Genomic DNA, 144,179 nt, shown 5'->3' with positions numbered 1-144,179 from the left:
TTGTGGAATTTTCTAAGTATTCCGTTCTAAAAACAACAGAAGTGGAAAAGGAGAGAGGAGATGCTTTGGTTTTTCTTGATTATGCCTTTGGGCAGAAGTAAAAATAAAATCTACAAATTTTCATTCTCAGGAAATGGGAATTACCAAGAATAAGCAGGAATGCACCCAGCTGGTACCTGTCTAGGAAGAAGGACTTTGGGATGAAGAGGTTGTGGGCAGCAGGTTTCTGGGCATTGTTAAGGGACTGAAACATAGAATACTGGCCCCAAGAAAGAGACCGTCCAGACCTAACTCATCAGAGAAGAAACTGTAAACAGTGCTTTTAATAATTTGTCTTTTTCACCCCAGGTTCTCTGTCATTTTTTTATTCTTTGGTGCTGTGATCATCACATCAGTTCTGTTGCTCTTCCCGCGAGCTGATGAATTCCCAGCCCCAGAGGTGGAAGTTAAGGTAAAGCTGTTGGTTTTGTTTTGCCTCCTGAGCTGTTAATTCTTACTTCTCTTGGTCTGCACGTCCACTCCGCCCTCAGTGCTCCCTGACATCAGGTTGCCTGAGATGTCAGAACTGTAAAGTTCAATCAATGATGGGGAAAGTTCAGAGGGAGTTTTAAGTTTCTCTGCCCCTTCACTGAGGAAAAGAATCTAACTCTGAACTCCTCCTGCAACCCCACCAGGCAGTTATTTGCCTGATTTGGTCTCAACTCTAGTTTGCATCAAGTTGAAAACAGCCTGTTGGAAAACCACCTCATACCATGGGGACCGAGAAAGAGAAAATGAAGTAGGGATAGTCACAGGCCTGCGCTTGAGATGGAAGTGTTCCCATTCCTGGCAGCCTGGGCTCCTCCCCTCAGATCCTGGGCTGAAATCGATGCAGTGCCCTGAGGGTGCTGAGGGACGTGTGCTAGAATTTTCCTAACAGTTTCCTGGGAGTTCTTTGGTCCTCATGCCTGGGACCATACCTGTCAGCACCCAGAATTAAAAAGTTCTTTAAATTAATTTTTATTATCTCTCTCCTAGTCCTTCTCTGAAGTTGTGGTTCATTCCTGATTTGGGGCTCAGCTTTACCATGCATGGCTGGTCTCAGACCCATGGGATCTTGGCAATGGCATTGACCTCTTCTGTCCCATTACTCCTCACAGCTTTCCTCTCAACCTTCATTTCAATGTTTTAAGTAATGATCATGAAAATAGCTAACATTCTTTAAGGGATTTCTATGTGCCAGGTCCTGTGCCAAACACCTTGTTTCTTGTTTGCACTGTCTCATTTAAACCTCAGGACAGCCCTAAGTAGTATGACATAGGTGCCATTTTTATCCCCATTTTATAATAAGAATACTGAGTCTGTAAGAGGTTAAGGTAACTTGGCCAAGGTCGCATAGCAAAAGGCAGAGCAAGGATTTAAGCTGAGGTTCGTCTTCAAAATCTTCATTGTTCAGAACCTAAGAGAATATCCGGGGCCATCCCAGAGAGCTCATCGGTTAGCATTTTGACACTAGCCAAACAACAGTACACAAGGTTATACATGTAACTTTTGAACTAAAATCGACACTCTAGGATTAACCATGGAAAGAGGAAGGGAATTCGTTCTGAAAATTCCAAGGGAAATAGTACTTACCAAGCAGACTTAAGAAACTGTTTCCAAGGACGACAGTTTGTTGTCAGCATTCGGAAAACACTCTGGAGGTGTGAGTACCACTTGTGTGAGCCAGGGGTAAATTCCCGCCTCATTTTTCTTGTCTTTTAAGGGGAGAGGGATATAGGCTGCCACATTTCTGGATGCTGCAGATGTAAACATTGGGAGAAGGGCAGAGAGCAAACACATTTTTAAAACCAATCCCTCAATCCTCTGCCATACGAGTTTCAGACCTAGGAGAGAAGAATGGGGTTTGAGCAAAATACGTTTGTCAGCATGGCCAGCAGAATTGGAGTTCTCATTTTCAGGTTTTGAGAGCTGGCCTCTGCAGCAGCCTGGCTCAGTGCTGTATCAATAATACATGGCCTGGGCCTTCTGCCCCCAAGGCCTGCTAATTGGCTAATTAAAAAGTGAAACCTGTCGTACGAGCAAACATGTGGCCCGCAAGAGACTTGTTCAGTACTGGAGCCAAGGTCAAAGTTATGTTAAAGCTGTTTTATCAAACTGACCTTTGTTGTAAGTTGACTGTTGGGGTAATCTCTGGAGCAGCTGAGGTGTCTTTGGATCTCAGTGATCCTACCAGGGCTCGGGTCTACTAGGTGCTTTGCATATGGCTGCTATATTAGTTTTCTATTGCTGCTGTAACAAATTACTGCGAACTGTGGTTCACAACAAGATTTATGTCTTACAGTTCTGTAGGTTAGAGTCCAAAATCAGTCTCATTGGGCCAACAGCAAGGGGTTGGCAGAGCTGCATTCTTTCCGGAGGTTCTAGGAAAGAATCCATTTCCTTATCCTTTCTAGCTTCTAGAGGCTGCTCATATTCCTTGGCTCACAGCCCCCTTTCTCCATCTTCAGAGCCAGCAACATCACACCTCACTGACCACTTCAATTCTCACCTCTCTTGCTCTGACCCTCTCTTCCACCTCCCTATTAACTCGGAAGGATCCTTGTGATTACACTGGGTCCACCTGGATTGGATAATCTAGGCTAATCCTATTTTAAGGACAGCTGATTGGCAATCTTAATTCTCCTTTAACATATAATCTAACATATTCACAATTTCTGGAGATTAGGATGTGGCTATCTTTGGGCCATTATTCTGCCTGCCACAACTATCTTTCAGGTGTTTTGGATTCTCTCCTAGGTACTGGGATTTCAAAGCTTCTGTGAAGTCAGTCAGCCACCTGGTTTGTGCTATTGCTCTAATAGGTCTATAGATTAAATTGCTTTTTCCCCGCCCAAATTTAAGCACCACCATTTGGATCTAGGGAGAGTGGAGGTCTGGCAGGGGACAGTGGACAAGTGGGGAGAGCCAACACCAGTTACAGGTTTTTGTCAGCAAAGACCAACATCTTTGGGGCCTCAGGTGTAAGGCCAAGCAGCCCACTCTCTGATTTGGGGCAAGTTACCTATCCTCTTAGTGTTTTAGTATCTTAGGTAAATAGCCATTTTCCCTGCCCCTTGGCATGGGACTCCTGCTGATAGCTTTAAAGAGTTACCTTTAATTTTGAAAATGAACCCTCCTGAAATGACAATGGATTGATGATTTTGGGGTTGGGTCCTAGACATGGGGGGTTATTATACAATTGTATTTTTATGTATGTTTAAAATTCTCTGTAATAAAATGTGTTTTAACAACAACAAAAATGAGCCTTTCTAGGACCAAGCAAAAGCTTCTCATTAACTCTTTCAGATAGTGGATTTCAGAATATAATTCATCCAGGGACTTCAAAGTGTTTACCAACCTCCTAAATTGAGCCATTTTTTCCCTATACCTCATTAATTCCTTCTTGACCTGTGTCTCCTGCTCAGGGAGTTGAGGAAAAGATTCTTTTTTATCCATGTGAAGACGAGACTCAGGGCAGGATGTTATTGGGAGTTACAAACATGAACAAACTCTTGGCCCATTCACCACAGAGTTCAGATTAACCCAGCCAGAGTGCCTAAGTGGTAGTAATTTCATTTTGATGTTTTCTTTCTCCAGATTGTGGATGACTTTTTCATTGGCCGCTATGTCCTGCTGGCTTTCCTTAGCGCCATCTTCCTCGGAAGCCTCTTCTTGGTTTTAATCCATCATATTCTGGAGCCCATCTATGCCAAACCACTGCGCTCCTACTGAACACTCTTCAGGAAAATGAAAACCTGTTCTCTTCTTCATTGTGATAGCACTGATGAGCAGAAAGGCACTATTCAGAGCCCTTGTTTTGACAGCCCTCATGCCTTAAGATTAGAGGAGTATCCGTCCATCACTAAGACACATCTCTTGAGTCCTGGCTTCCAGAAACAGAACTGCCAAATTGTCTCTGTGGAGCTAGATTCTCACCAGCTTACGAAGGCTATTACTGTCTTTTAAGTACCCGTACCTTAGGATTTCCAACTGTTTTGAAAGGGAAATAGTAACGATGATCTGCTTAGAGTGGATTTCCAGCCAAGTCCTTAGTAAGTGGATTTTGGGGAAAAGACCACATTGGCTTCTGGTTCTTTTTGATAATATATAAAATTTTTCCTTATGAGGTTTCAGTCATTTGAAAAGGAGAGGCACGCAAATTCAAAAGGTTATTTTAATGTGATAATTTGGAAGACTTGCTCAAATGTTGGTCATTGACCACTCTGTGCATATATTTCCGCAGAGCTCTATAAAGGCAATGAGTATCACTTCCCTCTGCTCTAATAAAGAATAAACAATAGCTAAAGAGCTGACTTTCACTTTGAACTTTTGGCCACAGCTTTTTGAATCAAGTATCTTTAGGTTTCCTTGGGATTAGAGGAAAGGTATGGAAATATCTTTTTTGTTTGTTTTTGTTTTTTGTCTTGCTGTGTATCTGTAGGAATTTTTTCTTTCATGATGTGGTGGGCTCTGTGTGCCTTATTTAATTACCATGAGTTCATTTTTGGGGGTCTTCTCTTTTCATCTTTGTAGCCCTTTCTCCAAAGCTAGTGAGAAAGGTATATTCTCAACATTAGATATAACTCTGTACCTGTCTGATCTCACAGACCAAGTGAAATTTGCATTAAATGGAGGGGCTCTGGTCAGGTTCCACTTTGGGAATCTGATCCTGACTCTCTAGAGCCACTTGAAAAAGAGTCTTCTGTCTTAAAATTAAGAACCAAGAAAACAAGTTGGAAAAAGAACACTGCTGGAGTACATGCTCTATGCTAGTAGCACACTAATTTCTTTGAGGTTTAATTTATTTAATTTTTACAGTCTCATTTTTATCATCCCCACTTTAAAGTAGAAAAAAACTGAAGCTTCAAGAGATTAACTGACTTGCCCAAGCTTCACCTAACAGCCAGCTCGCAAACCCAGGTGTGGTAGCCCCCAGGGCTTGTCTCGGAAAGAAAATATGCTTGACTTCCTGGAACTCTGATTGAGAGCCTGAGGTAAGTTAAGGCCCCTGCTCCTTCACTTTCTCTCCTCGATCCTGTTTTCCCGGTGGAGAAGGTACCCAGTCCTGCCACCCCAGAGGCAACTAAACTCTGAATTCCAAGAGGAGAGAACAGGTAATCATTGAGAGTCATGGGCTAGTGAGGGCCAGGTATAGTTAGCTCTACATTGAACAGTCTCTTTTATCTTATTTTGGAAAAACTTTGCAGATAAGGCTTTGTACAGAAAGCTTCAAAGGAAATCGTTTCCTAATCTGGCCTAGGGCACACAGGAAAGAAAAGAAGAAACATCTTCTAACCAGATTGAGGGAAAGAAAAAAGAATGCATGCATCTTGAGGGAAGTGAGACAAGCTGGGGCCCTCATGCTGTTGTGCTTCTCCGTGAGTCTCCATCCAGCCCAGGTGGAAGCTTGGCTCCTAACCAACCCAGGGTGCCAATTGTTACCCTCTTCTGAGAGCCTTGCCGAGAAAGTAACTCTGGGAAAACTATTATAGGTTCCTGACCATGAATCCATCTTTTTTATTCCCTGCAAAGGTTACTCAACTATTCGATCAATGCATAATAACTGTGAGATTTTGGGTGACTATTTAGATGGGGGAAAGTGTTTTAAGGTTGGAAACTAAATTATATCCTTAATACTACTGTTTTCTTTCTTTTTTTTTTTTTTTTTTTTTTTTTTGCATGATGTAAATGACAGGCTTATATGTTAAGGACTGGCTTTAGGCAAAAAAAATATACTTTGTGCAAAGTTTATTTCAGCTTGACCTACTGTCTACAGACCCAGAGTCTATAATTACCAGCTGTGGTGAAATGAATGATAGATTTCTTTCTACCTTCATACTCAAAGCAGTTATGCAAAAAAAAAAAAAGAAAAAAAAAAAAAAACCCTGAGGGGTTGGGATAAGACATAGAAGGCTGAGAGGGCTCAAAATGATTTTCACTGAGAGTTTAGCGTGGGACAACCCTATAGTCAATTTCTGGTATGGCACCCTGTATGCTCGTGGCCTTCTTGGAGACAGGGTTCAGAGGTCATTCCTTAAATACAGACAGAAGTCATCTCAGTGTTCCAGAACGATTCTTTGATCAGTGGCCTTAAAACATGTTCCTGCCTATACTGTTCCCTATCCAGAGGGGATCCTGTGGCAGACTAGAGATCCCCACTGTTTAGAAGGTGAAAAGGGAGAGTAAATCTGGGTTTCTATATAAGAAAATAGGTCATTTCATAGCTTCTTAAAATTGTATCCTAATAAAAGCTGAATTAGCAGGATACCACCCTATCCCACAATGGATATCACAATAGGTAATTTTTTGGTAAGTTCCTTAAATTTTTCACTTATAAAAATGGAAGTAAAGCTAACATTCTTTGTGTACAATGTACATTTAATGTGAAACTGCATCAGAATTACCATACCAATGTCCAGGCACTAGGGAGTGCATAGCCATTCCTTCACGCATCCTGCCATTCATTCAGCATTTATTGTGTGCCTGGAGGGTGGAAAGCGCTAGTCCTGGCGGAGTAAGCCCATCAGAGAACTAGGCTGTGAGGTGTCTGGACTGTCTTCCTCACTCCATCCCAGAAGGAGGGCATCCAATTTATTTTTAAATGTTTTTATTCTAACATAAAGCAATCCATTTCTTGTTCTGTTATTTAACAGAAACTTTTCTATCAACCCTATTTCATGGTCATTGCAGTAGAGGTGTTTCTGGTTTATTTTTTGCTCAATGTGTAGAGAAACCTGCTATGATTATTTTACAGATGAGAAACAGGCAGAGAGGACAAGGGATTTTAAAAGTTTCACAGTTAATTAGAAGTGGGGCTCAAACTTGACATCAGGATTCCTGACATCTCATTTCTCAAATAGTTTAAAGATCACTTTTGCCTTTTAAGCAACTCCTTATTTGTACATTGGTTAACATTATTTCTTAGCTATTTGTACCTGACATTTTCCTAACACATATCCAAAAAGGTAAAAGTTTTATTAAAGGATTCTAATGATCATTTATAGTACAACTAACAAACATTTGATCATAATTCCTTTGCTTAAACCTTTAAGTATCTAGCTGTTACACAGAAATGAATTTCCAGATGTGAGAATCAGAACCGTATGGAAACAAATCTGGAAAAGTGTTGATTATCCTCATAGGAAAGTAAGAACTCAGGATCGGAAGAGATTTTATAGTTCATAAAGTTCAACCTTTAATCTCTATTTCCATCCCAATACTTGGAAATAAGTCTAGAGTTCCACATGTCAAAATTATAATTTTTATTACGTTTAGCAAACATGTGCTAGGCATTTTTCTAAGTGTGTTGTAAGTATTATGTCTTCCTCATATTGACCCTATGAAGTAGGTACTCAGAGTGTCCCTATTTCACAGATGGGGAACAGGCATAGGCTGGGAGGGCAAACAGGAGTCAGGATCTGAAGTTAGGCAGTTTGCTCTAAAGCAAGCCTCCCCAAACTTTTTACACAGGGGGCCAGTTCACTGTCCCTCAGACCGTTGGAGGGCCTCCACATACTGTGCTCCTCTCGCTGACCACCAGTGAAAGAGGTGCCCCTTCCTGAAGTGCGGCGGAGGGCCGGATAAATGGCCTCAGGGGGCCGCAGTTTGGGGACGCCTGCTCTAGAGGCTGCCCCTTCCCACTGGCTGGTGGACCCTTCCTCAGTCTTCAAGGCCAGCAGAGTAGCATCTGCCAATCCCCGACACCCCTGTGATTCATACGGAGCCTTGTGTGATTCATATGGAGCCCTGCAGTTCCACTGGGTCCACCCTGATCAGTCTTCCCATCTCAAGATCCTTAGTCACATATGCAAAATCTCATTTGCCATGGAAGGTAACATTCACTGGTTCTGGAAATTAGGATGTGGATATCATGTGGTGGCACACTGTACCTACCACAGAATATAGGGCCCCTTCTCCATCTCTAAGCATGGCCTCCTTCCACCCCCATCTGCCATCCTCCACTCCCACACCTTTAAGTAGGAGGTCTGCTCCTTTGTTGCTTCTTAGGATTCCCAGCAGCCATTCTATGCCCACTCAGACACCCAGGGTGTATTGCGTTCCTCCTGCCAGCCTCAGTCTTGGTGGTGGCCTCATGGTGCTAGGATCAACCAAGAGCTGCTTTCCCTTTCTTTTCTTTGCCTCTTGCCTCCTCCTCCTCCCCCAGCCACCCCACACACACTCACCCAGCCTCCCAGTGGATCTCTAAGGAAGAAACGCAAAGAGTTATTGCTTTTTAATTACAAGTGCTATTGTAGCATCTATAAGGAAGAACGTTTTAAGCTTAATTGAGACCAAATGTGAAGTTAAATTAAATGAATAACTAATTAACGTAATGCTCCTACATTAGCCCGTGTGAGTGGCTGAGGCCCAGGGAGAAGGCAGGTACCGGCCCTCTGGTGAACAGGCCATGCCCAGAGCTGCCCAAATGGAGCTGGGAACTTGGGACCTGGGATATGGGTGCAGACAGGCAGATCTCAGGGCTGGGGTTCCCCCAACCTTTGGCATTTTTCCCAACTCCCTACCCACAGCCTAAGTCCTCATTTCTGAGGCCAGACTGAGCCCCCACAATGCCTTTTGCATGTGTCTAGTGCCAAACTTACCTGCTGTTAGGAGCCAATGCCACTTGTTCAGTTTTCAGTCTCTAAGGCCTAACATCATAGGAGCTGGATCAGTACTCATGTTAGCTTCCTCCCTCTTCCACTACCCCTTACTACCTTATCAAATGAATTATCCAAGTCCTGAGAATTCCGCCTTTAAGAGGAGGAAGGACTCTTCCCGTTGCCCCTGGAATCACCCTCCTGCCCTGTTCCTTCATGGCTGGGCTTAATGAACAGCACAGCTCTCACCTGGAGTCACTGTCTCTGTGTATTTTCCTATTTATCCCCTAACTAGACAAGTTCTCCAAGGGCAGGGGTGTGCAGAGTATGTTTGTCTCCCTTCATACTAATCCTACGAGGTAGGTAATGTCACCATTTTCCTGATGACAAAACAGGCTTAAAGTTAGCAAGCAAGGCAGCTGGGAAGAGAAGACCTTGAGAGAACCATTCTTCTTCCCCTGCCCTCTGAAGCTGAAAGTCTGAAAAGTCAAGAGACTCCTGCTCCTCTCTCTCTTCCAGGAAGCAGGATGGACCCACAGCCCACCCTGGGCTCTATGATGGGACTGGGCCACCATCTAGTGGCTAACGTAAGCATAAGCAACACAGCTTCTCCGTAAGCTGCTCCCTCCTAAGTAATGTTAAAGGACAGCTTTCCTGAATGCTGAACATAAGGCCACAGAGTATAACTTCTGCCCCTGTGGACTCTGAGGACTTGGAGGTCCCTGGCTGGCTCATACGCTCAGAGCTGAAGTGACTGCAGGCAGAAGGAGCCTTCCCTGTTTGTTGCCATTGGCACTTGTGCGGCCTGCTTTAGCGTGGAAGGATGTGATTCTGGCTAACGCACCAGCCCACAATGTCCCAGGAAATGCAACACTTGTATCTTGTGTGGCGCTCTAAGCTCCCGGTTTGCCTGACAGATCGTCAGTGTCATGAGCATCCCCTTCTGGAGTGCCCACTGTCGTCAGCTTTAACCTACCCACCTGGTGGTCTTGGGATGCCACTTCAGCACCCTACCCACGCGAGCCCTGCTCAGTGCCGAGCTAGGCCGCCACAAGGATGCACACAGGCATGTAGGTGAAAGGGAATCTGTATTGGTGCCGATGGGCAGCTTTAGGGTCAGTTGGAGATGCCAAGAGCTAGCCAGAAGATGACGAGTGATCCAGGACTTGGGGTGGAAGGAGGATGTTGAAAAGTGGAAAAGGGGGGGCGGCAGATGGCCCCAAGCGACTGCACCTGCAGCAGCTGCCCGAATGAACCATGCGGTGCCCTCACATCTTGCCAGTCTTGGCACCATTGGCACCTATGCTCAGGGCATAAGTCCTTTTCGTGTCAATTGTCTACTCCATTCCCACAGCAGAGCTGGCACACGGTAGGCACTCCTTAGCATTTCATTCTCAAAATACTTAATACACATACTGGAATTTTTAGTCATGCCAACCCCTCTTTCTACTCTCCCAACTGCTCTGGCCCCCAGTCACCTTCCACTGAGGACATTCTGGGGCCAGGATCCGTCATGTCCAACATACTGGGTCCAGTGAGGCAAGGGAGGCACTCAGGGCCAGCAAGTGCCCAAGAGGGAGTGCCCCCTCAAACGATGTACCCAAGGCAGCCCCCTTGCCTCACCCGAGTGCTGGCCCTGGAGGACCAGCATGATGGGTGAGTAATGGAGTTATCAACAGGCCCAAGTGGAGAGGGCCCAGCTTGCAGAAATGCACAGAGAAGACTGTTTGATGGATAGAGGGACAAAGAAAGGCAGGGCTCCTTTGATGGAGTGAGATGCCCACCTATTAGATACAGGTGGATTATAGAGATTAAAATTTAACATGGGAAGGAGAGTCGCTCATTTTCCAGGCCTTGCCCTTGTAGAGCCTTCTGTCCTGGAATCTGAACAAGCAAGAGTCTGGGCATATCCTTCCCTATCAAAATGGTGACATAACTCAGCCCCAGTCCCATCCCTTTTGCTTGCAGCTTCCAGAGCTCAGGCTGTTGAATCTTCTATTTCCTCATGCCTGGCAGTCCCCTTCCCATGGAAAACATCTGTGTTCTTAGGCCCTGGGTCTGGGCTGGGCTGGCTGTTTAATAGAGGGTTTGCCTCCCCTCCTTGTGGAAGTTTCAGTGGTCTTGCCCATGGGGCGCACACTGGGGACCCAATTGGGACCTTCCATGCTGCTCTTCCAATTAGGGCCTCATATTTCTTTATACCTGCATGAAGAGAAGAGAGAGGACAGAAGAGAAAGTGAGGCAACTTCATAAGCTCCTGCCCAGCGGGGAGAGGAAAGGCAGGTTCCTAGGGTCCCTTCATAATTGCCTTTCATCTCAATTCTCTGTAATTAGGTCTCCCTTTCACCTCTCAGGCACAAAATAGCAAGCCAGATTAATACTTAAAACCTTACAATGTTCATGCCGCATTTACGGCTTTACAAAGCAACATCACGTACCCCACCGTATCTCAGCCTCAGATCAGTTTCCCCAGGTATTCAGGGATAAGCACCCCCATTCATACATATGGATGTGGCAGTTCAGAGAATCTGGGTGCTACACCCAAGGTCTCATGGAGTGAGTGGAGAAGGCAGGACTGTCCAGGGACGTTTGGACCCCAAGCCCAGTGCTCTGTCTGCTCTGACAAATCACTGCACACCCTACAATCGGGCCTCCCACGGAGAAGGACTAGCCTGGGACAGCAGTGGCAGTCCAGTGAAAAGCAAACCACCCCAGGCCCAGGTTGAGTGTTAGGCCGTGCCTGAGCTCTGAGCCGCTGTCTCTCATCTCCAGTGAGAGGCTGCTGCGAGGCAAGCGCACACGTCTAAAGCCAGGCACAGAGCAGCTGCTCAGTAAACACTCCTCTCTCCCTGTTGCTCTTCTTCCCTCCCACCCTCAGGCCTGGCTCCGAGGAGCACAGGCACAGGAACTCTGAGTCGAGCAGTCCAGTCCCCTGCTCCCCTCTTCCAGGGCAGGGCAGGACAGGTGCTCTGAATGCTTCCTGCATTGTGTCTTCCTGCTCTTACTTTTTCTTCCTTAAGTGGAAATGCATCCCCAGCTACATGCTGGTTACCATGACCCAGGGTGCTCCTCCTCACATTTGCCATCCAGTCCAGGTCCACAGCTCCGGCCAGCTCATTAGTGGCCTCCTCATTAGCACAAGGCTCCTGCTCAGGATGGCCAGTAGGAGAGGGTCGCCCGACCATCAGACCACCAGCACCGTGCAGCATCAGCCGCTAACCTACTGGTGCCACCACCGCATTCACCACCACCAGACAACAGGCAGAGAGCACACCAGGCCAGCCACCCATGCTTGATTCACATTTGTTTCAGAGGCTTTGATTGGTAGTTGCTATTTTTTTCTGCATGCCAGGCAGAGGGGCCAGATGACCTTGGTTTCTGAACTTCAGGAGGCGCCGGCACCTCAGTCTCAGTTCAGAGGGAAACTGGTTTCCCTATCTCTGCCCGCTCTGTTCCCGGAGGGCGTGTCCAAAGTTCTAACAGTGTCCCTCAGGGAAGAGGCTGCCAACCTCTGCGGCATCTCAGACCCCTTGGAAAAGACTTCCCAAGCACCTCGCTCTGCTGAGGTTGAAAGTCTGTACAGCTGGCCCACAAGAAAAAAGAGAAAGTTGAAGAAAGTCATACTGTCAGACAGAGGATTTGCATGCAGCCCCCATTCAAATGGCACTTGAGTCACAGACTCAAAGTAAATACTCACAAAAGTCATGGGACTTGAAAATACTATCGCTGGTGGGTTAGGACCATACTAGAGCTATGGAGACACACGGGGACAACAGAGGACAGGTTAGCCAAGCAGGGGCTACCCAGGGACTGGTTCAGCACTCCTCAGGTCTGGGCTGGACGAGCCTCAGCCTGCGTTTGGAGATGCTGAGTACTGGGCTGATTCCCATGAGAAGTAAGGCTGGCAGAGGGGCAGCTTCAGCTCTCTGGAGGACTCACCCGCTGCCTCTGCTCAGGGACACCTTCCAGGCCAAGATCTCTTTGTACACTAACCGGCAGAGGAGCTGTGGAGCACAAGGCACAGAGGGAAGGGAGGGCACCATTAGCACTGAGCACTGAGTGCCCAGCACCAGGTGACCCGCAGACTGGCAGTGGAGAAGGGAGGGACATACTCCCACATAGCAAGGGGTCACCCAGGGGAGGGAGAATGCTCTGAGCAGAGGACAGCTGCTCTCATTGACCCAGAACCGTCAGTGGCCAGTGCTTTGGACCTCCAGGGTTCCAGCCTGGCAGGACAGAGCATCCCCCAATACCGATCTGTGTACCCCAAGATTCTTACCAAGCAGGCTAGGACGTCGGCAGAGATGAGCATGTAGAAGACATTGTTCCAGCCCGTCGGGGAGATGAGCCCAGCCAGCAGAGGCCCCAGAGCCGCGCCTGAATGGAGCACAGCCTCATGAGCAAGGGGCCCTGTACCTCCCCTGCCCACCGGAGGGCATTATGCCCAGGGGCCTGCCCACGACAGAGCTAGAGTCACAGACCTATGGAGCCAGTGCCGTCGATGATGGCCGTGACCGTGGACAGGGCCTTGGCATTGCCTTTCAGGCTCCTATGCGTCCCCTGGGGAGAGACAGTGGAGTGGGGAGGCCCAGCTGAGCAGTAGCATCAAGGGAAGCAGGGCAGGGGAGGGAGGGGCTGACTCAAGGAAGCTGGTGACTGGGGTTTGGGCTTCAGAGGACAGGGGCCCATGGTACATTCTGAAGGACTTTTAGGGTCTCTCCTCTGCAGGATGGGAGAGAGAAAAATAGACCTGGATATGGTGGCCCTGACCAAACCCCTAGGGTTGTCCCTGGCCCTCAGGAGGTAGCCCCACTTACCAGGTCAGCAGAGACAGCAGTAGTGATGAGTGCATACGGGCCATTGACCAGGCCCCCACAGATGATCAGCATCACTGGGACGCACAGAGACAGCCCATTCAGAGGGGAAGCGCCACCCGCAGCCCCCACCCCAAGGCAGGAGCACCCTCGGGCCTTCAGCCCTCCCAGCAGCTCCACCCCCTGGTGCTCCCAAATGGACCAGCCTCATGGGGCCCCCAAGGTGGTGCCTTTTCCATGGCCTGGCAGGACTGGCAACCTCCTCCTCACCTATAGAGCTGGTAATCCCGTCCTGGCCAAAGCGGTTGTACAGGAACATCTGAGAGAGAAGAGGGAGGAGGCAGAGTCACCCAGGATCCCCTCGCCAGCCTGGAGCCCTGAAGTCTGGAACAACCTTCTCCTGCCCTGGAACCCCAGAGGGCATCTTCTTCCTTTTCCCTCGCATACCCAGACTTCTCTGGTCTTTCTGTGTCCCAGGACGGACTGTCTAAAACGCGGTAACCTATCATCTCCCTTTCTCAAGTCTTCTCAGATTCAACCTCAATCTCTTCTTTCCTTGATCAGGAAGTTTAGGAGGCGGTCTCCTTCTCTACCAGGGCCAAACAGTCATGAATCCCCCTCTAAAGTCTGCAGTCTGGATCTTTTTCCAAGGTGCCTCTGCTGACCCTTGCTGCTACTTCCCCGTGTGTGCACAGGGATACAGGTGCACATGTGCACAGAGACAGCCATGTGTGTAACACGCGGGTCAGAGGCCCACACGGTCTCCTGCTCACATTTACCCTTGAGTTTATACGCACCATGGGGGCAGCCAAGATGAGCATGACGCAGCAAGTGGTGGCCCTGCCGTTGGTGTAGTCAGAGATGAGCCCTGCCATGATGCCGCCTGGAACACACACCCACTCACACACTGCCTCCCAAACAGGACCACGCCATCCCCTTGCCTGGCACCCCAGCTGAGCCCCAGCGCTGGCCGGGGCCCATCAGCAAGAACCAGCAGAGTTGCCTTCTCCGCAGCCCTCCCTTCCTGTAATGCCCATCACTACCGGGAACAAACAAAAGGGCATCTTTCTTAGGCCCACCCAGCTAGGCAGAAGCGGAACTGAGAATCAACCCAGGAGCCATTTTTTCTCTGGTACTACCTGCCCAGGTCATAGCCCATCGGACCTGTCCCTTATTCCTGCATCCCACAAGGAAAGAGGGGAAGGGAATCTGCGGGCAGAGCAGGGCAGAGCCTCACCTATGATGCCACCAGCATCGAAGAGTGTAGACAGGTCCCCAGCCTCCTTGGCACTAAAGTGAGCTGTGGAAAACACAGGTATGTGGTCAGATCTGGGGTTTGGGGCAAACATCCTGGAGTGTCACAGCTAGAAGCCCTGCAGAGCGTGATCCAGGCCACTGCCCCCTTTTCTAAGGAAGAGCTGAGGACCTGTGGAGCAGGCTGGCCAGGGCCGCAGGGTGGGAGTGTGGCAGTTTGGGCAGACGCCCTCCTGGTCCTGTCCCATATCGCCTTCTTCCCCTGCAGGATGACCTTCTCCTCTCAGAACAAGCCCTCCCCAGCAAGCACTGGGATCTGGCCCCTGAGCACCCTGACCCATGGCCGCCTTTCCCTTGGAGCGTAACTTGAGGCTCACCCCAGTCCTTTCTCTGCTTCACTCTGGCCCTAGCAGCATTAGGAGCTCTTCCCATTTACATACACAGAGTCAGGAAGGACACTTGCAGGGAAACAGGGGCCTCAGATCACAGGCCTGGGCTCCATGTTTAAAAAAAGGAATGTCCAGGAGCTGGGACTGTAGCTCCACCCTCAAGGTTGCCTCATACTCTGAAGTCAGCACCAAGGCCACAAAACAAAGAGTCACAGTGTCCACGAAGCTGCCCTAATGCTCCACACTATCACAGACAGAGGCCGCAACAGAGCTGCGGGGCAAGCTACAGCTTGAGACTTGGCTGTGACTAATTCCTACAGTATCCTGTTCAGAGCAAGTACAATGTGTGGCAAGGCGGTGATGTTCCTCCCCAGGGCTGGGAGGGAGGGGAGCAGTTCTGGGTGACAGGTCCTCAGCCCTGGTGGAGCTTGGAGGCTCTTGGGGGCTGGGCAGGGTGGGGTGGGCTGCACCTTGGTAGAGCAGGCCGACCTACGGAAAAGCAAGAGACCCAGGCCAGGTGGACAGGAAACATCCTTTTTCAAGTGATCTCATCTGTACCTCCCTGGGCAGGGGCAGGAAGGAGTAGATCCATGAGACAGGGACAGCCCAGCAGGTGCAGGGACAAGGGCTTCCATCCCCTGAAGTCCCATTGGGAGAAGTGTAACATGTTCACCACCAGGCTACAGAGAGTGGGGTGGCTCACCAGGCCTCTCCCTTGGACTGGGGGAGATATCCAGCAGGCAGGCATTTCCTAGCACCTCCCAACTCTACCACCTATGAGCCAAGCAGCCTGGAGAGGGTTTCTCCTATACTAAGGGCTAGAGGAGAAAACAAGAATTGCAGAACAGAGTTCTGAGTTCCTAATCCCCAGCTCAGTTCCAAGGGAGGGAAGGTGCCTGGAGTCAGGGTGCAGGGGGTAGTGTGCAGGGTTTAGCTTTCACTTAAATAAAGAACTAAATCAATCTCCTTTCACTCTAGAAGAGGTCCAGCAGGAATCCTGACTATGTACTGGAATCACAGGCATCACCACAAGGGCCTTCATCTCCCACCAGAGGTGGCCTTGGCCTCCTCAGAGACCCCTTCATTCCCCCTCTCTGACTTACCCACATTGGAGATGTAGAGGGGTAGCCAGTAAAGGAAGGTGTAACTGACCAGCTTGGCAAACAGCAGACACAGAGAGAACTCGACCACGCCCTGGGGAGCGTAACAGAGGGCACATGGAAAGGGGTCCAGAGGTCCTGGGTTCAGTGGTGGCCCCGAGGGGTGCTCAACACCACCCCAGCACTTTCTATCACCTGCCACACAAGGCATCCTCCAATACATCCAGTCCCAATGAAAGCAATGTGGCCACTGTGCAAGGTTGTTTCAAGACAAGTCTCCCACAGCACCCTCCCCAAGCAGTCTGCCCAACCTACACCACACCTATAATGAAGTGCTAGAAAAATAGATCACCCAAGCACTCCATCTCATCGCCAACAGAAAAATCTAGAGAGCCCCTCTCTTTCCTTCATTCTACAAACTTACTGGGATCCGGAGCGCGCCAAAGAAGCTGATGGCAGCAGGCTCTTCGCATGGCTCCTTGGAGCATTTGGCCACAGTCTCAAGGCTGCTCTCCCTGATAGAGTAGGGACTGTTCCCAGGGTCTTCAGGGTTGTCCTGGTTCTCAGCTGGCTCGCCCTGAGTAGAGGAGATGAACCCTGCTATGGGTGCATCCCTGTACCGCCTCCATGAGCCACCTCCCCCCAGCTGGCAGCACAGCCCCTGTCTCCTGCCAGGGGCTCCCAGGATGGGGAGGCACATGTTCCTCTCGGGTGAAGAAACCTGCCAGACCTATCAGGCTGTAAGTAGCCAAACCACTGGCCTAGCACTGGGTCTGTGAGGTCAGTGAGTGCCAGAACTCCCTGCTCTAGCTCCTCGGGCCTCCCTGGGTCCAGCCCTCTGGATGGAGTTGGAGGTCAGGGATGGGGCTGGGAGGGCTCACACTCACATGGTGTTGAGGAGGGGTGCAGTCCACATCTTCTGGGTCTGGAAAAAAAAATCACCTTTTAAGAAGCTTCCCAGTCTGTCCCCCACCCCTAATCCCAAGGTGATTTCCAGGCCCTCACCTTGCATTGGGTCTAAGTCATCCTGGGAGCTGGCCCCACCTCCAACTCCTAAGGTGGCCAGTGTGTGTCCCAGCAGGAGGAAGTGGGGCCTGGGGCTCAGGAGGCAGCTTTCTAGGCCTGGCTTTCCTAACAACCACCAATGTCACTACTGCCTCTTGGACTTTGGGACTCTTAGCTACAGAGCGGCTCTCACACCTGGCCTGGCTAGCCCACAAGGCCACCTGCAGCAAATGAAGAGCCAGGTCACTGTAAGAATGTCCCTGCAACTCCACCCTCCCTGCTCACACTGCTCAGATTCAATCAATGCTTGCTGAGCATCTCCTATGGGCAAGGCATTTTAACTATGCTGTCTCATTTAAGCCTGCAGAAATTTTATGAAATAGGCAATATTATTACTATTATTATTTTACAAATGAGAAAATAAAGGCTCCAAGAGATTGTCCAAAGTCACAGCCGGTCCTCCCACTCTGTGACCAGCAATCTTTCCAGTAGAGCCAGCTGCCTTCTCCCTCAAACCAAGAACTGCTAGGCTCACTGGTGGGGTCTGTAAGGAGCGAGGGACCCACTCACGTTCAATGAGGAAGAGGAAGGTGATGACACCCATGGTGGCAGTAATGATGCCAGGCACAACAAACGACAGGCCCCACTGCCCGTTCACCCAGATGCCAGCAATCAGGGAGCCCAGGATGTTCCCCACAGATGTGTGGGAATTCCAGATGCCCATGATGAGCCCCCTCCTGGAAGGGAGGCAGGGAAGGGAAGAGAGTAGAAAAAGTAAAAAGCAAAACACATTGCTCATAGCAACTGCCCCAGCCAAGCTCTAAAGCTGGGCTGACTACAGTTTCTCTAAGTCACCAAAGACTGAGCCCCAAAGCCCCGAGTCGGCAAGGGTGGGAGACCTTGGGTGGGCCAAGCAGGTGGCTGCACGGCCTGGGGTCTCGCTCCCCCTGCCCAGCTCCCTGAGTGAGCGCCGACGGGAGCTCTAGCCATACTGAGGGTCTGGGGACCCGGCTCTCGCTCTCTCTTTTGTCCCTCGATCTCACTCTAAAGCACTGTCCTCAACCAGGGGCAATCCTACTCCCAAAGGACATCTGGTAACAGCTAGAGATTTTGGATGGTCACAGCCCGGGGTGTGCTATGGCATCCAGTGAGCAGATGCCAGGAAGTCTACCACTAAACAGCCTACAGTGGCAGGACAGTCCCCAAACAAGGGTCCAACGGCCCAGAAGGTCAGTAGAGCCAAGGGTGAGAATCCCTGCTCCAAAACAACTTTGTTTTGCACACAAGCCAATTCAAGCAGGAAAAAAAAAAGTTTTACAGGCGTCTTTTTGTCTTCATTCAAAATAGAAATTATTATTAGAAAAAAGTGTGACTAAAGTCGCCTGCTTTAACTATGAGTTAAAGCCTCATCAATGAGAAAATCAGCACTGCTTTCAGCCACTTCTCAGCATGTGCAGAACAGCAACACAGAGGCTGTTTTCTGACCCTTCCCTCTGAAATTACACCAGAGGCCACAGTGACCAGGTCCCGATCCCCAGCCCTCCAGATCCTTCCTGCTCCTCCTCCCTTGTGACACTCACTTCCCCTTCCCGAACCAGTTGCCGACGCAGGTCACCACAGAGGGCCAGCCTGTGGTCTGGACGAGTCCATTACAGACCTGCAGGGAGAGGGGAGGGAGGGTGGGAACAGGCCTGGGCTGTGCAGCCGGCTCCCTGCTCTGACCGCCCTGGGCTGAGGAGGTTCAGTGTCATGGCTGAGGCGCCCTCCACACCCCACACTACAGACCTTGCCCTACCCTCACACACACACCACACACACCCCAATGTCATGAGCTGGCTTCTCTTGCTCAAGATTATCCGAGCAGAGACCAAGCCTCTCGTGCATCGGAAGTGACCGCAGTATGGTGGTCGAGGCCAACTCTCTGAGTGAGTAAATGTGGGGGCAGCGGGGCTGGGAGGTGGAAGGCGGTGCAGTGTAATAGAGAGCACCAGACAGGGAGCCAGGAGCCCAGACCTCCATCCGCCAAGAGCTGCGGTCTCCTCGGTCCTTCCCGAGATGGGAACACAGGCCCAAGTGCAAGATGGAGACTCATACCTGGATGACCACAAAGTACCAGAGCACGTGGATGTTCCAGAAATATCCCAGGCCAAAGAGCGAGGTGAAAAGGCCACTGAGCAGCATTCCAGCTGAGAGGTAGTAACGGAGTGGAAGCCGCTCCCCAAACACCCCACTGGGGAAGAGAAAGTTGGATCTGCGGTTAACCTCCTCTGTGTCCACCTCAACTCCCTACTGCGTTTCTGCCCCCACCACGCTAGGGAGTGGCTCTGGCCAAGGTCTCACCAATGACCTCCATGTTGCCATGTGACGGGGCCAACCTCTGTCCCCCACTGCTTCTGTGACACCTGGCCATGCTCTGCGGATTTAGCGTGCCCATCTTCCTCCCAGTTGGTCAGCCCCTCCCCATCATGTATTTTCCTCTCAGAGCCCTCTTTTGCATCACTTTTACAATTTTCCAACCACCCATAGGCTACATGGCCCCACATGCACATCTTCAGGCCTGATCTGTCTCCCAGAGCTTCACAGTCACAACCAGATGCCTCCTGGACACCCTTAGTCAGATGCCCCTGGGGCATTTGAAACCTAGTGCTCTAAAGCTGAATTCCTCTTCCTCCTCCTGCCAACTGCCCTGATGTCTTCATTGTCTTGTCACCCTCATCTGAGTGAATGCCACCCTTTCGCCACTCAAGCCAGACTCAGAGCTCCCTCAGCCTCTCCTCCCCACCCCTCACCTTCAGTCTCCAAGACTCACCAGGGTACCTCTTAGCTAGTTCTCCAGCACGTCGCCTCTTTCCACCTCTATCACCACTGTAGTAACGTAAGCTCGACGGCTTGAGCTGTTGTCAAATCGGTCCCTCTGTGTGACCAGTCTCATTCACCTCAGCATGACTCTTAGAGTGAGCTCTCAGAAATGCCCATCTGGACGGGACACCCTGGCAAAAACCCTTCCATGCATCTCTGCCCATGGACCTCATATGCAAATGACCTCAGCCCTCAGCCCTGCTGCTACCTTCCTTAAATTGTGACTCCCTTACGTACACCTGCTCACCATTCGTCCTGTAGGTCATGCTGCTTCTGCACGTTTGCCCTACTTGCTCATGCCCTTCCTTTTGCTCAGGTCTCCAGCTCTACCACCGTGCCCAAGGCTCCCGCATCAGGTCAGGCATCATCTCATCCAAGAAGCCTTCCCTAACCCCTCTGTCTAGTTCAGCTTGGACTAAGTGATGACCTCGGAGCTCCCAGAACACCAGATGGCCACCATTGTCATGGAGACGCCACAGTTTTGGCACTAGCTACTGATGCATCCATTGCCCCCATTAGCCTGTGAGCTCTTTGGAGGAAGTATGCAGCCATATTGATCTTGGATTCCTGGCAAGGAACAGCATGCTTGCCGTGCTGCTTTGGACACAGCAGATGGGGATTCTCCCAGCTACAGGTGCATGCAGGGCCATCCTTAAAGGGTCCCAGTCCACACCCACCAACTCTGATATCTGAGTGAATAGACTCAGAAGCAGCCTCCAGAAAAACCTTTCCAAGCAAAAGAGCTGCTACGAGTGGGAGTCTACCAGGCAAAGGAGCAGCCTCTGCAGCGGCGGTAAGGCAGGGAGGATGGGGGCGGGCGGACTGCAGGTGCAGCAGTCCCGGTCTCATTCCCACACGGGGAAGCCATCACTCCCTGGTGGGAGCTCGCGTCAACCCAGCTGCCCCCAGGTTCCTCCAGGGGAGGCAGCAGCTCTAAACTGTCCTCCTCTTGGTCACAGGCTCAGCCTCGGTTCTTACCTGATGAACATGCCGATGGCATAGGCCACGAGAAAGGCATTGTCCACGGCCCCCAGTAACTCCTTGTAGTTGTCCTTATCTGAAAGCAGATGGGAGAAAAACAAAGCTGGCTGCCCATGCAGGAAGCCCTCCCTGGACACTCCCTTCTCGAGGAAGAGGGAAATGGGGAGTAGGAAGAGCAAGTTGCCCTGTTCTTACCAAAGGGGGCCCAGCTGCACCACATGGTGTCATTGAGACTGCGAGTATCGTTGATGGGTCTGATCTGCTCCGAGCAGTTCTGGTGCAGGCGGCTCTGGAGAGGCAATGGGACACACAGGTCAGGGATGGACCCAGAGGGGAGCAAGCAGCCGCCTGCCCCAGCCATACCGGCGACACTGCCTCCTACCAGATTCCATGTTCCCCCTGCTGGCACCTCCTCCTGCAGGAACTGGCTGCAGGGGAAAGTGGTCACATCAGATCCACGAGGGCATCCACGTAGCCCAGAGGCCCTGCTCTCTTAGTCTATCCGCAGCCACCAACACAACTGTCTTGGGGAATAAACTGAAAAGGAGCCCCTGGGGAAGAGAGCTGAGGAGAGTGGGAGCCTGCCAGGTGAAGGTGCAGCCTTGGTGGCCACCATAAGGGTAAGGATGGTTACAATATGTGCTTCTGCACTCCTCCTTGCTGCCAGCCTAGCCTCACCTTCACGATACTGATGGGCTTCCTGGACATGTGATAGCAGGTGTAAATGAGGAAGGTCAGCAGCAGGATGAAGCCTTGGAACCTGCAGGGAGGGACAGCATCTGTGTTAGCGGGAAGTCGGCCCCGGCTGGAAGTTCTGGGCTGGCATCCCCCACCCGTGCCCCTTCTGAGCACCACCAACTCTTTCCTTCTTGGTGCAGAGGCCAAGGGGAGGCTGGGGAAAAAATGCCCAGAGGCCAGAGGGTGCTCAGGGGGACCTATCTCCCTGCCCCAACTCCTGAGGCCTCTGTTGGAACCCGCTCGGCTCCAGCCCATGGGAAGCACCTCCACCTGCTCTGAGCAGCCAGCAGCACCTTTGCTTTTCGAACACCTCTCTGAGGTCAGAGCGCCTGTGTGTGTGCCTGTATGGCAGAGGTAGGGGTGGGGAGTTCGAATCATCTTCGCATGTCTGAAATGATGAGGGTAGGAGGGAGATTGTGTCTGGAGAAGGATCTGTTTTTAAAGTGAGGTCAACACTCCTCTGAAGCTTAGAACAGGGCAGACACAGTACCTTGTTTAGCCAGGCTGTTGTTGGAAAGGAGATGGCAGTGGGATAGCTGGTGACAGAGCCCATTTTTTCCACCTGTGGCTCACACACATATGCCCTCTCTCACCTCTTACATATCATCCCATGCCCTGGCCCGGCGTGGAAAGAACAGTCTAGCTGGGTGGCACTCAGCGTTTCCACTGCACCCCAGCCACTCCCCTCTCCCGAGGCCTGGGGAAGGGCCCCAGAGCCCTGCTGAATCACTGTCTGCTTCCCTACCACAGTCAAGAGCCAGGACATGCATGGAAAATAGGCCTCAGAGTGGAGCCGCAGCCCAGAAGGGGCCAAGAGTTAGGGAAAACCTAACCCCAGTGAAGCCTTCGTGGAGAAGGGTCAGGAAAAAGGGTGGGAGGACTCCTGAACTCTTTCTGTCCTGGCCCCAAGAGCCCACAAGCAGGACACTGGATGCTCCCTCTACCTAGGAATCCTCCTCCACACCCCAAACCTACTTCCCCCAAATGTGGCATGAAGCAAAACCCAATACCACTTGGGAAATAAAAGGGCATTTCAGCGAAGCCTGAATTGGGCTTGGGCTATGAGGCTCCTTCTCACTTTGCCCCTGGATCGAGCTTCCTTCCTGGGTCCCCACAGTCTGTCTTCTTGAGAAAATGAAGTTGCTCACGCCCCTCCACAGCTCTGCTTAAATGCTTTCAGTGCCTTTCCATCCCATCCTTCATGAAGGTGCAACAGTGTAGTCTGGATTGCAGGCGGCTCCACATCCTGGCCTCTCGGCCTCCCTAAGGCGCATGGGCGGGTCACAGAGGTCCTCTAGGGACTCAAGTTGTCCAGGGAAGCTGGGGCTACTCCAAGTGCCTGTCCCAGTGACAGACATGGCAAGCTTGTGGCAGCAAAGTTTTCCAGGTTTCACCTATTGCCATATGGCTCATGGCTCTTAGTTCAGGGACTTCTAGAATCTGAGGGAAATCCTCTCAGAGACTTTGAAGAGGGTTCCCAGCTGGCTTCTGCAAAGAGCAATGAATGGAGGAACCCTGCAGCCCTACAGATAGCACCCACCAAGCCCTGCCTGAGACGTGACTGGTTCAGGGAGAGGTGGGAAACTTTGCGTGGTGCCTCTCACTAATTGCATGTGTAAATTCCCGTGAGTTCTTAACCTTTTTTTTTTTTTTTTTTTTTTTTTTTTTTTTTTTTTTTGCCTCTGGTTTCCTCATCAGTTGCACATTGCTGCCAGTATCAACTCCATCTGTCCCTCAAGATAAGGGAACACAGCATGAATCTCCCCTAGTCCCCAGGTCCTGGTTATACGGCCTGTAAAACGTCCCGGTCAGCAGAACCAGATTTCATGACCACATGTATGTTCAAGGGCCTTTGCCAAGATGTTCGGCCACTGACCATGGTGACAGATCCTCTCAGTGTCTGAAAGATCCCTGGGGATCTGAGGCCCCACTGGGGCCCCAGCTATGACTATTCTTCCATCACAGGCTCGGCAGTGAAGCCCTTGCTGGCTACATAGTCTTGGTGTTCACTAGGAAGCCAGGCTGTTCCACAGTCACGCTGAGCCCTCCCAGGGCTGGTCAGAGCCAATGGGGGCCTGAAGGCAGTTAGCTGCCAGCACCCCTTCTCCTCTCACCCCACTCCCCCAACCACACTGCATCAACCCCAGCCTGCCCTCTCTGGCTCCCCTGCCTATGGCCCCAGATGTTTTTCCTCATCTGCTCCATGGCCCTTTTGTCTAGAGTCCCGTCCCTGCCAACCTCAGTAGCAGGAGCTGTGCCCATTTCTAACATCTCCATTCCCTTGGGCAGAAGCAAGGCTGCTCTCCCATGCATCCCTGTGCCCATCCTGCACCAGGCACCCTGCCACGATCCAGTACTAACAAGAGAAGCCGTAAGCAGGATCTCCACCTGCTTGGGCGCACAGGTCAGTGGAAGACAGGCCTGGTGTGATGACGCTGTAGGAGAGAGCCCTAGATGACACGGAGGAGGGGCTCTGAGCCAGCAGGAGGGAGCAGTCAGGATTCCTGGAGCTGAGGCTTCAAAAACAAGCAAGATGAGGCCAAGCCAACCAGACCTCGGGCAGGAAGGACTGCCAGGGGGAGGAAGCAGCGTGCGCAAAGGCACGGAGGCGTGAAATGACACTACCTGTTTGGGGAACTCTGAATCAATCAGGGTATCTGGAGGGTGAAACTGAGCCAAGCAGAGGAGCAGAGGTGGTTGGGAAGGGCAGGGGCCTCAGGTGGCATGGTACAGGGCCTCAGCTGCCAACCTGTGGCATTTAGGCCATCTCTGGAGGTGATGGGAAGCCACTGAAGAGAGCAGGAGTTTCCAGGTCGGCGGCTCTGAACCCCCGCCACCCTAAGCGGTGAAGACCCAGGGCTGTGCCCTGCAGGTTTTGGTGGGAAGCACAGACAGGCTTCCTCACTGAGGCACAGGGCCAGTTCCCTGGGCCTTGTTCATCCTGCCAGCCACTCCCAGGCACATGGCAGCATCACAGGGGACCCTAAGTGGTGATGTCAGGGAGTTGTCTCTAAGAGAAAAGAGCAAGGGCTTAGAAATTGGGCAAAAGCTGGTTTCATTCCTTACATCTTTTTGCTCATTAGAAAACCAGAGTCTATCGCCTTCCTCAGAACTACTGATGGGTTAGTGAGATGCATCTAAGAGGTCTGAAATTGTTCCTGATGCCCAGTGGGCACTTAGATGACAGCTAGTATGTTTCTAATCTTCAGATGAGGAAGAAGGGCTGGAGGGGTGAAGGCAGCCCACACTGCTCTGTTAGGGGAGCTGAGTGGGGTCAGAGGCTGAACCAAATCTCCTCTGGGAAGTGAAGGTTCCAGGCCCTGGCTTTACCTGGAAGGTAGAGATGTGGCTGTCAGCCTGTCCCTCTCCTCCCCACCTCCTGCTGTGCATAGCTGGGTCTAATGAACATAAGGATCCCCTGAAGCTCCTAGAGCCCTGGCCTTGCCTATGGTGGGCTCTAGGGCTTTTTGGGGAGCCTACAGTGCAGCATGGGGGAGACTCCAGCCCCAGGGCCCTCCCACCTGCTCCTGTGGGCAGACAGGAAGATCAGCAGGGGTCCCCACTTGCATCCTGACCTGCTAGGTTCCAAGATTCCAGCCCTGCCCTCCTCTAGGCGGTGGCCTGATGTCCCTGCCAGCTTTCACCCCAACTCCTAGAAATCCACCACCTGGGATCCCCCATGACGCTGCCAGTAGAAAACCTGATACCCAAGACAGCAGGAGAGTCATGAGTCTGGGGGTACAAGCGGTCCGCAGCTGTGTTGTGTGACACTAGGCCTGGCCCTGGCCTCTTCTGGGACTTCCTTCCCGGCCTCCAGAGGGTGGAGGGATGAACCGAAAGTCACACCACTCGGTGGGCATGGCACAGTTGGAGCTGGGCCTCCTCCGAGTCTGGTGCTCTATCCATTCCCCATTGTCGGGTGTTCTAAGAGAAAGGTGCCGTGGTTCACAAGAGACTGGGAACTTCAGTCAGGTTAAGGTTAAGGCTAGACGGAGGCCAAGGCTGCCAAGCTCACGTTAGCTTCAGGAAGGCAGCTGACACACTCCTTTCATGTTTAGAACTCGCAGGTTTCACTTCTCTCACCAGCTCTTTTCTCATGAATCAAGAGTTCCCGGAAGAGAAGCAGGGCACAAAATATGCACAGCCAGCTTCGCCTAGCTGTCCCCAGGGTGGCTGTGACAGGGAGGATGGAGGCCTAGGGGCTGGGCCAGGCTGGGCAAGTAGACCAAGGACCAAAGGACAGACAGGAAGGCCCCTGGCTGCTTCAGATTGGACGGCTGTCCTGTGACCCTCTAAGACTTTGTTAGCAAGAGGTAGCACTTCTCGGAGTCTCACCTACCCCCACCAGATACTGGTTACTGAATAACCAAGTTAGATAGAGAGGTCAACCAGCTATCTCCTAACTATTAGCTGACAGTCCAACTCGCTCTTTCGAAGGAGTGTGATAATAGCTTTATTGACCTTGTTGAGACTTTGCACTAGGAATGCTTCTGGGGTCAAATCAATAAACAGTGTGTCCCAAAGCAGCAACAGATTAGAAGCAAACAAACAAAACCCCTAGAGGACCAACTGCCACCATCATCTCAACAGCAAAAACCAAGAAACAGCCCAGCAGAGGGACGCTGCCCCAGGAGATGTCAGAAACAGCCCCCTTTCCCCGGGGGCTCCCTAGTCATCCTGCAGTCCCAGGCTGGGCTGGCTGTGGCTGTAAGTGACCTTGGCACTTGCCCTGAGAAAATGGACTCAGTGGCCTCTTCTCGGATGTGCCTGGTCTGAGACTCAGCAGATCTGAAAAAGATAGGGGGCTGGGCACAATAAGAACCAAGCTAGGGCCAACGGTGATAGTGCCCCCTCCCCTGACCAAGCCCTCTACCAGCACTGGGAGATACCCTGCTAGGAAAAGGCCAGCCAGGAGCAGACACCACAGGCACAGAGCCCTGAGCCAGGCCTTCAGCACACAGGACAGGACAAGCCCTCTCTGGGAGGCCCAAAGCTCTCCCCCGGGCAGCAGCCAGTCCCCCACGGAACCCTCTGTTTGTGGTCCTTCCTCCAGGTGCAACATGGGCATGCTCAGAGAGACTGAGTTGACTCAGGGAGCCTTCCCAGAGAAGGGAGCCATTGGCCAGAAGCCACGAGGAACACTCAGGATGTTTGAGAAGAGATTGGTGGCTCAGATGACAATCTGTTTCAGGAAAGAGGAAAATACAGGAGAGATTGTTTTGGTTTGAGAAGAAAGTTGAGCGGAGGACCCTGAATACTCAGGCAGAATGAAGACAGGCTTCATGCGGCAGCAAGGGCTCCGGTCAGCAGCTGGAATAACTGGGAGAGCGGGAGAGTCAGTGGGGCGCAGATGAGGTGGCCAACAGGCTTTAAGTCAGTGTCGCTTCTGAAGAAAGGTTGTGTAAATAGCACTGATGGAAGCATGTTGATGATGGCAGAGCTACAAGTCCTGTTTAGAGGGGCAGGAGGATGGCCTTCCTTCTCCTGAGCAGGAAGGGTCCAGGGGACAAGCCCTGAGCCAGAAGCCAGCAGGAGAGCAGTGACACCGCCCCCGCCCCCACCCCCACCCGCCATACATCAACTTAGTGGCAATCAGATAGGGGGTCCTGGGCTTCAGGGACTCTACCCCTGGTGTCTGTCCTCAATTCTGCTGTTACTTCAGGACTGTCAACCCCGACCCCAGCTCTCGGTTGGTACAGAAGCTTGGCTGGAAAAAACAAAGCCTTGGCCAGCCCTACAGACTATTTCAAAACCTTGCTGCCACCTTCTAGACCAGCCCACAGGGCCTGAGTCAGACAGCCCCACCCGAGGCCAGTGAGGTGCACGCCAGTCCACTGCAGAGAGGGAAAGAGGAAACAGCAGGGTGGAGGAGGAAGCCCAAAAAGCAGCTGGGGAAGAAGCTGTTGTCATGAGGGGTGGGGGATGGGAGCTCCACAGGCTCACATGACCCTTATGGGGGGCCGGGGTAGGGATCATGGGCTCAACCTCCAGGTTCTCCCCAGGAGGGAGAGGAGCCCTCATTTCCTTTTCTAAGCAGCCTCTTCCCATCAACGCTCATTTTAAGCAGCCTTTCTGCTGCCTTTACCATGCACCTCTTTGCAGTCAACAGGAAAGACATGAGAGCTAGCCCACAGAATAGGGAAACAGACATCAGACTTCCAGCAAAACTGGCTGAGTCCTCATGTGACATTGGGCAAGTTATTGTATCTCCTTAAGCCTCAGTCTGGTCTTTTAAATAAGATCATAAACTCCTGCTACGCAAGAGTGTTATAAAGATTAAATGAGATATCCTGAATGTGAAAGTATCTGGCACACAGCAGGTTTTCTCTCGGTATGCGTTTGAATGTCTTTCTCCTGCGTCCTCCTCCGGGTGGGCACTAGGATCTGGCAGTGAAAGCCGTTAGCTAACTCCACAGGGCAGAACCATCCATCCCAGCTCAGCTATGGCCTTTTCCAGCTCACAGGAAAATGGCGTCATGGGGGCTCACAGCTCCTGCTCTTCCTGCCTGCCCAATTCACCCTCCCGCCCATTCCTGCTCATCCAGCTGTGGTCACCCTGGTATTTCCTCCCACAGGCTTTACTTCTGCACGTTCTGAGCTGTCCCCCTCAGAGGGCCCTGGGAGATGGGCCCAGCCCCATAAGCACCAGCTGCAGTCATCTCCCATGCTGCCAGCTGCCCCCATACGCACCCACACAGACACTGGCATGAAAGGCAGGAACTAGCAGGCTCAGGACTGGGGAACCTCCGGGTGCCACATGGCTCTGAAACATCATCGACAAGCCATTCACCACCCTCCTGACAAGGAAAGTCTAACAGGAGGAGGAGAGCAACATCTTCCTGGGCAGAAACTCCACCATCTCTGATTCTTGTTTGGATGTATGTCTCCACATACCTGGCACCATATGACTCACAGCTCCCATCCAGCATGTTCCTGCTGGCTGGAGCTACATGTTACCACTTCATAGACAGGGGAGAGGTCATGTCTCCACTTCCATGCCTTTGCCAGCTCTGTGACCTCTGCTTAGAACACCCCCAGATCCAAATCAAAGACTTCCTTCTTCTCCTAATGGAAATGAATCTCTCCTTCCACGGAAATTTATAAGCACCTAGCCAATATCAAGTATGCTAGACATTGGGCCAAAAGCCTTAAGCAGTTTCTCATTTAATTTCACCAAAACCGTGTGATATAAGCACATCGTCATTTCCATTTTATAGATAAGGGAATTGAGCCTTGGAGAGGTTAAGTGATTTGTCCAAGGCCAAATGGCCATGTGATCTTTTCCCCACACCACACTGTCATTGGGAAGGCAACGGAAGGACCTTAGGCTTGAGAGTCAGACTAATCTTGATTCCAGCTCCAGCTCAGTATCAGCAGTGTGGTGCTGGACAGGCTTACATAACCACTCTGCGCCTCATTATACTCATATGTTCCACAGGGAATCTAACATTCACCTTGCAGTTCCACAAGAATTACCAATAAACAATGCCTGGCACAAAGTAGTACAAAAAGCAAATAGAATATAGTCAATCACTAGTGTTTACTCAGTGCTTCATATGAGCCTGGCATTGAGCTAAGTACTTTACGTGTGGAACCTCATTTAAATCTCAAAACACTCATGTGACACAAGTATTATTATTATCCTCATTTTACAGAGAAGGAGGCCAAGGCCCAGGGAAATCCACTTTCAGCTTCCGACTCACTTCTTTTTTTTTTTTTTTTTTTTTTGAGACAGAGTTTCGCTCTTGTTACCCAGGCTGGAGTGCAATGGCATGATCTCAGCTCACCGCAACCTCCGCCTCCCGGGTTCAAGCAATTCTCCTGCCTCAGCCTCCTGAGTAGCTGGGACTACAGGTGCACGCCACCATGCCCAGCTAATTTTTGTATTTTTTAGTAGAGATGGGGTTTCACCATGTTGACCAGGATGGTGTTGATCTCTTGACCTTGTGATCCACACGCCTCGGCCTCCCAAAGTGCTGGGATTATAGATGTGAGCCACCATGCCTGGCCCTCTTCACTTCTTAAATGCCCTCCTTGGGGACATGTGAAAGCAGTTAAATGTGACAGAGACTTGATTTCTTATTTTCAGACTGTAAGTCTCTATTTTTGTTTCCACCCTGGCCTATATTTTGTTTAGCACAAGAAAGGCAAATTGGGTTATCATGTATCTGTAATAATAACACCATCATCACTAATAATGATAGTAAAAGCTGCCATGTATTCCATGTTTCCTGTGTGCTGGGCAATGTATACGTATAATCTCTAACCTTTTATGTGTTAAATGCTCAACAAGTCAGCTTTCTTCAAAATCATCCCAACTGACTTCTGCATTCCCCTTGATTGTTCTCTGAATGACATGGCACATGGGAAACATCATCCTTTGCACTCAATAAATAGAGCAGGGCCTTCTAAAATTGCTGACTGTGTGTACACACCCTCTCTCCAGCTTGATTCTTAGTTCCAAGAAGGTAGAACCTTGTCTTGAATGTCTTTCAGACCTCAGAGCTCAGCAGAATAATGTACCTACAGAAGAACTCCATGACATTTAGTGTTTGATGGGAATCCAAACCTAAACTCATCTGGAAGGAAGTAAAAGAATACCTGTTGAGTGCCCTCCATCAGCCACAAGACGTGAAGAATGTTTCCTTATTACATTTATCCTCAAGAATGCAACTGACTTTTACTGATGAGGAAACTGGGGTTCAGCAAAGTCAAGGTTCACAGTGGTGAAAGGATTTCAATCCAGGTCTGTCTTAAATCTCAGAGATGTTGGGGAACACAGTAGCTGAATTCACACCTTGAGAAGTGTGAAAGTGAAGAGTGTTGGAGGCTGGAGAAAGTCATATGTGTGTTACGGAGCTCTTCTAGAATGCTGGTGTGTTCTAGATGCTTTATAATGATCCACCCTCCCTACTCTCCATCCTCTCTGAAATGTTAGTTACTTGGATTAAAAGATATAACTAATATACATGAATGAGACTCTACTAGGAGCAATAGTGGCAGAGAGGTATGTGACTTTGTATACACTGTATTTAAACATGTTTCTATTAAAATGAAAATAATCTACATAAGAAAAATGGATGGTTGTTCCAGAATAAGAAAGAGAACAGTGAAGAACAAATCTGAATGGATAAATTTATAGGTTACAGAAAGGAAATTTGATTTGTCTTGGATTATATAGTACATGCAAACAATAAGTCTGAAAATCAGCAATCAAATGTGTTAAAATTTTGCCAAAGCTGGCAAAATCTTGATGATTTTGCGAATATTTAGTTTAAAAAGAGGGAGAGCTCCTGGAAAATCACAAAGATTTGTCCTTTCATTTTTTTAAAAAGAGAGGTGCTAGAAATAATTAGACTTATTTAATATGTTACTACTGATCAATTTGCTTGGAAATAATTGTCAAGTCAGAAGAGATACTCAGCCTTCTCTAGGTTAAATTTATATTAGTAAAATATTATTATATATCTAAATATTTGAGAAACGATATGCTGTATGAGAAGTTCTGCCGATTTCCCAATGCCCTCTCTGTACATGACATGTTTCTATTTATCAGCACCCTGATGGTGCCTTCCCTGATGACAACAGTATATGTGTTACTAGTCACGAATTTAGTTATTATTTAAAATGTTACTGGAGGCTGGGCATGGTGGCTAATGCCTGCAATCCCAGTGCTTTGGGAGGATGAGGTGGGAGGATGAAGTAGGAGGATCACTTTAGGCCAGAAGTTTGAGACCAGCCTGGGCAACACAGAGAAAGACCATCTTTACAAAAATTTAAAACAGCCGAGTGTGGTGGTGCATGCCTGTAGTCCCAGCTACTCAGTAGGCTGAGGAAAGAGACTCCCTTGAGCCCAGGAGTTTGAGGCTGCAGTGAGCTATGATTGTACCACTGCACTACAACCTGGGTGACAGAGCAAGGCTCTGTTTCAAAAATATAAAATAAAATAAAATGTTACCAGGCTGCAACTTTCCTTAATTTAAATCTAGCATCTTCCAGGCCACTAGTTTTCAACTGGAGTTGTACATCAGCCTTCCCTATGACATTTGATTAAAATACAGATGTTTAGGACTTATGTCAAACTTGCTGAATATCTTCAGTTGATATTCTTGGCATATTATATAAATTGTATCTTAAAATTTTTATATATCTTAAGATTTTTGATCTGTAAAAATCATGTTTATTTCTATAAATTAATATAATGTTCATTGTGTTCTTTGAAATCAGCAGTTTTTAGACATTGTGTAGAATTGTTTTTGTTTGGATTAGCATCTTTTTGTTTTACATATCACAGAAGCAAACAAATTTCCTTTGGAAAATTATCAGTAATAAGTTAATCAGCACTTTTTAACTCTCTGTCACCTTCAGATAGTTTGCTTCTTAAAGGCTCTGTAATAAGTTACAGAACAGAGTGGGAGTTTTTTGTTTTTTAAGAAATGGGATCTTGCTGTGTTGCCTAGACCGAAGTGCACTGGTTATTCACAGGCATGATCATGGTGCACTACAGTCCCACACTGTTGGGCTCAAGGGATCCTCCCACCTCAGCCTCTTGAGTAGCTAGGACTGTAAGCATGCCATTGGGCCTGGAAGGCCAAGAGTTTTTCTCTTTAACAACCAAGACCTGTCTCAGAAAAGCATGATACTAAGTAATTGCTCTTGGGTATAGGCTTCTGATGGTACCACTTGGACGACATTAAGAATGTACTAGTGGACTGAGTCAGGAGTTCCAAAACTCTTTAGTCAAAACTCTTTAGGGTTTTTGAGATTGCTAACCCAAGATTCAGTGGAACAGAATTAATCACACATGAACTGGTGATGGATAACTGTCTTCTATGTTCAGAATATTGGTGATGTTACTATAGTGTTCTATTTTCTGGATATATAAGGAATACCTTTCTTTTTCTTCTTGGGCTGTATTAATTAATCCATCACAATTTAGTAGATTCTGCTTTTGTAAACTGAAATGAAACACTTAAAAATATCTTTTTCTCCGTACCTGACTCCTCAGAATTTAGAAACTCTTATGGAACCTTCTTGCTTTTCATGGCAATATGGTTACTTGCACAGGTTCAGTAAGAATCTGTTGTTGTTGTTTTGTTTTGTTTTGTTTTACCAGTACATAATTAGAAAAATTGGTTATGCAACCAAGACCTTGCCTGGATGTTGCATTTGATAAGGATGCCTATTTAATCAGATACAACCAGACTCCTTCAGAAACTGAGGTTCACTCTATGGAGCCAATATTAAGAAAACTCTCCCAAGAAAACAGGCTTACTGAGTTTCCAGGTTTACAGGCCAAAAGGAAAGTCACTCCCTGGCTAGCCCAGAAACTTTAGGATATTTTGGGGACCCTGAGAAGAGGAATTTGCCCAAATATATTAGTACAGTAGGTAAAACCTTATGGAGACAGTTTCTTAACTCAGCTTACTGTCAGGACAATAAACAATTAAAGACTTCAAAAATCTAATCTAGGATTTCTTACAAAAACTTCCAGCAAAGTTTATTAACTTAACAAGGGCCATGTGGTAAAATGGTAAATTAACACTCTTGTAGTACGTATATACACAATCCAGTCAAATCCAATGAGACCAGCTTTATTTTGTGATCAAGAATAATCTTCCTAAGAAACTTTAAAAAATCAAAATAGGAGAGAGTGTAGAAAAAAAATGTATTTCTGTGGAAAACTATGCCTTTTCTAGAGTATAGTCCTCCAGGTTATCGGATTCTAGCTTTTAATTGACCTTGAGCTATTTTAAAATTCTTTGAAGTGGTAGGTAACTGAAGTCATTACAAAATATACGTACAAAGATAATTTCAGCAGTCTTCCCTCACAACCTGTGGAAAACCAGTTTGGTTTCAATATTCCTAATCTATAAATGAACATGTTCTTTAGATTCTCTTTTTAAAATTGTGGTAAAATATACATAACATAAATTTTGCCATTCTAACCATTTTTAGTGTACATTTAAGTGGCATTAAGTATATTCACATTGTCTCTCAACTGTCACCATCATCCATTTCCAGGACTTTTTCATATTCCCAAACCGAAACTCCATACCCATTAAACAACGATTCCCCAATCCCCCTCTCTAGATTCTCTTTTTAACCTATTATAATATCTTCTTGACCTTTATTATGAGTAAAATAAAATCTTTAACATGTGTTCATTTTTATATCTTTGTGAGAGTCAGGATTTTAATCTTTTTCTGAAAAATATCTTTTAACAGTCTCCAACTCAAAAAAGTCTAGGTAAATACTCTAAGTGAGTGAAGAAGGTTAGAACTGATGAGAGCTTGCAACAATTAAAAAGTGTGTAGGATAGCCAATTGTCTTGCTTTGCCCAGGACTGAGAGGGTTGAGGATGAAAGACTGTTTCAAAATTAGGACAAATTGGCCACTTTAATAGCGCCTGCCCTATCTAAAGGGGACTCCTCAATCCTATTCATTTAATTTGGAAATTTAGGCCCAGTATTGCTGCATCATCTATTTTTCATTTCTTTTTTTCCTTCTAGAGACAGAAGGTCTCACAATGTTGGCCAGGCTGGTCTCGAACTCCTGGTCTCAAGCAATTCTCCCATCTTGGCCTCCCAAAGTGGTAGGATTACAAGCATGAACCACCATGCCTGGCCTACATCGTCTGTTTTTTAAGAGAAGTCTGGAATCTGGCTATTTTTGTTAAATTGTATAATTTGTAAATAATGGTAATGAACACAATATTTTAAAAGCTGTGCAGACCAAACAGGCTGCTCCAAAGGTTGACTGCATCTAAGGAAGAGTGGCTGAAGCCCCTCCATTCCACCATGCACCCCAACATGTGGTCTCTGGGGTTAGGAAGAGAACCACCATGAAGCCCCTCGCCCATTGCTGAGGGACTGCCCCACTCAGCTCTGAGAGCTGTGCCCTTTCCAGGTGTGTGTCTCAGGGCTGAAAGCCCTGAGAAGAGCTCCCAGGACCACTGAATTCTGGCCTTGGCGTTCGAGGGCTAAAGGAGACCAAGAGGGGCACTCACAAACCCCAGTGGCCACCCTTTTCCTCTACCATGCCCTGGCCTTGAGTCTTCAGCCTCGAGCCCAGGTTACCCAGCTGCTCAACAACACGGAAGGCACCCCAACTGTGAGTTCCGAGAGGAGGTTGGAAACGGAAACGATGGAGACCCTCTCCAGCAGCCTATTCTTCCCCAGTGCCACAGAGCCAGAGTCGCGGGGTCTTGGGGCGCGCGGGTGGAGTTAGGCAGGGAGTGTTATCAACCTCCCAGGTGGGCGCGGCAGGAGGAGCCCCGCTGGCTGCCCGCGTGGCTATGCCAGGACAGAACTGGTGTGGTCTCTGGGGCCGCGAGCGCCGAGCCCGGGAGGTCCCGGCGCGCCTCCCTCTCCTGCCCTGCTCACCAGCTGTCCCTGGAGAAGGCGCGGAAGAACCAGATTCCCGGAGCCAGAGAAGACCGCATCTTGCCCGACCGGTACCCAAGACTGAGTCGACGGAGGAGGCTGCGGAGCTGAGCGCGTGTCCCGGACGTGACTGGCTGTCAGCAGGGTTTAAATGCCCCGCCGGCCGGCCCGCCCTAGCCCCGCGACCTGAGCATGGAGCGCCCGCCCCCTTGCGCCTGACCGCCCTTGGGGTCGGGTCCAGCGCAAACCCGCAGGTCATCCCCACCCAGCCCGGCCGCTGGCACCACAGCGCTCTTGTGCTTTGCCTCCCGGGCCCGACAGCTCTGAGGTGCGGGGGCTCCTCTTTCCGCCCTGCATTTTCTGCCTCACCACCCGCTGGGGAACCGAAAGCAGCAATCGTGGCGCTGTCCCATGTGACGTGCCTGCCTGCCTGCACTGCCCCGCAGCCCTTCCTGTCCTGAGAACCCGTGGGCTCCGACACGAGACACTGGAGGGCTGGGACTCACACCCAGTGACCCCGCAGGACACCAGTCTCGGTACTCATGCCTTCTGGGAGCACAGGAGTTTTTCCGTGGGCCCAGAGGTGGGGGTTGGACAATATTTTGGCCCCAAACACACCACAGGCTCAGGCTGGGGCTACCTACACCCTGCTCAGATTCCCCAGGACCCCGCTCTACCCGCCCTTCACAGACACCGGCCCCCACGCGCTCCCACCATGTCGGTGTGGCAGTCACTCCTGCTCTCCCTTCTGGAGGCAAGCAGTCAGGCAGGTTGGGGGGGGGGGAGGGGCATTAGGCAGGAACTTCTGTGGTCCTGAAAGTGACAGCCGCTAGCCTGAAGATTTCAGGGTATGTTTCCACCGATAATTGTGAGATACTTCTATATGAACCCAAGGGTGAACTACAGAGGGCTGAAAAGGGAAGTATTCTCCCAAAGAATAAAGTCAATAGAACATAAAATAGGAGTGTCCGAGCAAATGGGTTTCAGCCCTAACCTCACCCTGCCCCTAACTCCTAGGAGTGTCCAGGCCCTACGTGCAAGGTCAAGGAAGTGGAGGAACAACTTCACCAAACAGGTTAGGACCCAGAATAATGGGCTTGGTCGGTACCAGCCCTAGAATCAAGAATAAGAGGGTAAGCAGAGTTGTAAAAGCCTCTGTTAACGCCAGGCAGTCAGGGGCATAGGTCTAGTGGCAGAAATGAAGAGGGCACCATGCCAATGACAAGAGGTAAAGTAATAGAGAAAAGAAAGGCAATAAATAGAAAGGAGGCCCAAATAGGGTGCAGAGGTTTGAAACACCAAAGGACCAGGGTCACTAGCGGCGGCTCACTAAATGAAACCCTTGATTAGACCCCTCGCTGTGTCTGGGGGTAGATTCATTTCATTCTTACAAGTCAGTTAGGTGGCTATTATCCACCTAGGTAGGGTGACTTTATGTCCTGGTTTGCCTGGGACAGGAGACACCTGCTGTCCCAGATGGACCCATTCTAGGGTCAGTAATCACAGGTACCCCAGGGTATGGTACTCGTTTAAGGGGTGGCAAAAAAACTAGAGGAAAGAGCTGATATCCCCAGGAAGGGAATTATTTCTACGCTGCTTATTTCTGAGGGACTAAAGGGAAGGGTTCAATTGGAATTCCGTTGAGCCAAGGAAGCAGCTGAAGTTCCTTGATGCTACATCTGTGGAGGAAGTGGACATCACCAGAGGAATGGAAGAGACCATCTCCAGGGCTTCAGAGGTGCTGTTTAGACTTCAGCAATGTGGAACATCTGTCTTTCCATTTCAGACAGACAGAAGCCAAGAATAAGGGTCACTCCTGCTCATTTGTCCAGAAGCTGTGTTCCTGCCTCTCAGGGAACCATGCCTACCTGAGCTTGAGACTCTCAGAAAGGCATTAGGAATATGCCCTCATGGTAGTACAGCTGTTGCTCACAGTGCACAAAGTAGCTGGGAGCAGGGCCAGTACTGAAACAGACCTTGCCTTGTCCCAGTTACTTCCTGTGAATTCCAGCCATGTATCCCTTTTCAGGGCCAGGGTGGCAGTGGGAACAGTCCTACCAATGTTGGAACTACTCCTCACTCACTCTTGTGGTGAGCTGGACAATCTCTTTGCTTCCTGCTGCTTAGGGGAGTGACAAAGAGGGATATTGTGGCTTAGGGAGTCCCTTCACTCACCTACGCAACCTCATCACTCTCGACTCACCTTCTTTTATTGTCTGGCACCCCTCCCATACACCACCTCCTCAAATCCTGCAGAATGTGGACAGGATCTGAAGAAAATAAAGAGGGAGGGGAGGAGCTACTGAATCAAATGCTAAAGGAAAAGATCCTCAGTTCTTACATGGATAGCCTTATAATTTGTCAAAAATGCTTTCAATGGTTCAGTATGAGACACTTGTGAGAAAGGAGCCATTTTACCCATCAAATACGAGTCCCTACTGCTAACAAGTTCCAGGACCGCCCACAGGACTGTTAGGGTAGCCAGTTAGTGTTTTAGGCCCTTTAAGACATGACAACAAGTGTCTTCCCTGTTTTTTTTTTTTTCAAAGGAACTGAAGGACCTGAATGTTTAAGGAAGTCTATGAGGACAAATGCCATGAGAACAGGCCACTGGATAACAGAACTCCAAAATTTTATCACATCCACAAACATCATTTTTTGAGCCTGTTTCCCTCCTTCCGCTCTGTCTTACCAAACAGAGAAAAGCGTAATTTTTGGTAATACAATCAAGACAGAGTCTTGATTGAGGGGATAAGAGTTGGGATATTAGGATAAACTGTAATTATTCAATCTTTTAAATATTCAATTTCATATTAGGCCTCTTTATTGAGAGGCAGAATGGTGTAGTAAAAAGAACATGGGCTTGGAGTCAGAGCCAAGTCTGGCCAAGATGCTTACTACTCACTAACCCTCAGTTCCCTACTCTGTAAAATGAATGTACCACCACCTACCTTATGGAGTGTTGTAAGAATCAAACATTTGTGCAAATAAAAAGTGTAACAGTGCCTGGCTGTATTATGTAGGTTTGGCAAATGGAGCTATTATTATGTGTGCAGGAACTAACATATATGGTATTAGGGTCAGATATTGACTGCAGCTGAGAGAAACCAATGACCATCATAAATGAGAACAAAATGTAGGAGTTAAAGGATCAGAATTCTTAAAAAGGATCAGTGAGTATAATAGAATATATTTTCGACCTGCAAAATCCTTAATATCATATGCTTGTGTGTTGTGTATGTATCTGTGTATGTGTGTACATACATACAACTTAACCCACTGAGTTATTGTAAGCTTCATGGTAATACGTGTTGAATAATTTGGGGTTGACAAGGATGCATGTATGGCTTGAGTAGAGTGTCAAAGAAATGAACGAAGTTATTATCTTAAATATGTCAGATGCTGAACTCTGTGAGTTACTACTAAATTCTTCCCAGCTAACACAGTCAAAAGATAGATAAGCAAGGTGATGAAAGGTATTGAAAAAGATTTTATTTCTCAATAGAAGTCAAATTCTGGAATGCTTAGCAAAGGCCATCCAGCTTCAATTTACTGAAGACTAGATTAATGGAACATAACGGCCTGAAGACTGGGCTTTGGAGACCTATCAGCCAACCGACAGGGCAGCCCTGCTTTCAAATGGTCAATCTCCTTAGGATACCAGTGGTGAGAGCGGGTATATAAAAAGACAGCCTGACAGTTGGTAGTCCTTAGGAAGAGAGAAGGATGGAGAAATGTTTTCTCCATGTTTAGAGGAAAAATTAAAAGGAATAAATGTAATGACAGAAGTGAGGTAGTCTCAGCCTAGTCACACAGCTGGGGACAATTTTTAGTTGTTCTAGTATCTAAAAGTAAGCATTCATTTACTTTCTTAATAAACATTTGTTGCCTGTAATCTCAGCACTTTGGGAGGCCAAGGCGAATGGATCACCTGAGGTCAGGAGTTTGAAACCAGCCTGGCCAACATGGCAAAACCCTGTCTCTACTAATAATCCAAAAATTAGCCAGGCGTGTTCGCATGTGCCTGTAATCCCAGCTACTCGGGAGGCTGAGGCAGCAGAATTGCTTGAACCTGGGAGACAGAGGTTGCAATGAGCCAAGATTGCGCCACTGCATTCCAGCCTGGGAGACAGAGCAAGACTTCTTCTCAAAAAATAAATGAATAAACAGACAAACATTTGTTAAGTGCCAACTATGTGCCAGGCACAGTGCTATGTGCTGAGGATATATTAATTAAAAAGACAGGCATAGTCCCTAATCCCAAAGAATTTACAGTCGAATGGGACAGAGATGCACAGAGACAAGCCCACTTCAAACAGCTTGGTAGAAGAGATGAACTCAAACAAGAAATAGGTTATAGAAGTATGTTCATGCTGATACTGGGACACTGATCACATAACTCCAGGAGAGTCTCGGAAGGCTTCACTGTAGATAATATAAGAACTAGGTTTGAAGAACAGTGCAGTGCATGCCAAGTGAAGAGGAGAAAGGTGGAACCAGAAAATTGCATGTGCAGAATAAGGAACCACGAAAAAGCATGGTACATTGAAGAAATGGTGCATGAGACATTCTTTGTAGCTGGTGAATACATGTGCATGGTGGGGAGCTGCAGAAGATATGACTGTTATTACTCGTGGTAAGGTAGTGAAGAGCATTCAGTGTCGACATTAAGGGGTTAGAATTGTATTCTTTGGATAGTTAGGTGCCATAAGACAGCTTTAGAAGGGTGAAGACAGGATCAGATTTGTGTTTTCAGAGGAAAAATGGCCATTTAACGGGGCTTTGTCACACTTCCAGCTCTGGATGAAGATAGAAGAGATACACATCTCTCTATTCTTCTTGCTAAGTACTGTTAAAAACCATGGACACTATATAGAAAGGCAAGCATCAGAAAACTCTGAAAAGTGGAGAGAAGACACATCAGGGAGGGACCTTGGGATCTGAGGAAAGACATGGTGGTGAGTTATCTGGGTTTGCTTTTGGCTTCATATATCCTGGACTGGGTGCTGAAGAAGCCAGCAAATCCAGAAGCACCAATGACACAGACAGAACACCAAAGCTCTAAGAAATCCTGGCTCTATCTAGCTACAAGACCGAGGAAGGGGCAGCCTAGCAATTACCACTCTGCTCCAACTAAACCTCACAGAAAACACTGCAGCCCCACCCCATCTTATCAGCAAAGGCCAGTGGGGAACCTAGACTTCCACTTGCACCTGGCTGTCATGAGGGGTGCCCCCTCCACCCACTGCCTGGCTGGTATCAGAGAACTCCAAGTGAGAAGGCAGGACTTTCACCACCTTCCAAAGGTAAACAGCACCCCACCCCCACCACTAAGGTGTCGTTGGAGGTCACATGGGGAGCCGAAAGGAGCCCATACAGGGCAATATCAAATGGAAGCCTAGTGGAGAGCCAAAACTCCCACCCTTCCAAGCAGCAGTGAGGTACCCTGGCTTTGCCTCCCCCCATCAGGGATGCTGAAAGAGGCCAAATGGAAAACCTGGACTTTCACACACCTCTCTCCCCGGCAGATAAAAAGCATGACCCAAATACACGCTGTCACTTTCCTAAGAAACTAAAATACACTTACCATATACTTATTGCACTCCTGGGCATTTATCCCAGATAACTAAAAATTCCCATCCATACAAAAACCTGTACATGAAGTGTCCACAGCAGCTTTATCTATAATAACAAAAAACTGGAAATAACCAATATGCCCTTCAATAGATAAAGTTAAACAGATTGTGGTACATTCATACCATGAAATACTACTCAACAATAAAAAGAAATGAAAACTGATACAATGGCATTATGCCAAGGGAAAAAATCAATCTCAAAAAGTCACATACTGTATGATTTCATTTATAGAACAATCTCAATGTGACAAAATTATAGAAATGGAAAAGAGATCAGAGATGGACAGGAGTTAAGAAAGGTGGTGGTTGAGAAGGGTGTAACTTTATAGGGGTAAGGGAGATCTCTGTGGTGATGGAATAGTTCTGCATCTTGTTTGCATTGGTGTTTACACGAATCAATATATGTGATAAAAATAGAGCACACACATGCTATGGTTATGTCAAATGTAATTGCTGGGGAAAACTGGGTAAAAGGCACCAGGACCTCTCTGAGCTATTTTTGTAACTCCTTGTGAATCTATACTTAGTTTGTAAGAGTCTCATAAAATTTAAAGAAAAAACTCCAGGTCAACTTTAGTTTCCTCTTAGTAGTTCTGAGTTTTCCAATTCCAGAAACAAGATGGAGAAATTTACCTTTTAAGTGGAAATCTTTCCTTTGGAGAATATGCTATGGAGCAACACGGTCAGCTGCCCATATTAATTCAAGTACCTAACTCGCAATACAGATTTCAGTACTGTCGCTTGGATTCCAAGTTATAATAATTGGTTTATTTTTCAACTTTCAAGTTCAGGGGTACATGTGCAGAATGCGCAGGGTTGTTACATAGGTAAACGTGTGCCATGCTGGTTTGCTGTACAGGTCATCGCCTCACCTAGGTATTAAGCTCAGTTATTCTTCCTGGTGTTCTCCCTCCTTCACAACCCAGTGCACCCCCCACCCCATCCCACCTCTGACAGGCCCCAGTGTGTGTTTTTGTTCTCCATGTGTTCTTATAATTCAGCTCCCACTTATCAGTGAGAACATGTGATGTTTGGTTTTCTGCTCCTGCATTAGTTTGCTGAGGATAATAGCTTCCAGCTCCATCCATGTTCCTGCAAAGTACATGATCTTGTTCCCTTTTGTGGCTGCATAGTATTCCATGGTGCATATGTACCAAATTTTCTTTATCCAGTCTAACATTGATGGGCATCTGGGTTGATTTCATGCCTTTGCTATTGTGAATACTGCTGCAGTGAACATACCTGTGCGAGTGTCTTTATAACAGAATGATTTCTATTCCTTTGGGTATATACCTAGTAATGGGATTGCTGGGTCAAATGGTATTTCTCTCTGTAGGTCTTTGAGGACTTGCCACACTGTCTTCCACGATGGTTGAACTAATTTATACTCCCATCAGCAGTGTAAAAGTGTTCCTTTTTCTCTGCAATCTTGCCAGCATGTTTTTTTTTTCTTTTTTACATTTTAGTAATAGCCATTCTGACTGATATGAGATGGTATCTCATTGGGGTTTTGATTTGCATTTCTTTAGTGATCAGTGCTGTTGAGCTTTTTTTTTTTAAAACGTGTAACTCTGCTTTTATCGAACAGCTTCATCTGCACTTCTAGATGGCTAGGAGATAATACTCCTCCCTATTACTAAGACAAACAGATTTAACTTGCAGAGAACAGGCATGCCTGGTTCACACAGTGATGTTGGTGGAAAGATGAGATAGAAGCTCTACCCAAGGGCCATTCTATGTGTAAAAGCAAGTTCCTTCTTATCATGTGGGGCCAACCTCTGTCCCTGTTACCAATTAAGCCTAAGATATTGCTCAAGGAAGTTGTGGGAATGCCTCCCTGCCTCATACCACAATTGGGAATACATTCTTATTGTAGCATTGTGAAGCAACAGTAATGAAACAGGGAGAACAGGTTGAACAAATGAAAATGAAAATGGGTTTAGAAATCAAAAGCATGTGACTTCAAGAACTATGATGCTTTTCATAGGCAAGAACTGAAAGGTCTTCAAGGGAAGAGTTTTATTAATAAGATTAAAGAAGGTCTGAATAAACAAACCAGCACTATGCAATAAAGACTGAAGATATCCCTGCTGCCTCTAGATGTCTACAATAGCCCCCATAGGTAGGCCCCAGATCTAAGAAAACTTGACTCTTTCATATTCTTTGTCCCAGCAAAAGCTTCATCCTAGAATTTCCCTACAACTCCTTAACACTAGTTTGAGAGCCCTCACTCCTAGTATATTGTTGGCATTCCTTATTGTAAAATGAATAAAGGACAGGATAAAAGACTCAGGAAATCAAGATCAAGATGGAAATTCCAGGACAAGAGTGCTGATCCCAGGACTGATCAGGATCAGTTCTGATCCCACTGTATCCTCTTAGAAACTCATTCTCAAGCCCCAATGTGTCTTTCTTCAGAATTAAGTAACATCCAAATGTTCACTGTATGACAAAGTGTGCCCTAGTAGTTTCTATTTTCTTTTTCTAATTAAAAGAATTTGTTTTAGAGACAGGATCTTTCTCTGCTGCCTAGGCTATAGTGCAGTGGTGCTACCACAGCTCACCACAGCGTGGAACTCCAGAGCTCAAGTGATCCTCTCATCTCAGCCTCCTGAGTAGCTGGGACTAGAGGCATGTACCATCATACCCAACTAATTTATTTTTTTAATTTTTGTTTTCTTAGAGATTGTTTTCTCAAACTCTTGAGCTTAAGTGATCCTCCCACCTCGGCCTTGGGATGACAGGTGACAGCCACCATATCCAGCTTGTCTGGTATTTTGAGAACTGTTACTAAACATTTTTTCCCTCTTCTTAGTAATAAATTGAAACAGTTACTTCCCAGTTTATGATGACAGAGTTCAGCTAGAGAGAAATGGACATGCCCAGATATCTCCAGAAAAGTCATAAAACGCTTTAGTTTCTTTCAAGTTCTTGTCTTATCAAGTCCTCATCTACTGCACAGCATGAGATTTAAGGCATAGACACAGGCACATCTCAAAATTTAACAATCCAATCACATTGAAAACAGATAAACTACAAACAAAATACACCAGTCCAGTTAATTAACAAGTATTTTTAAAGTTAAATCTGAGATTCCTTATGAAAACTTCCAGCAAAGTAAACTTAAGAAGGCTTATATCGTAAATTAACAATGCTTACTGCACTTATAATTGGACCCAACCTAATGAGATCAGCCTTATTTTGTGATCAAGCATAGTCTTTCTTTGAGACTATTTTGATCAAAACAGGAGAGGATGTAGAAAAAAATTTGTTTCAGTGGAAAATAATGTATTGCCTAGAGGACACCCCTCCAAAGTGGTCTGATTTTAGCCTAAAGTTCTCCTTAACAATTCTGCAAATTGTAGATAAAGTGTGAAAAAAATCAGTTTGCTTCCATTTGTACATTCAATCCAACATTCCTTTGTCTATATGAATTTGTGCATTTTTTTCCTTTTCATTTTTCTTGGAACCAGCTGAAACATCTGCTTATTTTCCTCATGAATTAAATGTTTAATACATGTTCATTTTTGTATCTGTATGAGTCATGATTTTACCTTTTTATGAAAATTATCTTTTAACATATATAAACAATTATCATATAATTCAGAAAACCTATGTGCTAAATAGTTACAAGTAGTATACTATGTAATTGGGCAGGAATAATTGCTTCAGACTGAGAGAAATCAGGTAAGTATTCATAGAGAGATGACAGAAGTACTTTTTCTTATTAGAGTTATTAGAATTTTAAGACTGAGAGTTTGAAGAATATTTCAGGCAAACAAAAGGCCTGTTAATCCTAAGAGACTCTCCTGGTAATGAACCTAGAGGCTATTAGCCAGCACCCAGCTTCTAGAGTTCCCAAGGAGAGGACAGACTCAGTCCCATGTGATTCGTGTAGGGGCAATACCCAACTTGGAACCAATCCGAGTGAATCTATCATCCTACCTGGCAAGGCTTACAGTTCCAACTATTCAGTTGAGGAAACGCTCCTGGGAAACAAGAAGCATGAGGCACGATGGTAACTGGGATAAGTGGTTCATGGATCCAAAGCAATGTGTCTTGAAATAAGCATCACAACCCACTTCCTGTGTGTAATATAGCAGAACTATGTACCGCAATCTGAATAAATTCCCTATCCCTGCTGCCTCAGTGGGCCAGGTAGTAGTGATACAGATCCCATGATATCCTGTTTCTGGAGTCAAACTAAACTGCATTAACAGCTATTCATCTCTACATTTCTATTTTGCTAATGGTCGAAAGGAAGAGATAGGTAAGGGGTTCAGAAAATTTAATACATATGAAAATAGATATTCACTGAGTCTCCAGCTATCGTGGTTTACCTGTGTCAGATTACATGCCTTGATGAATGGATTTTTTCCAACGTGAGCCACTGTATGTAAGTCTAGAGTTACAAACATCTCTCCACAGTTTTCAGAGACCCATGTCTGGCTAAACTACTGATTCCAATTGTGTTGGTTCAAGTTCCAGTCTTGCTCTACTTCAAGCTCTGTTTTCCTTTGTTAACCTTAGCTCACTTCTGATCCTTGCCTTGTATCTGTGTTATCTCCCTCATAGTCTTAGCTCTGATTCGGATCCCCGCCTTACCTAACATCCCTGACCCAAGTTACTTATAAGGTAAGAACAAGGATTTATAGTCATGTGAGAAAAGACTTTAAGCCTTAAAGGAGCTGTGTCACAGTCAAACTTTATTTGTAGGATGTAATGTCCTAATATGTGAAAGAAAAAGTGGTATTGATAATCTGTTTGGCAAATGCTTTGAACTTGTTAGAGAAAACACTATGCCCACCTGGCAAAACACGACAGACATGTCCTCCTCCAGCTGAACCATAACTCAATCCTGGCAATGTGATAACTTGTAACTTGTAACTTCGGGCACCTACAGCTTTGAACTACGAAGGATTTAAACACAGGTATCATCTAACTCTCAGGTTTAGCAATAAAGAAGTCATGCTAATTTGCAATCTAAATGGCACACCCATCCATCTGACAAACTCTTCCTTTGCTCCTCCACCTTCAAAACAAAAATCTGGTTTTAGTGGTAAGTAGGCTCAGTGTAGGATGGAGCACTGAGTGAGATCAAATAGCCAAATGCAAATCAAATGTTAATGTCATCGTAACCTGGGAACATAGAAAACTTCTCTTAGGCAATAATTCAAAAGGCCAAATTGGATGTCTCTGTGTTCCTATGCCTAACTAGCTTATTCTGGTTAAAATAGCTGAAACATCAAGAATTCCACATGCAGCTAATGTAAGGGAAGAAGACCTCCTCTCTTGAATTGTTAAGCAAGAACTGTAAGAAATGAGTAGTAATATTCGGATATGTAAGGTAGAGGGCATATAATAGTAGCTGTAATTATGATAATAGAGATACTAATTCTGATATTAGTTTCCAACACTTCCTGTACTTACCATGTGTCAGGCACTATGCAAACCACTGTATGTATACACACTGTCTCATGGAATTCTCACCACAACTCTGTGAAGTAAGCATTATTACTATTCTCAATTTGCAGATGATAAAACTGAGGCTCAGACCTAAATTTTAATAACTGGCTTAAGGTCACATGGCTGATATGAGATAAAACCAGAATTTAAACTGTGAACACAACCCTAACCACTACAAAAACTATCACACAGAAACAGGGCCTTTGAAGACATCAAGAAACAGCTGACAACAATGAGCAATTTCTCAATCTCTATATACTGTATTCAGAGGGAAGATAGAAATATAAAGGACTTTTATCATCTCTGAATTGAACCACATATTATCTCTTACCCCCATCTCACCCTAAGGTTTTAAAACTGCTTTTATTTGCAAAATTACCATTTTGTTCTTTCTGTCATTAATGCTCTCCATAGCCTCTTACATCTGATTTCTCAACTTTTATATGCCTGGGAATTCACCAGTTATAGTTCATAAAACCAGGTAGCTACGTGCCTGATTACTTAGGGTGTGATCTATGCGAGGGAACTTTTAAACAGACCTGGTCTCTTGAATAAACCTAAATTCTATTTACTCAGTCTTCTTATAGACAGGCTACAAAACACTGCAGCCTCTAGGTTCTAGCCACTACCTAATAATAACTATGTCAGAAGTCCCAGAACTGAGGGATACTTTCCCATCCAAATCTCCTATTATTTGGGAGAGTGAAAAAGAAGACAATTATACTGTTAACAAAATTATTTCAGTCATAAGTTTTTTGAAGTAAATAACTTAAAAAAAATCAAACATAAGCAAAAATAAAGAATAGCATGATGAAACTCCATAAACCTGTCACCTAGGTTCACTAATATCAAGCTTTGGCCATACTTACTTCATCTATCTTTTTTGGCCCATCTTATTATTATTATTATTATTATTATTATTATTATTGCATTTTAGGTTTTGGGGTACATGTGAAGAACATGCAAGATAGTTGCAAAGCTAGACACCTGACAGCGTGATTTGCTGCCTTTCTTCTCTTCACCTATATCTGGCATTTCTCCCCATGCTATCTCTCCCCAACTCCCCACCTCCCGCTGTCCCTCCCCTATTTCCCCCCAACAGACCCCAGTGTGCGATGCTCCCCTCCCTGTGTCCATGTGATCTCATTGTTCGACACCCACCTATAAGTGAGAACATGTGGTGTTTGATTTTCTGCTCTTGTGTCAGTCTGCTGAGAATGATGGTTTCCAGATTCATCCATGTCCCTACAAAGGACACAAACTCATCGTTTTTGATGGCTGCATAATATTCCATGGTGTATATGTACCACATTTTCCCTGTCCAGTCTATCATTGATGGGCATTTTGGTTGGTTCCAGGTCTTTGCTATTGTAAACTGTGCTGCAATGAATATTTGTGTGCATGTGTCCTTATAGCAGAATGATTTATAATCCTCTGGATATATACCCAGTAATGGATTGCTGGGTCAAATGGAATTTCTACTTCTAAGTCCTTGAGGAATTGCCACACTGTCTTCCACAATGGTTGAACTAATTTACACTCCCACCAACAGTGTAAAAGTGTTCCTATTTCTCCATATCCTCTCCAGCATCTGTTGTCTCCAGATTTTTTAATGATTGCCATTCTAACTGGGGTGAGATGGTAACTCAATGTAGTTTTGATTTGCATTTCTCTAATGACCAGTGATGATTAGCATTTTTTCATATGTTTGTTGGCCTCATGTATGTCTTCTTTTGTAAAGTGTCTATTCATATCCTTTGCCCACTTTTGAATGGGCTTGTTTATTTCTTGTAAATCTGTTTTAGTTCTTTGTAAATTCTGGATATCAGCCCTTTGTCAGATGGGTAGACTGCAAAAGTTTTTTCCCATTCTGTTGGTTGCCGATTCACTCTAATGACTGTTTCTTTTGCCATGCAGAAGCTGTGGAGTTTGATTAGGCCCCATTTGTCTATTTTGACTTTTGTTGCCAATGCTTTTGGTGTTTTGGTCATGAAGTCCTTGCCTGTGCCTATGTCCTGAATGGTTTTGCCTAGGGTTTCTTCTAGGGTTTTTATGGTGTTAGGTCTTATGTTTAAGTCTTTAATCTATCTGGAGTTAATTTTAGTGTAAGGTGTCAGGAAGGGGTCCAGTTTCTGCTTTCTGCACATGGTTAGCCAGTTCTCCCAACACCATTTATTAAACAGGGAATCCTTTTCCCATTGCTTGTTTTTGTCAGGCTTGTCAAAGATCAGATGGTTGTAGATGTGTTGTGTTGCCTCCGAGGCCTCTGTTCTGTTCCATTGGTCTGTATTTCTGTTTTGGTCCAAAATCTCTTGAAACTGATAAGCAACTTCAGAAAAGTCTCAGGATACAAAATCAATGTACAAAAATCACAAGCATTCTTATACACCAATAACAGACTTAAAGAGAGCCAAATCAAGAATGAACTGCCATTCACAATTGCTACATAGAGAATAAAATACCTAGGAATACAACTAACAAGGAACGTAAAGGACCTCTTCAAGGAGAACTACAAGCCACTGCTCAACAAAGTAAGAGAGGACACAAACAGATGGAGAAACATTCTATGTTCATGTTTCGGAAAAATCAGTATCATGAAAATAACCATACTGCCCAAAGTAATTTACAGATTCAATGCTATCCCCATCAAGCTACCAATGACCTTCTTCACAGAACCGGAAAAAAAACCACCTTAAACTTCATATGGAACCAAAAGAGAGCCTGCATAGCCAAGTCAATTCTAAGCAAAAAGAACAAAGCAGGAGACAGCATACTACCAGACTTCAAACTATACTACAAAGCTACAGTAGTCAAAACAGCATGGTACTGGCCCATCTTACTGAATGAGCTAAAGTGATTTTTAAAGTAAATCTCAAACGTAATTTCATACCTATATACTTCAGTAGCCATCTCTCTATATTTCTTGTATATAACCACAATGCCATCAACTTACTAACAAAATCAATCACTTAGATTCTATTCAAATTTCTCTGATAGCTTCAAATTTATCTTTTTCAGACTGTTTCTTTACATCAGGATCCAAACAAGGTCCATACATTATATTTAGTGGTTGCTAACTCTAAGCTTGTTGAGAGCCATCTCCCCATTTTTAAAATTCAAGCCCTTAACTTGCTAAAGAAATTGGCTCTACTTTAATACAGAAGGACCGATATTCTGGATTTCTGCTTCTTCATGGCATAATTTAACTTGTTTCCTTCTATTTCCTATAAATAGAATCCTCATGGCTTTTCTCTTTACATATTATCATCATCTAAACCAGAAAATAATTTGAGTGATTATGTTTTTAATTCCCACAAGGATGATCCATAAGTAACTAGTACCATTCTAGATCAACAGGAGAGAAGTTAATTTATTATGTACAATGGATTCCTTAAAACATTAGGGCTTAATTTTCTCCCAAAAACCAAGTGAGAAGGACTGATAGGCTTGATTATGTTTAGTTTTGACCTTTTATTTGGCAAAAATACTTTATAGAAAGCACTGCATGCTTCCTATTGCGTTACATCAGATGACCATGTTTAATAAGTTCATCCACTAATTATTGGTGTAGGTGTCTGAGCATGGGGAGAATCTATGACAAGAATTGAGTGGTAACTTCTACCAGCAGAAAGCTCATCTTGGAGCCTGTAAATGATAAGTCATGCGGTACAATACCATGTTGTCTTTCGTTAATTTTAATTAATTTATTATACTTTAAGTTCTGGGGTACATGTGCAGATAGTGCATGTTTGTTACATAGGTATACATGTGCCATGGTATACCATGTTATCTTAATCAAAAGGAATCACTCTGGCTTCTCCTTGGCAGGGTGTGAGCTATGTTAGAGAGCTTCCATACAGCCCACCTCAAATAGTGGTCAGTAATACGGAGAACAAGTCCAGAGATAGACCATTCATTTCCCCTTAAGAGAGCTCTAAAAATCTAAACCAACATATTTAAAATCTTTCACCCAACAGAATGGGTGCAGTATGCCAGGAGGCTATTTATTTTTGTCTTTCTCTATAATAGTTCCAATCTCCCAAACATTTTTTTTCTAAGAAGCATGAAAAAATGTCTAAGATGAGACACAAAGTAAATTATGCTCACCACACTCAGAGAGAAACTGAAGGACATATTTTACTTGTAAAAACAGAATCTAGGTAAATAAACACAGAAAAATAATAACTTTTGCCTCCTTTATCAAACCTTAAATGTCTAGAAGATATGAAAGCCAGAGTTTCTAGCCTCTGCACCTAGTGGGTAGTCAATAAAGTTGTTGACTGTCCACCATAAAAGTGCTAAATAGGTAAGGGTGAGGCCTGGACAATAAAGTAATATCCAGGAACAATGGAAAGGAGAGGACACAGAAGTTTAGTAAATCAAAGCAACTGGAGCAAGCAGTTTCACATTTGATGCCTAGGAAAATATGTCATATGTGCTTTCTGATAGTTATTATGGGAAAAGTACAGCATATATATCCCTTGCTATTACCATAATCCTGGAATTGCCTCTATCATGTAACATTTTCACCTCTTGTCATGGATTCTGGAAATTAATAAAGTTCCCTTCTAGGTAAGAGCTAAAGCTAAGCTTTCATGGGACTGTGCCTCTCTTGGGCTCATATCCATATGCTCCTGTCCTGTTCTGCTCTGCCCTTCTATTCCATTTTGACCTATAGAAATTGCATCTCTGACAACACAATCAATCCTAAGTCACAGTAGGGGAGAATACTGTATTTCACTGTCCACAAGTAAAACCTATCACTAGTACACACCTCAGCATGAACAGCGAATGAACTGAAAAATGAGAAACAGTGAGGTCAAAAGTATAAAACAAATAATAAATTCCTAGAATGTTAGAACTACAGGGTAGATGGGAGGCCACTTAACAGAACCCTCTTATTTTACAAAAGAGGAAAGTGCTGCTCAAATAAATAAAATTATTTGCTCCAAATTACAATGGCAATGAGAACCTGGAAAACAAAGCAAAATGATTTCCTAATAACATTTTTAGTAAATATCACATTAGGTAAAACTACTAATCATGTAGAAATATTTGGAATGTTTTAAAGACAAATTTATTGATTCATTTAACAAATATTTATTGAAAACGTAGCCTATTACACACCAGGCATAGCCTTAAGAACTAGGGCTGCAGCATTAAACAAAGAGACAAGAATCCCTGTCCTCACAAAGTACCCAAATTAGTGGGGACAGACAGGAAATAACGTTAATCAAATATATAGTATGTCATACAGCTGTAAGTGTCATGAGGAAAAAGAAAGGAAAGGGAATATAGAGTACCTGTGTTTGGGGGTTGGGAGAAAGACTGCATTTAAAAATAGGATAATCAAGGAAGGCCCTCTGATAAGCCATATTTGAATAAAGATTTGAAGGTAAGGAGGTGGCCAAACATTTTCTAACAGAGATGTGTCTCCAGGCAAACAATAAATAAAAATCCCTGAAGTAGAAGTGTCCCTAGAATGTCCAAGAAAGAATAAAGTCAATGTGGCTGAATAGAGTGAGCAAGGAGAGGAGCAGCTGGAGATAAAGCTCAAAAATAACAGGGATCAGATTTTGTAGGGCTTATATGATATTGTAAGGGTTCCAGCCTTTCCTGAGCAAAATGTATAGCCAAAGGAACTTTGAGCAGAGAAGTGGCATGACCTTAATTATTTTCACTGCTTTGGCTGCTGTGCTAAGAGCAGTTTATAGAAGTATGGAAGCAAGAAAACCAACTCGGGAGCTATTGCAAGAATCCAGATGAGATATGATGATAATTTAGACCAGTGCTGTAGTGAGGAAAGCACTGAAAAATAATGGCATTTTGAGCATATTTTCAAGGTGGAGCCAATAAGGATTGGATATGGATTGTTTAAGAATGAAGGTGGACTCCATCCTTTTTTTTTTTTTTTTTTTTTGGCCAGAAGAAACAGAGAGGATGGAGTTGTTACTTACTGAAATGGGGAAGACTATAGTAAGGAAATTCCTGTTGGTTGGTTTTATTGGTGATTGTGTGCAATGATAGCAATCAGAAGGTTGGTTTTGGGGTATATTAAGTATGGCAGCTGTATTGTGAAAGTACAAAAGGTGCAAACAGAGAGAGATTACTTGGGAAACTCTTACAATAATCCATGAGAGAAAGAATGGTGGTTGGACCAGGCATCTGGCAGAGGGAGTAATGAGAACTGCAGATCGATTCTGAAGGTAGACTGACATGGTTTGCTGATGGAGTGATGAAAGATGAGCAGGGGAGGTGGACGTCAATAATTTCCATGAGGATTTTGGTCTCAATAACTAGAAAGATACATTACTGCTATTAACTGATATGAGAAAGACTGAAGGAGGAGCAAATCTGTGAAAAACCAAATGTCAAGTAGGTAGTCAGGGTTAGATGAGTCTGGAGGGTGGAGAATGGCTGTGGACCAGAGATATAAATTTGAGAGTTATCAGTACATAGGTGGTATTTAACATCATGAGATAGGAAGAGATCACCAAAAAGAGCAAGTGAAAAGCAAGACAGAAAGGAAGTCCAAGGACTGAACCCTAGGATACTCCAACATTAAGAGATTGGAGATGGGGGAGAAACAGAAAACAAAAAACAAACAAACAAAAAACCCCGAAGAAGCAATAGCCAGTTGAAGTTGGAAGACAAATAAAAAAGCTCTGGTGTTTTGGGAACCAGGTAATAAGGTACTTCAAAAAGAAAAGATTTATCAATTGTGTTAAATTTTGTTGACAGGTAAGTCAGTAAGACAGTAAGTAAGTAAGTAAGACAGTAAGATGGAGTCTGAGAATGACCACTGGATTTAGCAATGTGGAAATTACTGGTGACTTTAACAAGAATAATTTTATTAGAGAGGTAAAGGCAAATAGTCTCACTAAAATGCATTCAAGAGAGGATGTGAGGAGAGGAATAGGAGCAGCAAATATGTACAACTCAAGGATTTTTGTTATAAAGTGAAGTGGAGAAGTTCAGTGGAGGCTGAAGGAAGATGTGGGATTAAAAAAAAAGGTGTTTTTTTCTTTCCTTTTTTTTAGTTGGTTGGTTTTTAAGATGGGCAAAATTACAACATGTTTATAAATGGACAGCAGTACAGGTATTGATCGACTTACTACCTATGCAAATTACGACCATTCGACTTTACGACCACAATCGCTAGCCATGACTGCTCCGCGTCTGGCAGTGCAAACGTTGCCCAGCTGGGCGTACGACAGTGTGGACCAGCTTCTGGCAGCACTACCATCTCTGCGTGCACCATTTCAACTGTACATATAGCCGACTCAACTTACGACCAAACCGTGTTAAGACCGTTCCGCGGTCGGCACTGGCTGTACTCTAATAGTCGGGAGGAAAACTGATGATGCAGAAGAGGGGGAAGAAATGCTGAAGCAATGTCCTTGAGTAGGTGGGAGGGAATTGGATCTAGCCACTTGTCAGGGTAGGCCTAAGAAAGGAGAACGGTTTCTCCACATTAACAGGAATTAATAGATGCAAGTAGGTGGGTAGGTATGATGGTGGGAACTTGGGAAGTTCCCTTTAGATTGCTTATTTTTCAAGTGATACAAGAAGCACTGTCACCGACTGGGAGTGAAGGTGAGAAAAAAACCTATAGGAAGTTTGAGGAAAGAAAGAAATGAAACAGTCATTTAGGAAATGTTCATTCTTACTTAATCATTTTTCAGTTGAAATGTCTGCCATTTACCTTGCTTGAAATTCGGGACCCAAATATAATCCTACTCCTTGCACTCCTATCTCCCCAACTCAAAGTCTACTCATTTATGCTCAGTTCTTATCTTTACCTCTTCTTTTTAAATAGGTCCCTGCTAATCTAAAAAATTGGTAGAATATGTCCTTACACAACTCTGATTTCACAAACTTGTAAACTCAAAAAACAAACAAATAAACAAACAAATCACTTAAGATACCAGGCTCCTTTCCAAAGTACACTAATCCATTCCAAATAGAATTCACTACACTACCAACACAAAGGGTCATGAGACTCAGGCTTCCTCTTTGGTAACTGCTACTCAACATTTTCTAACTCCACAAACATAAATCATTAGACACTGTCTACAAATAACCAAATTATAATGCAAAAACATATACATTCACAGATGAAATTTGTATTCATAGGCTAAGGGAAGACTTGAAAGTCTCCTAATCCAATGCAAGATGTAATCCGATTATCATTCTACTACTAACTTGATGTCAAACAAGTCAATTCACTTATTTCAGATTACTAAACTAAAAAAAAAAACAGGAAAATGAAACAAGCAAAATAAAATTGTTGTATAAGACCAAAGAAATAAATAAACAAATAAAAATCACTACAACTTATCCTGCTAAAGCAAAGTAATTTAACACCTGAAAACACTGTAATACAGCATATTAATGGAAAAAAAGGACAAAGAATACATGATAATAATAGATGCAGAAAGAACATTTGACAAAAGCCAACACTGTTCCATAATAAAAACACTCAACAAACTAATAATAGAAAGAAACTCCCTCAACTTGAAAAAGGACATCCACAGTTAACATACTACATAGTGGTGAAGGACTAAATGCTTTCTATTTAAAATCAGAAACAGGACAATGATGTCCACTTTGTCATTTCTATAAAATATTGTACTGGATATTCTAGCAAGGGTACTTGGCAAGCAAAAGAGATAAAAGGTTGTTTGTAGACGACAAGCTCTTATATTTACAAAATCCTAAGGTTTTCTCTAAAAAGCTATTAATAATGCAAAAAATCAACTGTGTTTATACCTGTGAACAATCTGCAAATGAAATTAAGAAAACAATTTAAAGAGCATCAAAAAGAACAAAATACTTAGAAACAAACCTAACAAAATAAATGTAAATGTTATGCTCTGAAAACTATATAACATTGTTGAAGGAAATTAAAGAAAATCTAAATGAATCGGCAGACATCCTATAAGTCAGATGGCAATAGTCCCCAAATTCATCAATAGCTTTAATGCAATCCTTATCAGAATCCCAGCCAGCTTTTTGTAGGAAGGTGATCTTAAAATTCATATGAAAATGCAAGGGACTCAGAAGAGCAAAACAATCTTGAAAAAGAATGAATTTGAAAGCTTCACACTTTCAAACTTCCAGACTTACTACAAAGTTACAGTAATCAAGACAGATTGCACTGGCATAAAGTAAAACATATAAATCAATGGAACTGAATTAAGAGTTCAGAAATAAAAGGTCATGTTTACTGTCAACCTAATGGGGCAAATAATAGTCTTTTCAACAAATAGTGTTGGGATCCTGGTTACCCACATACAAAAGAATGACGTTGGAACACTATCTAACACCATACACAAAAACTTACTCAAAATGGATCACAGACCTAAATATAAAAGCCAAAACTATAAGACTTTTAGAGAAACACTTAAGAGTAAATCTTTGTGACCCTGAATTAGGTAATGGTTTCTTAGACAACAAAAGCACAAACCACAAAAGTAGATAAAATGGACTTTGTCAAAATTTAGAACTTTTGCTGCAAAGTAAATCAAGAAAGTAAAGTGACCATCCCCAGAAAGGGAGAAAATATTTGCAGATCATATATATGATATGGAACCTACAAGCAGAATACACTGGGAACTCTTATAACTCAATAATAAAAAGACAAATAACTCAACTACAAAATGAACAAAGGATCTGAAAAGCCAGTTCTCCGAAAAAGATAACGCACTTGAAAAGATGCTCATCATTAACAGCCATGAGGAAATGGAAACTAAAAATACAATGAAATATCACTTCACACTCACTGGGATGGCTATAAGCAAAGACACAGATAATTATAAGTGTTAGCGAAGATGTGAAGAAATCTGAACCCTTATACACTCACTGTTGGTGGAAATGCAAAATGGTGCAGCCACTTTTGAAAACAGTCTGCAGTTTCTCAAAAGGTTACACAGAGCTGCCAGAAGACCCAGTAATTCCACTCTCAGGTATATATCCAAGAGAAATGAAAACATATGTCTACAGAAAAACTTGCAAATAAATGGTCACAGCCGTGTTCGTAATAGCCAAGAGGTAGAAACAATTCAAATGTCTATCAACTGATAAATGGAGAAATAAAATGTGGTATATCCATAAAGTACTATTCAGCAATACAAAGTAATGAAGTACTGATACATGCCACAAGATGAATACATTTGAAAACATGTTAAATGAAAAAAAATTAATCACAAAAGATCACATATAACATATTCTATTTTTATGAAAAGCCCACAATAGGCCACTGTATAGGACAGAAAGTAATCAGTGATTGCCTGTGGTTGGAGGGACATTTTGGGAGAGAAGATAGGGAGTGACTATTAATGGATATGGGGGATTCCTTTATTTTCTATTTTTAAAATTTTTAATTGTGGTAAAAACGCATAACCTACAATTTACCATTCTAACCATTTTTAAGTGTTCAGTTCAGTAGTGTTAAGTATACTTACATTGCTGTAAAACAGATCTCCAGAAACATTTCATTCTGCAAAACTGCAACTCTATACCCATTAAACAAAGCTCTCCACTTCCTCCTACTCCCAGCTCCAGGCAACCACTATTTTACTTTCTGTCTTTACTAATTTGAATACTTAAGGTCCACATATGACAGTATTTGTCCTTTGTGACTGCCTTATTTCACTTAGCATAATGTTGCAGTATGTAAAAGGACTTCCTTACTTTTGTTTTTGAGACAGAGTCTCTCTCGGTCACCCAGGCTGGAGTGCGGTGGTGTGATCTCAGTTCACTGCAACCTCTGCCTCCCAGTTTCAAGCAATTCTCCTGCCTCAGCCTCCTGAGTAGCTGGGATTACGAGGCGCATGCCACTACGCCTGGCTAATTTTAGTATTTTTAGTAGAGATGGGGTTTCACCATGTTGGCCAGGCTGGTCTTGAACGTTTGACCTCCTGATCCACAGTGCATGGCCAATTTCCTTCAAGATAAAATAATATTTTATTATATATACCACATATTGTTTATCAGTTATCCACTGATGGACACTTGAGCTGCTTCCACCTTTGCTATTATTAATAATGCCATTATAAACAAGGGTGTGCAAATATCTGTTTGAGATCCTACTTTCAGTTCTTTTGGATATATACCTTGAAATGAGACTGCTGGATCATGGGGGCTTTTATTTATTTTATTTTTTTGAGACAGAGTTTTGCTCTTATTGCCCAGACTGGAGTGGAATAGCACAATCTCAGCTCACCACAACCTCTGACTCCCAGGTTCAAGCGATTCTCCTGCCTCAGCACCCCAAGTAGCTGGGATTATAGGCATGCACCACCACACCTGGCTGATTTTTTTGTATTCTTAGGAGAGATGTGGTTTCTCCATGCTCATCAGGCTAGTCTTGAACTCCCGGTATCAGGTTATCAGCCCACCTTGGCCTCCCAAAGTGCTGGTATTACAGGCGTGAGCCACCACACCTGGCCTGGGGTCTTCTTGTCTTTTTGTTTTGTTTTGTTTTTAAACTAATTTATTTATTTATATATTTTATTGCACTTTATGTTCTGGAGTACATGTGAAGAACATGCAGGATTGTTGCACAGGTACATACATGGAAATGTGGTTTGCTGACTCCATCCCCATCACCTATATCTGGCATTTCTCCCCATGTTATCCCTACCCAACCTCCCTACCCTTCATTGTTGCTCCCCAAGTTCCCTACAAGAGACACCAGTGTGTGATGCTCCCCTCCCTGTGTCCGAGTTCTCATTGTTCAACACCCACCTATGAGTGAGAATATGTGTTTGATTTTCTGTTTTTGTGACAGTTTGCTGAGAATGATGGTTTCCAAATTCACCCATGTCCCTACAAAGGACACAAACTCATCTATGGCTGCACAGTATTCCATGGTGTATATGTGTCACATTTTCCTTGTCTAGTCTATCATCGATGGGCATTTGGGTTGGTTCCATGTCTTTGCTATTGTAAACAATGCCACAATGAACATTCATGTGCATGTGTCTTTATAATACAATGATTTATAATCCTTTGGATATATACCCAGTAATGGGATTGCTGGGTTAAATGAAAATTTCTATTTCTAGGTCCCTGAGGAATTGTCACACTGTCTTCCACAATGATTCAACTAATTTACACACCCACCAACTGTGTAAAATCGTTCCTATTTCTCCACGTCCTCTCCAGCATCTGTTGCCTCCAGATTTTTTAATGATTGCCATTCTAACTGGTGTGACGTGGTATCTCAATGTGGTTTTGATTTGCATATCTCTAATGACCAGTGATGATGAGCATTTCTTCGTATGTTTGTTGTTCTCATATATGTCTTCTTTTGAAAAGTGTCTGTTCATATCCTTTGCCCACTTTTCAATGGTTTTATTTGTTTTTTTTTCTTGTAAATCTGTTTTAGTTCTTTGTAGATTCTGGATATTAGCCCTTTGTCATACGGGTAGATTGCAAAATTTTTTCCCATTCTGTTGGTTGCTGGTTCACTCTAATGATTGTTTCTTTTGCTGTTCAGAAGCTCTGGAGTTTAATTAGATCCCATTTGTCTATTTTGGCTTTTGTTGCCATTGCTTTTGGTGTTTTAGGAAGTCTTTGCCTATGCCTATGTCCTGAATGGCTCTGCCTACGTTTTCTTCTAGGGTTTTCATGGTGTTAGGTCTTATGTTTAACTCTTTAATCCATCTGGAGTTAATTTTAATGTAAGGTGTCAGGAAGGGGTCCAGTTTTTGCTTTCTGCACATGGTTAGCCAGTTCTCCCAACACCATTTATTAAACAGGGAATCCTTTCCCCATTGCTGGTTTTTGTGAGGTTTGTCAAATATCAGATGGTTGTAGATGTGTAGTGTTGCCTCTGAAGCCTCTGTTCTGTTCCATTGATCTATATCTCTGTTTTGGTACCAGTACCATGCTGTTTCGATTACTGTAGCCATGTAGTATAGTTTGAAGTCAGACAGCATGATGCCTCCAGCTTTGTTCTTTTTGCTTAGAACTGACTTGGCTATGTTGCTTTCTTTTGTTTCCATATGAAGTTTAAGGTGGTTTTTTCCAGTTCCGTGAAGAGAATCATAGATAGTTTGATGGGGATAGCATTAAATCTATACATTACTTTGGGCAGTATGGCCATTTTCACAATATTGATTCTTCCTAAACATGAGCAGAGAATGTTTTTCCAACTGTTTGTGTCCTCTCTTATTAGTAGTGGTTTGTAGTTCTCCTTGAAGATGTCCTTTACATCCTTTGTTAGTTGTATTCCTAGGTATTTTATTCTCTTTGTAGCAATTGTAAAAGGCAGTTTGTTTTTCATTTGGCTCTCTTTAAGTCTGCTACTGATGTATAGGAATGCTTACGATTTCTGCACATTGATTTTGCATCCTGAACTTTTCTGAAGTTGCTTATCAGTTTCAGGAGATTTTGGGCTGAGACCATGGGGTCTTCTAAATACACAATCATGTTATCTGCAAATAGAGACAATTTGACTTCCTCCTTTCCTAACTGAATACACTTTATTTCTTTTCCTTGCCTGATTGCTCTGGCTAGAATTTCCAATACTATATTGAACAGGAGTGGTGAGAGAGGGCATCCTTGTCTAGTGCCAGATTTCACAGGGAATGCTTCCAGTTTTTGTCCATTCAGTATGACATTGGCTGTGGGTTTGTCATAAATATCTTTTATCATTTTGAGATATGTTTCATCGATACCTAGGTTTATTAAGAGTCTTTACCATAAAGGGCCATTGAATTTTGTTGAAGGCCTTCTCTCCATCTATTGAGATAATCATGTGGTTTTTGTCTTTGGTTCTGTTTATGTGGTGAATTACATTTATAGACCTGCATATGTTGAACCAGCCTTACATCCCTGGGATGAAGCCTACTTGATTATGATGGATAAGCTTTTTGATGTGCTGTTGCAATCGGTTTGCCAGTATTTTATTGAAGATTTTTGCATCTATGTTCATCATGGATATTGGCCTGAAGTTCTCTTTTCTTGTTGAGTCTCTGCTGGCGTTTGGTATCAGGATGTTGGTCTCATAAAATGATTTGGGAAGGAGTGTCTCTTTTGGGATTTTTTTGGAATAGTTTCAGAAGGAGTGAGACCAGCTCCTCTTTGTACGTCTGGTAGAATCTGGCTATGAACCCATCTGGACCTGGGTTTTTTTGGTTGGTAGGTTATTAATTGCTGCCTCAACTTCAGCCCTGTTATTGGTCTATTCAGGGTTTTGACTTCTTCCTGGTTTAGGCTTGGGAGGGTGCAAATGTCCAGGAATGTATCCATTTCTTCCAGGTTTGTTGGTTTATGTGCATAGAGTTGTTTGTAGTAATCTGTGATGGTAGTTTGTATTTCTGTGGAATCAGTGGTAATATCCCCTTTATCATGTTTTATTGCATCTATTTTATTCTTCTCTCTTTTCTTTTTTATTAACCTGGCTAGTCGTCTATTTTATAGATCTTTTCAAAAAACAGATCCTGGACTTACTGATTTTTTGAAGGTTTTTTTTTTTTTTTTTTTTTTTTTGTATCTCTATCTCCCTCAGTTCTGCTCTGATCTTAGTTATTTCTTGTCTTCTGTTAGCTTTTGAGTTTTTTGATCTTGCATCTCTAGCTCTTTCAACTTTGATGGTAGGGTGTCAATTTTAGATCTTTCCTTGCTTCTCATGTGGGCATTTATTGCTATAAATTTTCCTTAGACTCCACTTTAAAGGTGTCCCAGAGATTCCGGTACATTCTCATTGGTTTTGAAAAACATCTTTATTTCTGGCTTCATTTCATTGTTTATCCAGTCAACATTCAAGAACCAGTTGTTCAGTTGCCATGAAGTTGTGCGATTCCGAGTGAGGTTCTTAATCCTGAGTTCTAATTTGATCGCACTGTGGTCTGAGAGACTATTTGTTATGATTTCTGTTCTTTGTCATTTGCTGAGGAGTGATTTACTTCCAATTATGTGGTCAGTTTTAGAGTAGGTGTGATGTGGTGCTAAGAAAAATGCATATTTTGTGGATTTGGGATGGAGAGTTCTGTAGATGTCTATTAGGTTTGCTTGGTCCTGATCGGAGTTCAAGTCCTGGATATCCTCGTAAATTTTCTGTCTTGTTGATCTAATATTGACAGTGGAGTGTTAAAAGCCTCCCACTATTATTGTGTGGGAGTCGATAAGTCTCTTTATAGGTCATTAAGAACTTGCCTTATGTATCTGGGTGCTCCTGTATTGGGTGCATACATATTTAGGATCGTTAGCTCTTCTTGTTGCATTGATCCTTTTACCATTATGTAATGCCCTTCTTTGTCTCTTTTGATCTTTGTTGGTTTAAAGTCTATTTTATCAGAGACTAGGACTGCAACTCCTGCTTTTTTTTTGCTCTCCATTTGCTTGGTAAATTTTTCTCCATTCCTTTTTTTTTTTTTTTTTTTTTTTTTTTGGTTGTTGTTGTTGTTGTTGTTTGTTTGATTTTTGTTTGTTTATTACTTCTCCATTCCTTTATTTTGAGTCTATGTGTATCCTTGCATGTGAGATGGATTTCCAGGATACAGCACACTGATAGGTTTTGACTTTTTATCCAATTTGCCAGTCTGTGTGTTTTGATTGGGACATTTAGCCCATTTACATTTAAGGTTAATATTGTTTTGTGTGAATTTGATCCTGCCATTTCGATGCTAGCTGGTTGTTTTGCCCATTAATTGATGCAGTTTTTTTGTGTGTGTCAATGCTCTTTACCATTTGGTACATTTTTCGACTGGCTGGTACTGGTTGTTCCTTTCTGTGTTTAGTGTTTCTTTCAGGAGCTCTTGTAAGGCAGGCCTGGTGGTGACTAAATCTCTTAGCAGTAGCTTGTTCGTAATGGATTTTATTTCTCCTTTGCTTATGAAGCTTAGTTTAGCCAGATACAAAATTCTGGGTTGAAAGTTCTTTTCTTTAAGTATGTTGAATATTGGCCCCCACTCTCTTCTGGCTTGTAGGATTTCTGCCAAGAAATCTGCTGTGAGTCTGACGGGCCCTTTGTGGGTAACCTGACCTTTCTCTCTGGCTGCCCTTAGCATTTTTTTCCTTCATTTCAACCCTGGTGAATCTGACAACTTTGTGCCTTGGGGTTGTTCTTCTTGAGAAATATCTTTGTGGTGTTCTCTGTATTTTCTGAACTTGAATATTGGCCTGCCTTGCTAGGTTGGGGAAGTTCTCCTGGTTAAAATCCTGAAGTGTGTTTTCCAGCTCGGATTCATTCTCTCCATCACATTCAGGTACACCTATCAATCATAGATTAGGTCTTTTCACATAATCCCATATTTCTTGGAGGCTTTATTCATTTCTTTTCACTCTTTTTTCCCTAATATTGCCTTCTTATTTCATTGAGTTGATCTTCAATCTCTGATATCCTTTTTTCTGACGATTCTGCTATTGAAACTTGTGTATGCTTCACGAAGTTCTCGTGTTGTTTTTCAGCTCCATCAGGTCACTTATATTCTTCTCTGAGCTGTTTATTCTCATTAGCATTTTGTCAAACCTTTTTTCAAAGTTCTTAGTTTCTTCGCATTGGGTTAGAACATGTTCTTTTAGCTCAGTGAAGTTTGTTATTACCCACTTTCTGAAGCCTGTTTCTGTCAATTCATCAGACTCATTCTCCATCCAGCCTTGTTCCCTTGCTGGTGAGGAGTTGTGATTCCCTGGAGTAGGAGAGGCTTTCTGGTTTTGGGTGTTTTCATCCTTTTTGTGCTGGTTTCTTCCCATCTTTGTGGATTATCTACCTGTGGTCTTTGTAGTTGGTGGCTTTCAGATGGGGTTCTCTGAGTGGATGTCCTTTTTGTTATTTCTGTTTTTTAGTTTTCCTTCTAACAGTCAGGTCCCTCTGCTGTAGAACTGCTGGAGGTCCACTCCATACTGTGCTTGCCTGGAGAGCACCTGCAGTGGCTGCAGAACAGTAAGGGCTTCTGCCAGTTTCTTCTTCTGTTATCTTTGTCCCAGAAGGATGCCTACCAGATGTCAGCCTGAGCTCTCCTTTATGAGGTGTCTCTTTGGATATACAGGGGTTGGGGAGCTGCTTGAGGAGACAGTCTGTTCTTTACAGGAGCTCAAGTGCTGAGCTGTGAGCTCCACTGTTCTTTTCAGAGCTGCTTGGCAGGTACGTTTAGGTCTGCTGCAGTGGAATTCATAACTGCCTTTTTTTCCCAGGTGCTCTGTCCTGGGAAGGTGGTTTCTTTATTTATAAGTTTCTGACGTGCTGCTGCCTTTTTTTTACAGATGTCCTGCCCAGCTAGGAGGTAGCCTAGTCACAGTCTGCCAGCAGAGGTATTGCTGTGCTGCTGTGGGCTCTGCCCAGCAGCTGTGTGAACTTCCTTGCGGTTTTGTTTATAGAGGTATAGTTAGAACTGCCTTGGTAATGGCAGTCTGCCTAGTAATGGCAGACTGCCTCAGTAATGGTGAACTGCCTTGGTAATGGTGGGCGCCTTGGTAAGGGCGGACTGCCTTGGTAATGGCGGACTTCCTCGGTAGTAGTGGACTGCCTCAGTAATGGCAGATGTTCTTCCCTCCACAGAGGTGGACCAACCCAGGTCCAGCTGTGCTTGCTGTGAAACTATCAATCCAGAGTATTTCAGATTGCTGGTCTTTGTGGGGGTGGGACTCGCTGAGCCAGATTACCTGGCTCCCTGTTTCAGCTCCCTTTTTTTCAGTTGAATGGGTGATGCTGTCTACCAGGCATTCTAGATGCCAGTTGAAATGGCACCCAGATTTGTTTGAGTTTTTGTGTGGATACCCGCTGTGCCAGCTGAAACAGCTGTGTTGGAGACTCATGGCACTTTTCCGCCCCGGAATCTGCTATCTGTGGGCAGTAAAAATTCATTTGGAAATGCAGTGATCACTCACCCTCTGCATTCTCACTGGGAACTGCACTCCAGAGCTGTTCCTAATCAGCCATCATCCTTTTAAGAGTAAAAATTTTATAGTGGTTATGGCTACACAACCAGTAAATATACTAAAAATCACTGAATTATACACTTCACGTGTCAATTGTATAAAATATGTGAATGATACCTCAATAGAGCTATTAAAACTACAACACTAAAAGGCTGAATCAAGTTATAATTACTTCAAGAATTCTGGCTGAACTAGATAATCTGGTTAAATAACTATTCAATCTTGTTTATGTAATTCTAACTATTTTCCAAGCCTTTGCTAGATGTGTAGGCATTTTTCTGAACACAAACCTAAGTGCTTCTTCAGCACTGTACATTAGAGAATGTAGAAAAAATAAACTGTCAGTATGTACCTCCAATTCATAACATTAAACTTTTTCATATTTTGTATCAGGAAAACTGCAAGGAAATAACAAATTCATACCAACTATGGCAATTTTTATTTCATTTGCCCCATAGCCATGTCATTCACCAGGTTTTTTAAAAATAGGGAAATAGGCTGGGTGCAGTGGCTCATGCCTGTAATCCCAGAACTTTGGGAGGCCAAGGCGGTTGGATCACCTGAGGTCCGGAGCTCCAGACCAGCCTGGCCAACATGGAGAAACTCCATCTCTACTAAAAATACAAAATTAGCCAGGCATGGTGGCACATGTCTGCAATCTCAGCTACTTGAGAGGCTGATACAGGAGAACTGCTTGACCCAGGAGGCGGAAGTTGTGGTGAGCTGAGATTGCACCATTGCACCCCAGCCTGGGCAACAAGGGAGAAACTCCATCTCGAAAAAAATAAAATAAAATAAAAATAAACAAAAGAAAAGGGAAGTAAGGAATTTACTCACTCTGACTTGAGATTCACTTTTTCAAATGTCACTCACAATTATTTCACCTCAAAGATACTCAAAAGACAGAGGATTTATTTACCTTTTTTGCAAAAAAAAAATCACACAATTAAAAATTCTTATATCCAGTGTCACTGAACGAGGAAAGAGGCGATAAATTATAAAAAAGAGAGAAAAAATTTTGAGACAAAAATGTCCATCAAATTTAAATTCTTCTAATCTCTAATTCTTACGTACAACTAGAAAAGCGAATGGCAATACAGATGGCCACTGATGCTCAGAAACACATTTCGTCACTTTCTTTTCTGCTTCATTCAGACATTTTCAGTACTGGCAAGCTCAAAAATACAGTGTTAGAAAGATGAAAACTGAGAGAATCTCAAAGATTTCACATGAGCTCTTCTGACCAGACCAGAGCAAAGTAAAAGAAGCCTTACTTGTCTGATCATGCTTTAAAATAATAGGGTTCATATGGTTCACAAGAAAGAAGAGATGAGCAAGTCAAATTTCAATCTTGGTTCCAAGGCAGAGATTAAAACAATGATTACAATCTAATTATAAAGACAGTTATTATATGAGACAGTATTTCTTTCCAGATTATATATTTTACATACTTGAACAGCTTTTCTTAAATAATCTCTCAGGGTTGATTTTAAACAAAAGTCAAAATACTACCAGTTAATTTCAGATTCCTACTACAGATTTTTCAAAGTCCGTCTGTGTGCAGAAGCAAAATTATGAATCGCGACTCGAAGAGTTGAGTTACCCCTGGAGACATCACAGGAATTGATGACTGAATGCAGTGCCCGAGTATATGCTGCAAAAGAAGGTTTGCACAGCAATGAATAAAGTCAAATTCTAAACAACTCTACTGGCCTCTATCTTATTAGTATTGCTTCTCTACCAAGAGTCTCTCAAGTATCAACTTTAGCTATCCATCAAATAAATATTTATTGACTACTTATTATGACAAACACTCTGTGAGGACAGAAAAGATAATGAAGAGTATGGACACAAAAATAATTAAGTTGCCATGTAATACTTCCAAACCAGAGGCATATACAAAATACTATCATAGGCCAGGCACAGTGGCTCATGGCTGTAATTCTAGCATTTTGGGAGGCTAGGGCGGGCAGATCACTTGAGGTCAGGGGTTCGAGACCAGCCTCGCCAACATGGTGAAACCCCGTATCTACTAAAAATACAAAAATTAGCTGGATGTGGTAGTGCACACCTGTAATCCCAGCTATTCAGCAGGCTGAGGCACTTGAACCCAGGACGCAGAGGTTGCAGTGAGTGGAGATGGTGTCACTGCACTCCAGCCTGGGTGACAGAGCAAGAATTTGTCTCAAAAGAGAAAACCCCCAAAACCAAAATGTCATCACAGAATTAAGTTGAGAATGAATGTACAACTACCTAGGACAGGATGAAAAAGATTCCCAGAAGTGGTAACATTAAAGATGAATTGTGAAGAAATAACAGGGGTAAAGGAAAGAACACAGAAATGAGTGTGTGAGGTATAAAAGGAGTAAAAAATATGGTAACTATCATAAGGCTAGAGTAGGGCCTGGAGCCAGAGAGAAAATATACCAAATATGTCATGCATCTTATATTGCAATGGAGTGCCCTAGAGGTTTTAGAATAGGGAAATGGCATAATTAGATTTGTGTTTTTAAAAAGAAAGCTGGTAAGAAACTCATATCATACAGATGAAGCACTAGGAGTATATATACTGGCAGTATTTCTAGTGTATACATGAGGCAACATAATCTGTACACTATATAAATCAATATATTTAAGGATGGACAGGAAACAGAAATACTAATGACAATATGAACAACTGAGTTTTCTCTAGCTGGGACTCCTGATAGAGTTTATACTGTTTCTTATTTTCCTCAGTGCCTCCTGGCAGAACTAGCAATCTAATGTGGCTATATATGGTAATACATCCATGTTACATACCATTAAAGTATTTGGCTAACAGGGAATTCAACTGGATAGAGTCCTAACTTACATAAAAGGCAAATTCTAATAGTCTTCAGTTAATGGACCTGGAACTCAAGTCCTCCTACAGTAGATTGAGCTGAAAAGATAACAGACAAAGGTAATAGATCTCAAAGAGAACTATAACTAATCGTAACTATTTTCATTGCCTCATATAGTTATATGACTTATAACAGTCTCTGATACATAGTAAGCACTCAATAAATGGTAAATTACTACTATAACTACTCTTTACTGATTTTTCTTTTTGCTATTAGGCCCTGACGATTCCTTCAAGAAACTTACCTTTGTGGTTTTTATAGAAAATACAATTGTTGGCACAGGTGTCAGGATGAGCATCCCAAAAATCAGGACCACAACAGCATAGTGGAGGTAAAGTAATATTATACAGCTGCATTTTCTCTTGGATTTGGGCTCGTAAAGCTTCTACATATCTGAAAAATAAGGTATGATTAGGCAAAGTGAACTACTAGAAAGAGAGTGAGCATGAACCCTGATTGTACAGCCTGCTTTAACTGTTAAATCTATTCCATATCTCTGGGTCTTGACTCTTCCTCTTTGAACTGGGAAAAAGCACTGGGGAAAATGCAGGGCTACACCTGAGAAGTACTGGGCAATCAAAAAATTTGCTGACGTTATGAATTCCTAAATGAGCAAAAGTATGAGAAGACACAGTCCATTCTCTTTTAAGAAAAATGATAACAATGACTTTCTACCAAGTCTCCTCTAGAGCCAGAATATCATGAAGACCTTTTCAAATTACCTCAGGTATTCTTTTTCTCTCTGTTGTTGTTTTTCTCTGGCTCCTTTGATCTCTTCAAGTTGTAACTGAGCTAATGTCTCACTCATCTTCTCTCTTGAATACAGTTCTTCATGAAAGTTCATTCTTAGGATCCTCTGCTCTTCAGCATAACGTTCTTGCTCTCTCTTTTTCTTAATTCTGAGAATAAAATCATAACATGGTTAGGAATTTCATAAAATTCTTATTTAAAATTAGCTTCTTTATCGAAATAACTCAAGAAATTCCCAGAAACGAAGGAGTCGAGAAGTCAGTTTAATACCCCAAGAATATCTTCAAAAATTTCCGCTGGCTGATTTACCTCCTCTCAAAGGGAAATGAGCAATAGCTACTATTAAAAGAGTTCCTGGTCCAGGCATGGCGGCTCATGCTTGTAATTCCAGAACTTTGAGAGGTTAAGGCAGGTGAATCACATGAGGCCAGGAGTTCAAGACCAGTCTGGCCAACATGGTGAAAATCCACCTCTACTAAAAATACAGAAATGTAGCCAGGCAGTCATGGCACAGGCCTGCAACCCCAGCTACTCAGAAGGCTGAGGTGGGAGGATCACTTGAACCCAGGAGGAGGAGGCTGCACTGAGCTGAAATTGTCCTGCTGCACTACAGCCTGGGTGACAGAGCAAGACCCCATCTCAAACAAAACAAAACAAAACAAAACAGTTTTTCTGTAAGAATCTAGCATAACAGTTTTCTTTTAGATTAAAACTACAAGTAAACAGGGCTTCTGCTTCTGGCTAAAACAGAGTAACAGGGACCAAATTTGCCCTCCCACCATAAACCACCAAAAACATTAAAAAAGTTAAAAAGTACACAAATCAGACAAATACAAGAAATGATGGTTTTCAAGACACTGGACACCAGGTAACACAAGACACTGCTCCTTAAAAGATGGAAAACAAGTGAAGTAAACCCTATAACTGCCAGAGATTACTGCCTTGGAAGGTTCCAGGCAGTGGCACAGGGCAGGGAAACTGAAGTGAAGCCTGATGGGCTCTATGAATTGAAGAGATGGAGTTCAGAGTACAAGGAGACAAAGGCAATTAGAGTTTACTGGACAAAGTATCAGAAAGAAGAGAGCTGCCCAGAGACAGCACCCCAGAGATAAGCAGAGAATCTCCTGGTATACAGCAGAGCACTAATTGGTGCATGTACATAATGGAATAACCTAAGGCTAGAAAGAGGACCATCCAGAATAAGAGAGAACGCTGACTAGAGTCCACACAGCTCCAAGAATATTAGTTCTTATGTCCACCAACCAAACTTGAAAAACTCATAATCCACAGAACATTAGGTAAAGTATTCAGAATGATCTTATCTGAGCAGTAGGGAATAAAAAGCAGTCCTAGACTGACTAAGTACCGCTCCAGACCCAAGTTACAAAAGCAAGTCCTCAAATGAACTTGACTGTATACCAAAACCAGGTTCAAGAATGTATAGACATCCAGCAACTAACATGGTAAAACTCACAAAGTTGGGCATCCAACCAAAGACTACTAAGCACACAAACAGGCAGTAAAACACAACTCACAATCAGGAGAATAATCAGTCAATCAAAATGACCTAGTACTGACACAGTTGTTAGAATTAGCAGAGAAGAACACTATAACAGTTATTACAACTATATTCTATATGTTCCAAAGGTTAGGATATAAAAAGACTAAAATCAAACTCCTAAGATGAAAACTACAATTTCAAGAGTATAAATTGAGATTTAAAAAACAGTGGATAGGAATACTACCAGCATAGATGTTGCAGAAGTAAATCTGAAAACCTAACAATAGAAACTATCCAAAATGAAACACACAAAAAAATCTGAAATGACAAGCACAAAATAACACCAAACTAATCAAATTAAAAATGGACAAAGGGGCTGGGCATGGTGGCCCATTCCTGTAATCCCAGCACTTTGGGAGGCCGAAGCGGGTGGATCACAAGGTCAGGAGTTCAAGACCAGCCTGGCCAACATGGTGAAACCCCATCTCTACTAAAAATACAAAAAATTAGACAGGCACAGTGGCAGGCACCTGTAATCCTAGCTACTTGGGAGGCTGAGGCAGGAGAATTGCTTGAACCTGGGAAGTGGGGGTTGCAGTGAGCCGAGATTACGCCACTGCACTCCAGCCTGGGAGACAGAGCTAGACTCCGTCTCAAAAAAAAAAAAAAGGACTTGAACATTTCTCCAAAGATGATATACAAATTGGCTAACATGCATATGAAAAGATGCTCAACATCACTAATTATCAGAGAAAGGCAAACTAAAACCACAATGAAATTATTACCTCACACCCATTAGGATAGCTACCATCAAAAAAATAAGAAACAACAGGTGTTGGTGAGGATGTGACAAACTGAAACCCTTGTACACTGTTGTTGGGACTGTAAAATAGTATAATCCCTATGGAAAACAGTATCGACATTCTGTAAAAAATTATAAATACAGTCACCATATGATCTTACTTCTGGGTACATATTCAAAAGCAAGTAGAGTCTCAAAGAGATATTTATATACACATGTTCCTAACAGTGCAAATTCTTAATAGGTAAGAGGTGGAAGCAATCCAAATGTCCATTGATGGATGAATAAACAAAATGTAGTACAGACATAAAATAGAGTATTATTTAGCCTTAGTCACATTAAACAACATGGATGAGACTTAAGAACATAACACTAAGTGAAATAAGACAGTTACAAAAAGAAAAATAATGTATGATTCTACTTACATGAAGGTCTAAAGTAGTTGTGATGGTTAATACTGAGTGTCAGCTTGATTGGATTGAAGGATACAAAGTATTGATCCTAGATGTGTCCTTAAGGGTGTTGCCAAAGGAGATTAACATTTGAGTCAGTGGGCTGGGAAAGGTGGACCCACCCTTAATCTGGATGGGTGCCATCTAATCAGCTGCCAGCAAGGCTAGAATATACCCAGGTAGAAAAATGTAAAAAGAGACTGGCTTGCCAGACACGGTGGCTCAAGCCTGTAATCCCAGCACTTTGGGAGGCCGAGGCAGGTGGATCACGAGGTCAAGAGATCGAGACCATCCTGGTCAACATGGTGAAACCCCGTCTCTACTAAAAATACAAAAAATTAGCTGGGCATGGTGGCATGTGCCTGTAATCCCAGCTACTCAGGAGGCTGAGGCAGGAGAAGTGCCTGAACCCAGGAGGCGGAGGTTGCGGTGAGCCAAGATTGTGCCATTGCACTCCAGCCTGGGTAACAAGAGCGAAACTCCGTCTCAAAAAAAAAAAAGGAACAACTGTCAAATAGTAGTTTCAGAAGGGATCATAAAATAAAAAATGATAATGCTAAATTTAAAAAGTGATATGAACAATTATTCTGTAAGTTTGTTTTCTTCTCTAATGTCTTCAAAACCATTGTTGTAAATACATGTTTTAGCTGATACACAATAGAAACTAGACAAGGTCAGAAATCAGTATGTCAATTTATCTGTTTCTTCTAGAGCCATGGTGTGAATACAATTACAGTGATTCTCTGGCTATGCTAAAAGGTATTCTGAAACCAGCATCAGGCTTTCAGGAAAAGAGAGGTAAGAATACAAAAGACTGCAAATGGGTATCTGCACAACTAAAAAACAAGTAGATGTCAATATTTACATTTTGAAGAGAACCCTGAAAATAAAGTGCTATCACAGGGAGACTGGATTTAAAATATATATTCTTATAATTTCAACAACTTAAAAACTCTTGTTAGTCATCTTTCATATGATAGTACCACAGCACTAATCCTTTACAAAGTTAAATTAAAATAGAGACCTAGAACCAAAAGCAAGGGCTATTTCCGAAGCAATCACAGAAATCTGCCAACATCAATACTTTCAAATAAAAGGATTTCTGCTTCTAAGATTAAGAAACAGGTTTATTTACTTCAGGAGTGAAAAGAGGTGCAGTTTCTCAAGGAGGTGGAAGAAATATGTCTCTTTGGTATAACAGGATTAAGGTCTAATTTAGCAGTCTAACTTTTTTTTGCTGATCCTGTTTTTCTGTTCAACCTTTCTTCTCTTCTCTCCAGTCCCAAGATTCTGACAATATTCTTCCTTATGACTTCCAAAGGAATAAATTCTAATGTTTGATTGCAGAGTAGGGTGAATATAGTTAGCAAAATGTATCTTTCAAAATAGCTAGAAGAGAGGACTTGAAATGTACCCACCACATAGAAATGACAAATACCCTGACTTGATCATTACGTATCTAACAAAATTTCACATGCAACCCACTAATAAGTACAAACACAATGTATCAAAAAGGAGAGAAATCACTATTAAGAACAATTTAACATTTCCTACTGGTACTTTCTACTTGGATTCCTTTAAGGACTTCAAGTCCAATAACCTGCAAACTAAACTTATTCTCATCATCTCTACCACCTTCCTGGCAAATCTGTTTTATAGTACCCCATGTACCTGATGGCCTAAGCCATAAATCTGGGAGTTGTGGGAGTTATCCTTAAATTCTCCTCTAACAAAATCCTATCAAGTCTGTTAACCACTCTTAAAACTACCTCTTCCCCTTTGCTTCCCTGGCCTTATGTGGCAGGCCATGTTGTAAACTTCAAAGATATTAGGTGATAAAGTCAAATCTGGGGTTGAATCCCAGTTCTGTCACTTGCTAAATGCAGTCTTAATCCTGGGCAAATTACCTAACCTCTCTAGGGCTCATTTTCTCATCTGTAAAATGAAATGAATAATAAAATCTACCTTAAAAAGTTACTGAAACAAGTAAATAACCTAATGCCTCTGAAGCACTCAACACTATGCCCAGCACGTTGCAAGCATTCAGTGAATGCTAACTACTGCTATCTTGCAGGATTATTGTATCCACTAAGAGGAGATCATCTATGCAAAGTGTTTGATACATTGTAAGGACTTAAAATACAATGATCTTTCAAAAATTAATTTTACCTCTCTTCTCTACACATATTATTTCAACAACCTCCTAACAGTCATTTTATCTTATCCTCATGATGCCACCGAGCTCCCTAACTGTTTTCAGGACAAAGTCAAATTTTCTTCTCATGACATATAAAGTCTATCATGCTCTTTCCTTATTTTTTAAGGCTCACCTATTGCCATTCCTTTAGCTCCAATCTCATCAAATTCAGAAGTGTCACATTCTTCCATGAAGCACTGATTTTGCAATGCTATTCCTTTTGCCTAGAATTCCTGTTTAGCCTTTCCCCTCTCCAATTCCCATTTTGTCCTATACGATTCCCATAAAACCTTCAAAACTCAGCTCAGGAAGTCTTCCCTTTCCTTCTGCCACCCCATATCCCCAACTTTGGCTTTAAAACAGTCTCTGTGTTACCACATATTGTACTTTTTTCCTTCTAATGATAAGCAGCAGCTAACAATTATTGAGCACATACTATATTTGTGATTCTGTACTAAGCACAACTACATGTTACCTCATTTAATCCTTGCAGCAACTTTATGAGGTATAATCGTTATTATCCTTATTGAATAAAGAGGAAACTGAGGATTACAGAAGTAACTCCAAAAGTCACACAGCTGGTAGGTAGCAGAGCTGGGACTTAGACGCATATCTCCCCATGTTCCTAACCACATGCTGTATTGTCTTGTAACATTAAACACATGATATTATAATGGTCTATTTCCAGTCACGTGTCACTCAATTATAGAGATACATTCTTTTAAAAAATGTATGGTTAGGCAATTTTGTCATGAAAACATCCTAGAGTGACCTTCTACAAACTTAGATAGTATAGCCTATACACAACCAGGTTATATGGTATAGCCTTATTGCTCCTAGGCTACACACCTGTACAGCACATCACTGAACTGGATCCCGTAGGCAACTGCAGCACAAAAGTTAAGTGTCTGTGTACCTAACATAGACAAAGTACAGCAAAAATACAGTATAAAAGGTTAAAAAACAGCATACTTGAATAAGGCACTTACCATGAATGCAGTATGCAGGACTGGAAGATGCTCTGGGTGAGTCACTGAGTGAGTGGTGAGTGAATGTGAAGGTCTAGGACATTATGATATAACTACTACAGACTTCATAAGCATTGTATACTTATACTACCCTAAAGTTATAAAAATAAATTTTCTTTCTTCAATAATAAATTAACCTCAGCTTACTGTAACTTTTTAACTTTATAAATTTTTTTACTTGACTCTTTTAACACTTAGCTTAAAATACAAACATGTTGTACAGCTGTACAAAATATTTTCTCTCTTTGTATCCTTATCCTATAAGTGTTTTCTATTAATTTTTTTAACTTTTAAACTATTTTGTTGAAAACTAAAACATAAATATATGCTAGCCTAAGCCTACACAAGGTCAGGATCATCAATATTATTGCCTTCTGCCACCACATCCTATCCCACTAGATGGTCTTCAGAGGCAACAACACTCATGGAGCTGTATTCTCCTATGATAATGCCTTCTTCTGGAATATCTCCTGAAGGACCTGACAGAGGCTGTTTTACAGTTAAATTTTCTTTCAGAAGTAGAATAAATACACTTAAAATAATGATTAAAAAGTATAGTATAGTAAATATATAAACCAGTAATATAGGTGTTTATTATCATCATCAACTATTATGCATTGTATATAATTGTATGTGCTATACTTTTATCCAACTGGAAGTACAGAAGGTTTGTTTACACAAGCATCACCAAAACACATGAGAAATGCATTACAATGGCTACATCACTAGTTGGTAGAAATTTTTCAGCTCCATTATAATCTCATGGGACCAACAGTGTACGTGCAGTCCATCACTAACCAAAACATCTTTATGCAGTGCATGACCATATTTATCTGCTTCCCCATTAGTTAGTCAAATTAATCTAGTAAAACCCTTGACAATAGGGATCATGTCTTTTAATTTCTTGCATACCGTATGTCTAGCATCATCTCTACCAATTAACAGGTGCTCAATAAATAGCTGCTAAATCGAAAATGAAATCATGTCATTTTGTTCTTATAACAACTGAGTGAGGTAAAGTGGTTATCAATTCCTGTTTATAAAACAGATGTATGATTATTTCAGAATGCTAAGGTGGTTTTGTCTTCAAGTTAAATCATATAACTTCCATACAAAGAAGGCATAAATGATTTAGTTTCTTCAATAAGTAAAAGGCAAAATTAATTTTTAATTATTTGCCAACTATCAATACAAGATTAAGTCTTCCGATACCATCTGTAAAGCAATCAGACCTTCATTTTTTTTTTCTGAGGTCAAGAGTATAAACCCAAGAAAAAAAAAAACATTATCTAGTAGGAAATGGCAATAAAACAAAAGCCTTTAGCAAAAAAGCTTTCAAAGAAGGTCAGTAGTATTGCTAAAGAAAAGTTTCCCACTGACTATGCCATGTGGTAGGCATGTCATGAGAAGATTTAGGTTAGAAATAAAACACCCACAGCAGGAGTATGTTGGCTTCAGTTAAATGAACTGAACTGAATTTCTATTTTGTCTGTTACCTGCTAGCCTGTAAAATGCTTACATATGAGCAATATAGAACTGAAAAGATTTTTTGATGCAGATCAGATCATAATTATGGTTAAAAGATTAGGCTATCATAAGACAAACCTGACCTAGGTAAGAGAATGAACTTCCTGAGCTGAGCATCAACGTCCTTAGATAAGTGAAATTGTTATACTACAACTCTAAAGAACATTAAAAATATAAAAGGTCATTGAAATATTTAAACAGAATTCTGCTTAAAGTCACACTAGACAACTTGATAAAAGACTTTTTTCCCAAGCATCCCCTACCCCAGTCCACATACTTTTTTATTGTGACAATTTTTGTCAGATTGCTTTTACAACAACAGTATTATATTTCAAGGGGGGAAAAAGCATGTGAGAAAAAAAATATACAAGGGAAATATTAAACACCTCGCAGGAAATCTATTTTCACTAGTGAGTTGCCACATGAAAATTTCAGGAGTCCTTGTACCCTCTTATGCACAATAAATACAATATTCAGCAGCAAGGGGCCCTTGACCATGCAGATACTGCTTGGTCTCCAATGTCAAACAATCTAGTGATAAAAAATTTGATAAATTAAGAAATAAAGGAAAGATAGAAAAAAATTATTTGTTTTATCATCCAAAGACAATTCTTTAACATCTTAGAATATTTTATTTCAGTAGGTTTTTTATTGTATGATTGCTGTTGTTGCAAAAAATTTTGTTTCCACTTGGTCCATAGTTTGGGAGAAATTCAGGGGTGGTTAAGAAGCTGCCCTGGGGCAAGAGGCGGAGGCTCATGCAGAGGCTCCAAGTACAGTGGCCTGCAGCAGTGCCCCTCAAAGATCATTTGTGCCAATATTTCATTGAGGTTTTTTCATTTATGCTCACAAGAAAAGTTAGTCTGAAATGCTGCTTTCTTATAATGTCCCTGTCAGGTTGGTATTAAGATTATGCTGGTCTGTATAATTATTTGAGAAATATTCCATTTTCCATTCTCTGGAAGAATTTATGTAAAACTTCATGTTATTTTTTCCCTTACATATTTAAAAAGAATTCGTCAGTGAAGATATATGAGCCTGAATCTGAACCTAGATTTTCCTTTTGAGATATTTAATAACTGATTTTATTCCTTTCAGTGATATGGGATTAATCAAATATCCTATTGCTTCTTGTGTCTATTTTAGTTGTTTTATCCCCACAAGTTTATTTTAAGTGTCAAATTTTTAAAATGTAAAGTTGTTTATAATGTTCTCTTACTGAGATTTAATATCTGTAGGCTCTGTAGTAATGGTTCCTTTTCTACTCCTAACAATTGGCAATCGGGTTTTTTCTCTTTACTGATGAGTAAAAGTGATATATCCTTGGCAAGACAAAATTTTCAAAAGAATCAACTTTTGTCTTTAATTTCCTCTGTTGTACATTTGTTTTATATTTCACTGGCTTCTGCACTTATTCCTATGGCTTCTTTTTTTCTGATGTAATTTGCAGCTTTTCCCAAGCTTATGATGGAAGGTTAAAACACTGACTTGTAGACTTTCTAATCTTCTATTAATTGTAATCAAGGCTTTGACATTCCCTTTAAGCACTGCTTTAGTGGGATCTGAAAAGTTTTAATATGATTTATCTTCATTATTATTTTCTCAGAAGTATTTCCTAATAGCCATTATAATTTTTTCTGTGATCCATGACCCTTTAGAATTACACTGCTTATTGATTTCTAAAGTAATATCACTAGAGTTACAGAACATACTCTGAAAAATAACCCAAAGTAAGATCAACTTTAGAAAATGTTCCGTGGGCACTTGAAAGGAATATATTCTGTCACAATTCAGTGTTTTTACAAATGTTTCCACTTTTCTAATTTCTAGGCATAAATTCGTTGTGTCATATACTAGGCCTATGCTTAACTGTATAAGATGTTAAACAGTTTTCCAAAGGGTTTGTGCTCTTTTCTAAATATGCATGAGTTACAGCTCATTTTCTACTATCAATACATGAATTACAGCTGTTCTACATCCTTGCCACTATATGGTACTGTTAAGTTTGTTGCCTTTACCTCCCCAAGCTATTTTAGTGAGTCTGAAGTGGTACTTCATTGTGTATATAGTGAGTTCTTATTTTGAGATAATGTTTTTCTATTTGATTCTATTTTATAGATTCCAGTTCTTTGTTGAAATTCTCCATATTTCCATCCATTTTCTCTATGTCTTTCTCTAGTTACTTGAGCACATTAATCAATTATTTTAAAGTCTACTAATACTAGTATCTTGTATCACATATGAGTCTGCTTCTGTTGTCTTCTTTCTCTAGGCTTTTGGACATGTAGTTTTTTCTAAGGATGTACTTAGAAACTTTTCATTAAGTACTGAACATTGTTTTAAATTTTTTAGAGGCTCTAAAAGATGTTATCCATAACCAGAGGGAGTTCACACTTTTCTCGGCTAGGAAGAAAGCAGACAGCTCATCATCTTAATCTAGTCCAGACATCAGCAGAATCAAGGCTGCTTTGTAATTTAGGAAAGGTTTATTCTCTTGCCAGTTAGACCATCTTCTTAGTGTAAGCTCTCTCTAGCTTTCAACTGAAAGCCTGGTATGTACATTGGGCCCTCTCTCCCTTCCCCCAACCAAGTGGATCCTAAACTCTAAAACTCCTCACTATCACAGACTAATAGATTCTTAGTCTGCTTTCCACATATTTTCCACTTAGCCTTCATGTTTTCTTAGACGTTGGCAAATGTCTTAAGGAAAAAAACTGATCAAATGTTTGAGACCCTCAAGTCTCCAATTCTGTTACTGTAGCTCAAGAACACCAAAATCTCTGCTTATTTCCCTGTCACCCAGCAGCAGCCCTGTGCCTGATCCAATGTCATGCTGAAACATATTTTGAACAACTCCTAAAGAAATATTTAGTTTCTACTATTCCCAGAACTTTAGTTCTTTATTGTCATATGTATATAAATCAGGCCTCCCTTAATATTTCACATGCTCCTCAAACTCATGGTTGCAAACTGAACTCACTAGCTTCCTGAAAACTTTGTTCTTTGAACATTCTCTATTTATGTTAATGGTACTAACCATTCATTTAATTACTTAAGAAGAAAGTTAGAAACTACCCTTGACCCCTCTCTCAACACCAAACCCATCAAGACTAAGAATTTGGTCATCAAATTCTATGGATTCTACTTCTTAAATATTATTAACTATGTCACATTCTGTTCCCAGTGCCCTTATCCTCCACCACAACTACTATAATTTCTTAATTGAACTCTGCTTTAGTTTTCTTTTTTAGATTATTCTACATGCAGCTCTCGAGTGATATTTATAAGATTCTAATCAGATTATAGGACTTTTACCTTAAAATCTTTCAACAACTTTGTTATAGATTCTCTGCCACCTCACTTCACTTGGGGTTTTGCCACCCCAAATTTTTATTTTATTTCCCAGACATATCTAATGCTTCATACTAAGTTCCTTAACCACCTGGTAAACTTCAATCCAACTGTTAAGATGTAGCTTGAGTATTAACTTACTTATAAAGCATTTCTTGACCTCCCTAGACCATCCCTGCCTCACTTTTAGCATTATAATTATTTTTGGACTCTTTTTCTCCATTTGTCTGTCCTCTTTTGGCACTCATCCTATTAATCTTCATCATCATCACTACTACCACCACTACCGCTACCATCATTATGTTAGTAATAGGTACTTTTTAATGTGATCTTATTAAATGTCAGATACAATGCTAAGTACTTTACACATATTTCTCCTTTTAATGCTATCACCAAACTAGAGATCAGTGTTATAATCACCATTAGGGATACTGAGGCTCAGAGGTACAGTTACTTGCTTAAGGTTACACAGTTAATAATGGGTATATTCACACTTAGTTTTGATTCTAAATATGTACTATCCTGTCCTATATTCAAGTTTTATATTCTTAGCATATAGAACATTGCCTGGCATGTAGTAAGTTTTCAATAAATGTTTGCTTTGTTGTTGAAAAGTACTAAACAAAATAATATATGAAAGTCCTTGTGAATTATAAAATTCTGCATGAATACTATTATTTCCTCCCACCTTGATTTTGTTTTTCTAATTCACCATTCTTGTCCCCTTCCCTGCAAAACACATATTTATCCACCCAAACCCAACTGAAATGTAGTATTTTCTCTAACTCTCCAGACAAAATCGTTAATCCCTTCTTCTGTGTTCACATGGACTCTGTTCCTATCTCTGCAATTGCACTAATTATATCACTTTTTTGAATGTATTTGTTTTTCATCCCTCCCTCCCCAACTTAGATTATGAGTTCTTCAAGAAAAGAAATGAATTTTATTTATCTTTGTATCATCTGAGCCTAGGACAGTGCCTATGATATGGAAGATAAAAAAATGTTTTCTGAATAAATACAGAATCACTCTTAGACCTGGATAAGAGGGAAGCCCTTATAATGAGACCTACATGTTTAATGAGACCCACATTTTTAATGAGACCCACATTTTTAATAGTCCTGCTTTAGCCTGTCTCTGACCATATCTCTTCCCTTAGTCCTCGAGACTAAGCGACTAGGGAAAGGTACACACCTGAAGCCTATGACTGCCAATCTAGACTCTGCTCCAGGTATCCATTCTCCTGGAATTCTTTACTCCAATTTTCTAAAGCCATTTTTAGGGTATACATAGTTCTGTTCCTCACCTTTGTCTTCCTCAGAGCAGGCTGCACCTCATGTGCATCTAGGCTCAATGGGACATTAAGAGGTGACTACTTACAGCACATGTACCTAGAACTTGGCTATCTGGGCTGAGTTGAACATAGGATGTATGCAAAATTCTTCAACTACAAAATACAGCTATGAGTAAGAACAGAAAGCGGGTAAACTGGAGGCTTTCTTTCCCCAAATGGCCATTCATGTTCCTGCATGTAACTCAAAGGAGTTGAAGAATTACAAATTTGAGTCCACCCATCTACTCACTATGAAATCACATTTGTTAAGGTAGGACAGGAGGGATCCAAGATGGCTGAATAGGAACAGCTATGCAGTGCAGTTCTCATTGAGAACAATGCAGAGGGTGAGTAATCACTGCATTTCCAAATGAGTTATTACTGCCCACAGACCAGGAGATTCCTGGGCTGAAAAGTGCCACAAGTTTCCAGCACGGCCAGCACAGCGGCTCTCCATACAAAAACTTACACAAATCTGGGCAGCCATTTCAACTGGTACCTGGAACGCCTGAGAGATAGAGTTGCCCATTCAACTGAAAAAAAGGAGGCTTAAACAGGGAGCCAGGTGATCTGGCTTGGCAGGTCCCACCCCCACAAAGATCAGCAATCTGAAACACTCTGCATTGAGAGTTTCACAGCAAGCACAGCTGGACCCAGGACAGTCCAGCTCTGCGGGGGAAAGGGTGTCTGCCATTACTGAGGCAGTCCGCCACTACTGAGGCGTCCGTCATTACCAAGGTAGTCCGCCATTATTGAGGCAGTCCGCCATCATTGAGGCAGTCTGCCATTATTGAGGCAGTCTGCCATTACAGAGGCAGTCCACTATTACTGAGGCAGACTGCCCTTACCAAGGAAGTTCTAGATATCCCTCTATAAACAAAAGCACAAGGAAGTTCACACAGCAGCTAGGCAGAGCCCACGGCAGCACAGCAATAACTCTGCTGGCAGACTGTGATTAGGCTACCTCCTAGCTGGGTAGGTAATCTCGGAAAAAAGGCAGCAGCACGTCAGGAACTTATAAATAAAGTCCCACCTTCCCAGGACAGAACACCTAGGAAAAAAGGCGGTTATGAGTTTCACCAGAGCAGACTTAAACATACCTGCCCAGCAGCTCTGAACAGAACAGTGAAGCTTACAGCTCAGCACCTGAGCTCCTATAAGGGGAAGACTGTCTCCTTAAGCAGCTCCCTGACCCCTGTATAGCCAGAGACACCTCATAGAGGAGAGCTCAGGCTGACATCTGGCAGGTATCCTTCTAGGACTAAGATAACAGAAGAAGAAACTGGCAGAAACCCTTACTGTTCTGCAGCCACCACAGGTGATTCCCAGGCAAGCATAGTCTGGAGTGGACCTCCAGCAATCCTACTACAGAGGGGCCTGACTGTTAGAAGGAAAACTAAAAAACAGAAAAAAAAAACTTCATCATCAATAAAAAGGACATTCACTCAGAGAACCCATCGAAAGTCACCAACTACAAAGACCACAGGTAGATAAATCCACAAAGATGGGAAGAAACCAGCACAAAAAGGATGAACACACCCAAAACCAGAATGCTCCTCCTCCTCCTCCAAAGGATCACAACTCCTCACTAACAAGGGAACAAAGCTGGATGAACAATGAGTCTGATGAATTGACAGAAACAGGCTTCAGGTGGGTAATAACAAACTTCTCTCAGCTAAAAGAACATGTTCAACCCAATGCGAAGAAACTAAGAACCTTGAAAAAAGGTTTGATGAAATGCTAACGAGAATAAACAGCTTAGAGAAGAATATAAATCACCTCTTGGAGCTGAAAAACATAACATGAGAACTTCGCAAAGCATACACAAGTTTCAATACCAGAATAGACCAAGCAGAAGAAAGGATATCAGAGACTGAAGATCAACTCAATGAAATAAAACAAGAAGGCAATATTAGGGAAAAAGAGTGAAAAGAAATGAACAAAGACTCCAAGAAATATGAGAGTATGTGAAAAGAGGTAATCTACATTTGATAGGTGTACCTGAATGTGATGGAGAGAATGAATCCAAGCTGGAAAACACACTTTAGGATTTTAACCAGGAGAACTTCCCCAACCTAGCAAGACAGGCCAATATTCAAGTCCAGAAAATACAACATCTCACCCCAGTTAGAATGGCAATTATCAAAACAACAAAAAGTAATAAAAGCTGAGGATGTAAAGAAAAGGGAACTCATACACTATTGGTGGGAATGTAGATTAGTGAGGACGTAGAAAAAAGAGAATTCATACACTATTGGTAGGAATGTAAGTTAGTATAGAAATTATGGAAAACAGTTTGGAGATTTCTAAAAAAAAAAAATGAAAAACAGAACTTCAGGTGATCCAGCAACTCTACTATTGGATATTTATTCAAAGGAAAAGAAGTCAGTGTATCAAAGGGATACCTGTACCCCCATGTTTACTGCAGCACCATTCAAAATGGTCAAGATATTGCATCAACCTAAGTATCCATCAACAGATGGACACCAAGAAAATGTGGTATACATACACAATGGAATACTATTTGGCCACAAAAAAGAATGAAATCCTGTAATTTGCTGCAACACAGATGGAACTGGAAGTCATGTTAAATAAGCCAGGTACAGAAAGACAAACATTGCATGTTCCTACTCACATGTGGGAACTAAAAAAGCTGATCCCATAGAGGTAGAAAGTACAATGATAGTTACCAGAGGGTGAGAATGGAGGATATAAAGGTAGATAGGCAGAATAAATTCTACTTACTGGTAGCACAGTATGGTGACTCTAGTTAACAATAATTTATTGTAAACATAGCTAGAAGATTTGAAATGTTCCCCAAAGAAATCATAAATGTTTGAGATGACGGATATCCTAATTACTCTGATTTGATCACTATACATCAATCATTTGATCATACACACTGCATGGCATCAAAATATTACATGTATCCTATAAATATGTACAATTATTATGTATCAGTAAAGATACATAAGTAAAGCCACAGTAAGCAAGACAGTGTGGTATGGCAAAAGAATAGACAAATAGATAAATGGAACAGAATAGAAAGTCCAAAACACAGAACCACACAAATGAATCAATTGATTTTTAACAAAAGAGCAAAGGCAAAACGATTAATAAAAGATGGTCTTTTCAACAAATGGTGCTGGAACAACTGGACATTCACATGCAAAAAGAATGACTCTAAATGCAGACCTCACACTTCTCACAAAAATTAAGAAAATGGATCATAGAGAAAAACGTAAAACGCAAAACTACAAAACTCCTAGAAGATAATACAGGAGAAAAATCTAAGTAACTTTGGGTATGGCAGTGACTTTTAAAAATATATAACACCAAAGGCATAATCTATGAAAGGATTAATAAGGTGAACTTTGTTTTGCTCTGCAAAAGATACTGTCAACAGATGAGAAGACATGCTATAGACTGGGGAAACAATGTTTATGAAAGATTGATAAAGAACTGTTATTCAAAATACACAAAAACTCTTAAAATCCAACAATAAGAAAAACAAATGACTCAAAAAAATGGGCAAAATACATGAACAGACACATCACCAAAGAAGATAGACAGATAACAAATCAGCATATGAAAAGGTGCTCCATATTATATGTCATTGGGGAAGTGAAAATTTGAACAATAATATTCTACTACACACCTACCAGAATGTCCAAAATCCAAAATACTGACAACACCAAATGGCAGCAAGGATGTGGAGCAACAGGAACTCTCATTCCTTGCTGGTGGGAAGGCAAAATGGTATAGCCACTTTGGAAGAAAGCTTGGTAGTGTCTTATAAAGCAAAATGTATTTTTACCATATGATCCAGCAATTGTACTCCTTGTTATTTACTCAAATGAGCTAAAAATGTATGCCTCCACAAAAACTTGTACATCAGTTTTAAAGTAGCTTTATTCATAATTGCCAAATATTGACAGTAAACAGTATGTCCTTCAGTAGGTGAATGAGTAACTAAACTGTGATACATTTAGATAATGGGATATTATTCAGTGCTAAAAATAAATGAGCTAGGCAATTAAAAAGCACTGGAGAAAATGTAGATGCATTTTCTCCAGGCCATTAAAAAGCACTGGAGAAAATGTAGATGCATTTTTTTCTAAGTACAGAAAGCCAATCTTAAAAGGTTACATGCATACTGTATGATTCCAAGTATATGACATTCTGGCAAAGACAAAACCATGGCAACAGCAGAGAGTTCAGTGGTTCCCACAAGATAGGGTTTAAAGAGGGAGGAACAGGCAGAGCATAGGGGATTTTAGGGCAGTCAAACTACTCTGTATAAGACCATAATGGCAGACATATGACATTAAGTATTTGTCAAAACCCATAGAATGCCTAACACCAAAGGTGAACCCTAATGTCAACTATGGACTTTGGGTAATAATAATGTGTCAATGTTGGTTCATCAGTTCTAACGAATTGTATGAGTATGGTGCAAGATAGTGATGGTAGGAGAAGAGGCTATGCATTTGTGGGGTACAAAGTATACTCTCTGTACTTTCTGCTTAGTTTTGCTGTGAGCCTAAAAAATCAAGTCTATTAGAAAATCAAACCAAAAAAACCAAACCATAGCTGTTCACCATCTTCCAATACTTTATCCAGATAAAAAACAGCTGTTTTCAACATGAATCAGAAGGCAAAACTGTTACCTTTTCCTAAAGTTTGTCTTCCAAAAACATCCGAATTGGCAATTTGAGCCTCACAGGGCGGATCAAATAACTTACTTTTCAATTTTCTTCTTTTGTTCTTTTTGTCTTTGTAGTTCTTTTACTTGTTCTCTCTCAATATCCATGAAAAGTCGTCTATGTCTCAGGTACTGCTTTTGACACTAAAGGAAAGAAGTTGAAATTACTAAGATTCTGCTTTCAGAAGAATTTCCAAGGACAAAAAATATTTTTATGCCATAGACAAAAACAAAAAACAAGCAAACGAAAATAGATGATATAGAAATTACTTGTAATTTCATTCTGTCTATGGTAACTCAGGATGTCACATACACAAGAATTTTATATTTCCAAGCACATAGCTATTTACATGTTAATAGGCAAATCAAAGAAAGAAGTACTAATTTAGTTTGTCTTAGTATAGCCCCTTGTCAGTAGTACTTCAGGAAGTGATATTTGATATGATAAGATATATACTGTATTTACTCTGTGTTCCCAAATAGTAAGTACCATAAAAGCAGAGCCACAGAAAGAATGTAGAAGGTATTTTATAACCGAACCAACAGTTAATTTAACTTTTCAAAATTAAAACAGTATCACAGGCCAGGCACGGTGGCTCACACCTGTAATCCCAGCACTTTGGGAGGCCAAGGTGGGCAGATCACCTGAGGTCAGGAGACCAGCCTGGCCAACATGGTGAAATCCCATTTCTACTAAAAATACAAAAAAAAAAAAAAAAAAAAATAGCCAGGCGTCGTGGCATATGCCTGTAATCCCAGCTACTTGGGTGGCTGAGGCAGGAGAATCATTTGAACCCGGGAGGCAGAGGTTGCAGTGAGCCAAGATTGCACCATTGCACTCCATCTTGGTCAACAAGAGTGAAACTCCGTCTCATTACAACAACAACAGTAACAGCAGCAAAAAAAGCATCACAAAAGCATACTCGAAGCCTAGCCTAAAATGGCATGAAGTAGGGTAGAAGGGCTGAGGTATATTAAAACCTCAGACTCATAAACAAAACAAGTACAATAAAAGCAAGTGCGGCCAGGCACAGTGGCTCAGGCCTATAATCCTAGCACTTTGGGAAGCTGAGGCAGACAGATCATGAGGTCAGGAGACTGAGACCATCCTGGCCAATACGGTGAAACCTCGTCTCTACTAAAAAAACAAAAAATATAAAAATTAGCTGGGTGTGGTGGTGCATGCCTGTAGTCCCAGCTACTCAGGAGGCTGAGGCAGTAGAATCGCTTGAACCCAGGAGGTGGAGGTTTCAGTGAGCCTAGATTGCACGACTGGACTCCATCTCAAAAAAAAAAAGCACATGCTACTAGACTCTGTGATCTGTTCATACTTCTGGATTTATATATACTCTTTTAAATACACAAGCCATTCAGTGAACAAAAAGCATGCCTATGTATATATCAGAGTAGTGCAGGGCTTTTTGGTAAAAATTATCAAAGGTCTAAATAGTACCTCAATAGTGAGACTGCATCAAAATCACCAGTGGTATTTTTAAAAAACACAAATGCCCTAAACCTCTGTTTTCAGATACTGATTTGGTATGTCTTGTTTAGATCTAGGCATATTTGTATTTTGAACAAAGCTCCCCATCTGATTCTGGTGCATGGCCAGGGTTAAGATCTATTGGTTTAAACAAACTTTAGATTGAAAAGAAACAAACAAACAAACAAACAAACAAACAAAGCCACAAAGTAATCTTCCTTTAAATAAGTTACAGTGGCAAATATACACTAGCTGGAGAAATTTACTAGTATCAAATAACTGATTTCACAACACTGTACCCTTACTCCTAGGATCTTGGAAAAGAAATTCAATACATTATAATGAGTCAAGCAACTTTTCTTCTTTTATTTATGAAATTTGTGGTATTAGCCTTTTATGTGTTAGGACACAACAAACTGCTTCCAATTTCTCATACACATTAATACTATCATAGTAGAAATACTGGCATACAAAAGCAGTATCATTACATACCTCTTTCTTTTCTTCTTCTTTATCTATGCCAGACTGAAATGCCAGTGGTGATTGGAATTCAGTGCTCAATCCTGATTGATATCCATCATAAGCCTGTTGGAAGGTCCAATCACACAAAGTGACAAAATTACCAAAGCTACCCATAAACCATTTTGATATTTTTATCTATTCTTCTGCAAACAAACTTGAGCTCAAGCAAATAAAGAAACCAAAAAAAAAAAAAGCAAATTTAAAGAAAGAAATAAAAAAATGAAAGGAAGCTCTTTCAGAAGGAATTAACCAAACATAAAATAATAAATCAAAGAAAAGCGTTTAAGTCAAAAACATGAATAAACGAAAAATTTTAAAATGTTCAAAATGAAAGTTCTTTTAAAGTGTTCACTTGAAATTACTGTCATAAGTGTGCTTGGATTAAAATCTAGGATATATAGTCAGATTCCTTAATATTTCAATTCTATATATAATCACCTTGAATTTATACAATGCTTTTAGTGGGCACGAGTCCAGAGAAAATACTATATCAATCAACTGGCATGGCATAGAGGAAACAGGCTAATTTCCACCCATACTTACTGGGAAAGGATTACAAAATAACTTGGTATATCTACTTGAACATTATATGGGTCAGATAATGATCTCCAACTTTTAGAAACAAAAAGCTTAAAATTATTTCATCTCTTTAGTTTAAAAGTCATTTATCTTTCAAGGTTGCAGGATACATAATCAATATACAAAAGTCAATTGTATTTCTATACTTTTTTTTTTTTTGAGATGGCATTTCGCTCTTCTTGTGCAGGCTGGAGTGCAATGGCAAGATCTCAGCTCACTGAAACCTCCACCTCCCAAGTTCAAGCAATTCTCCTGCCTCAGCCTCCCAAGTAGCTGGGATTACAGGTACCTGCCACCATGCCCAGACAATTTTTTGGATTTTTAGTGGAGACAGGGTTTCACCATGTTGGCCAGGCTGGTCTCAAACTCCTGACCTCAGGTGATCGTTCTGCCTCAGCCTCCCAAAGTGCAGCGATTACAGACATGAGCCACTGCCCCTGGCCTGTATTTCTATAGTTGTGATGAACAATCTAGAAACAAAATTAAGAAAAAATTTACATTTACAGTATCTTCAAAAAGAATAAAACACTTAGAAATTTAACAGAGGAAGTATAAATTTTATACTCTGAAACATACAAAACATTGTTTTAAAAAAATGAAAGATGACCTATATAATGGAAAGACATCCCATGTTTATGGACTGGAATATCTAATACAGTTAAGATGGCAGCATTCCCCAAATCGATCAACAAATTTAGGTTCTTAGATATGACAGTAAAAGCACAAACCATGAAAGAAAAAGTAGACAAATTGGACTTTACCAAAATTAAAAACTTTTGTGCTTCAGAGAAAACCATCAAGAATGTGAATGACAACACACAGAACAGGAGAACATTTGCAAATCATGTGTATCTGATAAGGAACTTTGTATGTGGAACATATTATAAACTCTCATACTCAATAATCATAATACAACTCAATTACAAAATGGGCAAAGGATCTAACAGTTCTCTAAACAAGATACACAAATGGTCAGTAAGCACATGAAAAGGTGTTCAACATCATTAGCTATCAGAAAAACACAAATCAAAAGTACAGTGAGATGCTACTTCACATCCACTTGGATGGCAATAATTAAAAATATAAATAACAAGTGTTGGTGATGATATGGAAAAATTTGAGCCCTCATATACTGCTGGTGGGAATGAAAAATGGTGCGACCACTTTGGAAATCAGTTTGACAGGTCCTCAAAAGGTTAAGCACAGAGTTATCATACATTCCAGCAATTCCACTATGAGGTATACACCCAAGAGAAGTGAAAAATATGCCCCCCAAAAGATTTGTACACAAATGTTCACAGCAGTATTATTCATAACAGCCAAGAAGAAATAAGCCAAACTTCCATCAATTGATGAATGTGCTATATGCACAAAATGAAATATTTTTCACCAATGATAGGAACAAAGTACTGCTATATGCTACAACATCAATGGATTTTGAAAATGTATGCTAAGTAAAAGAAGCAAGTCACAAAAAGCCACTTATTTCATGATCCCCTTTATAAAGAATATCCAGAATAGGCAAATCTGTAAAGATAGAAAATAGCTTAGTGGTCGACTAGGACTGGAGGTGGGGCTAAGGGGAAAAGAAAGTGGTACAGACTTTTGGAGGTGATGAAATGTTCTCAGATTGATTGTGGTTAATACCACAAACACAACCTGTGATTTTTACACAGCCCTGTAAATATTAAAAACACTGTATATTTTAAATAGGTTAATTGTATGCATGTGGATTACATTCATTATTTCCATATTACATATTTGCAGATTTGCCTATTCACTGAAATTTATGTGTAATCCCAATACTCAAGGTGTTTTTGCAGTCCTTTGCAGACATGCACTAAGCTGTGAAAAATTGGAGTTACCCAATATGCATGCTGCCAACTGAGGCTGAACAAGGTGATAGATACTCTGCCTTTTTGTTTCAGCTCTCATACTGTAAACAAGTGTCCTTTTTGCAGTCTATTTATTGTCAAGTTTTTCTGCATTTTTGTTTTCTATGTTGGTGATTTCACTGCTAAAAATGGTCCCCCCATGCATAGCTGAAGTACTATCTATTATTCCTAAGCACAAAAAGGCAGTGGTGTGCCTTAGATAAGCTTCATTCCAGCATGAGTTACAGTGTTGTTGACTACGATTTCATGTTAACAGATCAACCATATATATTTAAAAAGGTGTTTTAAAGAGAAATATATAAAAAATAAGGCTATATATTAATTAGTTGATAAAAATGGTATAACCAGGGGCTTGCAGGAACCTACCCCAGTTTCTTTCCTCAGAGCCAAAATTCAGTATTTGCTGATTCAGTGTTTCTAACAACTTTTCGTAACACAACTACTATGAATGACAAGAATAAACTGTATATATCAATAAAGCTGTTATTATTTTTAGTTATTTGTTTTGTGACTCTAAAAGTCTGAAAATGTATAAAATGTTAACGAGAAATATCTCTAAAATTTTTGGTTATCTTTTTCATTTATGTTTATCTTCTTCACAATAAAAATGAAATTCCTTTCTGTTTTCAATAAAGAAAACTGGACTCCCAGTACTGGCCAATGACAAAGCACACTATGGGCTCTCTCTCTCACTCTCATTGATTGTAACTAAGACTTCTGGGAAATGTAGCTCCTGGGATCTGGAGAGTATAGGGGGTAACCAAACAAAGGTGTGCTAGAAAGCAGACCCCCTTAATTCTATGCGTAAACTGGCACATATCTCAGAATCACCCCTGTACTGAGCATGCATGGGACAGGCCTATAGAAATACAATGAAAACTCTGAAAACTAACATTAGAGCCACTGTGCACAGGAGAGATCACTTACAGTTGGAATTTAACCAGGTTGCCTACCTGCTAGAACAAACAAACAAACAAAAGATACAATATTCTTCAGAGGATTTTAACAGAAACCAGAGTCTCACAATATAATATTTAAAATGTTAGCTAGGCACAGTGGCTCATGCCTATAATCCCAGCACTTTGGGACACCAAGGCAGGTGGATCACTTGAGGTCCGGAGTTCAAGACCAGCCTGGCCAATATGGCAAAACCCCGTCTCCACTAAAAAAAAAAAAAAAAAAAAAAAATTAGCTGGCCTGGTGGTGGGTACCTGTAATCCTAACTACTAGGGAGGCTGAGATACATGAATCATTTGAACTCAGGAAGCAGAGGTTGCAGTGAGCCAAGATCACACCACTGCACTCCAGTCTGGTGACAGGGTGTGAGGCTCCATCTCAAAAGGAAAAAAAAAAAAGTCTAGGATACAACTTAAAATTAGTTGACATAAAAGAAACCAGGAAGATGTGACCAATTTTGAAGGGTAAAGATAATAAACAGATCCTAACTCCAAAGTGACCCAGATGTTGAATTAACAGGCAAAACCTTTAAAGCAGAGATTAATACTATATCTATGAGGCAAAGACAAACGCAATTGAAGTGAAAGAAAATATAGAAGTTCTCAACACAAAAATAAAAACTGTATAAAAAAATACAGATCCAAGTTTTAGAGACAGAAAAACACAGTATGTGAAATATTGGATAGACTCAATAGAAGAATGGAAAAAAGGTCAGTGAACTTGAATATACTGGATCAACATAAATGACCCAATGTGAAGCACAAAGAGAAAAAAATTAGACCAGAAAAAAAAAAAGAACAGCCAATTAATGTCAATTATGCCTCTGTGGGACAATATCAAAAGGTTTAACATTTTAGTCACTGGAGTTGCAGAAGGAAAGGAGAAAATAATTGGTACACAAAAAACATTTGAAGACATAATGGCAAAAAACTTCCCAAATTTGGTAAAAGATCTAGATTTAAAGACTGAAAATGTTCATCATACCCAAGATGGGATAAACTAAAAAACATTATTCCCAGACACATTATAATTAAACTCTAGAAACCAAAAACTAAGAGTTTTTTAAGTAGCCAGAAAAAATAGACATATTACATTTAGAAGAACAATGACTCAAATAATTACAAACGTGCTCAAAGACTATGGAAACCAGGAGAATCTCCCAAGATGGTCAAATAGCAACAGCTCTGGTGTGCAGCTCCCGGAGAGATCAATACAGAAGGCAGGTGATTTCCCATTTCCAACTGAGTGCATCTCTGATAAAAGGCAGCAGCTCCTGTCAGGGACTTATAAATAAAGCCCCACCTGCCTGGGACAGAGCACCTGGGAGAAGGGGCAGTTATGGACACAGTTTCAACAGACTTAAAGGTCCCTGTGTGGCAGCTCTGAAGGCAGCAGCAGATACCCCAGCACAACGTTTGAGCTCTGATAAGGTACAGACTCTTCCTCAAGTGGCTCCCTGATTCCCATGTATCCTGACTGGGAGGCACCTCCCAGTAGGGCCCAAGAGACACCTCATAAGCAATCTTCGATGTTCTACAGTTTCTGCCATTGATAACCAGACAAACAGGGTCTGGAGTGGATCTCCAGCAAACTCCAGCAGACCTGAAGCAGAGGGACCTGACTGTTAGAAGAAAAACTAAGCATAAACATCAACAAAAAGGACGTCCACTCAGAGACCCCATCCAAAGGTCACCAACTTCAAAGACCAAAGGTAGATAAATCCATGAAGATGGGGAGAAACCAATGCAAAAAGGCTGAAAATTCCAAAAACCAGAACCCCTCTTCTCCTCCAAGGAATCATAACTCCTCACCAGCAAGGGAACAAAACTGGACGGAGGATGAGTTTGACAAATTCACAGAAGCAGGCTTAATAAGGTGAGTAATAATAAACTTCTCCCAGCTAAAGGAGCATGTTCTAACCCAATGCAAGGAAGCTAAGAACTTTGAAAAAAGGTTAAACAAATTGCTAACTAGAATAACCAGTTTAGAAAAGAACATAAACGACCTGATGGAGCTGAAAAACATAGCACAAGAACCTCGTGAAGCATACACAAGTTTCAATGGCTGAATCGATCAAGCAGAAGAAAAGATATCAGAGATGGAAGATCAACTCAATGAAATAAAGTGAAAAGGCAAGATTAGAGAAAAAAGAGCAAAAAGAAAAGAACAAAGCCTCCAAGAAACAGGAGATTATTTGAAAAGACTAAATCTACATTTGATTGGTGTACCTAAAAGTGATGGGGTGAATGAAACAAGTTGGAAAACACTCTTCAGAATCTTATACAGGAGAACTTCCCCAACCTAGCAAGGCAGGCCAACATTCAAATTCAGGAAAAACAGAGACCACCACAAAGATATTCCTCAACAAGAGCAACCGCAAGATACGTAATGATTATTTTCACCAAGGTTGAAACAATGGAAAAAATGTTAAGGGCAGCCAGAGAGAAAGGTTGGGTTACCCACAAAAGGAAGCTCATCAGACTAACAGCGGATCTCTCTGCAGAAACCCTACAAGACAGAAGAGAGTGGAGCCAATATTAAACATTCTTAAAGAAAAGAATTTTCAACCCAGAATTTCATATCCAGCCAAACTAAGCTTCATAAGCAAAGGAGAAATAAAATCCTTTACAGACAAGCAAATGCTGAGAGATTATGTCACCACCAGGCCTGCCTTACAAGAACTCCTGAAGGAAGCACTAAACATAGAAAGGAGCAACTGGTACCAGCAACTGGGAAAACATACCAAATAGTAAAGATCATCGACCCTAAGAAGAAAATGCATCAACTAACGAGCAAAATAACCAGCTAGAATCATAATGGCAGAATCAAATTCACACATAACAACATTAACCTTAAATGTAAATGGGATAAATGCCCCAGTTAAAAGACAAAGACTGGCAAATCGGATAGAGTCAAGACCCATCAGTGTGCTTTATTCAGGAGATACATCTCACATGCAAAGACACACATTGGCTCATAATAAAGAGATGGATAAAGATTTACCAAGCAAATGGAAAGCAAAAAAAAAAAAAAAAAAAAAAAAATGGAAAGCAAAAAAAAAAAAAGCAGGGGTTGTAATCCTAGTCTCTGATAAAATAGACTTTAAACCAACAAAGATCAAAACAGACAAGGAAGGGCATTACATAATGGTAAAGGGTTCAATGCAACAAGAAGAGCTAAATATCCTAAATATATATGGACCCAATACAGGAGCACCCAGGTTCATAAAGCAAATTCTTAGAGACCTACAAAGAGACTTAGACTCCTATACGATAATACAGTGGGAGACTTTAACACCCCACTGTCAATATTAGACAGATCAATGAGAGAGAAAGATAACAAGAATATCCAGGAGTTCAACTCAGCTCTGGACCAAGTGGACCTAATAGACATCTACAGAACTTTCCACCCCAAATCAACAGAATATATATTTTTCTCAGCAACACATCACACTTATTCTAAAATTGACCACATAATTGGAAGTAAAACACTCCTAAGCAAACACAAAAGAATGGAAATCATTAACAGTCTCTCAGACCACAGTGCAAACAAATTAGAATTCAGAATTAAGAAACTCACTCAAAACCGCACAACTACATGGAAAGTGGACAACCTGCTTCTGAATGACTACTGGATAAAAAACAAAATGAAGGCAGAAATAAAGATGTTCTTTGAAACGAATGAGAATGAAGACACAACATACCAGAATCTCTGGGACACATTTAAACCAGTGTGTAGAGGTCACTAAATGCCCACAAGAGAAAGCAGGAAAGACCTAAAACTGACACCCTAACATCATCACAATTAAAAGAACTAGAGAGGCAAGAGCAAACAAATTCAAAAGCTAGCAGAAGACGAGAAATAACTAAGATCAGAGCAGAACTGAAGGAGACAGAAACACAAAAAAAACCTTCAGAAGTCAATGAATCTGAGAGCTGGTTTTTTGAAAAGTTCAACAAAATAGATAGATCACTTGTCAGACTAATAAAGAAGAAAAGAGAGAAGAATCAAATAGATACAACAACAAATGATAAACGGGATATCACCACCGATCCCACAGAAATGCAAACTACCATCAAAGAATACTATAAACACATTTATGCAAATAAATCAGAAAATCTAGAAGAAATCAGTAAATTCCTGGACACTTATACCCTCACAACACTAAACCAGAAAGAAGTCAAATCCCTAAATAGACCAATAACAAATTCTGAAGTTGAGGCAGCAATTAAGAGCCTACCGCCCAAAAAATCTCCAAGATCAGATGGTTTCACAGCCTAATTCTACCAGAGGTACAAAGAGGAGCTGGTACCATTCCTTCTGAAACTACTCAAACAAAAGAAAAATAGGGAATCCTCCTTAACTTATTCTACAAGGCCAGCATCATCCTGATACCAAAACCTGGCAAAGATATGACTAATAAAGAAAGTTTCAGCCCAATATCCATGATGAACATCGATGTGAAAATCCTCAATAAAATACTGGCAAACTGAATCCAACAGTACATCAAAAAGCTTATCCACCAAAATCAAATCAGCTTCATCGCTGGGATGGAAGGCTGGTTCAACATACACAAATCAATAAACGTAATCCATCACATAAACAGAACCAAAGACAAAAACCACATGATTATTTCAATAGATGCAGAGAAAGCCTTTGACAAAATTCAACAGCCCTCCCTGCTAAAAACTCTCAATAAACTAAGTACTGATAAAACGTACCTCAAAATAGTAAGAGCTATTTATGACAAACCCACAGCCAATAAAATACTAAATGGCCAAAAGTTAGAAGCATTCCCTTTGAAAACTGGCACAATACAAGGATGCCCTCTCTCACCACTCCTACTCAACATAGTACTGGAAGTTCTGGCTAGCACAATCAGGCAAGAAAAAGAAATAAACGGTATTCAATTAAGAAAAGAGGAAGTCAAATTCTCTCTATTTGTAGATGACATGACTGTGTATTTAGAAGACCACATTGTCTCAGCCCAAAATCTCCTTAAGCTGCTAAACAACTTCAGCAAAGTCTCAGGATACAAAATCAATGTGCAAAAGTCACAAGCATTCCTATATGCCAATAACAGACAAAAAGAGAGCCAAATCATGAGTGAACTCTCATTCACAATTGCTACAAACAGAATAAAATACCTAGAAATACAACTTACAAGGGATGTGGAGGTCCTCTTCAAGGAGAACTACAAATCACTGCTTAAAGAAATAAGAAAGGACACAAACAAATGAAAAAACATTCCATGTTCATAGTTAGGAAGAATCAATATCATGAAAATGGCCATACTGCCCAAAGTAATTTACAGATTCAATGTTATCCCCATCAAGCTACCATTGACTTTCTTCACAGAATTGGAAAAAACTACTTTAAATTTCATATGGAACCTATAAAGAGCCCGCATAGCCAAGACAATCCTAAGCAAAAAAAAAAAAAAAAAAAAAAAAAAGCTGGAGGCATCATGCTACCTGACTTCAAACTATGCTACAAGGCTACCATATGATACTGGTACCAAAACAGAGATATAGACCAAAGAAACAGAACAGAGGCCTCAGAAAAAAATGCCACACACCTAAAACCATCTGATCTTTGACAAACCTGACAAAAACAAGCAATGGGGAAAGGATTTCCTATTTAATAAATGCTGTTGGGAAAACTGGCTAGCCATATGCACAAAGCTGAAACTGGATCCCTTCCTTATACCTTATACAAAAATTAACTTGAGTTGGATTAAAGATTTAAACATATGACCTAAAGTATGATAAAAATCCTAAAAGCAAACCTAGGCAATACCATTCCAGACAAAGGCATGGGCAAGGACTTCATGACTAAAACACCAAAAGCAATGGCAACAAAAGTCTGAATAGACAAATGGGATCTAATTAAACTAAAGAGCTTCTGCATGGTAAAAGAAACTATCATCGGAGTCAACAAGCAACTGATAGACTGGGAGAAAATTTTTGCAATCTACCCATCTGTGAAAGGGCTAATATCTAAAATATACAAAGAACTTAAACAAATTTTCAAGAAAAAAATAAACCCCATCAAAAAGTGGGCAAAGGATATGAACAGGCACTTCTCAAAAGGAGACATTTATGCAGCCAACAAACATGAAAAAAAGCTCATCATCACTGGTCATTAGAGAAATGCAAATCAAAACCACAATGAGATATCATCTCACCCCAGTTAGGATAGCAATCATCAAAAAATCAGGAGACAACAGATACTGGAGAGGATGTGGAGAAACAGGAATGCTTTTACACTGTTAGTGGGAATGTAAATTAGTTCAACCATTGTGGAAGACAGTGTGGTGATTCCTCAAGGATCTAGAGATAGAAATACCATTTGTCCCAGCAATCCCATTACTGGGTATATACCCAAAGGATTATAAATCATTCTATTATAAAGATACATGCATACATATGTTTATTGTGGCACTGTTCACAATGGCAAAGACTTGGAACCAACCCAAATTCCCATCAATGATAGACTGGTAAAGAAAATGTGGCACATATACACCATGGAATACTATGACATAAAAAAGGATGAGTTCATGTCCTCTGCAAGGACACGGATAAAGTTGGAAATCATCATCCTCAGCAAACTGACACAAGAACAGAAAACCAAACACCACATGTTCTCACTCATAAGTGGGCATTGAACAATGAGAACACATGGACACAGGAAGGGGAACATCACAAACTGGGGCCTGTTGATGGGTTAGGAGCTACGGGAGGGATACCATTAGGAGAAATACCTAGTGTAGATGACAGGTTGATAGATGCAGCAAACCACCATAGCACATGTATACCTATGTAACAAACCTGCATAATCTGCACATGTACCCCAAAATTTAAAGTATAATATGGTAAAATTAAAAAATTTTTTAAAGACTATGGAAACCAGAAGACAGTGGAACACTATTTTTAATGTGCTGAAAGAAAATAACTGTCAACCCAGAAATCTATATCCAGTAAAAATACACTTGAGGACTGATGACAAAAGAGATATTCTCAGATGAAAGAAAATCAAGGAAATGCATTGCTAGAAGCCCTGCATTACAAGGTAAAGAAAGTTAGCTGAAAAATGACACCAGGAGGAATCTGAAACTTCAGGAATGAAAGACAAACAACAAAAAGATTCAATAAGTAGACACTCTCTCTCTCAAGTTTTTCACAAAAACATGTATGATTATTGATGGCAAAAAAATGGAGTTTTCAGTGTGGGCAGATGGAACATCTATGACAATTATGAAGAGGAAAAGGTAAAAGGACCTGTATGATTATAAAGCTTCTACATTTACATTCAACTATTAACTCAAAGTAGACTGTGAAAGGTTTGGTATGTATATTGTAATCTTTAGAGCAACTATTATAAGATAAGATGAAGAGATAGAGCCAAAAAGATAACAAATCAATTAGAATGAAATTAAATAATATTTAAATAAAGAGACTTCTGCTTGAAGACACAATGCAATAATAAAACATATTTATCTTCCTGCCTGAAGACTGAAAAAATAAAAAACAAAAAAAATCTATAAAAGAATGGTTTTCATACACTGGCTATAAGCAAGCACAGTATAGTTATTCCTCATAGATAGGAAACAAATGTAGTCAGCACAACAATTGCCCCAGCTTACTGCCTGAATAATTTCTAGTCCACAAGATGGAGAGAGAGATTCCAGACAGACCCTGGCAGCCTCTCTGAGGAGGGACAAGAAAAACCACACTGTACTTTTAACACTTTGCTTGCAAATCTCAGCTAAATTTCCAAGTTCATTGCTTACAAGTTCTGCCTTCCATACAACTATAGAACACAATTTAACTAAGCTTCCTACTACTAAATAACAAGGAATACCTTTACCCCAGTTTCCAATAACATGTTCCTCATTTCCTTGAGCTTCGCTGGCAGTATTTTTTTTTTTTTAAACAAGAGTCTTGCTCTGTCACCCAGGCTGCAGTGCAATGGTGCAACCTCAGCTCACTGCAACCTCTGCCTCCAAGGGTCAAGTGATTCTCTTGCCTCAGCCACTCTTGTAGCTGCAATTACAGGTACATGCCACCATGCCTTACTTATTTTTATATCTTTGGTAGAGATGGCATTTCACCATGTTGGCCAAGCTGGTATTGAACTCCTGGTCTCAAGTGATCCATTCACCTCAGCCTCCCAAAGTGCTGGGATTATAGGCATGAGCCACCACACCCAGGTGGCAGTATCTTTAGTGTACACATTTCAACCAATACTTTGCTTATAACAACAAAGATATCTCTAAAATGATGGTCAGGAGCAGTGGCTCACATCTGTAATCCTAACACTTTGGGAGGCTAAGGCAGGAAGATCACTTGAGGCCAGGAGTTCAAGACCACAGTAGGCAACACAGCAAGACCCCATCTCTACAAAAATACAAAAATTAGCCAAGCGTGAGTAGCACACACCTGTAGTCCTAGCTACTCAGGAGGCTGAGGCAGGAGGATCACTGAGTCACCCACTGAGGCTTCAGTGAGCTATGATTGTGCCACTGCACTCCAGCCTGGGCAACCAAGTGAGACTAAAAAAATAACGAGAATTTTAAAAATGATACAGGCTTTCTCTGTCATGGGCTTCAAAATTCTTCACCTCTATCCATTACCCATTTTTTAGCCATTTCCACAGTTTTTAGATATTTGTTGTAGCAGCATCCCATTCCCAGTACCAAATAGCCACAAACAGGAAACAACTCAAATGTCCATCAATAGGAGATTAAATAAACAAACTGTGATATATTCAAATAATGGAATGCTACACAGCTATGCAAAGAACACATTATTGATGCAGCAACATGAATGAATCTCAGAAACATTATGCTGAGTAAAAGGAACCTTACACCACAAGATTCATATTGTAGACGAAGGTCTAGAACAGAGAAAACTGATTGTGGAACAGTCAATGGATAAATGGATTCAAAATGTATTATATACATTTCAAAGGAATAGTATTCATCCTTAAAAAGGAAGTAACTCCTACAATAGGCTATAACATTATGCTAAGTGAAATAAGGCAGTCACAAAATGGCAAATACTGTATGACTTCACTCATATGAGGTACCTAGAATAATCAAATTCATGAAGACAGAAAGTAGAATAGTGGTTGCCAGGAACATGGGGAGAAGAGACTGAGAAATTACTGTTTAATGTCTATATGGTTTCAGTTTTACAAGATGAAAAAAAACCTCTGGAGATGGATGGTGGTGATGGTTGCACAACAATGTGAGTGTACTTAACACCACTGAACTATATACTTAGAGAGGATTAAAATGAGAAATTTTATGTTATGTATATTTTAATCACAATTTTTTAAAATGTGTCTATATGTACATCTGTATAAATGCTTATAAAGAGGACTCAAAGGATGCATACAACTCTTGATAGTGATTAACTTTGAAAGGAGAGAATTAGCAGGTGGGGCCTTGAAGAGAAACTTTTCCTCTGAGATAGTAAGAAGTAATAACAGCAACCAAACAAAGTAAATGGTTAAGGTAGTGTGTGATAGCTTTTATTTTCTGTACGAAAGTTGAGAATATGGGGGTGCAGCAAGAAGCTTAAGGAGTGTTTAAGATTTAGAACAGTCAGTGTAGGGCACTGGAGTGTAAAGTGCTAGGGAACAAGCAGGAAAAAATGCTAAGCAGCCCTGGGAACCCAGCTGTGACTGGAAACCCTTAGTATGGATGTGGTACAAATCTATACTATTAAAGTGTTTTGTTCAATAAGGCTGGATTATTTGGCAACATAAAGGGAGAAAAGATGGCCGGGTGTAGTGGCTCCCACCTGTAATCCCAGCACCTTTGGGAGGCTGAGGCAGGTGGATCACTTGAGGTCAGGAGTTCGAGACCAGCCTAGAGACATGATAAAACCCCATCTCTAGTAAAAAATACAAAAATCAGCCAGGCGTGGTCGCACATACCTGTAGTCCCAGCTCCTCAAGAGGCTGAGGCACGAGAATCACTTGAACCTGGGAGGAGGAGGCTGCAGCGAGCCAAGATCGTACAACTGCACTGCACCCTGGGTGACAGAGTGAGACTGTCTCAAATAAAAGGAGGAAAGGCTATTCTAGGGTTGAAAATTTCCAGGGATAGTAACAGCAGAAGGACAAGAAGAGATTCAGACCACCAAAGCTGTATCCTGAATTGAACAGTCTAGAGTAAGTACCCCTCATGGGGTTTGTGAATGCCCCATGCATCCTCTATCACTAATTACACTGTTTCATAATTATGTTTATGTATCAGTCTCTCTTCTTTAGATTGTCTGAAATTTGAGTGCTGTGTCTTGGTCACAGCTGTATCTTTGATATTTAGTACTTTAACAATGGCTAACACCTAAAAGGTAAAGGTGCTCAACAGATGTTTGACTGGCTAATCCATTCAAAACATATTTACTGAGTGACTGCTAGGTACCACCCACTGTGCCAAGCACTGTTCATATAATGGTAAACAAAACAGGTATGGTACCTCTCTCATGAAGCTTATGGGTTAGTGGGAAACTCTAGACAATATAAAACATGTAATATTAATAAATAACTACAAAATTGTTTTGTACTGAGAAGGAAACAAATAGAATGCAAGCAGAGAAAAACAAAAAAGGGGAGATCTATTTTTGATAAGGTGGTAAGGATAGTCTTTTCCAAGAAGGTGACATTTAAGCTGAAACCTCAAGGATAAGAAGGGACCGACTTCAAGAAGAAAAAAGGGAAGACTACCCAGACAAGAGGAAAAACCACATGCAAAAGACCTGAGGTATGAGAGAGCCTGGCAAGGCTCAGGATGTATAAACGACAATGCAGACTAAAACACAGCACCATACCGTTAGGCCAACCTGATAGACCCAAACTAAAAATCACAAAGAGTTGCAGTTTAGCCCTGAAAACCTCAGCCCAAACTCTATTTTCTGCTTCTTTGCCTTTGAATTCTGCTCTCTCAAAGAGGCCAAGAGAAAATTTCTCTTCAGTCTCTCTCATACAGCCTAACTCTGTTGTTGGCCTTAAGCCTTTGTTTTTAAAAACTTAAAATCGGAAAATAAAAATTATCCAGAGAGGGGCAAAATTCCAGCAACAATAAACTAAACTTCATTTAAGCCACAGAAAAATCTTAATAGGCCAGGATATTGTAACATTTTCTTGAAAAACTACAGATCTTAACTCAATGACTCCAAACCTTAGGCAAGAGAAACCTAACAAGCTTCAGCCCAAACCTGATTAGTTTATTTCTTAGCAATCCTGCCTTATGCTCTACCAGCTTACTGATGGAGATCTAGTCCTGGCCATGGGGTAGAAGATCCTCATAACCCCTGCCCCTCAGAAACTGCTCATTTCTTCCCCTCTCACACTGTAAAAGACAATGGCCATCAGAAATATACCTTTTATAAAAATACAAATAAAATATAGTTTTTTAAATGGGCAACAAATGCTCCCCAAAATAACCATAGGCTTCAATGAGAGACCTAAAATAATCTTAGAATTAGGATAATAATCTAAATAAGTCAGAATAGCCTGATATATTATGGCATAGAAGCAGACATTATACTTCTTGTCACCATTCTGGATCTTAACTCTACCTGCAAAGCAATCTTAAATTTCATCTACAAAACAAGAATAATAGTATCTATCTTCTATGGTTATTATGAAAATCAAATAAGATACTTAATATAAAATTCTAAAACCATTTTGGCTGCGGTAAATGTTCAATGAATGTAAGCTGTTATTCATAATAATATTAATAATACTATTGCTGATATTAATGACAACTAACATGATCATCATGATCTTTTTTGGTAATGGAAGCTCTGACAAGTGCTGCCCAAACTCTGATTTGCTTTCTGCTGCTTACTCTTTACTATACCCTGCTCCACCTGCTCTCTGGCAGAGCCTGTATCTTGGCTTTCATGTAAAATATATCCATGGTGCTCTGAAAGTTTTCTCCATCTTTTATCTGTCATATCATGCAAGGCCTGCTCATAGTTCCTGTGCTAAAGGACAACATAAACACTGAACATAAATTATCTAAGCAGGAACATCATTCCTGTAGCAGTAGTAAAAGCTTCAGTAGAGAAGACTGAAGTAGTTTTAATAGGTCAGAATGGTGAGATGCATCACAGAAGAAAAAAATCATTATATTCTTTGCCTGTTATTACTGACCTTAACACTAAACTCCCGAAGCAGTTACATTGCCCTGTCAATCTTGAACCAAAACCTAAGCAATTTACACTCTGCTACTTAACTCACTATATTCTGCTCTACTTCTCTAAGAGACACTAAATCTTGAATATTGGGTGAAACATACCAATGGCACTCCAGGAGTATTTCTTCTTGCAATCTTCCATTTCTCAAAAGATGAGGGTGGTCTGACATGCTTGTTCTAAAGGAACAACAAAATACAGAACTGATTGTCTACGCAGAAATGATGGGCTAATGACAATATTATAGACTGCAGGGGCAATCCCAGAGTAATGACAGTAGGTCAGGAGAACAGAACACAGCTAAAAGTGTGTGTGTGTGGTTTGTTTTCAGTATAAAAATTTCCAAACATGCATCAAAGCAGACAAAAACAAAAACAGTATAACGAATCCCAAGGTTCAACAATTACCCAGATTCAACAATTAGCAACATTTTGCTTTTTCATCTGTCTCTTCTCCAGTGTTTTTCCTGGAGTATTTTTAAGTGAATTCCAGATTATTCTGGCACATTTTGAAATAACCAAAAACATTACACTCTTAGCTTAATTCTGAAAGCCTTAATTCTATGTATCCCCAAAACAAGCTGGCTTCACAGGCTTCAGCCTCAATATTATGTAATTTAGCCTTGTTCCTCTTTTAGAAAGTATACAGTCTTCCTACTGTATTCTGTTCTACCTGTTCTCTAGGGGAGTCTTGGTCCTGAATCTTAGGTACAACATATTGGTGATAGTCCAAAAGCAATTCCTCTCACTCTGTCTTTTCTCACTAAAAGATACAGATTGCTTGAGAAACATGTTTTAAAGGAAAAACAACAGGAAAAAAAAGTTGTGTAATGCTAATCATAATATCATAAGCTTCAGTGAAAACTCCAGAGAAATGAAACTAAGTAAAAATACGCTGATACATTTGGATATGAGGATGATGTTACACTTAGAGCTCAACTATGTAGACCTTAATTCTTAATTCTATCCATGGACAGAATAGTCTGACAAACTCACCAAATCTTAAGTATCTGCTAGTTCCTACATTGTTCATGTAGGGGCATTATGCTTGCAGCGAGACTGTTGGCTCTGGTAAGAGTTAAAGAATAATATTGTTAAAATAGTCAACTGATTCTGGAATAAGATATGAATGTGATACATCAGCCTTAGAAATCACAGAACTGATTTTGACTCATATTGTTCCCTAGACCAGGGTCTTTTGTACCACTGAAATACAAAGTAGAAGAGAAAAGAAAAAAAAGAGGAGAGAGACCGGGAAGAACTGAACTGTTTAGGATTTAACACTGTATGCTCCTGAAGCAGGGCCTCTGTTCTAAAAGGACTTAGGACCATCTCCCCACTAATGTAGGAAGGAATAAAAAATACTGTATCTTGGCCAAGCATGGTGGCTCATGCCTGTAATCCCAGCACTTTGGGAGGAAGACACGGGTGGATCACCTGAGGTCAGGAGTTCAAGACCAGCTTGGTCAACATGTTGACACTCCATCTCTACTAAAAAAAAAAAAAAAAAAAAAAATCAGCCAGGCGTGCTGGCGTGCGCCTGTAGTCCCAGCTACTCAGGAGGCTGAATCGCTTGAACCCAGGAGGCAGAGTTTGCAATGAGTCAAGATTGTGCCGCTGCACTCCACCTGGTGACAGAACAAGACTCCACCTGAAAAAACCAAACACTATATTCTTAGGTTAGCTCCAAAGTCCCTCATTTTAAATTACCACTTGGGATTTATAAAACCCAGGTACTTTCTTCCTGCTTATATCTTTTTATTCTGCTCTACCTGATTTCTGATGTTATCCTGGTCCTGGGATTTGGGAGGCAGACACTGATAATCTGCCAGAAAAAAAGTCTTCTCTCCCTTTCTCAACTGTCATATCAGAGTATGACTCCTTAAAGTATACTTTCTAAAAGAGAAAATTATCATAAAACTAGAAATTGTCTAGTAAGAGTAACATGATGGCAATAATACTCTAGGCTTCATTGAAGACCTAAGCATAGTTTTTTTCAGGATAATATAAAACATTATGGAATAAAACAGAAATGCATATTTTTTGTCAGTTATGAAGTTTAGCTTTAGTTCTGAAGTTTCAAAGGAACAACCTTTGAAAGCTTCAAACTAAACAATTCGGTCCCTGTTGGTCTCTGTCCCTTTTCTTTTCTACCTTGCCTCAAATGGAGGCCTGATGATGCCTGCATAAAAGATCCTGATGGACATCCAGAGGAGGTACCTCTCTCCCTCTCCTACCTATCAAAATAGATGTTGGCTGCTTCAGATTTGCTTTCTACAAAGGAACAAACACAAAATATCAATTGTTCAGTTAAGAATAACAGGTGAAGACTTCAGGCTTTAGTGAGAATTCTGGAGTTAACTGAGATCAGAATATAATTGGGCATCTTATGGAATAAAATAAACAACTGTACTACATTCCACAAAAGTCCAACCATAGCCCTAAGTAATCTAATTCCTATTGTTCTCTTTCTTCTTCCTTTTAGTCTAACTGATTTCTGGTGGAGAGCTGGCCTTGGAACCTGTGTGAAAAATACTGCTCAGCACTTATGGGCCACTCCTTTTTCCGCCTTTTAGCTGTCTAAGCAGATAATGGCTGCCAGAAATATTTTTCCTGTTGAAGATTAAAAATAAAAAATTAAATTGTTCATAAAATCTGAGGAGAGTGTTGATTTAAAAAAGAAAAGAAAAGAAACAGCAAATTGTTCATTTGGAGTAATGTGCTGCTGATAATACTTTAACACTTAGTAAGAGCACTGGAGTTTTAAGAGACCAATCAAGAAACTGTTTTTTTCCAATATGGATCTCAAATCAGGTACAATATATAGCATACTTGGTTTTATTATGCTTTGCAGATACTGTTTTTCACAAACTGAAGGTTTGTGGCAACCATATGTCAAGCCAATCCATTGGCGTCACTTTTCCAACAGCATGTGCTCACGTAATGTCTCTGTGTCACATTTTGGAAATTCTCACAATATTTCAGACTTTTCCATTATTATTATATTTGGTATGGTGATTGGTGATCTGTGATCAGTGATCTTTGATTTTACTATCCTAATTGTTTTGGGGTACCAAAACCACGTTCATGTAAAACAGCAAACCTAACTGATAAATGTATGTGTTCTCACTGTTCTACCACCTGGCCATGCCCTCACCTCTCCTTAGGCCTCCCTATTCACTGAGACACAACAATGTGAAATTAGGCCAGTTAATAACCCTGCAATGACCTCTTAAGTATTCAAACAAAAGAATGAACCACATGTCTCTCACTTTAAAGCAAAAGCTAGAAATTATTAAGCTTAGTGAAGTAGGCCTGTTGAAAGCCAAGACAGTCTGACAGCGAGGCCTCTTGTACCAAACACCTCCATTGTGAAAGCAAAGGAAAAGTTCTTGAAGGAAATTAAAAGCTACTCCAGTGAATACATGATAAGAAAGCAAAAAAGCCTTATTGCTGACATGGAAAATGTTTTAGAGGTATGGACAGATCAAACCAGCCACAGTATCTCCTTAAGCCAAAGCCTGATAAGAGCAAAGCCCTAACTCTCTTCAATATTATAAAGACTAAGAGAGTTGAAAAAACTACAGAAGACAAGTTGGAAGTTAGCAGAGGTTGGTTCATGAGGTTTAAGGAAAAAAGCTGTCTCTATAACATCAAAGGGCAAGGTGAAACAGCAAGTGCTGATGTAGAAGCTGCAGCAAGTTATCCCAAAGATCTAGCTAAGATTACTAATGAAGGTGGCCATACCAAACAAGATTTCAGTGTAGACAAAACCACCTTATACTAGAAGAAGATGAGTAGGAGTTTCACAGCTAGAGAGAAAAAGTCAATGTCTGGCCAAAGTTTCAAAGGACAGGCTGACTCTCTTGGTGGCTAATGCAGCTGGTAACTTTAAGTTGAAGCCAATGTTCATTTATCATTCCAAAAGACCTAAGGCCCTTAAGAATGATACTAAATCTACTTTTCCTGTGCTCTGTGAAGGCAATAACAAAGCCAAGATGACAGCAAATCTGTTTACGGCATGGTTTACAGAATATTTTACACTTACTGTTGAGACTGACTGATCCAAAAAGAAAAAAAGATGCCTCTTAAATTGCTCATTGACAATGCTCCTAGTCACCCCAGAACTATGATGAAGACATACAAGGAGATTAATGTTGTTTCCATGCCTGCTAACACAACACTCATTCTGTAGCTTGTGGATCAAGAAATAATTTTGACTTTTGAGTCTTCTTATTTATAAAACACATTTCATAAGGCCATATGTGTCACAGACAGTGATTCCTCTGATAGACATGGGTAAAGTTTATTTGACACCTTCTGGAAAGGGTCCACCATTCCTGATGCCATTAAGAACATTCATGAATCATGAGAGGAGGCCAAAATATCAACTTTAACAGAAATTTGGAAGAAGTTGATTCCAATTCTCATGGACTTTGCGGCATTCAAGACTTCAGTGAAGGAAGTAACTGCAATGTAGTAGAAACAGCAAGAGAACTAGAATTAGAAGTGGAGCCTGAAGATGTGAGTGAATTGCTCCAATCTCGTGTTCAAACTTAAATGGATGAGGAGTTACTTCTTATGCTGAGCAAAGAAAATGTTTTCTTGAGATGGAATCTACTGTGAACATTGTTGAAATGACAACAAAGGGTTTAGAATATTACACAGACTTACTTGATAAAGCAGTGGCAGGGTTTGAGGGAACTGATTCCAATTCTGAAAGAAGTTCTACTGTGGATCAAATGCTATCAAACATTATCACACGCTACAGAGAAATCTTTCATGAAAGGACGAGTCAAATGATGTGGCAAACTTCATTACTGTCTTAAGTAACTTCAACAGCCACCCCAAACTTCGGTAATCACCACTCTGATTAGTTAGCCGATATCGACATTGAGGCAAGACCCGCCACCAATAAAAAGATTATGGCTTGCTGAAGACTCAGATTAACTGTAAGCATTTTTTAGCAAAAAAGTATTTTTAAATTAAGGTATGTATTTGAGGCATTATGCTATTGTACACGGATAGAGTATAGTATAAACATAACTATTTTATATCTACTGGGAAGCCAAGAAATTTGTGTGACTTACTTTATTCCAATATATGCTTTATTGCAACGGCCTAGAACTGAACCCATAATATCTCCAAGGTATACTTGTAGTCCTTACAAATCCCACTCCAAACCCTAAGTAGCTTATTTCTTCTTTTTTCAATCTCCTTTTCACTCTATTTTACCTGATATTTTGGTAGAAAATCTTGGTCCTGACATTTGGGTAGAATATTCTGGTCTTTGGAAAGAACATGCTGGTCTCTGGGTAGAAAATCCAGGTCCTGACATTTGGGTAGGATATTCCGGTCTTTGGGGAGAACATGCTGGTCTCCAGATAAAAAATCCTGGTCTTTAGGTAGAAAATCCTGGTCCTGATATTTTGGCAGAATTTCTTGGTCTTTGGGGAGAACATGCTGGTCTCTGGGCAGGAAGTCCTGGTCCTGATATTTGAGTAGAATATTCTGGTCTTTAGGGAGAACACAGTGGCCTTTGAGTAAGACATCCTGGTTTTCAGACAGAAAAACCTGATTTGGGGGTAGAAAATCCTGGGTTTCCAATACAATACTCCCTTCTTCTAGCTCAATACTCTGGGCTTTCAGCCTAATACCAAGAGTTTCTGTCTTAACAAGCTGGCCTTCCGGTTCAGTGGCCCGGCTTTCTGGCTCAGTAACTTGAACGTTCGGCTCAACAGCCTGGGTATCTGGCTCAATACTCTGGATTCCTTTCAAATCACCCTGCGTTTCCAGCAAATCATCTTCAGCTTCTGGAAAGTCATCCTGGGCTTCTGGCAGAATATTCTGAAGGCCCTCGAAATGTAACTGCTTTTGCTCTTTCTCTTCCATCACAACAAATAATGGATTTTTGAATTTTACTTTCTAAAAGTGAACATAAACACCAAATATAGACTGTGAGGTAGTAGTAATACTCTAAGTTTTCCAAAAGGTTCCTAAAATAATCTCAAAATGATATGGCAGTGAAGCAAATTACTAGAATAAAATGTGAAATTATAATCTTTGTCCAACTTAACAACAGCTAAATCTACAATCCTAAATCAGTAAAACGGTTCTGGCAAAACCTAGTGCAAATCACAATTCATTTAATTTCTTTTATTGCTTTACCTGAACTCTGCTGAAAGGTTTGTTCTTATCTTCAGAGATGATATCCTGCTGGTCCTGCTGGTCCTTCCCAAACAAATTTTCTTTCCCTTTCTCATCAGTTATAATAGATGAAGTTTCCTCATAGTCAGGTTCCTCATAGTCAAGTTCCTAAAGAAAAAATAATGAAAACACATACACACACACACACACACACACACACACACACACACACAATGTAGTTATCGTAGGCAGAAACAACGTGATTGCAATAAAATTCTAGGTTTCAGGTCACTGCTAATATAATGTAAGTAGGTCAGCATAGTTGAATGTTATAAAATCTTTACAGTGTAGGACTGTATAATGAAAACTAAAAGGATAATTGAAATAAATGACAGATGGTCAAACTAAAAAGAAAGACATAATATGTTTACGGATCAAGAGACAACACTGGTAAGATGGTAATATTTATCAAAGTTACCTATATATTCAACACTCCCTATCAAAATGCCACTTGGCTTTTCTTTGGCAGAAATTAACAAGTTAATCATAAAATTCATATGGAAATGCAAGGGACCCATAGTAGCAAAACACTTTCGTGAAAAAGAAGAACAATAAAAAGAAAAAAAACATAAAAAAAAAAAAGAAAAAAAAGAACAAAGATGAAGATTTCATTCCTCCCAATTTCAAAAGCTATCACAAAGCTATAGGAATCAAGACATTATAATACTAACAGACACAGAACAATAAAACAGAACTGAAAGTTCAAAAATAAACCCTCACATTTTTGACAAGAGTACCAAGAAAATTCAATGGGAAAAGAACAGTCTTTTCAACAGGTGATGTTGAGATAGCTGGATATCTACTTTCAAAAGAATGAAAATGAACCACTTATTTACAGCATACATAAAAATTAACTCAAAATGGATCACAGACCTAAAACTAAGAGTGAAAATGATAAAATTCTTAAAAGAACACACAGGAATAAATCTTCACAATCTTAAGATAAACAATGATTAGGAGATACTTCATCGAAAGCACAAGCAACATAAGAATAAAAGAAGTGACTAATTTTAAAATGTTATGCTATAAACAATACTATTAATAAAAATAACAGTCTATAGAATGGGAGAAATTATTTATTTGCAATTCAACTATCTGATAAGAAATTTGTATCCAGAATACACACACACACACACACACACACACACACACACACACACTTAACAATTTGATAAAAAGACGACCCAATTAAAAAATGGGCAAAACATATGGATAGACATTTTATACACAATAAAAGTTATTTTTAAAAATTAATTTAAAAAAATAAAATGTTCTAAATTAGACTGTGGTAACAGTTGCACAACCCTGTAAATATACTAAAATCCAATGAATTGTACACTTTAAATGGATGAATTGTATGGTATATGAATTATTTTTCAATAAAGTCTGTTAAAAAAAGTACTGAACATCTTAACCCTTTACCTTATCCTTAGTTATCTGTGGATCATTCTAATAAGCCAGTGTCTTTCCCCTCTACTTTTTATATTTTGCTACCTGATTTTCCATATAATTCTGGTAAGGTACAGCAGCTAAAAGACCTCGATGGACCTTAATGGGAAATTCTCCTCTTACTCCTATATTTATCCCCATGGACGCTGATTTCTTAGAAAGCACTGTCTGGAAAAAAATGAAAATAATACAAATATAAATAGGTCTAGAGGAAGCAATATCCTCATGAACCTAAGCTGAGGTTCAGTAAAAGATCTAAAATCATCTTAGTAGGTTTTGGTAGTCTGATACACAATAAAGGGGAAAAAAGTAAGTTCTACTTCATATGTACAAACAAAGCACTCACATACGAAAACATATGGAATGAAACAGACTGACAGGAGAATGTATTAACTTTATAAATGACAACTTGCACCTATTCTAGCCAGTAACAACTTCAGAAGACTCATGATTTTAGTCTTGGTGACCTGACAGAGTACAAGCAAGTATGTGTTCAACTTGTATCTCCAAATCTAGATCAATAACAACCAGACGGATTCTAATGTCACTAAAGACTAACAAGGAAATAAAAGCAGGGTTCAACTCAATCACAGATTGTTCTTTCTGACTGGCAAATTCCCACTTCATACAACTGAAGAGGGTAGAAAATTGTTCAGATTTGAAGGAAAGACTTGATATAAGTAATAAGAAAAATTTCACTAATTTCTTAGATCATTCCCAACTGTATTGAGTAATTTTTCGTATTTTTACCTGAAAACCATATATGCATTACTTAGAAGCAAGCAGGTAGCCTGAATTCATTGTTATCACCATAACAATAATGAATTACACTTAAATGGCACCTCTGACATATAAAACTGGTTTATACAAAGATGTTATCTCAGACTTAATCCTCCCATCTACTGAATAATTATTTCAGTCAGATCTGTGAATAGTACTCTTTCTGGAAAAATACCAGTTGAAAGCACTAAGCATGTTCCAAACAATATAAAATATCCATGTCTAAGATCTGATAACCGTTTGTTTTTTTTCTGATTTAGTAGAAAGTATCTAAACACGTCATTCTAACAGTACCCTGGAGTCAGTCTAATGGCCCAAACTACAGTACTGCCAAACCACGATAGGTATGAAAACTAGTCAAGAAACCAAGCTCTGAAAGTAATTTAGGTACGAAAGAAACTCTATCTGGAGAGCCACGAGGCAATGCTAGAAAAAGACAACCATACTGAATGCATGTGGGATGTGTTGCCAGATGTGGACTCATACCCACGCCCACCTGTTTTTTAAATTAGACTATTTCTTAAAGAGAAAAACATTACAGCTTAGTATTCAACCAATTGCCAGCACATGAGACATTTTTGATGATTGTGTCAAGATACTTAAGAAAAAATACAAAAATTATATATTATATATAATACATGCATATATATTATATATAATATTAATATATATTATATATTTATATGTATTAGATAATGTATATTATATATTTATATGTATTTGATATTAATATTTATTTATATATATTTATATGTATTATACATTATATGTAATATAATATATATATCTAAATACATAGATGTATAATTTTTTTGCCAACAACTGCCTCATTCAGTTCTTTCCCACTTTCGGTGTTTTTTTTGTTTTTTTAATAAAAATTCATTTTTAAATAAAAAAACGAATAAAAAATATATAATATACATTGTAGCATAATGTATAGATATATATAATACATAGATATTATAGATGTAACATCTATAATATATAGATATAGAGAGAGATATATATTATATTTTCCTGGAATATATAGATATATAGATATATTTCAGGAAAATATAAGAGTACACTAATTAGGAAGTAAAACTGGGAAAGAACTAAATGAGACAGTTGATGACAGGAAAAAATTAATTAAAACCAAAATTAATGGTCTATTTTACTAGATGCTGCCTATCAAACCTTGAAATTAATGCCAAAATTAACTAAACAGAGGCACACATGTAAATTTGGGATCCTAATTTGTGAATTCCGAGGCAGGTACCAAAACAACGTCATTTTATAAGTGTAGACTTACATAGCCTCCTACGCCTAGCTCCATACTCTCACTTTCAAGTTCTGAATCAAAAGAATGTCTTTCTTTTTAAAAATTAACAGTATCAATTTTTTTCCTGATTAGAAAGTAACAAATATTATGACAATTTTTAAAAATAAAAAACAAAGAGAAGAAAATCACCTATAAAATGCTACTATCCAGAAATAATCAGTATAAACCTCTTGTGCAATTTCCACCTGGGCTTTTGTCTATGCACACAGCACTCTTTCCATCTCTTTATTTTGCTATATTTCTCTTCGTAGCACTTATCACTTGAAATTATATTCTATATTTATTTGCCTATTATATGCTTTCCCTACTGGCACAGAAGCTCCTTGAGGGATGTTTGTCTGTTTTTTCACCACTGTAAGTCTTGTTTCTAGAACAATGCTGGCAATCATAGACATTCCATAAGTATTTGTTGAAAATATATACATATATTTTAATTAATATCATACTTAATTTGCTATCCAACTTTTTTCTTAACTTTATATTACAGACACTTTCCCGTATCTTCAGAACTTTATATCACAGACACTTTCCCTTATCTTCAGATATTCTTTGAAAATTATATTTTTTAGAATGGCTGCATATGGACATATCACAATTTACTCAAGTGTCCCCTACTATTGGGTACTTAAGGCTATTTCCAGTTATTTTACAATTCTAAATAATGCTGAGATATAAGTAAACCTTTATCTGTATTTTTTTACCTATAATTTAAAAAAGCATGTATTAGAAATTAATTTACCTCCTGGGTGGGAAAGCTTTTCCTTCCATCATCTGGAAACACTGATCCCTTTTTTTCACTCACAGTTTTAAAGGATGCTAGCCGATGACGTGCCTGTTTCATAGTTTGACTAAGCTGCCAGGGAAAGGGGGAAAAAAAGCAAACAAAAGTAGGATAAGTTTTAATACCAAATGTACTAAGTGTCTCAACAGGAAAACAGGTCCCTATTATTTAAAAAAATGCCAGATCTAAGACAACAGGATTACTCGTGAAGGAGACTTTTATCTGTTGATAGTGTGGCATAACATTATTGCCATTATTCTAGACTGTACTTTTAACTTGGTTTAAGGGCTGTTACTCAAATTGTTTTTTAAAAAATAATGTAGACTTTATATAAAACATGTACACAAAAATATGAGAACCTAAAGTCTGAATTAATACACTTGGAGATCACTGAGCAGACATATTCCTTACCTACTAACCACCTTTTTCAATAAGGAGTTATTTCTTCAAGTGGTCCTTATATACTTAATTGCTTTCATCACTGCTTGCTAGGAGACTCTATTTCTAGTTTCCTTAAAACCCTTTTATCCCCAATTTACATGACTCCTTTCTCTCCCTCAACATTTGAAGACTATAGCTACTTAGTCTTTTCTTGAATCGCCCTTCCTCCAGGAAGCCTTCCTAAATTAATTTAGTGCACAAATTCAAACATCTCAAATGAACCAATCTGTTTCAACTACTTTAAGTAGCATTTGATAAATGACTACTAATAGTAAATGTTGATTTTGTATTCATTCCTGATCTCTAGTAATTTCAGTATGTAGCTATTTTGATTTATTTTTCAGAGAAGCACACCTATTTTATATCTTATAAATTTGGAAGGAATAGCTCTTTAGGGAAACAAGGAAATAAATATGTATAATTTTAAGATAAGCACTGTATCTCGTAGAGGAAAAGTATATCCCATACTAGTCAGTAAAATTATGGCAAAGTCAAGACCAGTACTAACCCATTCACTAAAAGTTTAATAATATCAATTCTCCCTTGAAGAGAAATGATGGCTATGACTTCTCTACAGAAAATACAAAAAAATTTGCATGGTGGCGCATGCCTGTAGTCCATGACTCGAGAGGCTGAGGTGGGAGAGGTGGGAGGATTGCTTAAGCCTGGAGTTCAAGGCTGCAGAGAGCCAAGATTGTACCACTGCACTCTAACTTAGACAGCAGAGCACGACTCTGTCTTTAAATAAATAAATAAATAAATAAATAAATAAATAAATAAATAAATCTTTATGGCTTTTACTAATAATGACCTAAGGATGAAAGCACTCTAACAGCCCAGATTTTTTACAGCACATCACCTCTATGTATACCTGTTTCTAGAGGTTTATACCTCTAGCTAGAGAAATCAGCTTGAAACATACTACTCTTGGTTTTGCTAAAAGGAAGACTTCTAGATTTAGTCAGCTGCAGTGGCCAACGGGATCAAGATAGAGCTGTTCACAATGCAAGAATAGATAGGTGTAGTTGAAATTATTAAAAATAAAAATAGAGCCATGAGGATGCCTGCTTGTATTCACTGCCAAGTAAGACAGGTGTTATTGCCCCGCACCATGTGACCCAGGATTCAAAAATCCCCATTGCAACAAATTTGAAATAGGGGTTCAGAATCTTCATTTCCCATCAAATCCAAACCTCTATTAGAGTCGCATTGATTACAGGCTCTTAAGCAGGAACTTCAACTGGTCCAGCAGCTAAAATATACAGTATTTTCCCTGTTTCTCTGCAGGTACCATGACCCTTCACCAAGCCTCAATCTTGGAAAAGCTTTTTCAATTACATGCTCAGAGGACAGTCATAGGGTGAATAATGGCCACCCAAAGATACCAGGTGCTAATCCCTAGAACCTGTAAATATTACTTTATAAGAAAAAGGGGCCTTTGCAAATGTGATTAAGTTAAGAATCTTAAGATCTTAAAGACGTTGAGAAGATAATCCTGTATTATCCATCTGGATCCTAAATGCCATCAAAAGTGTCCTTACAACAGAGAGGTAGAGAGATTCAACATACAGAAGAGGAGGCGATATGAAAATGGCATGCAGAGACTGATGTGACGCAGCCACAAGAAAAGGAATGTCGGCAGACACCAAAAGCTGGAAATGTCAAGAAACAAACGTTCCCTTAGAACCTGGGGACGAAGCACAGCCCTGATGAGACCTGCATTTTAGTTTAGTGAAGCTGATTCTGAACTTCTGGCCTCCAGAACTGTGACATAATAAATTTCTGTCATTTTTTTAAGTCATTAAATTTGAGGTAATGTGTTACAGCAGCCACTAGAAACTAATACAAAGACTGAAGTTAATGTTAACAAGCAATTAAACAAAAACATAGAACACAGGTGGATATTAAAAATTAAATTATGTAATAATTAAAATGAACAAGTAGATAAGTACATTTCTCTTCAAGACGATGGTGGTCATTACATATATGTGTAATTGTGTGAATGTGGTATAAATACATTTGCATGTATACTTACATGTTTATGTTTAAATGTACATATGCATATGTGCATGTGTTGTATGTGTATAAATACTCAAAACATAAAATTTGACCAAAAGTCTTTTCTATCTAATCTTAGGCACACTATTGATTTTTTGTAGTTAACTGTTATTAACAAAGACTACCACTAAATCTCTAACCAAGGCTTCGATTCCCTGATAGAGATGAATTACTCATAATTACATATGATTACTCATAATTACATAGAAAACATAGCAAATGAAAAATCAATATAATTGCAGATAAAACAAAAAGCCACACATAGAAGGAAAAGTAATCACAGTTTACTCCTGGATCAGCTGTGATTAATGTTTTTCTAGTCATAACAATATAAATTCTAAATATAGATCTAAGCAAAATTACAATATAACTATAAAGAGAGGATGAGGGGTAGAAAAGAGTCCATGTGTAGTGGCAGCAGGGGACAGAAAAAGGAATACATCCTCATCCTTCCTAGTGTGAAATCAATAAAGCTGGCAAAAAAAAAAATTTTATTAAGGAGCTCCTACAACAAAGCCACAGCTCATATGAAGAAGAAAAAAAAAAAAAAAAAGAAGGAGCACTACTAGCATGTTACTTAGTATGAATATTAACACCAAAAGAGAAAAGTACTTGCTTTCGAGGAAGAGGAAATGAGGCAATGGGCAAAGTACTTCTCTTTTTTAACAACAAACAATGCACATAACTATTTATTTTACTTATTTAAACTATGTACATATATACACTTAATAAAACTCAAAGTATAAAAAATGAGAAAAAAAATCCCAGACAACATCCCTCAAAAAGCTTCCTCTCCACGAACAACATAAGAATATAAATGCATTTTTCATTCTCATATTGCATATATACATATGTCCATTTATCAGACCTCAGGAATATCCTAGAGAACATGGGCTGAAATTTTCTCCATTCAGCAGGCAAACCACTGCCAACCAAACTTCGCTTGCACTGAGCCCTAGAGACAATATACCCCAGATATACCAGACAACCAAATCACAGCAGCTGGTAAGGAATACTGCCAGGCCCACAAGCCTTATTAAAAGGGCAACCTTAGACAACTTCCTTCCTAGCCTTAGCTGACTAGAGCAAAGTTTGTACAGCAGTATAGCATGTAAAAATAGGCCTTGATGCAGTGTCTTCTACACACCTAATGTCTGTTTTGTACACAGAAACATAAACAATTAGCAAAAGGACCTCTTTGTAACAAAACAAAAATTGTACTATGTAAAAAATTTTGAGATTTAAATCTTAAAATCTAAAGCAAACAATGATTAGACAGTAAAATTTAAAACATCAAGCACGTATGAAGGATAAAATTTGAAAAATATGGATATCTAACTACAATATTGTTCATATTTTCTTCAGTCCTTTTTGTGTAAATTTTTGGCCAATCAGGGATAAGATAGAATTTATATGTAACTGCATAAATGAAACAAAATGAGTCAATTAATAATATTATGTAGGTCACGAGAAAAGAGGATAGATGAGATTTATAGAATTTTACCTACTTTCCTGTCATGGACGATAAAGTATCGTCCACTTAAACAATTTAAAGTATATTGTTAATGCCATAAAAATCTAACCAAAGTTAAATTCTATTCAAGTACAAAGTGGTTTATTTGCAAATTATACTGATTTTTAAATGTGTTAAACTTTTCAGTGGCCAGAAAATACTACACATTAAAAGTTGAACCCGGGGCCGGGCGCGGTGGCTCAAGCCTGTAATCCCAGCACTTTGGGAGGCCGAGGCGGGTGGATCACAAGGTCGAGAGATCGAGACCAACCTGGTCAACATGGTGAAACCCCGTCTCTACTAAAAATACAAAAAATTAGCTGGGCATGGTGGCGCGTGCCTATAATCCCAGCTACTCAGGAGGCTGAGGCAGGAGAATTGCCTGAACCCAGGAGGCGGAGGTTGCGGTGAGCCGAGATCGCGCCATTGCACTCCAGCCTGGGTAACAAGAGCGAAACTCCGTCTCAAAAAAAAAAAAAAAAAAAAAAAAAAAAAAAAAAAAAAGTTGAACCCATATGAGCCATTTTTTATAACCCATGAATCCCAATGTAATGCAGCAAGTTGCGGTACCTTTTTTTTGTCACTGTAGCTATCAACCTGTAAGATCACCAGTAACGTAGACCTAGTGCAAAAAGGCAAGCTGGGCCAATAAATATTCCTTACCTCAGATCATAAACTAGGAAATATTCCGAGAAAAGTTAGAGAGGACCTGAACATAAAAGGTCCTAAAATGGAAAAAACAAAAAAAGGCTAAAGGGGCCTCAAGTATACCAAAGCTACAAAGCTGTGATGAAGAGATGACAATACCCGTTAGTAGTAGAAAAATGATTAAATAAGAGAGAAGCATACATGTAGACACAATGTGACAAACTATACCAGTTTACCTAGAACCATCCCAGTTTTAACACTGAAAGTGCCATGTCCTGGAAACCCCTTGTTCTTAGACCAATAGGGAAGGCTGGTCACCCTATGAGAAGAACTGAGTCAATCAAGCTAATGATCAAATTTTAGTGTGAAGATCAAAGATTCCATGCTCTTGGTGTCACTGGAGCTGCCTCATCCAGAAAAACCCTCCAGTTGCATTCCTTAAGGGAGTTTGGGTTTGTGTGAGAAGCTGATTCTTCCCTTATTATCCCATGTGTATTTTTAAAATAACTTTCCCTTGCTTGGGTTAGCCTGAGTTCTTGCAGTCAAAAGTGCCTGACTGAAATACTCATTTTTTCAATGGTAGATTACAAGAATGTAGCAAATTATTTCACATTACTTAAAGCTTTACTTTAATTTTGATTCTGTAAAGACAGAATCAAAATAAAAATAAGATAGTAAAAGATTCAGTGAGAAACCAAAAGCTGGAATAAACCATGCTACAAAATAGTAGCAAACTGAATAGGGACAGAAAAATAGAAAGTTATTATATGGTGAGATTAAAACAATGATCAGTTGTTCAATTCCCCCCCAAAATGCAGTTGTCAGAGACATCACAGAAACTCAGTCCCTAAAGATGAATGTCAGTCCTAACGAAAAGAAAATACTGGTTCTATATTACAAGATCACTTGAAATTTCTTCCTGTCTACAATTCTAGCTCCTAACTTTAGGCAAGTAATCTTAACTGACCTTTGAACAAGCAGGTAATACCAAGTATTATCAAGTAGAGGGTGAGTTGGGGGAGCAGATTAAGAGAGATCCTGGCCAAAACATATTTGAAATACAGCGTTGTGTTGTTTTGAGGCCCTATTTCAGAATAATATTGAAAAACAAAATAACATTCAGAAGAAATCAACAAGGCATTAGGAATACAGAAACCCAAAAAAGAAAAATGGTAACTATAATCAAATACTTGAAGTGCTCTCAGATAACATTTTATTTTTTATTACTTGAGAGGGCAAAATTAGGACCAATGGATAAAAGTTATAGGAAAGAAGATTTTTGACTCAACATATTTTAAAAATACTTGTAATAATTTCAAGTCTTCTAAAAAAAAAAAATGACCCATCTGAAAAAGTAGTAAGTTGTCCAATAGTGGAGGGGCTGTGGCAGGAATTAGATGGCCATATATATATACATATATATATATATATGTATATATATATATGATATACAAAGAGAATTGAATTCCTTAGAGAGAGAAAGGTAGGACCAGATAATATCATTTTTTTACATTTAATTAAAGTTTAAATAAATTCAAACCTATGGAAAACTTCAAACATATACAGAAGTAATCAGAACACTATAATGAACCGCCATGGACAGATATGGATACCTCACTTTAGCATTATCAACTCCCAGCCAATCTTGCTTCATCTGTAACTTCCTACTATATCATTTAAGTATATTCCAGACAGCAAATCATTTTATGCATAAATGTTTCAATATGTCAGATGAATTTTTAAAACCCTTCCAAGATTCTATGTTTCTATAACTCTAACACAAGAAAACTGAGACATGTACTAACATTCAGAAAGTAAATTATGTGTACCATTTACCCAACCAGTTTTAGATAAATGTAAGGGAATTAGTGCCTAAACTGTCTCATTGTTTAGTTTCACAGTGACATCTAGTGGATAAAAACTGCAACAGACGTGGTAAGATTAAAAAGCATCTATTGTCATGGAGTCATATATAGACAAAGTTTACAAGTTCAAAATAGTTAAGTCACTGAACATTCTTCAGTAGTTCGTGTCCTTCGCCGCCCCCACCCACCACCACCAAAAAAAAAAAAAAGCCACAGGGATGGTTATAAAAACTTAAACTATCAATTAGAAAGGCTAGGATCCATCACTTATTTCCAAATACACCAAGCTCACTGTAGTTTCTAGGTATTTTTTTTTTTTTTAAGAAAAAAATATCTTTGCCAGGTGCGGTGGTTCATGCCTATAATCCCAGCACTTTGGAAGGCTGAAGAGGACAGATCCCTTGAGCTCAGGAGTTCAAGATCAGCCTGGCCAACATGGTGAAACCCCATCTCTACTAAAAATGCAAAAATTAGCCAGGCACGGTGGTGGGTACCATGATCCCAGCTACGCGGGACGGTGAGGCAGGAGAATCAGGAGAATCTCTTGAACCAGGCAAGAAGAGGCTGCAGTGAGCCAAGATTCTACCACTGCACTCCAGCCAGGGCAACAGAGTAATGTGTAGTTCAATTCTATCTCTCCCATGAATTCTTCCCCTATGGTTTCCTTAAAAATTTCTGAACTCCCATAGCACAACTTTATTGCAATATATAGAAAATTTCTCTATATTATTATCTAACAGAATGAGTTGTCTAGTTTTGTATCTCCACCTGAAAATATAAACCCATGGAGGGTCCTATTTCACATTTCCTTAGTATCACTACAATGCATAACAAACAGCATATGCAAACACTGCTGACTGATGAGCTGTATTTACATATTATACAGATGAAGTAATAGCTATTAAACACCACAAAAGCAAGCACTATGTGTCTTAAGTCAGTGTTCTATTCCTTGTACTTTATGCAGTGCCTGGCTCAACAAATACTTCCTAACAAATAAAAATGATGCTTACAAACTGAACAATGACAAGAAAGAGTCAAATAGTTGTGGACAAAGAAAAAATTTTAATAGTATTTCAACATGATAATGTTTGCTTCTAAAGCTTTTCCTATTAATAGCAAATAGCACAATTAAATTATGACCAAGTATGTTAACTTAAGCAATAATACAGCTTTTATTTTCAAATACTCATAATTTTCCATGTTTTCTCTTCCTCTCATTATTTCTAAGAATACATTTTAAATAAGATGAAGAACAATTCCTGAAGCACAACTGAAGACTATATCAACTGGACAAAAGCTCAGGTATACTAAGTTTGGGGCTAACTAGACAGAGTCAAGCAATTTGAATGGATGAGTCTACTCATAGTGGTTAATTTTTAAATATTGGTTATATAAAATGAGTCACTAAATAACAATTACATTTTTCCAAAAACTCTAAATACGTTATGCATTCATTATATTATTCCTTAACCTACAACTATAGATTCGTTTATGTTTTGTCTCAAAATGAGACAAACATAAACAATAATGCTCCCATGTGTACTGAACTTCTTTGCAACAAAGGTAAGAATCATTTCTCTCTGTATACTACAAACTAATAGTAGCTTACTCAGAATATAATTTCAGTATAATTGGGAAAATCCATGTTCTTGACCTAAAGTGCTTTTGAATTCCAACACTTTGGCACCTTTCTTTAGTTAATTTTAGAGTGTCTTACCAAAAACAAATAAATGTAAATTTAAAAATTTTAAAAAGCATTACCCCACTGTTCTCCACTTTACAAAGCTAAAACAAAAAAGAAGTGATTATAAAAAGTGAAGCTGAATGCAATAACTCTTAATCCCTACCTCATACCATAGATGTCATATTTATTATAGTGTAGGGGATGGGGAAAATATCATAGACATAAAATAAAATGCACAGGTACTTACAGCCTGGGCTTGTTGTTGGAATAATTCATTCTGATTCTCTTCATCATCTGTTCCCTCCCCAAGCATCAGGGAAGGAGATAACCTAGAACTTCCAATAGCAGCATTTAAATTGTTTGGAAAAACACTTGTCCTTTTGAAAGTTAAGTGTGCTGGTGAAGACTGCATGGCTATAGAGCCTTCTTTTTCTGCCTACAAAAAGAACAAGGGAGGATACGTAGTAATGTTCTACTCCAATACAGAGCAATCCAATAATGCCTCTAAGCAATTCAGGATTTTAAATTGGGGTGGGGGCAGGGGAGAGGCTTTAGCTGGCAGAGGAACTAACATTTACCAGGTACCTCCCATGTGCTAATAATTTAGGTTTTCTCATCTAACTCACACACAATCCTATAAGAGGAGTATCATACCCTTATTTTATGGATGAAGTTAAGTAATTAGTCAAAAGTCAATAGCTAATAAGTGGCAAAGCCAGAATTCAAACTCAAGTCTGAACCCAAAATTCTGACATTGTGTTTACTTGGTAAAAGCAAAAAAAATGAGTCAGAGCATAGGAATAAAACATGGTTTCTCTACATAAAAATCTACTGTCCTCACTGGTTAATCAGATTATATCAAGCACATAATCAAAGGAAAGTAATTCTGTTACCACCTAATACCTTATCACATAACACACATACTTTCCATTCAATCTTTACTCAGGCTCGCTTTTGAACTTACTCTTTCATAAGACTTCTGAAGCTGCTGCTTTTTTCTCAACCTAATTTGTTGATTTACTCGGTATTTAACTTGTTTCTGAAAATGTTTCAAAGCTTCTTGTTTTTTTCTTAGCTGTTCCTTTAGTTCTTCCTCAATCAAATATGCTGAGGTCTTTAAAGATGAAAGATAGAAAATGAACTTAAATGTCAGCAGTTTTGTCCATTAGGGCTGTTGTAAACACAGAGCAGTCAGGATACAATCCTGAAAACAATAATTCCATTCTGTACAAAAAAAAAATTGGAATGCATGAGTACGCAAATCAAATCTTAGTATTTTTATTGAACTAGAACTGAAGGTGTCTTCATTAATTCTTAATGAACCAAATTAAACCTATCATATGTTACACATTTTCTAAAATGGAGTAAATAGTCAAGACACACCAGGTTATTTACCACTCACCAAATATGTCCTATTGCAAAATGTCCTCATACTCGGCATTATGCTTTTTTTTTTTTTTTTTTTTTTTTTTGAGACGGAGTTTCGCTCTTGTTACCCAGGCTGGAGTGCAATGGCGCGATCTTGGCTCACCGCAACCTCCGCCTCTTGGGTTCAGGCAATTCTCCTGCCTCAGCCTCCTGAGTAGCTGGGATTACAGGCACGTGCCACCATGCCCAGCTAATTTTTTGTATTTTTGGTAGAGACGGGGTTTCACCATGTTGACCAGGATGGTCTTGATCTCTTGACCTCGTGATCCACCCGCCTCGGCCTCCCAAAGTGCTGGGATTACAGGCTTGAGCCACTGCGCCCGGCCATTATACTCCATTTTTAATTTGGCATGCCCTTCCTCTCATCTCCACCTAGTAAAGGCCTACTCAGTTTTCACAACCATTTAATATCCACTCCTTAGCACTTCCCACAACACTTTCTTCCTCTAAGCCCTCTTATACTATAACACTTCTCATTTCACCAGTGTTAACTGAGTATCATACTTCTTGACTCCCTTATTATATTATAAACTCTTTGAGGGCAGGATATATATTCAATTCTCCCTTGTTTCCCCTACAGCATGTAGTACAGAGCCTTGACTATAAGGATAGTCAATATATATTTATATAATTATTCAATTGCAAAACATATTCTAAACCAGGGGTGTCCAATTTTTTGTCTTCCCCAGGCCACACTGGAAGAACTGTTACATAAAATACACTAACACGAAGGACAGCTGATGAGTATAAAAAAAAAAAAATCACAAAAAAACTCACAGTGTTTTAAGAAAATTTATTAATTTAGGCAAGGCACAGTGGCGCATGCCTGTAACCCCAGCACTGTGGGAGGCCAAGGTGGGTGGATCACCTGAGGTCAGGAGTTCAAGATCAGTCTGACCAACATGGCGAAACCCCGTCTCTACTGAAAATACAAAAATTAGCCAGGCATGGTGGTGGGCACCTGTAATCCCAACTACTTGGGAAGCTGAGGCAGGAGAGTCACTTGAACTGGGGAGGTGGAGATTGCAGTGAGCTGAGATTGTGCCATTGCACTCCAGCCTGGGCAATAGAGCAAGACCCAATCTCAAAAAAAAAAAAAGAAAAGAAAAGAAAAGAAAATTTATTAATTTATGTTGGGCCACATTCATTCAAAGCCATCCTGGGCCACATGCAGCATGCCACATCCTGGGCCCATGGCCACATGTTGGACAAGCTTGTTCTAAACAATCTGGCACACTTTATCCCATTTGAGTGCTTGATCTGCATTTATCTCCTCTAAGTGTTCTGAATAACAATCACAGTCATCATCATAACAGCACTTACCATTATTATGGATCTATTATGTGACAAATATTTTAACTACATTTTCTATCCTCAAAACCACGTTTGCTAGTATGTATTCTTATCTCTTATGTTACAGATGAGGAAACTGGGATTCAGAAAGATTAGGTAATTTTAATACAGCTGACTAGTAGCAGAACTAGAAGTTTCTGACTCCAACAATTATGTTCCTTTCTACACTGCTTTTCTCTTGACTACGTCTCTCTTTCAATAGGAATTTTCTAATTAAATAAAATCATCATCATATATCCTACCTATTCTTTCTTCTAACTCAGTGATTCTGACTTCTAATTCTGAAGGGTGCCTCAGATCATTTTACAGGCTGTCATTACATTCTCAAAATCAAATGCATTCAAATTTCAACTTAAGTTAAAATTTCCAAGAAGTCTATTGCATAAACTATTCTAGTGGAGTATAAAGTATCAAAAAACAATTAGGCAAAATAATTCCAAAGGAGAAACATATATGTAATAAAGCCTGAACAACTGACCCAGATTAACTGAAGCCCCAGACAAGTTTAAGCCATTCAGCCTCTTTGTTTTACTTCCATTTTCTCTGCTCCTCTTTTGCTCCGTAAGATTATCAAACATCTTACTGAATGATTACAGATTGTGGATCTCAACTGTAAACCAAATATAAGAGTATACAAGATTTTAGAAACGTACTTTTCTTAGCAAGTACCATAGTGCAAGGCCACCAAAACCCAAGAAAAATTGTTCTGTGGGATGTTCAGAGGTTCCCAGATTGAAGTAAATTTTGGAAATACAGGGTTAAACACAGCGAAATGTTGTTTTGATTGTACAGCTAACTTCTCATAGCCTTTATGCACCTTATGGACTATCCAAGGGGGCCATATGGAATGAAGTGTTTCTCACAACATCCAAAGAACACATTCACATATGATGGAGTTGGAGCTTAATGACACAGCAGTTAGATCTCTCTTCAATGAATCAAGTCTCCTAGCCTTCATGCTTTTGGGTAGTCCTCTCCCAAAGTGAATTTGGTCTGACTCCAAATATCTAACAAAATGAGGCAAATGGGCTCTGTGACTTCCCAAGCCAGGTCATAAAGCAACTTTCACCTGGGTTCTTAGAGTGCTCATTCTGAAGAAAGTCAGCACTGTATAAAAATTCTGACTACCCTGAGATTACCATGCTATGAGGAAGCCCAAGTTAGTTAACAGAGAAGCCATATGAAAAGAGAAACATTTCTAGCCAGCAATGTCAGATATCTGAATAAGAAAGCCATCTTGAACATTACAGCCTAGCAGGTGTCACATGACTGGGATAGCCTGACTGTTTTCTAGCTCCAACCAACAGCCAGAAAATAGTCAATAAGTCCCAGACATGTCCAGTTACTTGAGCCCCAGCTGAGGCCCCAGACACTATGGAGCAAAGACAAGCCATTACCCATTGCTTCAATATCTTTGAAGCAATTAATCTAATCAAAACACTGGTTGATCATAAAATTCACCTGTAAATATTAAACAATTAAAGTCAATCCCTTCTCCAAAATTTCCTATGGTTCTCTACCATCCCTATTTTCCATAATCCTGTCAACAACCGTTCTCCTACTAAATTTTCCACTCCAACCGATCTAATCTACCCTTAGAATCCTGAACCTGTACTCTCCCCATTCTCCTTAATAGGAGAATCATTCCCTTCCCTTTTCCGATGATTCAAATTCTTCATTACACTTTCCTGGGTCACATCAACCCAATGTCAGAGCTTCTTCTTTGATTAAGCATTATATTCTTAGAACTTAGATATACCACCTAGACTCTTAAAACCCGTTTTGGAAATAGGCAGAGTAGGAATAAATCAATGAATATACATACATATGTGCAAACAAAAGTAAAATGAATATAGTATATTCCATTACTTTCACATTTACTTTAAATATGTCTCATTTCTCCTCTGAGATCAAGTATACTTAGGGAACATACCTCATACTTTTTTCATCCATGTTCAGCACCTTGTCTATATATACAGAAGACATTATGTGCCTTTCATAAATATTTCATGAGTGTCTATATTTATTAGGCAGTCTTTAAGATAAAAGTGGGAGTGTGATGATAAATGAGATTTGTCCTCTAAGCTCAAGGAGCTCCCATTGCATCAGGAAAAGATACATTAACAATCTATTATAACACAATGTGGTAGGTGCCAATTTAAATTTGAACACACAGCTAAGTTTAGTGAAAGACTATCAGAAATTGCGGAATTTCAAGTTAGACTTTCTCAGATTACCAGAGTTCATCCCCTTCTCCTTTATTCTATTACCCGATTTTTGTCTGAATCCTCATTACAAAATTTATCATAAACCTTAAGCAACCAATTAATGTTACTTAAAGTATGTCAACTATCTTGCAGATAGTGCTTACGTCTTGGGCGTAGCAACCAATCAAGAGTCTGAAGTAAACTGACATACAGATATGTATCTATATAACCTGTTGCATGTAGATTATGGTCTATTTATTATAGTAGGTGAGTAGTATTTGATTATGCCAACTGAAGTTGCAGTCAAGTTTTGGCAAATACTTGTTTGTTCTATAATTCTAATGTAAGAACATAATCTATTTATGGCAGAATAGAAACAGCATCCTCAGACTGTTCATCTTTAAGCACCCAGATTAGAGAAGGGTAATAAAAAGGGTGGTGGGAAACCCCACCATATTTGGATCAAACTGACACTCACATATGCTGGGATTTCCGAACTACCTGGTGAGGCAGGTTCCACCCATGCCCCAACTGGTACTATAGCCTGGTTCCTCTCAGCCAGCACTGCCAACACGTCCTTGCTCTTCAAGGGGTTTAAAGCCAGGGGCAACCGTGTGTTATTTCGAGGTTTCTTACGGGCCATACTTCCCAGCATCTGTGACTCCTGGTAAGGAGAAAGAAAAAGCTTACAATCTTCAAATGACTGCATTAAAAGTTCAACCTCCTAACACATGAGCCAGAGGCCCGTGAAAAGGAGAGAAGCCCTGGAGGCAGAAGACTGACACGGATTTGAAAAGGATTCTAGAGAAAAAGGAAGAAGGGAAGAGACATGGGAAGAAATAAAAAGGCAAGAAACGTTTTAAGTTGCCTTCTAGAAGAAATGGCGATGAGAGGGAAGAGAAAGGATCGGAATGAAAGAACGAAGATTGTGCCCAGCTGTGGGCGCAGCGAGGCGGGAAGGGCGGAATGACAGCCGCAGCCCGGGGGCAAAGGGAGGGGCGGGAACCTGGGTCTGCAGCCGAGAGCTCCAATGATCGGTATCCGGTTATGGGAGGACGCGCTGAACGGCTAGGTGCCTCGGGCCAGGTAAAAGCCTGTTTCTGAGGCCCCGAGGCCCACTCCGGCTGAGACAGCACTGGCCGGGAGTCCGCCCGCAGCTAGCCACAGACTCAGTCTACTGCGGGTACTAAGGTAACGGCCTCAAGGAAACCGCCACTTTTAGGTGGGCCGCTCCGTCCCGCCCTTCCGTAACCTTGTGCCCGCCCCTTCCGGACGCCGCGTCCCCTCCCGCAGCTTGGAAGACGTGAGAGGCGGGGTTTCGGGCTTCCGTGGTTTGGTCACTTCCTGTTCCTGTCCGGCTGAGGGGGTGGGAATGTGTGGGTGCGCGCGGTCGCTGAGTGATGTGCCATCTGAGGCGTGGTGGGACTCAAGTTCCAGCCCCGAGACCTTCTAAATCACACCGGAAAGACACGCGTTGGGCTTGCGATCTGGCCGACTGGGCGGGCCAGGGGTCGCAGTGGAGGGAAGCACTGGAAAAGTGTGAAACAGGGAGACACGGCTTCCTCGAGAAACAAACTAAGCTAACAAATGTTTTGGATTCTTTGTGCAGCTCGTTTTACCACGCTGTTTCATGCATGTTACTGTATTTGGACACCACGGCCTCCTGAGTGGTCTCCCTCTCTGCTGCAGGCTCTGCTGTCATCCAGAGACACTCGATTATCTCTGTGGGATAATTTATTCGTTCGGTTAACATACGTTACGGCGAGCTTTTTACACACGCGTGCTGTTCTAAGCACCGAAGTTACGCAGGTATAAACGAAACAAATATCCCTGCTCAGGGAATTCACAGTTCAGTGAGGGGGAAATAAGCGAATAAACAATGAGTAAGCAAACGTGTGTGTTGTGGAGTAAAAGCTAAGAGGATAGGGAGTGTGGTGGGCAGGGTGGGGATGGGAGGAATAAAATACTAGAATGTCCAGAGAAGCTGCACTGAGGTACTTTTGAGCAAAGACTTAAAAGAGGTAATAGAATAAGCCACTGTGCTCTTCAACGCAGGCTTTATAAACGTGTTCCAGATAAAACAACAAGGACAAACGCCCCGAGGTGGGGACAGTGTGACTGGAGCAGAGGGAGAGGGGAAAAATGGAAGGACCCGCAATCGAATCGAACATGTAAGCCACCATAGATGTTGAGATGGGGAGCTACTGGAGCAAGGTTTGGAGCAAAGGAACACCATAATGTGATTTAAATTTAAAAAAATAATTCTGAGTGCTATAGCGAAAATAGACGGTAAAGAAGACCAATTAGGTGGCTATTGCAGTAATTCGGATAAGGAATTATGATGTCGGATCAAGGAAGTGGTGGTTGAGATCATGTTAAGTGGATTCTGTATCTATTTGGGAGGCAAAACTTTCAGGATCTGTTAAAGGTTTGGATATGGATTGGGTAAGAGAGATGTCAAGGAAAACTAGAGGCTTCATCCGAGCAACTGTCAGGATGAAACTACTATTTACTGACACTGTGAAGAGAGTGGAAGGAGTAGATTTGGAAAGGGGGAGATCAGGAGTTCAGTTTGGGGCAGATTAAGTTTTACTTGCCTAATCAACGTCCAAGAAGATAGTATAAGGAAAAGTGTCTGGAGCTCAGAGAAGAGTTCTGGGCTGAAAATATAAATCTAAGAGTTGTTAGCCTGTAGATTTAAAGCCATGAAACTGGATGGAATCATCAAGGGGTTGAATATAGACAGATAAAAGAATAGATCCTAAACCAGCCCTAGGGTATTTCACTATTACAGAGACTGAGCAGAAGAGGAGGAGAATGCTAAGAGATTGAGAAGGATTTGTCCATAAACTAAAGAAGAAAACCACTGGGGTGTGATACCTTGAAAGCCAGGTGAAAAAGAAATGGTCCACTGAGGGCAGACCATCTGTGTTAAATCCTGCTGATAGATCAAATAAGATGAGGACTGAAAATTGACTTTTGGATTTGACCACGTGGAAGTCATTGATAACTTTAAAAAGAGCAGTGTCTTTAGAGCAGTTGGAGAGCAAAATCCTGATAGGTTAGGCAAGAAAGAGTAGGAGAAGAAATTGGAGACAGCAAATTTAGACAATTCTTTCCATGAATTTTGTTGTGAAGGGACACAGTGAAACAGGTGGCTGAATGTAGAGGTAGGACCATAAGAGAGTTCTTTAAGATCATAGCATATATTCTTTATCGGTGGAAATTATCCAGTAGACAGGAGAAAACACATGATGCAGGAGAGATATGAGAGAATTTGGGGATCTACAGTCACGTCACTTAAAGATGGGGATACATTTTGAGAAATGCATTGTTAGGTAATTTTGTCTTTGTGCAAACCTCATAGAGTGTACTTACCCAAACCTGAAGACATGCTTACGTGCACTTGCTCGCTCTCTCTCCCTCCTCCCTCCCTCCGTCTCAGATCTGCTCTGAGGGAAGCCATGTACATCATTAGCAGTTCTATAAAGAGGATCATGTGGCAAGAAACTGAAACATTCTGCCAGCAGCCCTGTGAATGAACATGGAAGTAGACCCTCCAGCCCTAATCAAGTCTTCAGAGACTGGACTCTCAACCAACGACTTGACTGCAACCTCATAAGAGACCCTGAGCCAGACCACCCAACCAGAAACTGTGAGATAATGTTTGTTGTATTAAGATGCTAAATTTGAGGGTCATTTGTTATATGAGGCAAGTAAAAGGTAAGAGACAGTGAAAAGTCAGTAGAGTCAGTAAGTTGTACATCCCTGTAGCGGTCTAAGATTTGTTAGAGCTCATTGAAAGAATGTGCTAAAATAAGAGGTGATGATCTGACAGTAGGATGCTTGAAGCTGAGTGTATGGAGAAACTGTGGTTATTGGTGCTGTCAAAGTCTATGGTATGACCAAAGAAGGGAAAGCTAAGGTAGGTTAAAGAAAAAGATCACTGGAGAAGAAGAGGTCGTAGAAACCAAGCACCAGAGCATTGAATGGATGATCCATGAGGATACTGAAATCACCAAAAAATATAATAAGAATAATGTTGGAGAGAGCCAGGAGCAACGATTTTCAAGGAATTTCAGGAAAAGGCTTGGAGGTTGGTGGATAAGTATAGCTTGGAAAGCCAAGCATGGTATAGTCTGATGACATGAGGTTCAAAGTTAAAGGTAAGGTTAAGAAAAAGGGAGGAGGTAGTTTAGCGATAGCACTGAGTAACTGAATAGCAAGAAGGAAACCCATCCTACCTCCACCCAGAGGGGCAAGGAACAAAAAACAGCTACTATTAGGTGACTGCAAAAGTAATTCTGGTTTTAATTGTTGGAATTTGCCATTTGATATTGGAATATGTGCTTTAATAAATGTATGTTATACATCAGTTTAATGGGCATTTCTCACCTTGCAGTTTTGTTGTTGTTGTTGTTGTTGTTTTTGGCTAGCGACTATTTGTTTATTTTAGACTATGGAAATGATGTTAGACAAAAACCAAATGTGAGCAGTTCTCTTATTCAAGTTCAAAATGGGCCATAAAGCAGCAGAGACAACTGGCAACATCAAGAATGCATTTGGCCCAGGAACTGCTAATGAACATACAGTGCAGTAGTGGTTCAAGAAGTTTTGCAAAGGATGGCCAGCTACAGTGGCTCATGCCTGTAATCCCAGCACTTTGGGAGGCCAAGGCCAGTGGATCACTTGAGGTTAAGAGTTCGTGACCAGCCAGGCCAACATGGCGAAACCCTGTCTCTACTAAAATACAAAAATTAGTTGGGCGTGGTGGCACGCACCTATAATCCCAGCTACTCAGGAGGCTGAGGTGGGAGAATCACTTGAACCTGGGAAGCAGAGGTTGTAATGAGCCAAGATCATGCCACTGCACTCCAGCAACAGAGCAAGACTCTGTTGCAATTAAAAAAAAAAAAAGAAAGTTTTGCAAAGGAAATGAGAGCCTTGAAGATGAGGAGTGTAGTGGCCAACCATAGAAAGTTAACAACAATCAATTGAGAGCAGTCATTGAAGCTGATCCTCTTATAACTATACAAGAAGTTGCCTAAGAACTCAGTGTTGATCATCCTATGGTCACTCAGCATTTGAAGCAAATTGGAAAGGTGAAAAGCTCCATAAATGGATGCCTTGTGAGCCAACTGAAAAATTGAAAGAATCATCATTTTGAAGTGTTGTCTTCTCTTATTCTACATAACAATGAAACATTCCTCAATCGGATTGAGACATGCTATGAAAAGTAGATTTGATACAACTGGCAATGACCGGGTCAGTGGTTGGACCCAGAAGAAGCTCCACAGCACATCCCAAAGCACCAGAAACAGGTGATTGGTCACTGGTGATCAGCTGCCAGTCTGATCCACTATGGCTTTCTAAATCCTAGTGAAACCACTACATCTAAGAAGTATGCTCAGCAAATCAATGAGGCACTGAAAACTGCAATTGCCTGCAGCTGACATTGGTCAACAGAAAGGGCCCAGGTCTTCTCCATGACAACTACAACACCTGACCACATGTTGCACAACCAACCCTTCAAAAGTTGAACAAATGAAAACTATAAAGTTTTGCCTCATCCACCATATTCACCTGACTGGTTGCCAACTACCACTTCTTCAAGCATCTCAACAACTTTTTGCAGGGAAAGCACTTCTACAATCAGTAGGATGCAGAAAATGCTTTTCAAGAGTTCAGCGAATCCCGAAGCACGGATTATTACACAACAGGAATAAACTTATTTCTCATTGGCAAATATGTGTTGATTGTGATGGTTCCTATTTTGATTAATAACAGTGTATTTGAGCCTAGTTATAATCATTTAAAATTCATGGCCCAAAACTGCAGTTACTTTTTTTTATTATTATACTTTAAGTTCTCAGATACATGTGCAGAATGTGCAGGTTTGTTACATAGGTATACATGTGCCATGGTGGTTTGCTGCACCCATCAACCCGTCATCTACATTAGGTATTTCTCCTTATGCTATCTGTTGTGAGATGTTACCCTCCCTGTGTCAATGTGTTCTCATTGTTCAACTCCCACTTATGAGTGAGAACATGTGGTATTTAGTTTTCTGTTCTTGTGTCAGTTTGCTGAAAATGATGGTTTCCAGCTTCATCCATGTCCCTGCAGAGGACATGAACTCATCCTTTTTTATGGCTCCATAGTATTCCATGGTGTATATGTCCCACATTTGCTTTATCAAGTCTGTCATTGATGGAAATTTGGGTTGGTCCCAAGTCTGTGTTATTGTGAACAGTGCCACAATAAATACATGTGCATGTATCTTTATAATAGAGTGATTTATAATCCTTTGGGTATATACCCAGTAATGGGATTGCTGGGTCAAATGGTACTTCTAGTTCTAGATCCTTGAGGAATTGCCACACTGTCTTCCACAATAGTTGAACTAATTTACACTCCCACCTACAGTGTAAAAGCATTCCTATTTCTCCACATTCTCTCCAGCATCTGTTGTTTCCTGATTTTTTGATGATCACCATTCTAACTGGCATGAGATGGTGATTTGCATTTCTCTAATGACTAGTGATGGTTTTGATTTGCATCAAATCATTGTGGTTTTGATTTGCATTTCTCTAATGACAAGTGATGATGAGCTATTTTTCATGTTTATTGGCCACATAAATGTCTTCTTTTGAGAAGTGTCTGTTCATAACCTTCACTCACTTTTTGATGGTTTTGTTTTGTTTTTGTAAATTTGTTTAAGTTCCTTGTTAGATATTGGATATTAGCCCTTTGTTAGATAGATTGCAAAAATTTTCTCCCATTCTGTAAGTTGCCTTTTCACTCTGATGATAGTTTCTTTTGCTGTGCAGAAGCTCTGTAGTTAAATTAGATCCCATTTGTCAATTCTGGCTTTTGTGGCCTTTGCTTATGGTGTTTTAGTTATGAAGTCTTTGCTCATGCTTATGTCCTGAATGATATTGCCTAGGTTTGCTTCTAGGGCTTTTATAGTTGTAGGTCTTATGTTTTAAGTCTTTAATCCATCTTCAGTTAATTTTTGTACAAGGTTTAAGGAAGGGGTCCAGTTTCAGTTTTCTGCATATGGCTAACTAGTTTTCCCAACACCATTTATTAAATGAGGAATCCTCCATGCTTATGGTTAGGAATAATCAGTATCGTGAAAATGGCCATACTACCCAAAATAATTTATAGATTCAATGCTATCCCCATCAAGCTACCAATGACTTTCTCAACAGAGTTGGAAAAAACCACCTTAAACTTCATATGGAACCAAAAAAGAGCCCAAATAGCCCAGACAATCCTAATTAAAAAAAAAAAAAAAAAAAGCTGGAGGCATCACACTACCTGACTTTAAACTATTTTACAAGGCTACCGTACTCAAAACACCATGATACTGGTACCAAAACAGAGATATAGACCAATGGAACAGAACAGAGGCCTCAGAAAAAATGCCACACCACTACAACCATCTGATCTTTGACAAAACTGACACAAGCAACAATGAAGAAAGGATTCCCTTTCTAATAAATGGTTGGGAAAATTGGCTATCCATATGCAGAAAAATGAAACTGGATCCCTTCCTTACACCTTATACAAAAATTAACTCCAGATGGATTAAAGATGTAAACATGAGGCCTAACACCATAAAAACTCTAGAAGAAAACCTAGGCAATACCATTCAGGACATAGGCATGAGCAAGGACTTCATGACTAAAACACCAAAAGCAATGGCAAAGAAAGCCAAAATAAACAAATGGGATCTAATAAAACGTAAGAGCTTCTGCACAGCAAAAGAAACTATCATGAGAGTGAACCAGCAACGAACAAAATGGGGAAAAAATTTTGCAATCTACCCATCTAACAAAAGGAGAATATCCAGAATCTACAGAGAACTTAAACAAATTTACAAGAAAAAAAATCAAACAATCCCATCATTGCTTGATGGGCAAAGGATATGCACAGACACTTTTCAAAAGAAGATATTTATGCAGCCAACAAATATATGAAAAAAAAGCTCATTATCACTGGTCATTAGAGAAATGCAAATCAAAACGACATTAAGATACCATCACACACCAGTAAGAATGACGATCATTAAAAAAATCAGGAGACAACAGATGCTGGAGAGGATGTGGAGAAATAGGAATGCTTTTACACTGTAGGTGGGAGTGTAAATTAATTCAACATTGTGGAAGACAGTGTGGCAATTCCTCAAGGATCTAGAACTAGAAATACCACTTGACCCAGCAATCCCATTACTGGGTATATCCCCAAATGATTATAAATTATTCTATCATAAAGATACATGCACACATATGTTTATTGTGGCACTGTTCACAATAGCAAAGATTTGGAGCCAACCCAAATGCCCATCAATGGATAAAGAAAATGTGGCACATACACACCATGGAATATTATGGAGCCTAAAAAAGGATGAGTTCATGTCCTTTGCTCATATACACCATGGAATACTATGCAGCCGTAAAAAGGTGAGTTCATGTCCATGAAACTGGAAACCATCATTCTCAGCAAACTGACACAAGAAGAGAAAACCAAACACCACATGTTCTCACTCAAGTGGGTGTTGAACCATGAAAACACATGGACACAGGGAGGGGAACATCACACACCAGGACCTGGGGGAAGGAGAGCTAGGGGAGGAATAGCAGGGGGTTGGGGGATTAGGGAGGGATAGCATTAGGAGAAATACTTAATGTAGATGATGGGGCAATGGATGCAGTGAACACCACCATGGCATGTGTATACCTATGTAATAAACCTGCATGATCTGCACATGTACCCCAGAACTTAAAGTATAATAAATAAATTTTTAAAAATAAATAAATCCTTTCCCTATTGTTCAGTTTTGTCAGAATTGCCAAAGATCAGATAGTTGTAGATGGGTGGTGTTATTTATGAAGCCTCTGTTCGGTTCCATTGGTCTATATATCTGTTTTGGTACCAGTACCATGCTGTTTTGATTACTGTAGCCTTGTAGTGCCCTGTAGTATAGTTTGAAGTCAGCATGATGCCTCCAGCTTTGTTCTTTTTGCTTAGGATTATCTTGGCTATACAGGTTCTTTTTTGGTTTTATAAGAAATTTAAAGTAGTTTTTTCTAATTCTGTCAAGAAAGTCAATGGTAACTTAATGGGGATAGCATTGAATCTATAAATTACTTTGGGCAGTATGGCCATTTTCACGATATTTATTTTTCCCAACCATGAACTTGGAATGTTTTTCCATTTGTTTGTTTCTTCTCTTATTTTCTTGAGCAGTGATTTGTAGTTCTCCTTGGAGAGGTCCTTCACGTCCCCTGTAAATTGTATTCCTAAATATTTTATTCTCTTTGTAGCAATTGTGAATGGAAGTTCACTCAGGATTTGGTTCTCTGTTTGTCTATTATTGGTGTATAGGAATGCCTGTGATTTTTGCATATTGAGTTTGTATTCTGAGACTTTGCTGAAGTTGCTTATCAGCTTAAAGAGATTTGGGGCTGAGACGATGGGGTTTTCTAAATAGACAATCATGTCATCTGCAAACAGAGACAATTTGACTTCCTCTCTTTTTATTTGAATACGCTTTATTTCTTTTACTTGCCTGATTGCTCTGGCCAGAACCTCCAATACTATATTGAATAGAAATGGTGAGAGAGGGCATCTTTGTCTTGCGCATGTTCTCAAAGGGAATACTTACAGATTTTGCTCATCTAGTATGATATTAGCTGTGGGTTTGTCATAAATAGCTCTTATTATTTTGAGATATGTTCCATCAATACCTAGTTTATTGAGAGTGTTTAGTATGAAGGGATATTGAATTTCATCAAAAGCCTTTTCTGCATCTATTGAGATAATCAGGTGGTTTTTGTCATTGGTTCTGTTTATGTGATGTCATTTATTGATTTGCATATGTTGAACCAGCCTTGCATCGCATGGATGAAGCCAACTTGATCATAGTGGATAAGCTTTTTGATGTGCTGCTAGATTCAGTTTGCCAGTATTTTATTGAGGATTTTCACATCGATGTTCATCAGGGATATTGGCCTGAAATTTTCTTTTTTAGTTGTATCTCTGCCAGGTTTTAGTATCAGGATGGTGCTGGCCTTATAAAATGTGTTAGGGAGGAGTCCCTCTTTTTCTATTGTTTGGAATCATGTCAGAAGAAATGGTACTATCTCCTCTTTGTACCTCTGTTAGAATTTGGCTGTGAATCTGTCTGGTCCTGGGCAATTTTTGGTTGGTAGGCTATTCATTGCTGCCTCAATTTCGGAACTTGCTATTGGTCTATTCAGGGATTCAACTTCTTCCTGGTTTAGTTTTGGGAGAGTGTGTCTGTCCAGGAATTCCTCCATTTTGTCTAGATTTTCTAGTTTATTTGCATAGAGGTATTTATAGTATTCTCTGATGGTAGTCTGCATTTCGGTGTGATCAGTGGTGATATCTCCTTTATCATTTTTTATTGTTTCTATTTTATTCTTCTTTCTTTTATTCTTTGTTATTCTGGCTAGTGGTCTATCTATTTTGTTAATCTTTTCAAAAAATATCTCCTGGATTTATTGATTTTTTTGAAGGGTTTTTCGTGCCTCTTATCTCCTTCAGTTCTGCTCTGATCTTAGTTACTTCTTGTCTTCTGCTAGCTTTTAAATTTGTTTGCACTTGCTTCTCTAGTTCTTTTAATTATGATGTTAGGGCGTCGATTTTACATCTTTCCCACTTCATCCTGTGGGCATTTAGTGATATAAATTTCCCTCTAAACACTGCTTTTGCTGTGTCCCAGAGATTCTGGTACATTGTGCCTTTGTTCTCATTGGTTTCAAAGAATGTATTTATTTCTGCCTTCATTTTGTTTTTTATCCAGTAGTCACTCAGGAGCAGGTTATGCAGTTTCCAAGTAGCTGTGTGGTTTTGATTGAATTTCTTAATCCTGAGTTCTAATTTGATTGCATTGTGGTCTGAGAGACTTTATGATTTTTGTTCTTTTGCATTTGTTGAAGAGTGTTTTACTTCCGATTATGTGGTCAATTTTAGAATAAGTGCCATGTGTTGCTGAGAAGAATGTATATTCTGTTGATTTGGAGGGGAGAGTTCTGTAGATGTCTATTAGGTCCACTTGGTCCAGAGCTGAGTTCAAATTCTGAATATCCGTGTTAGTTTTCTGTCTTGTTGTTCTGTCTAATATTGACAATGGGATGTTAAAGTCTCCCGCTATTATTGTGTGGTAGTCTAAGTCTTTGTAGGTCTCCAAGAACTTGCTTTATGAACCTGGGTGCTCCTGTATTGGGTCCATATGCATTTAGGATAGTTAGCTCTTCTTGTTGCATTGATCCCTTTACCATTATGTAATGCCCTTCTTCATCTTTTTTGATCTTTGTTGGTTTAAAGTCTGTTTAATCAGAGACTAGGACTGCATTGCAACCCCTCCTTTTTTTTTTCCCTTTCCATTTGCTTGGTAAATATTCCTCCATCCCTTTATTTTGAGCCTATGTATGTCTTTGCATGTGACATGGGTCTCCTGAATACAGCACACTGATGGGTCTTGACTCTATCCAATTTGCTAGTCTGTGTCTTTAAATTGGGGCATTTAGCTCATTTACATTTAAGGTTAGTATTGTTATGTGAATTTCGTCCTGTTATTATGATGCTAGCTGGTTATTTTGCCTGCTGGTTAATGCAGTTTCTCCATAGTGTCAATGGTCTTTACAATTTGGTATGTTTTTGCAGTGGCTAGTATCAAAACCTCAATTACTTTTGTGCCAACTTAATACTTGAGAGGGCAACAGAGAGGTTGAATTGCACCCCTCCATATACAGACACACACACACACACACACACACCCCAACACTTGGGAAGAAGTATTGTTAGGAATCTCCCTCTCTCTTCAACTCTCCATCTCAAGATCTGTGCCTCTCACTAGCAGCTAGGCCAGTGGTTTCACAATAATCTACATCCTTTTTTTTTTTGAGGTGGAGTCTTGCTCTGTTGCCCAGGCTGGAGTGCAGTGGCACAATCTCAGCTCACTGAAACCTCCACCTCCCAGGTTCAAGCAATTATTCTGCCTCAGCCTCTCCAGTAGCTGGGATTGCAAGCGCTCACCATCATGCCCAGCTAATTTTTGTATTTTTAGTAGAGACAGGGTTTCACCATGTTGGCCAGGCTGGTCTTGAACTCCTGACCTCAGGTGATCTGCCTCCCTGGGCCTTCCAAAGTTCTGGAATTACAGGTACGAGCCACTGCACCCATCCAATAATCTACATTCTTGATTTGTCCAGAGAATTCACATGTAAGGCCCTGTTCCCATTTTCTGTCCCCTTCAGGAAGACTTATATTCTATATAACCAGAGTTGGTTTCTCAGCAAGGAAACTGTTCACTTAGAAATGTCTATCTTCTTCAGGAACTTAAAAGAATAGATGTTGCTGGCACCAAAGTGTTGAGGCCTTGCTCTGGAACACTCCTCACTGGAGCTGGATATAATCCCTTTTCTGTGTCTGGGGTATCCCTGGACATGTCTGCACAAAGCCCTGAGTCACTGAGTCCTTGGCAGCAGTCCATCCCACACAGAACCAATTGTTTCATGAGCACGAGGGAGCAATTTGCATTTTTGGTCATTACTATTTGTAGCTGGCTGACCCACACCTGTAACAAATTAGAGAATTTGGTCACATGTCATTTCTCAGGGCATAGCCTAAGGAGAACATCTATAGAAGTGAGAAACCTGCCTATCTCTACTCTCAGGAGAACTGGATTTTGGGGAACAAAGCCTGAGGCAGCTGAGTCATACCCACTTTTAGCCTCTCTTCCAAGTTTTAGCAGGGTGTTACAGGGCTAACTAATATTCTGGGCTATTTCCTAAAAATGGACCAAAGCACTGTCCTTTTTTCTTCCTCCTCCTTATCCACCTCTCAAAATAACCTTTCTAACTAGGATAACTAGAGGAGTCCTTCTGCTTGCCTATGCAGACCAGGTTTCTACAGTAGCATTTCACAGTAAATGGCACCAATAGCAGATTGCTTCAGTTAAGCTCAGTTTTCTCAACAGCATCTGTTGTACTACTTTTTGCAAAAGATTCTCTAATTTTACCATGGATTTAGAAGTCTTTTGCTCCTTACTCTTGGTGTGTGATTAAAAGAAAATTAACAGGAATTTCAGCATCTCTCTACATTACCAAATATTCACCTAGGATGGTCAAGAGATGCACTATGCAGATCTTCCAAGGAAGGGCTTGTTGGCTGGCTGCTCCCTTCATGACAAAGCAAGACTCCAGCTCAAAAATAAATAAGTAAATAAATCAGTACTTTCTATTCCCTGTTGACACTGTCAACAGATTATCTCAACGCTACCCCATCTCTAGTCTTTCTAAATGCATGAACCAATAAAGTTCTTTATTATTAATGCCAATTTGCATTAGGTTTTATATGATTTGTAACATAGCCTATAGACAAGTTCTGAGGTGAGTCCATTGATAAACACTGGAGACTTAAAGAAACAAGCAGAATGAATCAGAGCTATCTACAAAAATTAGTTCCTGGAGCTGCCTCAAAACTGAGTCCTGCAATTCCAGATCGAGGTCTTATGTATTCGTGCAATATGCCTCTCTTCTGATAGTACGTCACTGGGATATCTATTCTTTGAAGCCAAAGGAACAACTAAGGTAGGAGACTTCTCCTTTAAAGCTATTTTTAGGCAAAATTATTTTATCTATCCTTGTTATGTATATTATTCACTCTATGCTTGACTTTTTTTTAAAAAAAACTCTCAAAGTATTAAAATTGTAATCATTAAAGATACTTTTAAAAAATATACTGCAGGCTCTAAAAGCAATTTTTAAAAAGGAATTTTAAAAATGTAACCCCTAAAAGGTGTAAGTAAGACATGAGGCCCAAAAGAGAAAATAAAAAGAAAATGTTCTGGAGGAGATAGCGTAATGGCTGCACAACAATGTGAATATACTTAATTCCACTGAAACATATACCTAAAAAAGTTAAAATGACAAACTGTACATTTTATATATTTTACCACAATAAAAATAAATGAAAATAGAATTTTATGTAAAAAAAAAAAAAGCAGTAAGCCTCTATAGATAATTACTTGGAGAAAGCCAAGTTATTAATTTGTATGTGTTCTTCTATGATTGTTTACATTATCTGCTATTAATAGTCACATTCTCTATATCCCAAATCCCTAGGGATAGCATATTACAGAGGAGAAAGGGATTTTAGAGACAAACTTGGGCTTATGCTCTGGCTCTGCAATTTACTGTCTGTGGTCAAGTCAAATTATCTTTGTTTCTAGATATGTAACATATATAATAATAATTGACCCTTCAGGGTTTGTTTGTTTTTGTGAGAAGTAATGTTAAATATGTAAAATACATCACACATAACAGACTCTCAGTAAATCCTTGCTAATTTTTTTTTAGGAAGCAAGATAGAAGTCATAAAACCTCAGAAGATTTTAATTTGTCTTCCCAGCATTTCTTCTCCCACTTCTAGTAATGGCCCCACCTGTGACTGTGGGGTTAAGTACATGGCCCAGCCTGGGATACTGTTCTAGTCCCCTTGCTACAGTGATTGATCCAGAGCTGTGCATGTGACCTAAGCCAGGCCAACCACAGCCCTTCACCAAGATTATTTTTTAACTAGCTCCATCAAGAGTCTTATTCTCCTGCCTGCACAACAAACTGCACTGTCCAATATGTTAACCACTATATACATGTCTTAAGTTAAATTAGAATTAAATGAAATTTATAATGCATTTCCTCAGTCCTACCAGCCACATGGGATTAATGGCTACCATATTTGACAGCACAGGTAAAGAATACTGTCTTATGTCCAACTGTTCCTGCTCCCTGGAAAATTTTGTTACATGATGCAAGAAATTCTTCCCATTTTGCTTCAGAATAGTTCCAGTTGAACTTCAGTCACTTACAGATCAAATGATCTTGACAAATCACATTCCTTAGTTTGTCGGGCAACAAACCAGATGCAGAATCTTGGAGGCCTGACTTTGGCAAGGATCTATAAATTAGACAAAACCAAATCCTGTAAGTACTGCAACAAGGGGAAAAACTGGGGGCTGTCTTCAAGCCACCTCTGCTACCAACTTAGCTAGGGCCTTTTTTAAAAAAACATGGTTCTGACTGGGCACGGTGTCTCAAGCCTGTAATCCCAGCGCTTTCGAGGGCCAAGGCGGGTGTATCATGAGGTCAGGAGTTCAAGACAAGACTGGCCAAGACAGTGAAACCTCATCTCTACTAAAAATACAAAAAAAACAGGGCCAGGCACGGTGGCTCACGTCTGTAATCCCAGCACTTTGGGAAGCCGAGACGGGTGGATCACGAGGTCGAGAGATCGAGACCATCCTAGTCAACATGGTGAAACCCCGTCTCTACTAAAAATACAAAAAATTAGCTGGGCATGGTGGCACATGCCTGTAATCCCAGCTACTCAGGAGGCTGAGGCAGGAGATTTGCTTGAACCCAGGAGATGGAGGTTGTGGTGAGCCGAGATCGCGCCATTGCACTCCAGCCTGGGTAACAAGAGCGAAACTCCGTCTCCAAACAAAACAAAACAAACTAGCTGTGCATAGTGGTATGTGCCTGTACTCCCAGCTACTTGGGAGGCTAAGGCAGGAGAATCTCTTGAACCCGGGGAGGTGGAGATTGCAGTGAGCCAAGATCGTACTACTGCACTCCAGTCTAGGTGACAGAGTGAGACTCCATCTCAAAAAAAAAAAAAAAAAAAAAAAAAGAAAAGAAAAGAAATGTGGTTCCTCCCCCATACTGAATCCTGTGTATCACAAATCTATCTTCTTAGTGTCCCTGGCCTAACCAGTGGGGGCCCTGTTTCCTCTGCTGACTAAGCTTGTTTTTTATGATCCTATCACCTGCCTGACCCCTTTTCTCACATCTAGTTTCAGAACTCTCCTTTTCCTTCCTACTTTTTACTTCTGGGCCTGGCTGAAGGCAGCCTTTATCTGAAGTACGGCATTATGAACACTAGGCAGGAAGCACAGCTGAGTCTAGGCTGTGACAACTTGTAAAATGTGTGACTTAGAGCAGGTTATTTAACCTCTCTGAGCTTCATGATCCTCTTTTAAAAAAATGAAAAAACAAATCCCACTACACAGCATTGTTAGAAAGTTAAATAAAATAATATTCTAAAAGATAATTTGTAAAGAGCAATACAAATGTTTTATCACTTATACTTCTCAGCTATATATATGCAGCCTTCTCAGCTATAATATATTTCAGTTCCTAGACAAGGATCCAGGGATCATATCTTCTATTACTTTTGAATGTGCCGCCTTCCTCCTCTTCCACATCCCACCACTCTTATTAATGTTTGGAACACAGAGTGCTCTTCACACAGTAGGCAATTATCAGATGCTGGCCAGCAGATTCCCATTTCTGCGTCTCCCTCTTGGTAGGAGGGTGAACGGCGGCAGAGGGCAGCGAATCCTTCCCCTGACACAGTTGGTGGGTGGACACCATCCGAGGAGCTAGGAGAAGGGGAACAATGAAGCCTTTCATGAGTTGGGGTGTAATCTGTGGCTTCCCCATGATTTTTCAACCTGTTTATATTTGAGCACTGAAGCTTTACAAGAACAGAACTCGAGAGAGATTCTCCAGAATGTCCTTGCTGCATCTTAAATAGGTCAGCAAAAGCTGGATCTTTCCAGCCCTTTAATGCCAGCTAATTTCTCCTCTTTGTTCCTCTGTAGAGTGGCTGAATAGAGCACGTTTAGCAATCACAGGCACATGCCTGAGTCCTTCTCAGTTTCTGAGGGGGCCGGAATTCTATTCAGAATCAAATATTTACTCTCAGCATAAAAAACTTCGATGTTCTCCCGTTTTCAGTAGAGAAACGGGAGCACCTCCTTGTTGTCCTTCCAAAATTTACGCAGGACCCCACACCACCCCCAGGATCATATATTTCTCCTAACAAACTCCACACCTTGTGGAGACACCGTATCTCTGCAGAATCCTTTTCATCTGAGTAACTCTTCGTGTTTACAGAAATCCGCAGGCAGCAAAATCAATGTTCAGGATGAAGGAGCCTTTTGACTCCATTTCTACTTGCTATTTGATGTTTTTCAGAGGCGACCCAGAGTAGGGCCACCTAGGAGAACTTTAGAAAGAAAATGAATTGAAAAAAATGTTCTTGGGGAGGGCCATTCCTCACTGTCCAGGCCTACAGAAAGCTTGTTTTGTTCTGAAGGGAGCTGGCTAATCTGTCTCTTATTCAGATGTTGCTGTAGGAGCTGGGCCCTGCCTCCTCTCAACACAAAGCCTCACACAAATTCGTTGTTTCCCAGGCAATGTGCTGCAGCTCTACAAATTCTCTGGCTGATGTTTGCCTCCTGAGTCCTCTGTCCATTAGGAGAAATCAAACTTATGGTAGAGACAATGCCAGTACCATTTGCATATAGATTTATACAATGAAAAATAAAAATGAAAATAGCTTCACCAAAATTAGCAGGCCCAAGGAGTGGGGAGAGAGGGCCGTTTCATATCCATAGCTTAGGGATTAGATCCTAGAGAGTAAAAGCTTACACCAGGAGGAGGATTTCCTACTGGTGCATTAGGGGTTAGTCAAAAGCATAAGCACTTTTGGTGATCAGCCTAAGATCTAATCCAAATTCTGCCACTTAACAGCTATGTGACCTCAACAAGCTGCTAACCTCTCAGAAGTTTATGTTTTCTTCTTTGTAAGGTGGGGTTGGAAGAAATAAATAAGCAAATGTATATAAAGTAGTTGACAGAGTCATATGCAGAGTAGCTCGCTCTCTCTCTCTCTCTCTCTCTCTCTCACACACACACACACACAGAGAGAGAGAGAGAGAGAGAGAGAGAGAGAGAGAGCAGTTAGAAGAGGGAGGTAAGAAGTCTCAGAAATTAACCTCTCCTTAACCCTCAGAAGCAGCCTCTTAGCTCATATCTGATGGCAGTTGGTGGATAAATACCCCAGCTCCCTAGCTCCTAGGAGATATATTCTTTATTACCACCCAGGGCTCCCAGGAATATTAAGCTCTAACTGCCCACAATAGTGATTTGCTTGATATGCAACCTTTACTGACTTTCTTTCCTTCCAGTTTATTCCCCCAATGTACTGCCTGGTTGTGCTGCAATTACCTTTTGGATAAACTATTTGACT

At 40.8% G+C, this 144,179-nt stretch overlaps 3 protein-coding genes across 15 annotated transcripts in view; 1 reads left to right on the top strand and 2 right to left on the bottom strand.

Moving 5' to 3' along the window:
* TMEM218 (transmembrane protein 218) overlaps nucleotides 1–4,347 on the top strand; it is a 14,845-nt gene extending 10,498 nt beyond the window's left edge. For 3 of the 4 annotated variants that reach the window (XM_039471049.2, XM_010334398.2, XM_010334399.2), the window contains exons 3-4: nucleotides 349–451; nucleotides 3,619–4,347. In XM_039471049.2, coding sequence (XP_039326983.1) covers nucleotides 349–451; nucleotides 3,619–3,753 — 238 coding nt within the window. In that variant the 3' untranslated portion in view covers nucleotides 3,754–4,347. Of the gene's footprint in view, nucleotides 1–130; nucleotides 209–348; nucleotides 452–3,618 lie in introns of all 4 variants that reach the window. The other variant, XM_074400797.1, reaches the window with a different exon arrangement.
* A 1,565-nt stretch (nucleotides 4,348–5,912) lies between these two features.
* On the bottom strand, nucleotides 5,913–35,531 carry SLC37A2 (solute carrier family 37 member 2). 3 transcript variants are annotated; one of them, XM_010334400.2, is made up of 19 exons: nucleotides 35,144–35,531; nucleotides 21,699–21,780; nucleotides 21,216–21,309; nucleotides 21,018–21,096; nucleotides 19,275–19,410; nucleotides 18,761–18,837; nucleotides 17,751–17,917; nucleotides 17,063–17,100; nucleotides 16,600–16,752; nucleotides 16,179–16,269; nucleotides 14,670–14,732; nucleotides 14,230–14,315; nucleotides 13,703–13,751; nucleotides 13,436–13,509; nucleotides 13,100–13,178; nucleotides 12,898–12,995; nucleotides 12,558–12,622; nucleotides 12,316–12,369; nucleotides 5,913–10,820 (listed from the first exon to the last, which is right to left on the bottom strand). In XM_010334400.2, exons 1-18 carry the CDS (start codon nucleotides 35,200–35,202, stop codon nucleotides 12,339–12,341), a joined length of 1,521 nt encoding a protein of 506 aa, XP_010332702.2. In that variant the 5' UTR covers nucleotides 35,203–35,531; the 3' UTR covers nucleotides 5,913–10,820; nucleotides 12,316–12,338. The 3 variants fall into 3 exon arrangements, with proteins under 3 accessions (XP_010332702.2, XP_074256896.1, XP_074256895.1); XM_074400795.1 differs by lacking the exon at nucleotides 12,316–12,369; XM_074400794.1 differs by lacking the exon at nucleotides 5,913–10,820 and having other exon boundaries at nucleotides 10,827–12,369.
* A 26,076-nt stretch (nucleotides 35,532–61,607) lies between these two features.
* On the bottom strand, nucleotides 61,608–127,319 carry CCDC15 (coiled-coil domain containing 15). 8 transcript variants are annotated; one of them, XM_074400787.1, is made up of 15 exons: nucleotides 127,057–127,318; nucleotides 126,529–126,714; nucleotides 122,027–122,176; nucleotides 121,310–121,498; nucleotides 112,809–112,922; nucleotides 110,014–110,136; nucleotides 108,481–108,627; nucleotides 107,548–108,237; nucleotides 102,418–102,492; nucleotides 87,624–87,719; nucleotides 86,641–86,733; nucleotides 84,706–84,809; nucleotides 67,742–67,918; nucleotides 67,264–67,412; nucleotides 61,608–65,791 (listed from the first exon to the last, which is right to left on the bottom strand). In XM_074400787.1, the coding sequence occupies exons 2-15, from the start codon at nucleotides 126,703–126,705 to the stop codon at nucleotides 65,670–65,672; spliced, it is 2,406 nt and encodes an 801-aa protein (XP_074256888.1). In that variant the 5' UTR covers nucleotides 126,706–126,714; nucleotides 127,057–127,318; the 3' UTR covers nucleotides 61,608–65,669. The 8 variants fall into 8 exon arrangements, with proteins under 8 accessions (XP_074256888.1, XP_010332703.1, XP_074256889.1 ...); XM_010334401.3 differs by lacking the exon at nucleotides 87,624–87,719; XM_074400788.1 differs by lacking the exon at nucleotides 110,014–110,136.
* Nucleotides 127,320–144,179: the final 16,860 nt, after the last annotated feature.

This window comes from Saimiri boliviensis, chromosome 6 (genome assembly GCF_048565385.1).
Source record: "Saimiri boliviensis isolate mSaiBol1 chromosome 6, mSaiBol1.pri, whole genome shotgun sequence".
Classification (NCBI taxonomy): domain Eukaryota; kingdom Metazoa; phylum Chordata; class Mammalia; order Primates; family Cebidae; genus Saimiri; species Saimiri boliviensis.
Note: the sequence above shows the minus strand (reverse complement) of the source record. Positions and strands in the feature narration are given on the sequence as shown.

What these genes read in the sequence shown, in the direction of transcription:
- CCDC15 (XM_074400787.1), bottom strand. Translation starts at nt 126,705, where the DNA reads ATGCTGGGAAGTATGGCCCGTAAGAAACCTCGAAATAACACACGGTTG. An exon ending in ATACTCCTGGAGTGCCATTG is followed by an intron (nt 87,720 to 102,417) that starts GTATGTTTCACC and finishes TTTTGTTTCTAG; the next exon opens with ATTGTTCATCACAACTATAG. An exon ending in AGGCAGAACGATCACCTGAG is followed by an intron (nt 86,734 to 87,623) that starts GTCAGGAGTTTG and finishes ACCTTCCAACAG; the next exon opens with GCTTATGATGGATATCAATC.
- SLC37A2 (XM_010334400.2), bottom strand. Translation starts at nt 35,202, where the DNA reads ATGCGGTCTTCTCTGGCTCCGGGAATCTGGTTCTTCCGCGCCTTCTCC. An exon ending in GCCTTCTCCAGGGACAGCTG is followed by an intron (nt 21,781 to 35,143) that starts GTGAGCAGGGCA and finishes CCCTCCCTGCAG; the next exon opens with GTTCCAAGGCTTCATCCTGC. An exon ending in GGTACTTTGTGGTCATCCAG is followed by an intron (nt 18,838 to 19,274) that starts GTATGAGTCTCC and finishes CTCTCCCTGCAG; the next exon opens with GTCTGTAATGGACTCGTCCA.